General features: G+C 41.6%; 2 protein-coding genes across 4 annotated transcripts in view; one reads left to right on the top strand and one right to left on the bottom strand.

The window, feature by feature from the left end:
* clic5b (chloride intracellular channel 5b) overlaps positions 1-18,117 on the top strand; it is a 19,548-nt gene extending 1,431 nt beyond the window's left edge. The window contains exons 2-7 of one of the 2 annotated variants that reach the window (XM_079572793.1): positions 358-605; positions 12,248-12,357; positions 12,486-12,611; positions 13,151-13,257; positions 15,708-15,889; positions 17,507-18,117. In XM_079572793.1, coding sequence (XP_079428919.1) covers positions 358-605; positions 12,248-12,357; positions 12,486-12,611; positions 13,151-13,257; positions 15,708-15,889; positions 17,507-17,671 — 938 coding nt within the window. In that variant the 3' untranslated portion in view covers positions 17,672-18,117. Of the gene's footprint in view, positions 1-357; positions 606-6,854; positions 7,061-12,247; positions 12,358-12,485; positions 12,612-13,150; positions 13,258-15,707; positions 15,890-17,506 lie in introns of those variants that run through there. The other variant, XM_079572794.1, reaches the window with a different exon arrangement.
* Positions 18,118-35,813: 17,696 nt separating this feature from the next.
* runx2b (RUNX family transcription factor 2b) lies at positions 35,814-110,357 on the bottom strand. Of its 2 annotated transcripts, XM_079572770.1 has the most exons (8): positions 110,175-110,357; positions 109,812-109,935; positions 80,948-81,207; positions 79,075-79,231; positions 68,433-68,537; positions 47,816-47,983; positions 43,095-43,259; positions 35,814-38,692 (listed from the first exon to the last, which is right to left on the bottom strand). In XM_079572770.1, exons 2-8 carry the CDS (start codon positions 109,867-109,869, stop codon positions 38,208-38,210), a joined length of 1,398 nt encoding a protein of 465 aa, XP_079428896.1. In that variant the 5' UTR covers positions 109,870-109,935; positions 110,175-110,357; the 3' UTR covers positions 35,814-38,207. The 2 variants fall into 2 exon arrangements, with proteins under 2 accessions (XP_079428896.1, XP_079428897.1); XM_079572771.1 differs by lacking the exon at positions 43,095-43,259 and having other exon boundaries at positions 110,179-110,357.
* Positions 110,358-144,179: the final 33,822 nt, after the last annotated feature.

Consider the following 144,179-nt stretch of genomic DNA (forward strand, 5'->3'; position numbering starts at 1 on the left):
AGGACATGTCCACTAAAATGGTATTAGTTTGATAATATTCTATTTTACAGATCAAATAAATTATACTCTGATTGGGGCGGTGTCTTGGGACGGGGTTTACATTCAGAAAACAAACAGGGGGGAGTGTCAATGTTCTTTGAAAAGTACTTGGAGGCGATGTCATGTAGACTTTCTTGGAGATCACATCATTTTGATTTATTCATGTTCATTGCACTGATAGTTCACTTTTCTCCATGCTTTGTTGAATATGCCTGTTATTCATTTAGCTGCACAAACAAAGCCAAAGATTTACTCCATATTCAAAAGTTGTTCACCAAAAATGAATAATGACAAATGGACTCATCTTTGTGTCGCCAGTCAACGGTGACGACCACAAAGACGACCACGAAGAGGAGCACAAAGAGGAACAGAAAGCAAACTCGAGACGCTCGTCCAGCTCCTCATCCTCCTCCGCCTCAGAAGGAGATGAGGCACCCGTCACTCTGGAGGAAACGGCAGAACCTAAAGCTGAAGATCTCATCCAGACTCTGGAGATGACCACGCTGGACGAGAGCATCGCTGCAGCGGCCGATCCCACGCAGCCCGAGATCTCACTGTTCGTCAAGGTAAGCAAAGACTTTTTTTATTGTCTGTAGGCCACAGTTTGAAGACTTCATGGTCTCCTTTAAGAAACTGACCTCTGCACTTAACCCACCAGTGCCTTAGGACTTTACAGACCGTGATCAAAAACTCTCACCAACAACTCAGGATCTCCCAATTTTAAAATGTAATCAACCCTTATGATCATTTCTGGTTTAGAAATCTGGTTTATTTTAACATTTTATTTTTGCCCGGGGACTCATCTCTAAATCTTTAGCTAGAATTTAGTATTTACTCCATTAGGCATGTTTTGGGTTGATGTAGAGTAATGATGATCCTGTCACAGATGAGGCTGAAACCTTCTTTGTCTTTTTATATACACAAATGGAAAAGTAACAAAACAGTTTCTACTAATACTCTGCAAATACACAAAAAACAAATAACTGTTTTGATGTAATGGGGCATTTTCCCTTGATTATTTCACTTATTCTGAGTTGTTTCCGTCTCGTTTCAATACATTTTGTCTTTAATGGAGATTCATTTCTTTGCCAATGGGGTGAGAAAATTGGACTTGTCCCATTGGTTGTTTTACTTTCTTATTTCAAGTGAGATAAACCTTAGAACAAGCCATCAAGAAATGTCATCGAACAAGCAAAGTGTTCTTGGTCCGATCAAGAAACTGTTCGATTTAAGTCCTTTAAACCCACGCTTGATGTTTTTGTAGTGTAACTAAAGCCCTGGGACAGCATTAAATGTTTAAAATGTTGTATTATTGTGTAATGCTGGAAGACAACACTTACAATGATGATATAAAACATTCAAAAGGAGGATTTTATTGAACACTACAAGATGAAAGTCACTGCATTCATCGTGTGGACTGATCTATTAACTCCACACGTTTGTGCCCGTCCTCCAAAGAAAATGCAAATATTTTAAAGTGTTACGACATCCGCACAACCTGTTCGCGCTCGCTCGACTTCAATAGGTTCGGTTTGTAGCTACATGAGACTCTGAGGTGTTGGAGACAGCTCTTTACACCCAGCACCGAGGCCAGGAGGCTCCCCAAAGTCAAGCTCTGAAGTAAAACGTTTAGCTTGTGGGGAACATGTAACTGCACTTTCTGCTGCTCCTTCCCCGGAGAATACATTTTCTGATAACACAATGAAGAAAAGATGATATTTTAATACACTTTGGCTTCACTTTTTGGTCGTAGGGCGATAATTCGTAGCAGAGCTTGAAGTTGTCTGTTTTTGAGCGACACATTAACCTCATGTTCAATATCTTCCTCCTTGGGTTCACCTCCTGTGCGTAGTTTGAATATGACATTTTGCAGTAGTCTTTGTCATTGACTTTAATAATTAACTGCTCTACTGTGGAGCCAGAGAAGCCTGTGGGTCTGACTCCATGCCTGAGTAAATCCCATTGTGAGTGTTTGCTGTTTTTCTGATAGCGCTGCTCCCGACACTGTTCTGTATCGGGGGCAACAGACAAGGGTCACTTCGCAGATTAGCCCAGATTCAGTCAAAGCGACGAGTTAAGCCTTTTTTTTGTTCAATATGCTGTAGATCACATTGTACAAAGGTTGCAAATCATTTTCTGAGCAGTGATGCTATGTTCTTACCTGAGTTTAGACGAGTTGATGCGTACCTGTCTGGTCTTTGTGCGTGCCCGTGGAAGAGCTTGGTAGCTTCCAACTTCACCCCTGTTTGGAGATATAGGAATATTCTGGGAGAGGCCAAATGCTGACAACATCTTTGGTCATTTTGTGTGACTGAGCGCACGCACAAAGACCAGACAGGTACGTATCAGCTCGTCTAAGCACTGGTAAGAACATATCTCAGTATGGAAAAACGGTGGCCTGTTCCTTTAAATCCTATCAAATGGTAGACTGGGTGGTGACACACTCCAGTAATGTAGATTGCACAGTCACCAGGCAAAATGTTCCAAACCCTGGTTAAATTCCAACAAAGATTGATCTCAATCATCTAGGTAGATACAAGCCTTCTGTGTTGTGTCTACCTGGATGATTAAGATCAATCTTTGTGGTATCAGAAAGAACGTAAACAGGACACTATTATATCTTACTCTAATTGTGATAATGATTTGACAGACTTTTTCAATGACAAGTTTGCTCCTAGACTGTCCAATGATCTAATAATATAGTTTAGTGAATTTTGCACTTAAAGGAACAGGCCATAGTTTTTTCAGTTTTTTCCATACTGAGATATGTTCTTACCTGAGCTTAGACGAGTTGATGTGTAACTGTCTGGTCTTTGTGCAAATAGACCAAAGACGTTGCTAGCAGTTAGCTTCTCCCCGCATATTCCTATAGCTCCAAAGTGGGGTGAAGTTAGTAGCGACCAAGCTCTTCCTCGTGTTCCCTATTTAAATACAATTGCGTGAAAAGTTACACTATCCAAGCATCGCCTTTCAATATAGTGCCCCTTTTAATTGGCTTAGAAAATCAACATGTTTAAGTTTGCGTAACTATACTTGGATATTTAAAAAGGGGAAACGTGGAAGAGCTTGGTCGCTTCTAACTTCACCCCAGTTTGGAGCTATAGGAATATGCTTGGTGAGACTAAATGCTAACAACATCTTTGGTCTATTGACGTGACTGAGCGCACTCACAAAGACCGGACAGATATGCATCAACTCGTCTAAGCTAAGGTAAGAGGTGGCCTATCTAAAAGTTCAAAAGTACACCTTTTCCCACCTAGATATCGAGCTATCTGGACACATTACATCATGTCATAAATGATAAAAAAGCAAGGACACTTGACCTCACTACCCCCGCCCGGGTTATCTGTCCCCAAGGATCCTCCTACATTCTACCAAGGGTGGATTTCCCAATGGTTTACATTTTGCACAACTGCTCTATAAAACTTAGTTCATTAGTTTGACCTATGTGGCACAACATCACAAACAAGAGCACAACAGCCACTCATTGTGTGTTTGGTCTTATCAAAAAACATATAAATGTCAATCTCAGTATATTTTCTTTGATTTCTCACAATCACTATTTCCAGCTTTGTGACAAAAAGATAGAAGTCTGTCACTGTTTGATGTCGGAGTAAATCATTAGCCACAGAAGTGAGTGATTTCAGCTCCATAACCTCAGAACAAGGCCAAAAGACGAGAAAACCAGCAACGGGCGCCAACAGGTTCAACATTCGCCAAAACATTTCTCTAATGACGCTTTGAATTTTTTCACATATTTAATAAACAATTATGTGGGTGTTGTAATCGAGTGCTATAGTTGCTCAAATCCACACACCAACTTTAGTTTCACTGATACCATGGGTCAAGCAAAGTAGCAAAAAATGGGCTCAAACCAGGGGTGGATCTTGAAAAAAAATCACGGGGTGGCAAGCAGGGTCAGGGATCATTTCTGGGGCGGCAACACATTTGACAATGTTGAATGTTTATAGCGGGGGTACGCAAGTTCTGCTTGATCGCAAGACCATTATTTCCATTTAGATTCAGGCTGAGCCTCCTAAAATTATATACAAATAGTAGAATTGTCCTCAATATAAGTAGGGGGTTTCTGACTCAAGTGAAATTTTAACTTTTGTAAAAAAAAAAAACAACTCAAAAAATCATCATCACTCCAGGGGAGTTGGCACCTGGCTACTTATTTAGCCATTAAGTTGTTGTAATTCTTTGTCCTGTCAAAAAAGTACTGAGAGTGAGTCTCTGTAAGCACCCAAGTAGCTTTTAGAGCAGATGTGAGACATTACATGACATCAATGGGGTGGCAGCTGGGGTGGCAAGACTTTTTCTAGGAGTGCCATCCCTCTAGATCTGCCCCTGGTTCAAACAGTGCTCCTCTTTCTGTGCAGCAGCCTCAAAAAGTGTCACCAACCTTTTTTGCCCTGTGAACTACTGTTGTGTAACAAAAACGTCAGAGGGCTGGTCGTGCTAGTTAGAGCCAAGATGTTACTACAATACTATTAAAGAAAGTTGCAAAAGGGGTACGCAATACAAAAATGTATGAAAAATATATGAACCACCAATGTAATGAACCACTGTGCTATAACATGGGATCAGCAGCTATATAACAACACAACACAAAAAAATAAAAAGTCATCATTATTTACTTTTTCCCCAGCCCATGTCAGTTCCTATTACACGCCTATGGATGCTTTGATGTTTCGGAAAAGCAGCTACAATGAGCCTCGTCTTGCAGCAGCTTCATAATTGGCTGCATGTGTGCACATCTGCCAGAAGAGGGGGCTGCACTATAAATAGCAACAGCTTGATATATCTGCTCTGGCTGCCCCCGTCACTTCCCCCGCCGCTGCTGTCATTTGCAAGTATTTTCTGTATTACTCGTTTTAACTCCTATGACTTCATTTTCGACAATGTCCTACTTATACACTGCCAAAATTCCTGCATCAATAATTCACCGCTGCAATCCTCGGCGGGGCTTGAATATAACCTGTCGCCTGCTGTCAAAGCCAAACATGTGATGAACTGGCATTAAAAATAAATGCTCCTGCTGCTCACTTATTGAAATAGTAACCGGCGCACGGGCTCATCCCACATTTCAGATGGGAATATGAAGGGCACGGGTGTTGAATTTGGGAATGTGCTTCAGACTGAAATAGTAACATACAAATCTTTATTCAATTATCACGGCTGTCGGTGTGGAGTTTGTATGTTCTCCTCATCTCCTCGTCTTGGTGGGGTTCATCCAGGGGCCCAACATAAAACATGGTGACATACTGTAGGTGTCCTGGAACTGATTACAATTTGAAATTTTACTAATCATTGTCACATTTTTATGCTAAAATAGTTTTGCTGGTGGATTATTAAAGTTAAGTTTTGCTTTGGGCCTGATAAAGGTAGAAAAGCACCATATAAGTTGAGTCCATTTACCATGTAAACAGAGTTGCCTGCACTTGGGTGTCTCGTAGTATGAGGTTTAGATGCTTGAGGCTAAAATTCAAATATTTATGTATTAGTTTATTTGACAAGGACAAATGTGTCAGTATTAGCTGCAGAGCGGGTTTTGAGCTGTTGTCCCTGGGCAAGGTGTATGATGCAAACAACAATTACAAAACATATAGAAAATATTAAAAGTTGAGGCTCCATACACACAAATAACATAGCATCTGTTCAACTAAACTATCAACCTCTGTCAAAAAGGGTTATTTGTAGTAACCAAAATATAGTTATGAGTAATGGATGGAAACTAGCCTTGAGTGTATTTTCATTAACATGCTGTCCCATTAAAAAAAACACACACATCCCATGTATTCTTACAAGGTATTTTCTATTGGGCCTGTGTCTGTATTGTCCTAGTCTTGTGTTTTTATGTGTCGCTCAGCCAAGGATTAATTTGTACCTTAGTAGACAATACAATCACATCTATTCTATTTTATTGTACATTATAGGTGCACTATGCAAGTTTTTTTTTAGTTTTTTTATGTCATCCTGGTGGCCCCTACAGTGGGGAAAAAAGGTATTTGGTCAGTTCCCCATAGACTATCTATTGGAATTTGGTCAAATACTTTTTTCCCCCACTGTATATGATGCTTCAGGATCTATTTTAATTCAGGTTTTTTAGGATTTCTAGTAGGTTTTCAGACTGAAATCTATATGTAACCATGGATACGGTTCAATCAGCAGTGAAAACAATAAATAAATAGATCCAGGAGCGTCCTACAGGCCATCAGGATGGTAAGTAAAGGTGTTATGCTAACCACCCAAGCATCCGCTGGGTCACTGAAAGGTCAAATGTATATTAATGTAATTTCTTTTTTTACATAAAAGTTGCATAGTGCACCTTTAAGCAGCTCTGAATGGTAGTGGATCTAGGGATATTGTTAAATATTTCATGAACAAGAACACTATTTGTGTTACCATATAATTATTATTGACAACAATTGCAAGGCAGCCAGCCAGGTTTCCTCCGGGTGCTCCGGTTTCTCCGTCCTCCAAGAACATGCTGGTCAGGTAATGCCACTTTTCAATGAACTTAAAAGGACTCTCTCTCTCACACTCACAAAATCCCTAATCAAATCCACATTTGTGCTTGTGCTGGGAAAGTCCTCCAGTGAGATTATCTGTCAAGTTTAGCAATTTAGATTTTTTTTTTAACCAAGCCCATGCCACACACCGTCCCTGTAAAGTAGGGCGACAGTTTTTTGGTGATGCTGCTGCTGTGGGGAGAGAGGGCTGTGGCTCCTCCCCCTGCTTCGGACTGACACCTGTTTGGTCGCGTTTGTCACTGAGAGCTGGCCCTGCTGCCCATCTGTGCTAAAGCTAAATCAGAACAGAGCCACATCTACCACCTGGACCACTATCACTCCTCTGACTCCAAAGGTGGACATATCCCAGGGAAAATACCACAGGCCTTTTCCTACTGTACATTTGGAAGATGTAGAAGGAGACATTTTTAGTAGTGGGGGATAACTGGAGCAAAAGCATCATGTCAACAAACAGCCAAGACCCTGAGATTGAGCTTTTTGTCAAGGTAAGGCAGACTGAGAATGTGATCTTTTTTTAAAGGTTATTATGAGTGGAATTTGCACAGGGCTGTCAGCACCACTGAGCTCGGGACGGTATGTAACTCAATAGTGAGGCTAGTGTTACAGCACTGCAGACTCACTGATACTGAACCAGCGGCTGGTGATGAGATGCACCAGGGCGCCCTTTATACAAGATCATTTTAAGTGGGATTATATTACAGATTATACATCTTCTGAGCATTCACAGACACATGCCACATTAATTTATTTTACAAACTACAGTCCTTTCTACTGACAGCTCTTATTCTACTGTGAGAAAATCATCTTCATTGATTTATCCTGAGAAGACGTTAAACTTTGTGCCTGTTTTTCTTTCATGTTGGTAGATACAGAGGTTCATAACATACTACATTAATGAAACAAATGAGTGTCGGTACATTTGGCCTCCATCTGAGCCTATAACACCTGAAAAAGCATTTGTGCTCGGTTCAACGGTGAATACCCTTCCGCACGTTTGCTTTGTTTTGTTTTGTTTTGGCCCTGACACTGCAGCCCCAGAGACAGAGCTGTACCTGTGGGGCAGGTGATGTGGAAACAGCTGATGTGTTGTTTTGATGCACCGTCCCGGGTGATCCGAGTCTGCACCCTATAAAATAAATTATACTAAATATATCCCTGTAAACTGTTGGGATGTCACAGTGTCTTCGCTCTAACGTACTGCCATGCCGTAAAGCAAGCTATTTGTAAAAACTATTTCAGTGTTTAAATGTGGACAGTATAATTATCTATTGAAACAAGGTAGTAAAATTACTTCATTCTGGTGTCATTACAGCAAACAATTAGCACCAACTGATATTCAGTGAAAACTGTGATGTTTGTACTTTTCAGCCTTGTTGGTTGGTGTATAATTCATATTATGAATGTCCGTTCTTCTCATTGCTATGACTTAGATACTATATTCTGAGATGTAAATGCTTTTTACCCCCAGGAATGGTTTGTGTCACTCCAGTGCTGTAATTAGAACCCATTTGTGCCCATAATATTTCAGAGAAACTGAAATAGCTCAGCATTTACTTAAAGAGACTAGATGCAAGTTGGCCATTTTATGCTCACTACTGCCACCTCAGGTCATACGTGTAACTGCACCTTCTATATTTAGCTTGTGCATGACGGCACTTCGGACCTGAAGTAACAACTTTTTTTAGTGACAGTGCAGGATTTTAGAGGCAGTTGTGGTGAACAGGTCTGGGCTCATTCTACACATTAGGACATGGTTGGAACATGTAGGGGGATGAAAATACTTAATTTTAAACTCCATATAGTCCCTTTAAGCCTCATTCACATGTGCGCCCCCAGCAGGCTAAAGTTCTGGTAAAGTCAGGATTTTTGGAAGAAAACCCTGGCTTTACCAGGACTTTAGCCTGCACTCATGGGTTGGGGGTCGCAGAACCATTTGCAGTGGGTCACGACTCTTTCAATATTAATCTTCTATGAACACATAGAAACATCTGAATGTGTAAAAATGACAGTGTTGATAATTCCAGTTTTATAGATTTATTTAATGGTCACTCAACACTAATTTGTGGGGAAAATACAGTATTTCACCTGATGTATAAAAAATGTGATTCTTATTAAATCATTCTTATTGCCATCTGAGGATTATGGTGGGTCCTGACTCCTGACTGCATCCCAGTTGAGCACCACTGACTTAAAGCCTTCAGTCCCAGCTCCGTATAGCAGCCTATATACTGTTGTTGTGCTTTTGAGAGAATATGGCGTTTGAGTGAGTGATTGGTGAGGCTATGGTGCAAATTGGTCAGTCGATCCTAGCGTAACTGTGGCTACAGAAGTCACTTACCACTGAGGGATCATTTACCAAGCATTCGCTCTTTTTCACATCAGATTAAGGGCCGTACTGAATATTTGGAGCAACATGACCACAAATAGCTACAGTATATGCAATATTTCAGGTGTCTTGATAAATAACCCCCTGAGTGTAGAGTGAGTTAACGATGCATGTTAATCCGACTCTGAAAGCTCCATACAAAGCCATGATAACCTCTGATCAGTTTGTAAGAAGATACTTTCATTGCGTCCATTCACTTGTTGCCATCTTACTTTCATATTATTCATCGGGTGAAGTGGGTCCCTATAACATAATAGGTATAACATAACATAACTCTGAATGCACAGGGCGCTCATGTGAAGCAGCATTGTCCTTACCCACCCTCTGTGCACACGCAGGGCCTGTGTGTGTGGCAGCTTCTCGATCCCGAGTGTCCATTCTCTGCCCCCGTGTATTGTGTTACCGTCCGGGCCGCACGCTGCCGAGCCAAAACCACAACAAAGCAAACACGTCCAGTGACAGCAGAGGAGTTCAATGGCCGCCGCGCATACAGACAGCTCAGCTACTTTTAGAAACACAAGTCACTCTCTGGTGTTTGCTCGGAACTATTTATTGTGCGGTGCACGGACTGGGGGCATTCACTTGGAATTGTACACAACAATATTACGAAAATGATTGTGATTATTACTGCATAAAATCCGAAATGACAAAGGCTGCAATTATTAAGGGATATCTGTGAAGAACCTAATATGTAAACGTCCATGTGATCCAACTGTAGTTAAAACTTCTAAAAAAGGTTACGTTCAGACAGAAATGCTTGTGGTTTTGTGTTGAGCATAATGTTCTCTCTAATGCTAATGCTTCTGGACATGTTTAAAATGCACAATTAAAGAAGAACAAAGTGACTTGTTTACCTTAGTAAAACCTTTTCGTGTCCCTCTAGGGGTAATACAAGTGTTAATAATGAGATGATTGGGGCGTCTTTCATCTCTCATCTCTGGCCAGAAAACACACTCAATACACACTAATAGAATCACGAAGAAGAAGCTAACAAGCTAACGGGCAAAGCTAACTGCGGGCTAGCACCACTTAAACAGTATTTACAGCCAAGTTTGAGTGAAAAAAATGATATCCATTGTGTAATTGGATGTACAATATCCCTCTCTCCCATTGTCTTTTCTGTCAGCGTAGTATTTACTCTCACGGACAATTAATAAGTGAAAAACTGCAACATGCTACGACACCTGCAGTGGCACTTATGAGCTCTAAGGGCATGAGTTACTTTGTTCTGCTTTAAAGTTCGAGGAAAATATCGCGATAAACGAATAAATATTATTGACTCTAAAGATAAAATGCATTAACATGCGCGACCAATTAAACCAACAAATAAATAAATAAATACTAGATACTGTCAATGCTCAGCTTAATCATATCCATTATATTTCATGCTTCAATGAATATGAAATATAATGTAACCCAATTTGTTACCCAATCAAGTTTTACAAAGAAAACAAAGGTCGATATAGTAATTATCGTGACAGCCCCAATGCGAAGCATAGTTTGCAAACTGCTTGTCGAATAATTACAATTGCATAAATCCAACTAGCCCTTTATGTCCATTTCTATATTTGACCCACTCTTAAACATGCTTATCTGAACCATTTGTATCATTATCTTTTAATCTATATCTATTCAACCAAATTGCACAGCCCTTAAACATCTACCACGCTAATCTCTTCCTGCAATTTCCACTGAGCCTATCCACGTAAAACAAAAAATTTCCAATGTGGTTTGCCACATTGGAAATTTTCTACAAACTGAATGCAGCCCGAGCTCTGTTTGTCTGTCCTGTGACGCCGGAGGGTTCAGCCAGAGCGGTGTGACCTGTGCCGAGTCCCAGGGGCCAGTGAACCCTCTGGAATCATATGTATAATTGAGTTGGGAGGATCGTGTGTCGTGTGTTCATACCGATACACTTCCTCACCGCCGCTGCACCGCTACACGATGCTGCGGAAGTGATTCTATCTTCACGTGGAAGATACTGGAGGTTGTGGTGGTTAAATTATAATGTGCTTTTGTCAGAACAAGCCAAACAATTAAGGCCCGACACTGCTGGTCAATAAGTGCTTTATGAAAGGATTATTGTTTGATTTAACTGCTACAATATACATAATTCTACTGCATAATGTAATTGCATGAAGGAATGTCGGCTCCAGGTACCTCTTAATTTACTATTTTATACGAATACATTGTTTAGCTCTTTCTGGACTCTAAAAGACACTTTTCATTTCATAATTCATTGTGTGGCCACTATTGTTAACTACTGTATACCTGCCCCTCCAGTGGCTCTCGCCTCACAACAAGAAGGTCAGGGGTCGATCCCGGACCCGGCGGGGTCTTTGTGTGAGTTTTGCATGTTCTCCCCATGTCTGCGTAGGTTAAATATATGTACAATAACTCTGAACTCTCCTGATAAAAAGATTCTGTAGGACTTTTCGGGTTAATTAAAGGTAGAAGCTAAATATTATTTGCACATTGGGACGGTGGTTGAAATGTCTTGCCCAAGTGCACAACAATAATCTGCACATGAAGGTTGGGTTTGTACCGTCAACATCCTGCTATGTCCCGCTCTACCATCTGAGCCACAGTCATGACAGTGCATATTAAAGGGGCTAGATAAGTGGGTCATTTTATGCTCACTATTGCCACCTCAGGTCCTACGTGTAACTGCAGCTTCTATATTAAGCTCGTGCATGACGGCACTTCGGACCCGAATTATCACTTTTTTGAGTGACAGTGCAGGATTTTAGAGGCAGTTGTGGTGAATAGGTCTGGGCTCATTCTACACCTTAGGTCATTGCTGAAACATGTAGGGGGAGGAAAATACTTAATTTTAACATTTTTAAACTCTGTATTGTCCCTTTAATGGACAATTTCCACACCACCATTGTGTCCTTGGGCAAGACACCTGTGTGTGTGAATATGGAGGTTTGAGGCAGTTTCCCCCATTAACCTGAGGTCTGTGCTGCCCTTCAGTTGCCCACTGCTCTCTGGTTTCCAGAGACACTGATTGAAGGGGAAAAGGCGGAGGACAAACCGTCCTTCAGGAACAAGGAAGTGAACAAATACAAAAATACAAAAAGTGTTAAGTTTGTTAATGTGTCGATGTTTGTGCCTATTGCGTAATGGCTGTCACATTTTTCTTTCCCTGTTCCAAGGAAACTTGCGCAATTGAGTTGATTGAGCCAGAGGCATTATTATAATTTCTGTTTTTAAAATAAACAGACCGAATTTCTAAGGGAATAATTTGTAATGAGCGCTCTATATTGTCTGGCTGTGTTTGCAGGCGGGGAGTGATGGAGAAAGCATTGGAAACTGTCCGTTCTCTCAGCGTCTCTTCATGATCCTGTGGCTCAAAGGAGTCGTTTTCAATGTCACCACTGTGGACCTTAAGAGGTCGGTCAAAACAAATTATTAATGTAAACTAGTCAAAACTGTTCAATATCAAAATAATGTGGAGGTTACTCATATCATATCATAGTAGAACCATAGGATTCACTGCTGGATCTGTCTGTTCTCTGCAGAAAGCCAGCGGATCTGCACAACCTGGCCCCTGGGACGCACCCTCCCTTCCTGACCTTTAACGGAGAGGTCAAGACCGACATCAACAAGATCGAGGAGTTTCTGGAAGAGACGCTATGTCCGCCAAAGTAAGTCGTCCTGAGATCGGGCACTGACTAAAACATACTGTAGCTTTGGTCTGTTCCTCAGTAGTGCTCGAGTTTTGCATTTTCATAATGATCATTTGACGTGTAACTTGAAGGCGAACATTCTCCCACTGAGAATGAAAGCTGAAAGGTTTTCTCACGGTTTGCTCTATGGCTTTTTATGTCAGTCGATGTGGAAAATGTTTCGCTCCATTTAAAGATGTACAGCCATATTTAAAGATAATGACGTGCCCCGTGTTGAAAAGGCAGACGGCTGTATTTTTTCCTCACTGACAGTCTACAAAGAATTACAGCCAATGAGTGAGCCGTCGCGGAGAAAAGGGCCAGATGACCTAAATCTCTCTTTTATTGCCTGCAAAGTTTTTTACATTACAAATGGGCCTCGGTGTGAGAAAACTCGGAGGGCGGGCGGCCAGCGGTGGAGTTTGTCTAACATGTTTTCAAAGCGCAGACAGAGCTTTTAGTCCAGGTGTTAATGCCATCCAGATGCTGAGACTGCCCCCTGTCCCGTCTGCGCTCAGGTATCCCAAACTGGCGGCGCGGCAGAGGGAGAGCAACACGGCTGGGAACGACATCTTCGCCAAGTTCTCCGCCTTCATCAAGAACACCAAACAGGAGGCCAACCCGGGTGGGCTGCTCACACGAGACACACACCAACATTACTCACTCGGAGGGAAATACAGATGCACTTTTATAGGCTTTCTCCACTAGGCTGTAGCAGAGGCCTGTTCACAGGGGGGCCTTCACTTTGCTCTGCTGCCATCTAGTGACGCCAAATAGGGTTTCATTCAGTTAAAATATGGGATTGTATGAATGTTTGGGCTGAATCAGGTCTGAACTACTCCAAAAGAGGACATAATATATTAATAACATTGTCAAAATAAAATTAACAGAGGTTAAAACTGCAGAGGAACCCACATACATCTATAACATTTTCTCCAGTTTGTCATTACCCAAATCTAAAATCTTCTTGAAAAAAGCATCACAAAAGCTACACAAAATGAGATGGAAATGACGATGAAAGCCCAACAAAAAAAACATTTAAAAAGATGAAAAAATCCACAAAGAAATGACAAGAAAGTGATGAAAAATGAAGCAAAAAAGTGACAAAAGAACAAGAAAAAAGCCACAAAAGAGTGATGGAAAAGGTAAAAAAAACAAAAGACATCAACAACACAAGGAAAAAGATCGACTTATGTAAGGTCGGCTTAACTGGAAAAAATGTGCTCGGTTCAGGTAGGGGTTAAGAGATTAAATATCCCTCAGCTGTATCCAGGACAGTGAAGTAAAATTAAAGATTACATGTTGTATATGTCAATATCAAAATATCAATGTCAATATCAAATGACAGTGTTCAAAGAAACAAACCAGATTTTAAGTGTTTAGCGTCTGAAAATATTATAAACACTGATTACATTTTACAGTGGCGGTCCCAAGTTGTTGGTCATTTGATTTCGGGGGCTGTGACCTGAAAACTTTGGGAACCCATGCATTAGAACAACCAAGTTTTTATTACTGACTGGGGTTGGGATGTATGAGTAACAATAAAACATGTTTGTGTTTTCAATTCTATAGGCAAAGAAAACAAATAAATGAATGAACTGGCAAGCTAATTTAAGAATTACTTGCTTTTCAGGACAGTGGCCTTTGTAAAGGCCTAAACTTGAGGTTTATAGACATAATAAGACCCCAAAGAGACATGATATTTTAAAGACTCTGCTGAGGATCTTATAAACTGTGGTGAATAATGAATATGTGTTATGAATAATTTTGTCCTTAACCTCTTAACCCCCACCTTAACTGAGCACTTTTTCTTCAATTCGGCTTTACCTAAGTGTATAAAGGCATCTTGGGGGAAAAAAAGTCAAAGCGTTGCCAGAGTGACAAAAAAGGCAACAAAAAGCAACAAAAAAGCGTTGGAAAAAGTGGCAAAAATGTGTTAAAAAAGTGACAAAAATGTGATGGAAAAAGTAGCAAAATGTGATGAAAAAATGGCAAAAATGTGATGAAAAAGTGTCAAAAATGTGTTAAAAAAGTGACAAAAATGTGATGAAAAAGTGACAAAAATGTGTTAAAAAAGTGACAAAAATATGATGAAAGTGACAAAAATATGATGAAAAAGTGACAAAAATATGATGAAAAAGTGACAAAAATGTGATGAAAAAGTATCAAAAATGTGTTAAAAAAGTGACAAAAATGTGATGAAAAAGTGACAAAAATGTGTTAAAAATGTGATGAAAAAGTGTCAAAAATGTGATGAAAAAGTGACAAAAATGTGATGAAAAAGTGACAAAAATAAGATGAAAAAGTGACAAAAATATGATGAAAAAGTGTCAAAAATGTGTTAAAAAAGTAACAAAAATGTGATGAAAAAGTGGCAAAAATGTGATGAAAAAGTGACAAAAATGTGTTAAAAATGTGATGAAAAAGTGGCAAAAATGTGATGAAAACGTGGCAAAAATGTGATGAAAACGTGGCAAAAATGTGATGAAAAAGTGACACAAAATGTTTTTAAAAAGTGACAAAAATGTCATGAAAAAGTGGCAAAAATGTGTTAAAAATGTGATGAAAAAGTGGCAAAAATGTGATGAAAAAGTGACACAAAATGTTTTTAAAAAGTGACAAAAATGTCATGAAAAAGTGGCAAAAATGTGATGAAAAAGTGGCAAAAATGTGTTAAAAATGTGATGAAAAAGTGGCAAAAATGTGTTAAAAATGTGATGAAAAAGTGGCAAAAATGTGATGAAAAAGTGGCAAAATGTTTTTAAAAAGTGACACAAAATGTTTTTAAAAAGTGACAAAAATGTGATGAAAAAGTGGCAAAAATGTGATGAAAAAAGCTAAAAAAAAAAAAAAGTGACAACAACACAGCAACAACGCAAGGAAAAAGATCCATTCAGATAGTTTTGTAGGTCTTAGCTTTCAAAAGAGGCATGACACTGATCTAGAGGGTCCAGTTGAGAAACTTAGATTTGGGTAAAGCCGAAGTGGAGAAAAGGTGGGGGTTAACCTGGATTCATATCTGATCATCTTCAAAGGTGCTGTGTTAATGTTTTGCGTGTCCACCTGTGTGTTTAGTTCTGGAGAAAGGCCTGACCAAAGCCCTTCAGAAGCTGGACGACTACCTGACGAGCCCGCTGCCGGAGGAGATCGACGCGGACAGCATGGAGGAGGAAAAGGGCTCCAGCCGACTCTTCCTGGACGGGAACGAGCTGACTCTGGCCGACTGCAACCTGCTGCCCAAACTGCACATAGTCAAGGTACAGCTGAGGAAATATATGCTTATCCTACGGGTCGCGCCGGCTGCCAAGAGCCGGGGTGTTCTGTCGTGATCCTACACAGAGCCAAAAGCCCTTTCTATACACATTATCCCACAAGCTATATAATGTTACAGCAAGTACAACTGACTAATTATGATGGATGTCATTTCGAATTGTACCACATTCAAAGGCCGTATTTGAATTAATGAGACCCAAGTTTTGACTTTGGTTATTTTGATTGGACCCAAGTCCGAAACGAAAAAACTGATGTGTGACAGCAAAAAAATTTCAATAAATGTAGCTACGGGGGACGAACAGTGCGATACATTAAAAGTCGCAGTTATTGGGAAGTGAAATGTTCCAATTATGACAATTTGTGATGCTACAGTGACCACTGAGCCACTGCCACCAAATGAGTTTAGTCAGTGTTTATTTACATTAGTTAAGTCTTCAACTGGACTTCATAACCAGCTTGATAACCCAGTTTGATGAGAAGAGGCAAAACCCAGTTGATGACTTTGAATACCTTTTCTTCAATGGAAAATTCGAAGAAAAGGTAGCTAATGCAAACTGCGGTAGTCAATTCTATTAAAATCAAGATCTGTCTCTACAACAGCTAAAGTTTTCAAAAGTAGTTATAAGGACTGTAGTCAGCCACTGCCCCTGACGGTTTGCCCCAGCATAAAAAAAATAAAGTAAAGGATTCGTTTTTGAAAACAACTCACAAATATGAGTTTAGTAGCCGGTGTTAGCGACCTTTATTTTGAAATATATGCACAGTGGCACCAAATTTACACTAGTTACCAATTATCATACTAGCAACTTACTACAACCTTTATTTTTTGGATCTGGACATTTATTTTGAAATTTATGTCAAGATATGACGATTTATGGATAGTACTATTTAAAAGCTTCAACAGGCTTCACTGTATTGCCTGGCCTGCCAAACTACATGCTTTTTCATAGATATTCCAAAGATATATAGTCTGGGAGCAAGCATAATCTCAACGATTTCCCGGTGGGCGTGATTGGCAGACGGCATCAACCAATCAGAGCATACGTCGCTGCAACAAGCGCCAGGAAGCCTTTTCAAAAACGTCCTTATTTACGAGGAACGCTTCGACCGCTGTTTCTTGCTCCTGTTTCAGGGAGGCCAGGCAATTCACTGTATTGATCACTGTAGTGACACAAAATTGGCACCAGTTATCAATTAATAAATTTGCAACTCACTACAACCTTTATTTTTCAGGTCTTTTGAAATCCCCACCAAAATATAATAATTTATGGACATTACTCTTCAATAGCTTCTACAGTTTTCAATGTAGTGACACTAAATTTACACCAGTTAGCCATTATTATACTAGCAACTTTCTACACCCTTTACTTTTAACCCTTTACAGAAATCTAAAAAACCTGATCTTGAAGCGTCATAAGAGCCACCGGGAAGGAAAGTAAAGGCGCTGAGCTAACGACTCATGCAGTTACTGGGTCACTGAAAGGTCAAAGACGCACTAAAATGAGCTTTTTCCTTTACATAAAAAGTTGCATAGTGCACCTTTAACGTAAAAAAAGTAGGATTTCGATAACTCGGCGTAACTTGTAATCTCCCTCTTGTAGGTCGTGGCAAAGAAGTACCGAAACTACGACATCCCCTCTGAGATGCACGGCGTGTGGCGCTACCTGAAGAACGCCTACACGCGAGACGAGTTCACCAACACCTGCGCCGCCGAGGCGGAGGTCGAGAGCGCGTACAAGGACGTGGCGCGGCGACTGGCCAAGTAACGCCAACCAGCTGGTCCAAACACCAACCGAAAACAACAACAAACTCAGAAACACTTTCCGGACTGTCCTCTGCACCCCGCACAGAACAAAAAAAACATATACATGGTGTCTGGTACAGCGCCAATGATGGTTACAGAACTTATTGTTTTCAGAGTCTGGAATGTGATGATGTTCCTCTCTCAGATTAGCTTGGCCTGTCTCCTATTATCTCCTCAAGCTCCATCGACGTGATTGACAGATGGATTAACCTATCAGAGAAACACATGGTCGGCCCTATAGATACAGATGGAAATAGCGGAAAATTACGTCTCTTTCACCAATTACTCCACCACTACTTTAGCAAATGCCTAATTACGGATGTAGTTTCTACCAAATAAAGATACAGAGTCACAGAGAAGGACAAAGTGGTTGAACGGCCCACATTTGTTCATATAACAGGTAATGCTAATCATAAAGCTAATGTTATCTTAATGCTACATGCTAACACTAGCTTCAAGTGCTGTTTTTTCCACTTCTATTGGAAAAAGAACCTTCATTAGGACTCGATTTTGACTTGACTTTATTTATGCTAAACAAGATCAAGGATCTCTATAACAGGCTTCCATCCCCCTCGCTTGGCCACGCCCCCTAGTATGGCACGCCTGTATCTATCAAAACAAACATGGCTTCTTGAATGAAAAATGATGAGCAAAAATACTTTTTCTATTGACAGACACGATTACATATTTACTCAAATCAATGTCAAATATACTAATCTCGATCAGTTTTTAGAGTACAGAAGTCTGAGAAACAGCGCCATCTTCTGCCAGATCCACAGGTGAACCACTAAACTCTGATGAGAGAAGTCATAACGTTCATTCTGAATGATGCAGGATTTGAGAGAGCATTTGAGAGACGGGTTACAAGTTTGCATCTGTGATTGGATTGAGTCAAAACTTCTCAAAGATTATTATTTTCTCCTGGTTTCGAACAGAAAGTAGGAGGAGCTGTCAGGCCAGGCTAGTCTTAAATCGTTTTCCTGCGTCGATTATATGGTATTTTTATCAGAACTTTTCAAAAGCGAAATCCAAAATGCTGCTATATTTATCCAACAACAACAACACAATATTGCCACTTTTTTATTTTATTTTTCCTGCTCATCATCTCTATAAAACACTACAGGAGAAAACAAGCATAGTACAGTGATCACAAAAATGGCTTCCAAACATAATCGTCTCATAATTGACTCAGCTTTTTACTCACGCTGATCTCAGTGCAAGTTATTTATTCTTGAGACCTCAAAAGCCAGCACTGACTTCAATATATATATAATCTAGTGCAGGCTGTTACCATTTTTCTGCTGTTGATTGATGCTAATTGTTTACAGAATAGACTTTGTGTTCGAAGCTGCTGAAGCCATGCTCCCATTTTCTCAAACTCAGCAGACGATTTACGATTTCGAGCAGTTAATTTTAAAGATATATGTGCATGTGAGCACCCTCTACTGACCGCAGGGGAGATTACCTACGTTAAAAACAAGTTACAAGTAGTTTTAAGCTGTTTCAAGTGCAGAATGGCACCAGGGTTTGATGAATGAACTGAAAAATGCAGAAGACACTTCCTAGTCCAGGAAATACAGACCGTTTCAGCAGAAGAAATGAAGAATGAGCCACTGTCACATGATAGAAAAATGTTCTGATGCTGATAATGATAATAGTCAAATTGCAGATGTAGATGGGAGCAGAGTAGCCATGTCTCCGCTCTCAAGCTTAGCAGACAGTTTAGTCTGAAAGGATCATTGTCAATGATTTGTAGCTAATGAGAAAAGGGCTTTCCTGCTCAACTTTCTATATGTTTTGGTTTGGATATCCAAAATCCAATGTCTCTCTCTGCATATGAAAAATGTGCCTATATTTGAATCCTAATCCACGCCAAGGGCACTGATGGATTTTGAAAAATGGCAGCCACAGAGGAGACATTTTGTGTTACCTCCAGCTATTAGTGCTCAGCCCGAGTATTGGTTTTGTCTTAAGTTACGCTTGATATTACAAGAGAGTATTTATTTAGCAGCACAATCAGGCCTGATTAGCCATTAGCGCCGCGTTGAAAAGTGTCTTCCAGGCCCTGGTCCACTCTGGTCCGCAGCCCTGCCCTCCAGCCCTCATCAAATGCACATTTCCTCCTTTAGCGTCCAAAAGTTCAGCAGATCCGTGGTCCGCGGCGACGATGGAAACGAGTCTCGGGAACTTATCGTCTTTGGCTCGGAGTCAGGCTGCGACTATGGCCGAGACTTCCTTTAAGAGGCAGAACGCTCTTGTGTGGTTTGGACAAACGCATGATATGAAACCGGAGCATGACGTCTGAGAGGCTCGCTCATTGAAAAGCTCTACAAATAAAATAATATTTTCACAGATCGACTGGTGCCTCTGTCTTTCCTTGCAGAAGGTGATCAATCAATACTGATACCCGATCACCGGGAGAGGTGAGCTTTTTTAGTCTGATGTCTGGTCTGGAGCAGTGTTTCCCAATTGGTAGGTCGGGGCTTTAAAGGGGAACACATCGTGGACCTTTGTCAAAAATGTTATCAATAGTGTGGATAGCAGTGGTAGCCAAAGGAAACAGCACTAATACTAACACTATTTTGATCATGTATAAAAATAAGAGTCTATTAAATGTTGGTTTCATGTGAAATGGGGAGCTAATTTTTCCAAGATGAGACATAATTGCCCCCAGTTGTGGTTTTTAAGTCGAAAAATGGGGATGATTTCAGCAAATAAAAACAGGCTTTTGCCACTGATTAGCGTTTAACTGAGCTAACCATTTAAATTTGTTGTCAAGCTAAACTTTACCTAAAATATTGCGTGCATTTTCTTTTTGCTAGAATTGATGTCAGACATTACTCTCGCAAATAGGTTATTCTGAGGATGTCAGCTCATTCTTAACTCAAGAAAGCAGTAACCAAAAGGCTCACATTAGACGATAAATGAACGAATCTGCTGATTTCCGCAGTCAGGTGAGGAAGTCGGGAAGCTTGTTTTGACCCGAGTTCTCAAGTTGTTTTCCCCCAGTTGAGCGAATGTTCATGAATGCAGTAACAGACCCCTTTCCTGGCTACATCATTACATCGACAGGAAGTAATCAGCTGAAAGACTAAACCAAAACTTGTTCAGTTCTGTTGTAACACAAAATCATGCAGAAAATCAATGTGAGCGGAGTTACCATATTTGGTTCCATGCCCTTTAAGTGGTAAGAAAGGACAAAAGGTTTATGAGACATACAAAACGTACTGTCATGTCTTGGGGGTGCTGGTACTCAGGGTATTTTGTGATGTTGATGTAGAAATGATCACACAGCGGGGTCAGTCACCTCCAGTATTGTTTGCCAAAAAGTTTTACTAAAGAAAAATAACTTTTCAGTGAACAGGGCATATGATCAAATATGGTGCCTGGCTTTTTCATGCTATAATTTCACTTATTTCACTGCGTCCTCCAAAACCAACACATATATCATCACTTAGCACAATTATTCCCCAATAAAATGTGTGAGTTTTATCAACTTACCATGGTTAGTTTTCATGTTATGTAAAGAAATGTACCATGAGTTTAGCCAGACTTGGGTCTTTTTCAGACTTCAGAGAAAACAGGAAGTTGAGAGCGCGCCTGGTCTCTGCTGATTGGTCAAATGCCACAGTAGTGGGATCTGTGATGTAAGGGGATCTCTTCTGATTGGGACTACAGGCTTTATTACCTTACTGATGTGCAGTAGGCCATATGCAAAGTGTGCTATAAAGGGTTAAAAAGCCGTCCTGTTGTATTTTTAGGTGCAAGAATAGGAGGAGCAACATTCTGGACTGAAAATGAAAGTTTCCTCTGATACATCCAACAACAGTAAAGTGATATACCACCTACACAATGTCAACAAACAATTGAAGGGTCTACAGAAAATTAACTTATTTGAGCCACGTTATAATATGTATACACATTTTATATATCTGGAGGGACTGGTGCTTTGATTCAAAATCACATTTTCAGTCCAGCTCCCTCTTCCGCACGCCAGCCCGCACTTCGATGTACGTCACACGGAATATCCCATGAAGTTCTCGAGTCCAGACATCTTCACCAAACCTGTTCTGGACCTGAAGTAGAAGGGGTTAAGTGCCTGGGCTGATCAAATCCAGTGGCGCTCGGGTCTGTTTCTCCATTGCCGAGGAGAGGGGAAAAAGGCAGCGATGGAGTGATGACCGCTGACAGCCTTAAATAGAGGCTTCCATGCCAGGGATCAAACGGCGTCCCTCTCCTTCGCTCTCTCATTAAGACGGAAAACCCGCGCGCCGCCATCCGATCCGTCTCCACTTTTCCTCAAAGGAGTCTCACTTGAAAGATGTGCGCCTGTCGGATTTACAATGGTGGGCGCGCGGTGTTTACTGAGACGCGGCCGTGCCAGAAACAACAGTCAAAGAAAATAAATGGAGCCTGCCTTGTGTTTCCACAGGAGTAAGGCAATACGGAGTGAGACTTGTGCCTAGCTGTTTGGTAATTAGTACCTAAACATCCCCTGTCCTTGAGTCCCAGCGCACCCATCCAACATTTCTGCGCGCGGGATAATATACAGAGGAGCATTAACGTCAAACACGTCTGCTCTGAGGCCTGGCACGCCACATTAATCTGCTCTTAGGGTCCCGGTGCATGTACTGTATGTGTGGAGCAGCGGTGGCGCGGGGCCTATAGGCTGACGACGGCTCGCTCTCACGCAGACGCAGCGCAATTTTATGGCCAGGTTTACGAAACCTTTGCAGCTCGGGCATAAATTCTGTAAATTGAGTCTTGCTTTGAGACCTAAGCTGATTAAAACAAACTATGTGTCTGCCATGTGAGGACCTACCACATGCACACGCTCCTGATCCAACGCAAGCCCCAAGACCCTCGTCGGAAGAAATACGGCCCCGAAGACCTAACGGCCCTGCTCGCTCGCTGCAGAAGTTGCACCGCTGGGAGCCGCACATGTGTTTCACTTTCTCCTCACTTCTGGCTATTTCAGTCGACGTGCTGTTTATTTAAAGGGTTGTACGCGTAGTTTTAGAGGCGTAAAGGTCTTCGAGTGCAGCGTGTGGTTTACTGCGGCCGCATGTTCCATGTTGAGGGAGATATAACATGTAGCACGGTGAGTATGCTAATGTATCACGCTGCACTGTGAACAACAAAGCGCTCAGGAAGAGTAGAGCCGTGGAGACCTCAGCGGTAAAATCACTACATGAAGAAACTTGAGCTCTGTGATGATGATAGCAATTTATCTAATTAAATGAATCATGTTAAAAGCCACACAGCGTAACATTTCACCCAATACATGCAATTAATGCCAAAAAAAGCCTTCATTTTATTACAGATATTATCATTGTTGAAGCATGTGTATATGATTTTTTGCATGTCCAGCTCCTCTCCATGGAGATGCTGACTAAAGCAGCCAAATATGAGATCGAACGCCACTATTCACCTTTTTCCACCCCGCCCACTTTTGCCTCTTTTTGCCTTGTCTTGGCACTTTTGTTGTATTGACACTCCCGTTCATTGAAACGGAGAATAAGGAAAATATTTGCCGGTAAAATCTGATGTTTCGCAGATTGATTTGTGTAAAATGTCCAATGTTCTCTTGCACCAACATGTCAACACTGCACCGTTTCTCTCTGCGGCCTAAAATCGGCTTTGTAGCTGATTTTATCTTGACTTCTCCTGTCCTACGTTAACTGATAGGAGAAATGGGGCGGGCACAATTCATGACGGCGCCCACACGAACTTCCGGAATAAGGTGAATTCCTGGAACAAAATTTGTTTTGTGCTGTAGTATATTGTAAACACAGACATTTGTGGGAAAGACACTGTTGATAATTGCAAAGCATTTGTATCAATTTCATGAAACTCAAACTGTTTTTTTAGCATTTCAGTGACCCTGAAAAGTGACCCTGTAGGTTGTGAAATGTCAGAATTAGAATCGTTTTTATTGCCATTGCTTGTAAACAAGTTCACAAATTGTGATTTTTTTCTTAATGAAGACGTGCAACATTACACATAAAAAACATATAGAGTTTAGATAAAAAATAATAAGCTATAAAACTTTCAACTATAAGGCTATAGTGGAATGCATAAAGAATATTAAATAAAGTAGTAGTAGTAGTTGTAAAGTAAAATATGGTAAGACAACAACAATTGACATAAAACAACAACGGGATTGGATTAACATATTGTGTAGGACGTGTATGAAGTGATAAAGTGATATAAAGTGATAAGTGATAGCAGTGGATCTACGTGCTGCTATCACTTATCTAAGTGCGGATCTTAGTGTGCCCATAAACTTGTCCCCGTGAAGATCAGGATATTACAAATACTTTTGAAAAGTTCGGAATTAATTTGGATCAAAAACAGATGCAGATATAGGGCCTTTAAAGGTACACTGTGTAACATTTTGGACTATACTGTTGCCATCAGTACAAAACATGCTCCTAATGACCAGCTCAACACAGACAAATGCTTTTACTGCAGTAGGTAATCAAAGAATGGATCTAACCTGTTTAAATCTCAAATTCTGCTTTAGTCGCACCTCCATGGAGACGAGCTGGAGACGTACCCACTCCCGGAAAGTTACAGTCATGTCTTAGTAGAGCTGAGCCGCTCATGGCAAAAGTACATGTTTGTTTGTACATTTATGAGGTAATTTTCAATGATGAAATATCTGTCATAAAATAAATGCTTGTATTTCAATTTTATTTACTGGGTACAATTCTACGCGGTGTGGCTTTAAGGATAGTGGGCTGGTGCCTAATCTTAACACATCTACAGTATGTTCTCCCACTTCTATTGACCGGGGAACATAGGGCTGATTCTGATTATGCTTTTGGTCCAAACTCATTCCTGACTTTTCTAAAGTATTTGTAATATCCTGATCTTCATGGGGACAAGAAGAAAAAGTTAGAGTATCCTTGGTTTGCCTTATTGTCGGATGGTGAACATTACTTTGCTTTGGAATCCTATGTCTATGTTTTAGAGTCAAGTTTGAATAAAATTGGCTTAAGTTCGACTAATTCTGAAACCAATTCTGTTTTATTATTATGAAAATATACATAGACTTTCCTACACTCAAAAAGTGAAATGTTGGGCGGTGGGTAATCATCAATGGACTTGGATGAGGAGCTACCCACAAGGATGTTCTCACTTTTTCTTCTATTTTTTCTCCCCTTTTTTCTGTTGCCACTCTTCCACAAACAAACAAACCAAATGTGGACAGTTTTCAGATTAAACTGTGAGAAGATCTTAAACTGTGTGTGGATTACAAAACTGCCACTATTTCTCGATCGCACCTTTTATTTCAGGGAGAATCATCACTCTCCTCTCCGCTGCCCTCACTCCCTGGTTTCCGCGGTTTGGTTTTAAGAACGGCGTCGGGCGAGCGGTTCAGGAGGTGAGCGCAGATGTTCTCCAGAACCAAAGGAGGAAACTTCTCATCATCGTGACAGAAACACGTCCGAAACAGTGGATCAGGTTTAAAAGACTCTTTTCCACGGGAGATAGGAAATCATTGGAGAGAGAGATGACGTGCCGGGACTTCATCGCAATAAACAATGACGTAAAGTAATTTTAGGTTTACTAGGTTTTCTAACCGATGTGTCATAAACTGATTCCAAAATCCCTACAAATAATATGTATTTATTTTTGGTTACTCAGCTTCAACTCGATGATATAATGAATGAAATAAAGGCAGCATGTATTTGTGTTGGAGTGCAGGACGCAGGGAAGTGAATGCAGCTGATGCGTCGGGCCTCCTCCTCCCCCCCCTCTCTCCTCCTCTGTCCTTACAGTTGTGAGTGACTTGCGGTGGAGCATGATGGGTAATATTGATCTGCCCGGCGCGCGCCTGTGGTCGGAGCACAAGGCTGAAGACCTCACCAGAGAAGCTCTTGGCAAACGCCGGCCCCTGTGTTAGATCACTGGAGCCTGGTGTCTGCACGTCTGGACTCCGCTGCTGCCTGAACTCGGAGCCAGGTGATCAAGGCGCTACTACAATGTGTTTTCAAGGCCGTACACAGAAAGGCTGAATGGAGGGGTCATTGTGTTCAGGGACAAGCTCGCGGGGTTAATCCTGTTTCAGCTCAGAAAACATCATAATGGTTAATTTATTCTTTTATTTGTTTGGGACGTTGTGCATCAAAAACATTTGGCAAAATTGCTGGAATGACAGACAGAGGCGAATTTTCGTCCCTCGATCCTGGAGAAATAGAAACACTTTCCCTCCCAGACACAAAGGCTGAATTTATCAAAAATCTGTGCAATTGAAAAGCTTTAAAAGAAAAAAAACACAACTAAATATTAAAAGCAGATGAATACAGAGTAATCAAAACAATAGAAAATAGATATGAGATCCAAAAGTAATGAATTTAGTCCTGTATTTGTTTGATTCTGGTTTACATAAAGTAAAGTTGTTTGGTTTAAGTTAAAATGTGCTTAGACTTGTTTTTTAAAGCAACCCCTGGTTCAGGTTCTCTTCCAGAAAAGTCCACTTATATAAACTTAAAGGGTAGACATTAGGTGTAACAAAGTTGTTGATTTTGAAGCTTCAACAGTTGGTGGTGTGACAATACATTGCGATATTTTGCGGGATGATATCGATACAATATTGAAGACCTCATGCATATTAATGCACAAAGTCATGCATATTAATGAGGTAGCAGTTTCCACAGCTTTCAGTCAATAGAGGCCAATAGTCTTATCAAGAATTCAGTCAGGACAGTAGAGGGCAGCACTGCCTTGGACCAAACACTGTCACACATATTAGATTAATTTGTGTTTGATTTATTCCTTTTGAAATAGGACTGTGGTGTCTTGTTTATATAAATGTAAATGAAGTGATGCCACTGACAGATCAATGACCCATTTCAAGTCAGGGACTACTAATTCACTTATTTATTTAAAAAATGAAAACAAATGTAAATCCTGAACAACAAAACCTAAAAAAAAAGGTTAAAATCAAATGTTTCTTTAAAATTCGTGATTGTATCATAGGTTCTTTTATTGCAGTATCGGTGTATCATGTGTTTATCGTTATCGTGAGCCATGTATCGTGTATCGTATTGAATTGTGAGATAGCCAGAGGTTCCCACCCCTAGTCAACATAAGGTAATAAATCATTAATTTCGTTATACCTAATGTCTTTCTAGAACAGTGGTAGCCAAGTTTGCTTGGTGGAGGGACGATTTTCTTCATCATCAAAAGACCACGGGCTAGACCCTCCAATTGTAGGTCGAACTAAAACTTATGCCAGTGTTGTACATCATATATGGCCTAAATGGCTGCTCAGGAATTTTAAAGGAATTGACAGTATTGTTCCACATTTATAGAGTACTTTAACAAGCATTTGATCTCTGATTTGTGTCATAATAGTCCTCAAAATCATCTTGAGAGCCAGAGGTTCTGTGATGAAGGGCCTGACATACTATGCTTCCTAAAACTGGGCTGCTCTTATGACCTAAACTATAGTGTGATTGTAGTCTTTGTCTTGGAATTGCCCTTGTTTTTCTTATCTTGTGAGTTTAATCTTGATGTAGAACTTAAACCAATACTAGACACACCGGGCTTAAAATGCTGATTCTTGGTTTAGTCCTTATACTCACAGTGCTCTTTGCAATACTTTTGGAGAAGCATCAGAGCATCTTCCCTATTCATGTGGAGCAAACCAACAGTGTCAGGTCCACTCAGTTCGGTCAAATCAGCTTCAGTATTAGGCTCCGAACAGTTCAGTGCAGTCTCCGCAGCCATGAGGTATTTATACTCCCGGCTAAGCACTCGGTTTGGACTTGAACCACATGAAACAGGCCACAGTCACTGGAGACGGATGTTGCCACTGCGCTAATTCTGTGAGAAGATGATGTCACGCAGGTATCGATACTTTACGGCTTCAGTCGGTCATGTCTGAATCCCCACAAACACCGCACAGTTACGGGCCGAGCGCTCGCTTTATCATACCCAGTTGTAAATCACTGTTTCGCCTGCTGGAAACACGGAGCTTTTTTTTTTCTTATTATTTTTTTATTTTCCAGTCATAAACCATAAAACCTGCCCCCGAACGCGAGTTATGATCCGTGGAGACAGCGCGGATGGATGTCTAAAGCAGAAGCAGACACGATGGCGGGCACCCCACTTCCCCCGCCCCCCCTCTTCTTCCACCCCCTGTATATTCTGCCCCGGCGTCGACTAAATGACTTTCTTCCACTAAGATTCAGGGATGAGTAGCCAAAAAATTAAGAGTAGCGTTCCTTTAAAGGTAAGGTATGAAAGATTTGTGTGTGTGTGTGAATATTTTACATTTCAATGTCGGGTTTCTGTGTTGCAGAATGGTTTACCAGATCTTACGACTAAAATCAATTTGGTTTGGAAAAGCTTATCGAGTGAAGTAGTTCTGGGCCCGACTCGGGACTAAAAGTAGATAAAACTGTACTCTCTTTGCCGCAATATCCGTCAGGAGTTTTTCTCACTATGGGGCTCTCGCCAACTTCCACAATCCCAGAACTTGTCCTAATTCAATCCTAGTTAGTGCCAGTGCAGACCTCAAGTAGTCAAAGGAGGTTCTTCACTTTATTAGGACGCATGCAGCTTAAAGGGACTATACAGAGTGTAAAAATGTTAAAATTATGTATTTTCCTCCCCCTACATGTTCCAGCCATGTCTTAAGGTGTAGAAGGAGCTCAGACCTGTTCACCACAACTTCCTTTAAAGGATCTATATCATGCTATTTTAGCCATTCCAAAGTTAAGTATAGGCATTTATATGAATGATTGTACCTCTACCATTATGGAGCACTCATTTTTGTGATAAATATAAGTGTTTTCTGGAGGTATTTTTCAAACCCGGAAGACACAACGCTTCGATTCAGTTAACTCCGCCCCCTCTCTCCGCACATACAACTTTACCGTAATATAAATAAACAGCAATAAGTGAAGTTACTTCACGATGCAGTTATAAGGAGTTGACATCTGCAACACAGCTTCATAAATGGCTAACACACATGCTAATATGCTAACACACAAGCTAACACGCGCTTGGACTGACTCACCTCTCTGATCCATCGCTGTTTACATTGTGGGACTTGCGTTGGTTATAAAAGTTAATCCACTTTGATTCTGGCGAAGGTTCCCCAAACATCCATCAGTGACAGTCACAGAAAAACAACCAGAATAAGTTGCAACGAGCTCCATCTTCACAGCTGCAGCGCAAACATGACTGATCTGTTCAGACGCTCAGGGGATGTGTTTGTTTTGGCCTCAGCTGACCTGGAAGCACCTTGGGCACATCCTTTTTTTTTCTCTTTTTTTTTTCTCTTTTTTTTTCTCTTTGCATCTCTCTTACGACAGAAATAATGAAAACGCTGTTTTACAAATTAAAATCAGGCCGTAAGCATAGAATTAAGACATTACATTACAGACGTCGAGCACTTCCGTTCCGCTGTGACGACACAACTGAACACTCAGTCGTTCACCAGGAGAGGGAGGAGCAGCTGCTCAGAGAGCAGGATTCAGGACGATTACTGAGAGCTGCGTGAGTGAAGCCACAAACCACTCTGGGGGTGTTTTTGATAAGGAAATAGCATAACAACATTGCTAAAAGCTCTACAAAGTCGATTTTGCATGATATAGGACCTTTAAAATCCTGCACTGTCACTCAGGTGTTACTTCGGGTCCAAAGTGCCGTCATGCACGAGTTTAATATAGAAGGTGCAGTTACACGTATGACCTGAGGTGGCAGTAGTGAGTATAAAACTTGCATCTAGCCCCTGTAAGGAAACTCAAGTTCAGTCATAATTGTAGGGGCTTTGTTAGCTAAGATACCAACAAACGTTACCTTTAAAGTAGACGTATCATAGTATATGAGGCGTAAAAATAGACTTATTAGCATTAATATTTTACGTTTTATAATTTAAAAGGATGTGTCTGTAAGAATTAAACACTGTGGAACACTAGGACTGGGGCTCCTCCTGCTGGCAGCTGTTGGAATAACTTATTTAAAATGTGCTTTCTGTTTCAATTTACGGCATGGTTTACTGCTCATTCTCTCAACTCCCACATGAACCGAGCGCATTTTCTCCAGTTAGGCTTTACCCAAATCTTCTTTGAAAAAAAACAATACTTGTCAAAATAGTGAAGAAAACGAAGATGACAATGCAACAAAAGTGTCAAAAAAGCAACATGACAGTGACATGATTAAAAAGGAATGATGAAGCAAAAACAAAAAACAGCCACCAAAAATGTAACAAAACCGTGGCGACAACGCAACTAAAATGTTGCAATGAGTTTTGTAAGGTCTTAGCTTTCAAATGAGACGTTAAACTGGCCTGTAGACATTAAGGTCCAGTCCAGACTTTTTTTTTAGATTTGGGTGCATGAATGTAGTGATGTCTTTTTAACGAGAATTACATTACAACATGGTTTAAAGCTGACAAAAAGTAAATCTTGAATTGTGTTGCTCAAGATTAATGATTTTATCCGACTAATTACTCATGTAAAAGTAAAACAACATAGGCTACTTGCTTGAAGTCTGATTTATGGTTAGTGTTGGCCCTTTAATGTCAATGGGATCTATTCCACAACAAAAATACTCTTTATAGCCTATGCTTTTTACACCAAAATAACATCTCAAAGCTTGTTTAGCATGGCAAGTCTATTCTAATATCTGATGTTTCTCTTGTCACTGGACACAGTGCATTGCATCAGTTTGCTCTGGAGACAAACTTCAGAGGCCTGGTGGGAAAATTAGGTGTTTGTTTATGTTTGGGTGCTGTCCATGGTCCTGACACTTCAGACTAATTCCCTTTTTTCCCCCCTGAAAACAGTGTTGCATAATCGGAACTGGCAGGGGGGCGGCTTGAACTTAGAGTTTCATAAGTGCACTTCTCTTCTCTGCGCTGAACTTCAAATGCCGTAGTCAGATGTTTCCAAAGCACAGTCTTAAGTCATGGTGCGCTCTAATCTAGTGATGAATGGGCTCTGCTTTAGGAAGTCAGGCCGTCCCAACCACATTGACCGGGCTGTCTGTGAATTTTTACACTGGCGTCTTCCGCAAAGCAACTGTCCTGCCATTGAAGCGTTTTATTCCTTTAATTCCAGGTCAAAAGACACAGAGAGGGTGAGGAACTTTTTACTGTCTGGCATGCGTTGCACAAGGGCTCTGCAGCTTTTGGCGACTCCGCGCGTGGTGTTGAAACTTTAGTAGCTTTCGCAGGACCGCTAACACAATAATAAGGGGACTTGGAAGCGCCGCACGCCGCCCTTGGCTGTATGGAAACGGCGTATGGGTGGGCCCCTCACCAGAATCCCTGAGGTTAAATAAAAAGCCACTAGAGTGCGCCAAAGTACACAGTTATTGTTGACTCTGGGTGATGTTCTCCTGGAGCGGGGAGGAGGCTCCTTCGGTTACACTCAGCTCGTATTAGCGTCATTGGAGCGGGTTGTATAATGTTTTATAATGGCCGTGTCCTGATGACATTAGTGGGGCTTGTCACAGTGTGTTATGGGACGTGGGATTAACGCAGGTTCAGGGAGGTCGTACTATTTTATCCAGTGAGACACTCGGGGTTCTTGGAGGAAAGTATGGAAATGGGTCCAGCTTCGCAAACTAATAAGAATTGAAAATAAAACAAAAAAGACACAAGTTTGTATGTTCACCTAGTGTCTTTTATCTGGCTGCTCCAGTTTCTTCCATCAACATAAAACATGCACAATAGGGATTTCTGACAATAAACCTTGCTCAAGATCTAGAAAACGCTTTAACCGAGCGCATTTTCTCCAGTTCGCCTTTACCCAAATCTTCAAGCTTGTTAATGCCTATAAACCAGTGTAGATGCCTACTTTGAAAGCTAAGACCCACAAAACAGATTTTTTTTTTGTCACCGCTGAAATGTCACATTTTTGATGAGTTTTTGTCCAGTTTTCATCTCTTTTTTGTCGGGTTTTCATAGTTTTTTGTTGCTTTTTCATGGCTTTTTTCTTTTTAACCTTTTTTTGTCATGTTTTTGTTGCTTTATTGTCACTTTTTTATCGCTTTTTTGTCTTTTTTGTCTCCCTTTTTTAGTGTGTTTTTGTCACTTTTTTGTCGCTTTTTTTGTCCCTTTTTTGACGCTTTTTTTGTCATTTTTAAAAAAACTTTTTTGTCACTTTTCTGTCGCTTTTTTGTCATTTTTTGTCACTTTTTTGTTACTTTTTTGTCACTTTTTTGTCACTTTTTTGTCACTTTTTTGTCGCTTTTTTGGTCACTTTTTTGTCACTTTTTGGTCATGTTTTTGTCACTTTTTTGTCACTTTTTTGTCGCTTTTTTGTGACTTTATTGTCACTTTTTTGTCACGTTATTGTCACTTTCTTGTTGGGTTTTCATCCTCGTTTTCATTGCTATTTTGACGCCAATTTCTCAAGAAACATTTAGATTTGGGTAAAGCAACAACTCGTTTCTAATCCGGATTCCTTTGGCAAACAATTGAAGAAAAGCAAGAACACCGAGCACATTGTCTCCAGTTTGCTGTTACCAAAATCTAAAATCCGGAAAAAAAAGCATCAAAATGGTGACAAAAACGAGGTTGAAAACGTAACAAAAATGTGCTCAATTGGAGAAAACATTCTCCAATTGAGAATGTTTTAGATTGGGAGAAAATGTGCTCGGTTAAGGGGGTCTGTTGTTTTACTTGATTACAACATTCTTTGTTATGGCAAATATAAGTAAACTCTAAGGGCGTATGATGTAGTATAAGTAATATTGGACGTCTAGCCCTGACCCTGCCACCCTCTGGGGCGCCCCCGGTTGTAACAGTCAAAGCCCATCGAGCTGTAAGTTTATCTCCAGATGAGAACTGGAGATGTATGGGGCAGAAACAGAGCACGCAGCGGCAAACTCTGCAGCCGGAAACAAATGGAGCAGTGTAGGACCCCAGAGGGACACTTCTGAGTGTAGTGTTTCAGTTAAAGTGTAAGGTAGTCCCTTTACCTTTGCCAAACAGTCACGTCAAATAGAATAAAAAAGTCAATTCATTTAGTCAATCTGCGTAAATAAAAAGACTGTATAAAAACAATGCATTGATTCATACTGTGTAGCTTATTTACTTGGACACTCAAAGGCGTTAATGTACTCTCCACACTGACCTCACAGACACAAGGAATTTACAGGCACTTTACCTGATTTCTTTTTTTTCTAGTAATGGAACGCATTTGTTTTTTCCTCCTGTAGTATATTGTGAACTTAGACATTCATGGGAAAAACACTGTGTATCTAAGATGAGTTTTCTCGCATTTCTGTTAAAATGACCCTGAAAAGTGACCCTGCAAGTAATGAAACTTAATGTGCCGATAAACTCGTCCCAGTGAAGAATTGGGATGATACAATGAATGAGTTTTTGGACCACAGCGAACATTTTAATTTCCTCTTTAATTGTTATTAAAAAAATATATAATATTGCAAAAAAATCAGGTATAGGGCCTTTAATAAAGATCATGACAACATAATATTTCATTTCACAATAGACCATTCTCAGTCTATGTCTCATTTTGGTTGGCAGATCAGCTGTTTAGAACTGTGCCCACCACTACAGAGTTATTGTGTAAGGCACTTGAGAGTTCCATAGATAAACACAGCAAAAAGCACAACCTTATCTGTATCTCCTGCTGAAATAACAACAGATAAGCCTATAGCCTTTATCATGTATGGGGAAAATAATTTGATAACTAATGTCAGAAAAGCATTACTAGAGGAAATCCAGATTAAATGTGATATCTCTGTGTGATCAGATGTTTATAAAGAGCCTTGTAGTCGGCTCTAGAGCTGGTTCAAATCAGCTAAATCCCATTATAGTGAATGGGGCTAAAGTTCCATTGGACCCGGAAGTGGAGCGATGACATCATCACTCAACAAACGCATTGGGCTTGGTATCGTTAAACAATACCAGTATAGTATCAGAGAAAAAAAGTTTAGGTACCACTGGTATTGAAAAAATAAAAGTATCAAAAGCAGGTACTGGAAGTATCTTTAGAGACTGAGTGTTGATGCTGTTGGCTCAGGGACAGCATTAAAGGGACTATACGGAGTTGAAAAATGTTAAAATAAGCATTTTCCTCCCCATACATGTTCCTGCCATGTCCTAATGTGTAGAAGTCCTGCACTGTCACTCAAAAAGTTGTTACTTCAGGTCCGAATTGCCATCATCCAGGAGCTTAATATAGAAGTTGCAATTACACGTATGACCTGAGGTGGCAGTAGTGAGTATAAAATGGCCAACTTGCATCTAGTCTCTTTAAAGGTCAAATACATTATTCAAATTTGAAAGAAATTGTATTTTATGGAATAAATAAACACTACTGTTCTGTCTTATGGTTCTTGACGACAAATATTTCAGTGTTGGTGGAAAAAACTAGTATCAGTATCGCTGAGTATCGCTACCAGTATCGCTACCAGCAGCGAAATGAAATGTAACCATTCCCAGTCCTTTTCCACAACAATGGTTATTGAAGATAAATGTTTTGAAGAGGATCTCAACAGTTTCTTTACTTGCTGATTCAGATATTGTCGGCATTGATCCTTTTCCAAATTTGACCACCATTGAGCCGCCATTTTGGTCCGGGGTGTCGTCATCAGACTGAGAAAGTAGACATTTACACACACCAATATATTTGACATCGCTTGTGACAATTACAGAAATTCTAGTAACTGCCTGATGTAACTCGGAATGAAGTACCAAGTTTGTCTCTTCGATCTCCTCAGCCTTTTTGCCGCTTAACAGATCGCGAAATGTCGATCTGTTTTGTTGCACTGCTGCGAAACTAGTTGCAACCTGGTTTAAGAATCAAGCCTGACAAGGACCAAACTCTACACCGCGCTCGGTAAGTGCGCCTCTCCCGTCTCCCGTGCGTGCAGGACATTATGCTAATTTCTTTGGGTGTCTGGGTCCCATTGCTTCTCCCGAGTTCATTATTATAATTGCTTGACATGGCTGAGAACGCGGAGAATGTGAACCTGAAACCAGCCCGGCTTTTTCTCTTTTTTTCTTTTTCTTCCTCCTTGCTCATTCTCTCTCTATATATTCAGGGAAATCCCAAAAATGTTCCAGATTCGAAAGTCTAAAAAAAACACGCGGGGATGGCGCGGCTCTGGCCCCGTCTCCGTGTCAGCGTGGGCTATTATGTCTTGGAATAATGTAAAACAGCTCCCAGCACGTTTCGCTCGTGTCTGTTCCTTCTTCCCAGAGAACCTTTGAACTGGGGCCATGTGCAGTGGCAGCAGTGGTCCCGGTCCAAACACAATGTTGGGAGAGAGCGGAGATGACACTGACGCTTGTTCAGGCGCACAAATCCGAACACACAAGCCTAAACGTCTGCTCTCAGTGGAAAATCAGACCCAAAGAGTCAGGGGAAAAGATCTTACTGCATCATAAAGGCCGAAAAGTGATGTTTTAGAGTTGCAGAATCAGGGGCGGACCGGCCATATGTCCATTCTGGCTCTAGGGCCACCGGTCTGACCTCTCACTTTTCTCTTTAACCGAGCTTTACCCAGAGCTGAAGGCTTAAAGCAGAACTAAGTAACTTGTTTACCTTAATAAATCCTTTCCGTAGACCTTCAATACAAGTGTTAATGGGATAATTGGTGGTGTCTTTGGCCAGAAAACCACACTTGCAATGTCCCTGCACCAGGTCGGGGGCGCAATACACACTAAATAACGGCTCAGGCTAACAGTGTGTCTCTGGGAACTGTGTTAATGAATGATGACCTTGATTCTCAAAACTTTCATGCCAAATATTTGAACTTCCAAGTACAACCAGGCCTGGATCAAGCCCAAATCAAGACAAAACCGGGTCAAAAATGGTCCAAAATACATGTAAATAAGGCTAAGTTATGTCTAAACTTGGTGTAAACAATGTCTAAAGCAGAAATCGTACTTTAATGTATTAGTAAAGCATTATTGAAATGATTGAGAACCCCTGATCTAAACTACACAGTTAGCAGGACTTTCATCTTTCAGACCGTACGGTGGGATAATAAAAAGGGAAAAAAGTAAGTTACAAAAGTCATATTTTATTCATAAAATAAACAAATGTACAATCACAATGCCAATTTCACTCACTGTTGTCAGGTGTTTGTCCCTTAAAAAAAAAAAAAAGATCTTTTTGAAAACGTACCAGCAATTTGTAATGGACAGTCCATTAGACGGCTATTCCTGACAAATGTTCATGAGAGAAGAAGCAAAACAACTGACATAACAAATACATTATACGTAAAGGAAGGTAAAGGTCAGCTCTGCATATTTTACATGGTGGTCATTAAATAATACAATAAAGGTGATTGAAATAGAAAGAAAGGAACAAAAAAATAGGCCGAACCTCATGGAAAAAACACACAACACAAACAAAAACAGATGAGAACAGATCGGGATTGTCAGTGCTGCGTTGATGTGTAAACACTTTTAAAAAGACCATTTCCTCCTGGTCAAGTCTAAAGAGAAGAGGGAGTAAATAAAGTCCAACACGTGGGCATAGTTACCATAGGCTTGCTCAAAAACATTAAACTCTGCTAATAGGCTTTTATTTGCAGTCTTCTGTTACAGCAGAGCAACAGAAAGACTTGGTTTGGAGCACGGGGCAAATGTACTGCAGCATGTTCATTCCATTAGGAGAGAATCCTCCGCAGGCGCTGCGTGCAAACCTGCAATGAAAGGCCTGAAGCCTGATCCTTGGAACGGCCTGTGTTTTTCTCAGCTTTTTCAAATTGGGTTATCGTGTTACCTTCATGCGCTGAATATCAAATTGTATAAAATTTAAAGTCAAATGAATACCAAGTGCCGAGAGTGATCAGATTCAACTCTAATGTAAATGGTTGTTTGGCCAAGTGTTTCTGTTTTACATGTGTGTGGCGCTCCCTGCACTGAGGCCCAAACCACGAGCCCTGCTGGCAGCCTGCCGCAAGTGCTGCTGAAATAAAACAAGAAGTAAGTGCTTTATGAAACAAACATACACAAGGCTCCACATTTCTGCTGCCAGCAGCTGCTTCCAATCACCTCCATGTTGAACTTTTTCCTATTGCTGTGACATCTTTAAAATGATGACATGTAATTTTACACTGTGTACATCAGACTTCCCTCATCACGGTGCCACAAAACTGTTAACTTATGACACTTGCAAGCAAGAAGATACAAATCCGTTTGGTAAACAAGCAAAAATGCAGAAAGAAAAATAAATAATGAAAAGGAATGTCATAGTCTTTGTTTTGAACTGTGGTGATAATCCTTCAGTCTCACAGACTGAACATGGACCATGTGTGTCACACACTAAGACCAACTTTTTTAAAGCTATCTTTGCACATGATCTGAAGTTGTCTGTAACTTGGCGTGTCTTGTGCTTGAAGGAGACAGGCAGTGAGTTCCAGTCTGATCCATCCTGAGGAATAAAATCACAAAAATCAAAGTCTGCCGCCGGCGTGGCACTGAGATCCACCACTGGGCCACGGCTCAACCTCCGCACCAATGTACCGTTCAGAGAAAATACAGATTATCTGTACGCACATTAGACACAAACTGAAGAAATGAAGCAGAATTTCCCCAACGGATAATTATTTTCTCCATTGAAGCTCTTTCATGGGGCGTTGCCAAGAGGCACAATACAAGTTATTGCTCAATAAATACCAAAGGTTTCATTCCAAGCCAAATGTGTGTCAACGCCTCGTATGGATCTGGGCTCTTAATACAAGGAGCAGTTAAACTGAAAGTTACTCCAAGAAACAGGCCGCAATACTCTTTGGAAAAGTCATATTCAAAACCATGTATATCTTTGGGTGCTACAAAATCCAAGCTCTCATTCTTTAAATTATCTATCAAAACAATTCATTTAACTTAGTCATATAGATGCATCAAAAATATTCAGATTACACTTCTTCGACTCAAGTTTCAAATACAATACATAATTTATGGCTTTATAAGTTAAAACAAAGAAAAAAAAATCGCCTCAATCAACATCCATAATTCACCCACAATTTACAAGTTAAATTAAAGCAAAATGAATGTCCATACCACTTAAAGTAACGCCTCATCCACTACTCAGTGCTTCACTTGCATCTCAATATGGTCATAGTACAAAACGAGCCCTGCAAAAAGCCTTACCAAAGTACAAACACGATACAAAAGAGGCGGTCTTTTACAAATAACAGCAAAGCATCCCTTAGCTTCGTGGATTAGGAAAAAGGAGAAGTGTAGTCTCATCCACTCGGGCTTAGAAAAGTGTCTTTGTCAATATTGCTGCGAACGACTCCCTTTGTAGTGCCTTGGTCAAAACACATTCCAGGGGGAGGCAAGTCTTTACAAGTCTCATATGTGTGTGTTTTTTTTTCTTTCGCTCTTTTAATCTCAACCTTCATTTCAAACTTAAAAGGCGGGGATAGTTTTTAGCTGATGAGCGCACAGAAATCCCCTCCATTAAAAAAAAATTGTGCTTTCGAACCTCACGACAAGGATAATGCAGCCTTTTTTTTTTCCTTCTTCTTCTTCTCCTTCTTCTTCTTCAATAGGGTCGCCAAACCGCTTCATCCATGCGCCCGCCGCTGTTGAGGACAGTCGGGGAGTTGCTGTGGCTCCCGTCCCCCTCCACGCCCCCCTCCGTCTGGCTGGGCAGGTTGGGGTTGACCAGGGTGCTGCCGGTCGAGGCGCTAGTGCAAGGCGGGATCATGCGCGAGGGCGAGCGGTCCCCGCCCGGCACCATGGGGAACTGGTAGGAGCTCGAGGACGTGCCGTAGTAGAGGTACGGCGTGCTGCTGGTCTGGTGGAAGGGCACCGGGTTCTGGTTCTGGGTGGAGCCCGGGTAAGGCGGCGGCAGGTAGGTGTGGTAGTGAGCGCTGCCCAGGGACATGGGGGAGGTGACCGGCGGGGTGTAGGTGAAGCCCGGCGGGTAGTGCATGCGCGGGCTGGAGAAGCGCGTGTCCGTGAGCGTGGAGAGGCTCGGGAACTGGCGCTCGAACTGGCCCGAGAACGGACCCAGTTCAGAGGAACCTGCAGAGAAACACAGAGGAGAGAACGTAATCAGTATGCTATTTCGATAAAGTCGTGTTGCTGTGATTCAAGAGGATGTGTTTGGATCATTTACCCCATTTAAGAAAAATCATCCCAAAACCAAGTGTGTCATTAATGTGATAAAATCCACATGATCCAGCCCAAAGACACATTTCTTCAGCCACAAGTTGAGTAAATGGGCATTATGTATGAATTTAACAGCAGAAATCAATCAGCCAGTGCAATAAACCATAATGAACTAACTATAGTTGCTATGTTTGTGTAAACTCTCAGCCATACATTTCCATGGTAGAAAAATGTTCTCAAGCCTGAGTTGTTTTCGTGTTAAGGACATCGCGTCTTATCTCCAGCGGCTTCATCTGCAACTAATGATCTCTTAGCAGCAGGGTGTACTTTTACTCTTCTAGTAGAGAGAAGTTTAACTTGTTATTTGCGGGGAGGTCCTAGCTTGCCCTGTTAGAGACCACCACATCAATAATGGTTTACACTTGTATTGCACTTTACAAGCCTGTATTACCAAGATATTCATTCACTCCATACTCGGTGGTAAGCTACTGTTAGACTGCTAGACTGACTGCTAGTCTGTGCCATCGGCCTCTCCGACCACCTCCACATTCACTACATTCACCCAGGCTTCCTGGTGTTCCCAAACGGTCTCCCATCCAAGTACCAGCCAGGCCCTTCCCTGCTGAGCTTCAGAGGTCTGACGGGATCGGGCAGAGTAAAGGCGGTGTGACCAAACATCAAGGGCATCATCATGATACTGAGACACAGGTCAGATCTTATACAAGCAGAGACCAGGTCAGTGTGAGTCATTAAAGAGTGGGTCTTATGCTTTTTGCAGGTATTTGATGATTACCGTATGTCAAACAAATATTTATCACTGTCTTACACAATATTGATCTAAAACAGCCAAAACAAAATATCCAGGTATTTTCATTCATGGAAAATTCACTCAAACTACCATAGCCCCTCAAGCTGTTTCAATAAAGATTAAAAACAAGTCTGCGTGGCTCTGTGGTGATGCAAGCGTGAGTGTCACTTCACAACAACAGGATTAAGCTGGGCGAGAGATCGGGGGTAAGGAAAACATTTCCTGGATACATCGGACCTCAGGAGGAGCTTTATGGGGGCTGTCGGCACAAAGCTAAAAATAGCCACCGGAGAAGATCCAAAGACGGCTGAAAGATGTGTTCGCGGCCCAAAACACAGCTCAGCTTTGTAACACGGTAAAAAACCTCTATAAAGTCAATGCTGCATAATACCCCCCCTTTAATAACAACGTCCTCAATGCTCAAACAACCCCAAACACATGACTACAAGACTGTCATTTTAGTCGTTTTTAATCAAAGTTTCCACAGCTCATTTCAGCAGCACATCACAGAGCTTATTCTTGTCGATTACACCATTAATTCCCAAAGCTTAACGGTTAAGTCAAAAGATGGCATTTTTATGTGTTTTATAATGAAACTCTACATTCCAGGACCTAGATAATACTTCTAAACCATTAAAATTGATTAAATGACTTGAATATTACATAAAATAGAGGTTAGCCAGGTCAGGGAAGTTTTGCCCGTTGTCATAATGCTCATGGTTAGCCACAAATGATATATCCAAACTAAGTGGTGTCAAACAGAGCTTGCAGCCTCTCTTTCTAAATTATGTTTCTGGTCTTTTCTGGCCTAAACAGCAGGAGGCAGCCTTGCATAATCTGTTATCTCCTCTAAAGACAGCTCATGTCGCCTCATCACTGCAGCGCTTCCATGCCCATGCCCGCTCACTCTAAATTGAGTTATTGCCTTGAGTGCTTTACACAACTCTCAACAACAATGAACCGTTTAGGACCTACTTTATCTATTCCTCCTTGGCCTCTTATTCAGATAGGATTATATTAAATGTGGCTTTGGCTTCATAAATTGTTTAACACTTTGTCTTGGAAGAGTAATTGGCTTTAACGAACAAGTCCCACGAGAACTGAAAACGGTAGTAAACCAAATTGTACAGACATTCCCAGCCGGATATGTACAAAACAGGCTTAATGGATTTTTGTGGCCGCTGCTATGCATTCTAATTGGACTATAAATATTATTCTGTTCATCAACTTTGTGTTTTCCTCACTTTGAGTTTTTGCACAAGTTCACAAACACAGTGATCGGCCACACATGTCTGCACTTGTTTATGCATATCTATGTTTGGAGCGTGTGTCCGTGCATGTTTATATGTCGTTGTATAACTGTTTATGCATGCAAATGTGTGTGCAAACAGCCTTAAAGCTTATGTATGTGCGTGTGTGTGTGTGTGTGTGTGTGTGTGTGTGTGTGTGTGTGTGTGTGTGTGTGTATGTGTGTGAATATAGCACATAAAAAGCCAGTTGGGATGAATCAGGAGCAGCACATGTGGAAACGCTTTGAGTTTCCATGAGATCCATAATGAGGCAGGACTTAGCTCTGATGTGGCCCTCTGCTCGCCTCCCACCGGCTCCAGCGTGTAAGTAAGTGTGTGTGTGTGTGTGTGTGTGTGTACGTGTGTGTGTAGGTGTGTATGTGTGCATCTCCCCCATCGCACCCCTCTCTCCGTCTCTTCGCTTCATCCCTTTAAAAAAAAAAAGTACCCCCCGAAAAACCGCTAACTGACTGCGGTGAGATCCGCGATCGGGGCGGAGGAGGAGAAGTGGAGGGTCCTCTTTGCGCTCCCCCCTTACCCGACCACCGCCGCTCCCAGTTCACACTGCAGCCGCGCTCCTGTCTCCGTTTGGGCCCTCAACAGCGCTCTTATCATAAATCACCAGGCGTCTTCCGTGTCACCATGTCTGCAGTGTGAAGACAGGGGGCGGACGCTCTGTTTACGGCATGTGTACAGTGGAATCGTCGAGCTGAGGGTTTGGCACCAGCGCCTGACTGCATATGCTGTCAATTAAGACTTTTAAAACTTCCCCTTTCCACACAATGATCTTCATTCTTAAATAGGCAAATATGAGTAAACAAGCCAGTAAAAATGTTTGTAATAATTTACATTTCTGAAAACAAAACTGATCATTTTCATGAACACACTGTAAACTGGTCACGCCACACAATTTAGAATATCTGAACCCTGGTTCTTAGTGAGAGACGACAGCAGGGGGTGCAAGGACTTCACCGTGTGGAGCACAAAGGAGTGAAGTGTTTTAAATGAAAAAAAAGGAGATGCTAGCTTTGAAGTTGGTAGTGAAGGCCATTTGAGTGCTGACATAATGGGTCAAATGTCTGTAGAACCACACCAGAGCCATGACTCTACGTGGATCCTTTAATGGGTGTTAATCCAAAGGTTACAGAGCCTGAAACCAGACAGGAGCCGGAGATTTCCAAAGTCGAGTGCATCACATCCGACTTAATGATCTCTTGTAACAGAGTCTTAGAGCGCTGACATTTCGCCACCGGAGCTCAGCTTTGTGAAGGTGTGTGTTCAAAGTTTGCACAGGCGCATCCATATCAGCTTCTGCTTGTACTTGTCGCTGTGTTAACTTAGGATCCTGGATAGTGTTACAGGGCTGCCTGGCGAGGTGTCAACATGATCTGCAGAGATCTGAGAGCCTTAGTCACATCACTTAGGACGCATTAAGCGCTCGAGGTGCGCACGAAGCAGAGGGGTGCTCCTCCATGTTTGTGCTAGTGCACGTGTGCACGCTCGCGCGTGTATGTGTCACTTTGAGAACAAAGCCCTGTGCTCACGAGATGAAAGCTGCAGGGAGAGACCATGCTAACCAGCTCTGACACGGCAGCTGGCTGGGTTTGAAACCTTTTCTAATGCACAGTCACAGCCGTGTGCTTGATCACTCTGGGGAGGGTTACCTTCACACAACAGCACAAGGAAAAACTCATGGCACTGAGTCAAACAGGTGTACGGGAGAACTGGTCCCGCGGCATGTTTTAAAGGAGCTTCACATCGGGGGAGAAACACAGACAAATTGGAACACAGATGCTGCTGTTAGTACAAAAAAAGACTACAGGCTAATGCAATTACCCAGAATGCCGTATTGCTATAAAGACACTTTATTTGTCAGTCACGAGTCTGTTATTATGCCTGGGCCTGTTATTACCATGCTCCTCGGGGATCAAAGGCTTGGAGCGAGGAAAAAAGGAAACAATCGTTTTTTTTCCTTCCTCTGTTTGAAAAAACTGCATCCAAAGCTCTCTCTAGAGACGCGCCTCTGAAAACATGCCCGGCTCCCAGCGCAGACTTAAATAGGAGCCATTAGCAGCCGCTGGGCCACAGTAGTGCTGTTAGGAGTAGCACATATGTATGTTTCAGACCTGCTTTGATGACATGTGCTCGGCTACATGCAGAGCGTCCCCTCGGACGTCACACAAACACCATGATCACTGCGGCAAAGCGGAGGTTCTACCTGGCAAGCGTCTGGGCACGTCGCTGATGGCAGGCAGGCCCGTGGCGCGGCTGGACGAGAGGGGCGCGGTGGAGTGCACGGAAGGGGACGCCATGGGGCTCAGGTAGGACGAGTACGTCTGTTCATAGGACCAGGGAGGAGGAGAGGACTGGGGCTCACGGGGGTCTGAACATACAACGACACAGAGCAACAGAGTGCCCAGGGACACACAGAGAGAGAGAGAGAGAGAAGAATTACCCTGACAGGTGCTGCCTCTGAGTCAAGACAAACATTCACCTATAATGTTTAAAGTCTCTGAACCAACAGTACGGCGACATTAAACACAGATGTGCTTTAGCCACTTTACTTCTTCCCTGTTATACTTGCAAAATGGGGGGAATTGATGGTTTAATCCTGTGAAAATGAGTATTTCTGAGTGATTTTCGACTGTTTTTGGCAGACCATTAGCAAAATCAAACAAAGTTGAGTCAAAATGGGGTCCTTTGTGATGTTGTCTGCTGTGTTACACTTCCTCTCCATGTTTCTGTACCATTATTTGGTAGAATTTGACTTCCAGGACAAATGTATCATGAATTTCAGATATTAAAAATGCTAGTAGAGGGTGCAAGCCTGAGATCATCTGTACAGGGACAAGAGAAACAAGCTCAAAACCTATGACAGCTCATCAATCGTACAAAACGGCACAAGGAAGCTTACTGGGCCACAGGCAGGATCAGTTTGTTGAAGGAGTGGGCGAGAAATACAAAGTTCGGTGGTGATGAGGTGGTGTAAACATAGCGAGATAATAGACCAATACACACTCATACAACTGCTTAGCTTCAACAGTAGAGATCCTGAGCCCCCACAAAACCCGCTGGCCACTTGTGACATTAACTCTCAAACTGTACAGGTAACGCGTTCTTGTTTCGGAGCAAGAATCAGTTGGGCATATTGCGTAACATCCTCCGTAATGACAATGTTTACCCTCCCGAGAGATCTTCCTGTTTGCCTTATAAAACATTGCGCTCGCAGCTGAGACACAGAGAGCCTGGCTGGCACACGCCCAAGAGGTAAACACAGCAGAGGACAACCATGAAAACAACTCCAACTGCAGCGAGGGGGAAATGACAAAAGGTCTCTCCGTCATGGTGTAAAGTAAAAACCCAAAGTGGATAATAAACTCTGGAAACTTAACGTAAATTATGCCGACATGTTTTTGACAAGACACACCTAATTCTCTGTGTGAATAGGACAGGAAACAGGAAGTTGGCATCATGTCACTATGGAACAGACTATAGCAAGGTGATTGGATGGAAATAGCATGGTACCTAAAATGTAACAACAACATTCTAATTTATGTAATAGTAATAAACATAAACCTATAACCAAGTGTAAATAATAATACTAATAAAACAACCAAAACATAGCTAACATTTTCTTTGTAGTAATACGGAAACAGTGCTGCTAAATGCATTGACCCCCGTTGTCATTAGTTACCATGTTACTACAATACTGCAAAGTGTAGCCAAATGGTTGACAATATTATGGTGTATATTGTTAAAAAAAAAGAATATAAGATACAAGTACTTGAGGTGATGTAAGGTAAGGTTTTCAAAGTGAAAGAGCAAAAGAGAGGTTTCAATGATTTTATAATTACGACTTATTGTGACGGGGAACCACAGGGTACTGTACTGTAAACCAATGTTATGGTATTGGAAAAATATGTTTAGGCACTACTGATCAGTGTTGGGCAAGTGACTTAAAAATTATACTATATTAGTGATTGCAGCCCTAAAAATGTAGTATGTTTGTATTACATATTACTGTTTCAAAAAATGTTGCTGAGTTACACTACTTTGAGTTACTTCTGGCAAAATATACACTGAAAATAGTAATAATCAGAGTCAGAGAGTTCTTTCACTTCCCCTATTCTCTTGTTTTGTTTTGACAACATTAACTACAGACTGCAGATCTTATACACCAGTGTCCAACTTAATCTGGCATGCTGCATTTTACTTGGGGGGGTTGGCATTTTTTCGTTCATGCTTTTAAATGCACTTGTAACTCGAGTTACTTTAAATGTAATGACTAATATATTCCCATGTTTTGTTTAAGTAATATGTTATATTCCTTACAGTTACTGAAAAACGTTATATATATATATATATATATATATATATATATATATATATATATATATATAAAGAAGCAAGCACTGGGGGGAAAAAAAGTGTCTTTAGAGACCAAGTTGTGGTTGTGATGCCTATAGCTACAGAGACAGCATTATAGGAAGTTATTGGTTGTGGTCTTTTATGGCATTAATTCAGATTATAATTCTGTTTTCTGATTCTAGATGACAAATATTTTAGAATAGGTATCAAAAAAAGTATTGTAAAAGTACTGCTACTTAAATTAATGTACAGTATGGAACATATGAACTGTAATGGATCTTCTACCTCTTCAAAGGTCACTTCCTGTGTGCTTTCCATACAGGAATTGAAACACAAAAAACATTGAACTAAATGAAAACAAGGTAATTTAATATCTTTTTAATGTATCAATATGATCAACTAACATGTGAGCCCACACAACGCAAACAAGACTGTGAAAACAAGCCTGTACATTTTTGCATTAGCATTGACAAGTGTTTTCATGTGGTCTCATATTATCATGTCCTGCCGCCGCTACATTACTCAATACTCATGTCCTTTCTACTGCTCCCCTGTTCAACCATCCCTCAAATGATCTGCTCAGTTAAGACGGCGAAGCAAAGCCTGAGAGTAACTAAGAACTAAATGAAGGGCCGCGGAGGTGTGAGCGATCGGGTGGCGGCCATCCTGAGGCGTGACAGATGGGGTTTCTTTCCTGGATGTCGTCTGATGAAGTGACGGAGACAGAGGGACAGACGATCCAACTCGGCTGTGACACGTGTGAACTGACTCGGCCCCATCAGGGAGAATGGCTTTTCACATTGTATTATCGGTCTGCGGCTTGCTAACCACAGGGTTTTTGCGCTCCAGTTTTTTTTTGTTTTTTTTGTATTCTTGAACGCCGTGCATGAGCTGATTTGTGTAACATGATAATATCACCACAGTGACTCCTGCCAGTAAAAGCTGGGTCGAAATAAACTATTAGATGTCTTAATTAACTCGCACTCGCATGTCCTTGGATGAACGCCATTAAAATGTGAAACCATGATTAAAGCTCAGGCTAAAACATCTTTTCACTGCAGACAAAAGACTCTTTTCAATTAGAGACCGCTCTGAAAGTTTAATGTATCGAATTACATTTGAAAGAGATGAAAGTCGCTTTGAAGAACGTTTAGATAGTTTTCAAAGAAGTTTGGGTTTTCAGCTGGGAGTGTCATTTGACTGAAGATGGATTGATCTTAATGAGTGCAGATGATGTAATTTTACACTATACAGTTGATTAAAGTGCAACTACTACAGTAACGGATACACGGATTATTACTAATAACACTAAAACTGAGAGTATACCGCTGTTGTTTCTATTGCTATTAAAAACATCCTGCTACAGATTATGTATGTAACTGGTTGTGCAAGTGTTGGGCAAGTTACCTTAAAATGATAAATATATTCTATATTAGTAGTGTAATATGTTTGTATTACATGTTACTGTAACAGGGCTTCACTACTTTGAGTTACTTTTGGCAAAATATAAACTGAAAATAGTAATAATGCCACCGCAAAAGTGCAGTCAGAGATTTCCTTTTCCTTCGCTTTTCCTCATTCTCTTGTGTTTTGGCAATGGTGAAGTTAGGTATACGCAACTGCAGATCTAGTTCGTACATCAATACAAATCATTTAAAGCAGCACTAAGTAACTCGTTTACCGTAATAAATCCTTTTCGTAGCCCCTTTGGGAGTAATACAACTGTTAATGGGATGATTGGGGTGTCTTTCATCTCCCCCTGGTGTCTCTGGCCAGAACGGGCAAAGCTAACTGCGGGTAGCGCCACTTAAACAGTATTTACAGCCAAGTTTGTGTGAATAAAAATATCTCCATTGTGTAATTGGATGTACAATATCCCTCTCTCCCTTTGTCTTTTATGTCAACGTAGAATTTACTCTCACAGACAATTAATGAGTAAAAAACCACATGCTACGACACCTGCAGTGGTGCTGATGGCCTCTAGGGGCACGAGTTACTTAGTACTGCTTTAAATGCACTTGTAACTTGAGTTACTTCAATTGGAATGACTAATATATTACTGTATTTTGTTATTTTCCTCAGTTACCGAAAAAAAGATGATATCGATGTGTTAGTTCTCTGAGATGTGGTTTAGCTTTCAACCTTGGGTTTCATTTATCAAGACAGGTGCTACATAGCGAGTGTAAACTAGATTTACAATGTGAAATTGCCTGTATTACAGTATTAGGGCCCCAAATCTGATGTGGAAACCAAATGATGCATAAATGACCGTGGGAAAACTGCCTCATGTTTATATATTAAAATAATAAAAATGAAGAAAATCTGTACCTTGTGTATTTATTTCCTCCTTTGTCTATTTCAATGGTGTACTGATGGGAAATATCAGATTACGCCACATTATTCTAGGTTATGTCAATCGGATTACGGCACTATTACAACATATAATACATAACTCAATCTTGTACGACTGCTTCTCCGCTGCAATGATCTGGGTTCTTTGTCTTTTGTCCGGCCGGTATTTGCGATCGCTCGACCCTGGATGGTGTTGTGTGTTGGTTTTTTGGAGCTCACCTGTGATCTGCGTCTGTCCTTGTGGGCTGAAGGAGTTAGCCGCGGTGTTGAGCGTGGGTCTGGGGCCCTGGGTGGGCACGCTCACCCTCACCCTCATCCTCTCCAGCTCGCTCAGCCGGTCCGAGAACAGGCCCGTCTTGGGGGGGTCTTCCAGCTTCTGGCGATGCCCTGTGCACAAACAAACAGAGAGGAAACAGACGTCAGGGAACAGGCCTTTCCAGTTAAGATTATTTGTACAGCGTTTATGAGATTGACAAGTTAATACGTATTGAATCTGCCAGTCATTTCGGATCATAATGTTTCCTCCTGGGGTAATGTTTACAAAGCAAGTGCATAACATTCAATGTGTTATTAAAAAAGACATCACACCCTACTAAGAATCTTAAAGGCAATTATCTTAAACAAGCATGCAGAAGAAAACAAAAACTGTGCAGGAGAACGACGGAGAAAGCGTCTCTCAAAGTGTTTAGACGTGACCGGAGGCATCCTTCAGGTAAACACTGTCTCTCACGCCACAGAACTATTATCCCCACAGGAGTCGAACCACTGCCAAACTCGCTCTCCTGTGCTGCATTCCTCCGCCTAAATGCACTCACTCCTACAGTGCGAACGATATTTAGCACGGTTAGACATACGCACTTAGGCCAAGGACAAAAATCGCAATGGCTGCAGTTGTTTGTTATATTTTAGGTTTGGTTCAGTCGTAGCCCTTTTCCTTTAGTCTTGGGTGGTAGTTCGAGTGAAAAGTTCGACGCCATTGATTGAGGGAATATAATGTCCAGAGCAAACAAACTTGACTTGACTCTGCGTGGGGTCTGTTTATGTATAAAACAGGGGTGCCCAAACTTTTTGTCTCCGAGGACCAAAATTAAAAAGTGCCTGTGGGCCCAAGCGTGAAATACATGCAAATAACAATAGTTACTTCTATCTATGCAAATAACATGCTACATTAAAACAAATGTTAACTATGGCAAAAGCCAGTTTTAGTAGAACAAAATCAGCAATTGTAGCAATATAGTGTAAAATGTAAACAACACCACCTGCATCTACAGCACCTACAGTGACTTTACCTCATTCATTTGTGAACTCAAAGAAAATGCCACATTAGATCATTTTGAACGTGTCAGTTCAGCATAAATAATATTATAAGTCCCTTTTTAACATGTACCTTTGTTGATGTCAACAACGTTTGCAACAAAAGTTGGAAAAACAGTAAAGTTGATGTGTGCTGATGTGTTGATAAGCACCAAGACGCCACAGCAGCGTTTCCTTAACTTTGCGAAAGGAGTGAAACAGCGCCCCCAATTAGACCCTGGTGGCCAAAAAGCGCACTGCATCCATATTTACCATTGAGAATGAATGGGAGACAGTTGGTATTAATCATACACACGCAAAAGTAGGTCTCTCTCTGGCGAGCCAACATAATTTTCCCACTTTGGGCACCCCTGGTATACAACCTGCAATCCCAGTTCAGATGCATGTGGTTCTTGTATAAGTTCAGCAGTTTATTCTTGTCTTTTAAGAGCCATAATGCTGTGGTAGGTGTAGAATATTAGAAACTTCACTACTCGTCAGAAAAATCGCTGTTGGATACACTGCGTAAAATAGTGCGGGCCTATGTCACCTCTGTGTCTAACCGTACCCATCCCTCTCTCCTAAAAACAGCTCATGGCTCCATTGGCGGGCGTGAGTTTGGCAAAGGAGGGGCCGACGGAGACAGTGCACACTCAGCAGAGGGAGAGAGTGTGTGGATGTGTCTGCCGCCGCCGCCGCTGCTGGTGCCGCGCTCGCTCCCTGTGAAGGCGGTAGTGTAAATATCAAACAGTGGAGCGTAGAAACTCCTGCTGTGTTTGGCTCGCTTCCATCTGGCTCGGGCAAAGAAACAGCCGACTACTTCAGAATCCTGCCCAACCTGCTGCCTGCTGCTGCTTCTGCTGCTGCTGCTGCTGCCGGCACCGGGGGAACAAAGCGCTGGCAGTGAACCCACGGTGAGGGTGGGAGTGAAACGAGGAGAAGATTAACGCAATGATCAAAAAAAAAAAAAAAAAAGAGACATCGTTTGAATTAGCAATGGAACTGACACAGAGGGCAATGTGACACACATGCATCGATCATGTTCTCTTGCACCAAAAAATCTCTTCCAACACAGGGGAGGGAGAACATGTCAACTCCACATGCAAAACCTAACACGCTCCAGGAATGAAAGCAGGACCTTCGTGTTACTTGTACAAAAAAAAAAAAACATTGGGAATGTGGAATGAGTTTCTCAGATCAAGCCTCTTTGTTCGCACATACTTCATTGCACTCTCAAACTAATTCATTAATGCAATACAAACAGCGCTTTCTAAAAGACTCTTTCTCTGCCCTTTTTCATCGCGCTAAAAATTAAACAAAAATGCGTTTGAAGTGCCATCTGACCTGTCACAACAAATTAGTTCATTCTGAAGAGGGATTGTCGTGATGAAAGAAGTTGAGAAACAATGGAGACACACTCTGTCCGCGACAAGTGACGACAGATTTTCTTCTGTTTTTTTTCAAGACAAACAGACATCATGGCATCGTAGCTGCAAATAACTCACTTCACTTCTACTTTTGGTAATTTCCGCACATTTTACGTATGGCCTCACAGCTGCACATCAGTAAGGTAAAGAAGCATGTAGTCCTCACTCAGCCAATCAGAAGAGATCACCCTACATCACAGATCCCACTACTGTGATATTTGACCAATCAGGAGAGACCGGTCACGCTCTCAACTTCCTGTTTTCTCTGAAGTCTGAAAAAAAAACCAAGTCTGGCTAAACTCATGGTACATTTCTTTACATAACTTGAAAACTAACCATGGTAAGTTGATGAAACTCATTCAACTCAACACATTTTATTGGTGAATAATTGTGCTAAGTGATGATATATGTGTTGTTTTGGAGGACGTAGTGAAATAAGACAAAATACAGCATGAAAAAGGCAGGCACCATATTTGATCATACGCCCTGTTCACTTAAACCTATAAAGTAAATTAGTTTTGTCTATATTTGGACATGCCCATGGAACCTATTGTTCACGCTTACAGTATTTTCTTGACAAAACAACCAATAAACCCTAGGACTATGTTTTTATGTTGCCAAAGGTTATTATTAGTCCAGTCCAAAACAATATTGGAGGTGACTGACCCCGCCCACTGCAAGTAAAGCACAATCACATTACAAAAGCTCTTGCCTATGACAGGTGTGATCATAAAACATAAATATCACAAAACACAATGTCTCCTGAGTACATAGACCTCCCCGAGACATGAGAGTACTTTTTGGATGTTTTATATATAAACCTTTGTATTTTTTTTACCCCTTAAAGGGCATGGTAACTTCGCTCACATTGATTTTCTGCTTGATAGTGAAACTTTTTAAAATAAACTTGTGCTATGTCCCCCAATAACACTCTTAAATTGAGATTATGTATTTCAGTGTCCTATAAAGGGTTAAACAGTGTATTAATAATTGTTCACTGCCGCTCCTCGGGATGATTCGTCTCGCTGCGTGCATTCTGCCCAGTCAATCATAGCGTTTCCACTTTCACCAGACTGAATCTCTATTCTAAAAAAGCTCCCGGACACAGTGCCTGCTTTGTGCGCAGCCGTCTCCTAGTGATGGGAATAAATAGCAGTGGGACAGACATAGTGGGACAGACGGAGGGGGTTCGGAGTAGGGGGGCGGAGGAGAGGAAGACCCAGTTGACCAGTAAATTAGAGGCTTGGCGGCGGCGGCAGGCGGGAGACAGAGCGCGACAAGTCCTCCCTGTGTAACTGCGAATGGAGAAGCAGTTAACGGGGATTCTGCACGAGACAGACGATAGATTTTAGATTTAGAGGCAATGACAGCGACGGTGAGGTCAGGAAACAGAAAAGAAGATATTTATTTACATCTGAAATGTCGAATTCAAATCAAATTACTCTTAATTAACCCTCACATTAACTCAAGTTTGACTTTATCCAAATCTAAAAGTCTCTTGAAAAAAAAATGATCAAAATAGTGACAAAAACGAGAAGGAAACGAGGATGAAAACGTAACAAAAAGTGTCAAAAAAGCTACAAAAGAGTAACAAAAAAGTGGCAAAATGTGTCACGAAAAAAAGCAATGAAAGTGCAGCAAAAAAAGTGACTAAAACTCAACAAAGAAAGTGGCAAAATGTGACAGAAAGGCAATGAAAAAGCCACACAAAAAATCAACAAAAGAGCGACAAAAAAGTAACGAAAGAGCAACGGTGTCACAAAAGTGATGAATGTGCAACAAAAAAGTGACACGAAGAAAGGTGGCAAAAAAGAAAAGTGGCAAAAAAGTGACAAATACACAATACAAAAAAGTCACAAAGAAATCAACAAAATGCAACAAAAAAGTGACAAAAACGCTACAAGAAAAGTGGCAATAAAGTCGCAAAAATACAATAAAAAGCCATAAATAAATCAACAAAAGAGCGGCAAAAAGGAACAAAAGAGCAACAAGAAAAGTGGCAAAAATGTGACCAACTAAAAATGCCACAAAATAATCGACAAAAAAGTTAACAAAAGAGCGACAAAAAAGCAACAAGAATGTGTCCCAAAAAAAAGCGATGAAAGTGCAACAAAAAAGTGACAAAAACGCTACAAGAAAAGTGGCAAGAAAGTGACAAAATGCAATAACAAAAAGTCACAAAATAATCAACAAATGAGCGACAAAAACATAAAACAAAAGAGAAACAAAAAAGCAACAAGAATGCGTCAAAAATAGCGATGTAGTTGCAGCAAAAAAATTGCCACAAAAACTCAAATGAGGCGTTACACTGGCCTATAGGCTGCAAGCTCTCCAGTACAGAAGCTTTTAGATTTGGGTAAAGCCGAAATGGATAAAATACAGCAAGAGGTTAAGAAGGCTAACATAGAGTTTCAAAGGGTTTATTTTGCCAGGTTGGACATTTACAGTAGCATCTACACCTCTCTATTCTCTTGGACTAATTGGGCAGTTCCACCTTAACCGATAGGTCACGGCCTTTACAACAACTGCTCTTTTCGCTCAGAGGAATCCAGCGTGTCCACCAACCACATTATTGTCCAATTTCCACAGCAAACACCCAGCCCTCGCGCTCCATTTGTTTAGCGGGACGTGACAGTAAGTACAGTATTTTCATGGGTTAATTGCACCTTCCAGACTGACAACTGTTGCCAAACACAAGACGCCTCAGCTGTTTTATGGTAACCCCGGTGGGGCGGAGGAATGAAAGCCGGGGGTATTTAAAGAGCCGGGAAGAGGATGATTTCACTGCCGTAGGGGGAAAGTCCCTGAGATTCCCATCATCCCTGTGAAAACAGCGCCGATTTTTTCGATAGCGCCTGGCACTTCCCTGCCCAGACGGACGGCCGCCGGAAACACGCGCCGATTCATACCAGATGTGGGGAGACAGGGAGACGCACAGTGAGAGTGGACACGCCGTCTGCAAACAACACGCTCCTGCACGTGTGAGGCTGAAGCGTATATAAACACATGAGCATCCCCCTGCATTATAGGCGACTATACGCAGATCGGATAACGGGTCCTATACGGATAGCATCTCTGATCACACAGCGCCAGGATCCTACAATAGTATTTTTCCAGCTGGTCCACTCACAGAGGTCTGAGGCCGATCTGATAGCACTTAGTCGGAGCAAGAAGCCAAACACAATGTAAGCCCGCGGTAATTAATAGGAGCATTAGCCCGGATCAAGCCTGAGCACCGAGATACCGAATACAGAGCTACTGCTTTCCATGATCAATTCCTAAAGGACGTGCGGCCGTTCTCAACAGGGAATCCCTTCTGTTGACATATTCAGCGGTGGGAAATTCTCTTATCCAGTCCTCAGTGTTTATCGACATGCAGTACTTGGTGTATTGTGCATGAGGGGCCACTCCTCCCTTTGATTCCCAGGAGGAGTGGCGAGAGGAACAAAGATTTGAATTGAGGATTCAACAATTGTATTTCAGCAGCTGAGTGAGCTTGCGTACGTTAAACTCTTAACCCCACCTGAACCGAGCACATTTTTCTCCTGTTTGGCTTTGCCCGAATCTGAAAGCTTCTCGAACGAAAAGCAACGAAAAGCAGGATGAAAACGTGACAAAAAAGCGACAGAAGAGTGATAAAAAACGTGGCCGAAAAGCAACGATAATACAACTAAGAAGTGACTTAAGTGCGACAAAAAGGTGACAAACACGCGACGAAAAGATGACAAAAACCACGAGAAAAAAAACAATGAAAAAGCCACAAAAAACACAACAAAAACGCTTTTAGATCAGTTTTGCAGGCTTTCGCTATGAAATGAGGCCAGTCAAGAAGCTTTTAGATTTGGGTAAAGCCAAATTGGAGAACTGCTTGGTTTAAGGGGGGGATTGAGATGTTAATTTGATTTTATTCATTTCAGCATATATGAGATTAAATTAAACTTCTTAAAGGAACAGGCCACCGTTCTTCCACACTGAAATATGTTCTTACCTGAGCTTAGACGAGTTGATGCATACCTGTCTGGTCTTTGTGCGTGGGCTCAGTCACTCAAAATTACAAAAGTACTCCCACTGTATTCCTATGGCTCCAAACGGGGGTGAATTTGGAAGCTACCGCGCTCTTCCACGGGCACGAACAATGACCAGACAGGTACGTATCAACTCGCCAAAGCTCAGGTAAGAACATATCCCAGTACGGAAGAACTGTGTGCCCTCAGTCATGCAAAAAGACCAAAGATGTTGTTAGCATTTGGCCTCTCCCAGTATATTCCTATGGCTCCAGTATATTCCTATGGTTGAAGTTAGAAGCTTCCACGGGCACGCACAAGTATGCATCAACTCGTCTAAGCTCAGGTAAGAACATCACAGTATGGAAAAACCGAATCCTGGCCACACCCCTGAGTTAAATAGAAGATAAAACAATCCAAAAGGAGTCATTTTACCACATGCTAATTTTACAAACTCTTCAGAAAATCACCTTTTATAGACAAAGGAAGTCGCAGTCGAAGCACAAGCATGAATCACTCAAGAGAGAAGTTTGAAAATGTATCTGTTTGGCTGACCAAGCTAATGTCACTATGTCCTTTAACAAGTCAGGCAGGCGAGCTCATGTTCACTACTCTGGGCCAGGCATTTAGACTATGTCAAGACAAATGTACCCCCTCGAACCTCCTGTTAACACTTCAGAGGTAAAGAAATGAGCACGGAGGCAGTAACAGGAAATTCTTCTGCCTAATGCCTGACTAACTAACATGTGAGGAAAAGCCAGAGTAAAAAATGAAGCACAGTTATATATATAAATTTGAATCTGATCTCACACCATGCCCCCTAAGCCCTTCCGTCTGCTTTTAGATCACAGCTTGGATGAATGTATCTTTGGGGCAGTCAGCCAGTCTGTGTTTGTGTGTGCTCGCGCGCATCACTCATCTCACTGCGCCGCGGCCAGTAAAAAAGGATGAATGAATTCTCCAGCTCGATTTTTCACATTTTTATGTGGGGCCCCCACCGCGGCCGTGGCGTTTTCTTGACTGTCAGAAATAAATGTTTTGAGGTGGCAATCGAGTCCAGCTCTAGGAAACTCAGGCCGTTGAGTCTGCAGTTTAATATACTGTTGTTTTTAGTGCAGGGGGTCCTGTCTAAGGTAAGGTATCGAAAGTACTAACTTGGCAAGGGCAGTTCATGTCCCAACGAGAAACTGTCTATTCACCTTTATCCGGATGTTCCTGTGGGTGCTGCCATGAATTGTACCCGCCCCTTCACTCCTAGTTTACATAGGACTGCTGACGTTAAGATAAAATCAGTTACTACAAGCACACAAAGGTGTTTTCAGGCCGCCCACAGAAACGGTGCAATGTTGACTTGCTGGTGCAAATGAACATTGGACATTTTACACACACAAAAAATCGACTTTATCAGATATTAACATTTTCACTCGTTCTCCACTTATTGAACGGACTTTGAGCTCTACCAGAAGCGCCATTACGATACAAGTCCCGGTCTGTGGCAAAAATAAGGAGATAACCTTTGAGAAATGATCGTAGTCTGCGTTTTTCGTACACTTTAAGCTAAGTTGATTAGCTCTGTTATTACTCATTATGTCTTCTTGAGTAATAAACTTTAGTTTTTTGGTTTCTTTTTGAAAGACACTAGGTAGAAACAAACATAGCTGTTCAAATACCTAGTTGATTAGCGTTTCTTTACCAAATGCCAGTGTATGGTCATGCTTGAAGCAACCAGCGGGGAACTTTCTTCCATATATTATGAATTCACTTTTCGACCTAATAAAGATACAGAGACATGGAGAGGATCAGCCCATAAATACTTAAAAAATGCTAACCAGGAAGCTACTTTAGCTTCAAGCTACATATGCTAACGTTGCAACGAGTGACGTTTTTTCGCTTCTACTGCACAATTTGCTGTGGAAAAACATCCGTATGGAGCCGATTTTGGCTTATGTATATTAGTGTGTGATACATATGTTTATAGTCCAACAGAAAACTGAAAAATTGTGATACCCATAAGAGGTTTTCTTCTCCTTCAGCTAGGCCACGCCCCCTTGTATCAAACTCTCACAGACCTGGTGTCACCCTCTCATGTTTAAAGTCCCCCTTGGGCCGTCGGAAACTCCCCTGCCTTCACAACAAAGCATCGCTGACCTGTCTGAACTGGTCGTTAAAATTAGCAGTGCTGCTTTTTAAACATGGTTCACTCCCCAATGCAGCCAGCAGAGGGCGACAGACCCTCTAATCCAAGCAGTCATAGGGGCAGCAGTGTTTCAAAGCGTCTTTTTCCGCACGCATGTATTCTTTCTCCCCCTGAAACATCAATAAAACATCCAAAATCATCCAAAAAGAAAAACCCGTAATAAAGCGCGCGCTCCCTTTTACCGTAAAGGCAAGGAAAACAAAAACAAGATCGGGGGGAATTGTGAAAAATATTAAAAGGAGAGAGAGGAGGAGGTGGCTGCAGAGCGAGGGAGCCAGGCAGTCGTGGAGCGCTGCCAGCCGTCTGTGTGGTCTGAGCGTTCCAGCCCGGAGGAAGCAAGCCAGGCAGAGAGAGGGGCACACACACACACACACACACACACACACACACACACTAGCACGCGGCCATCCCCACAAGAAACGACATTTATCGAACAGAAAAACACATTATATGCACAATTTTGAACATAGTCTAAAGAACACACGCATGGCTTGGCTTGGCTCAGACAGGCCTCTTTTTTTTCCTGAAGCATTTGGAGTCTATACACTGCGGCAAAAGGAGTTCTGCAGAAGGGGAAAAACGGATTTGAACAGGGGATATTAATCTTATACTTGCTCGCTTCAGTGTTTACCTGATTTAGGGAGTTGATGACTATTTTTAAACTCTTATAAACTCATCTTTATTGCGCGTACTGGCACATAATTTTACATAATTATACCTTATGCAATATCTAGTCTTTTTAGCATGCTTTTCAACACTATAGCTTTGCTTAACGCCTGGACTTACCCTCTGCTAGCACATGATGGGACCGAGGCAGTTTGAAATGTGCTCAAAACAATGGCTGCTGTCTTGGAAAGCTACAATGAACAGGGTGAGCATTCAGAAGTGATAGAAAATAAATCAAACCTTGAAAGTTAGCTTGGCATAATAAGAGCTCTATGAAATGAAAACAAACCATATTTATTAAAGACAAGACTAGCTTAAACAACAAAATCATGACATTTGGATGCAGCCTGAAGCCAGGACACTGTGGATCCGAACTTTTCCATTTTTATCTCTCTTTATGAATCACTTCTGACTCTTCTTCTCGCTCCTCGCCGTCCTATAACCCTCCAAACCAAACCATTCTGTGTGTTACTTGGGCCCTGGCACCTTATCTAGGAACTTCATGAGACACTCAACTGACTGACTGCCTCTGGATAAGCCTCTCGTGCTCACTGTTTTTTTTTATGCCTTTCCGCATTATTTACTTGTTGTTGAGGATTTATTTGTCTGGCTCCCATTGTTAAACGTCCGTAAGCCAGCAGCAGGTACAGTAGGTGCGGATGTTAGCGCCTATCAAAACAATTCAGACTTTAAAATACACTGTAATTGCCAGGATGCCGTATAAGTGTTTTTTTTTTTTTAGACAGACAGCCTGAGGGAAGGACTGATAACGCGTCTTAATCCCTAAACACAAAAGCCGCCTTATTTCAGCCCGCGCCAAACGAATAAAAATGGCTTTACATCATTTTTTATATTGCGGTAATTAGAATCTAAGCGTTTAGAGCCGTTTAAGAAAGACAATCCTCAGTTCCTCCGTTCCAGCGGGTGGTTGCAGGCCATGTGCATGTAAGGGCATGAGCGTGATGAAACGCAGTGTAAAGAAAGGCCGTCTAGTGTTGGAGTCATGACAGACAGGCTCTAAACAAGACACTTACACACTCAGGTCTTACCACAGAGGCAAAGATAAGAACCGCAGACTTTTAAAGAGACAGGATAATTGCTTAATACTTCATCATTAGTTGACAAACCGAGTCATGTGCAACTGGCTAATATGAGACAGTGATCGTTTTTAAAATAGGCCCATCATTAATATCAATTTAGGAGATATAGATTGATCACGAGTGTGAAGAAAAAAGAAAAAAAAAGCACAACAGGCAATGTACTCCAGATATATAGTCAGGCACAAACTTAACTCAAGGTTAAGTGGAGGTTCTCACTCCACTTTTCTATGATTTCCCCCGAAATCAAAGAAATGCCTTTAGCCTCTGAGCCTGTTCCTACGAATGAGCACATATTGTTAGCAAACAGCTCCCGGACCTTATTTAAATGGACCGTCATACAAATGAATAAGGCAGCCTGGCACCCATACTAACATGTGGAGGTATGTTTTTGTCCTTATGTGGTTTCTCTATCCATCTATCCATTTTCTTCCACTTTTCCGTTGCTGGGTTGTGGGAGCAGCTTTTGGAACTGCCCAAATCAAATAGCACCAGCCCCCTATGGCTCCTTCTGCAGGTGGTGGGTCCACGGAAGGACGGCCCCATGATTCTAACCGGGCCTGTTGGTCTCTCAAAAGGGGTGAGTGAACCGCTCTTTGTCTGACCCATCGACTAGGACCTTTTTGGCATGGTAGACCCTACCAGGGGCACCAAGACCCCGTCAACAGAGCCCCTAGGATCATCCGGGTGCTCAAACCCCTCCACCACGCTCATGTAGGTACAACATATCATAAGGTGATGTTTAGTGGCCATTGGAAGTGTGTCTAGCTCGACAAAAAGCAGAAACTGGAGTTGAGTTAGCATTTAGCTCAGAAGAAACTTTCAGACGCTAATTCTAAAGCAAATTAGCGTCGACTTTGACCTCATCTAAATGTGGTCGATGGGTTAACAACAGAAAACTTTGCTACGTTTGGTGGCTAATGCTAACAGCTAGAGGAAAAATACATTGAGAAGGCTGACGGACTCTGGAAAGTCTCCCGGACTAGCCTACTAACTGTCTGCATACCTTAGGATCGAACGCCGCTTCACCTTTTTATTTCTGTGGTTTCCCTCAGGCATAGAAAGGCGGGTCAAATGACAATGACTATTTTCTATGCTTAGGTAATGAAACACATTTAACTGGCATTACAGCGGATATATCATGCATAGTTGGAGCTTAAAAACATCATTTTATGTACAACAGCTTTGGTATTGTACGCTTTTAAAGTCGGTAAGGAATGATTGCTGGTTATGATTTTTTTTTATTGGCTTGGAGCACTCTCTACCGGCAGCAGTGGCAATGACACATTATAAGACAGTGAAAATAAGCCTTAACTTTCAGCCAACAGCATGCATGTAATGAGTCCAGTGATGGATTATGGGTTTTAATAGGAGGACTGTTTGGTTATTCCCTCTATGAAGCAAGAAATCCAAGATATACTATAGATAAGAGCAGTATAGCAGTTGAAGAAGACTGAAAATGGTGTGAATGAATCTCTGTGTTGCTTTTCGATGAGGGGAAAAACGTTACGACCTGGTTAAAAGCTCACAAGAAGTTGATTTTGCGTGATGTCTCCTTTTTATTGATAATGATTCCTACTATTTTTTCCTCATTGTTAAAAGAAAGTGAGTGTGAGCGTTGCACAAAAAGAAAGTCCCATAAATTCTTTGGCTTGGCAGCGAAAGCCACTCACCACCGCTAATACTATCTGCAGGCCTGGAAGTGACCAGGGTCTCTGCACCAGACGTGTTAACACTCCAACCAAAACCCAACCAGTACATGACCCCATCCCAGGCAAAACTTTCCCAACCTCAGATACAAGAGACACCATACTTTTTTTCCCCCATTTGTCGCCTCCACTGTTTTGCCCGTCATATTCCAAGCCTAATGAGAACACTGGTTTTGGACAGCGAGCCTTGTCTACGGTGTTGTTATTACGGCCCCGGCGCCATTATCGCTCAGGAAGTTTGTCTGCCGCAGTCACCGTTAGCAGCAGCTGAAGGGAGACAGGAGCACCTATAAAAGCACACAGCCACTCCCTGCGTATTAGCCCGAAATGACGTTTAATTAGGCCTATTAGCGCTGGCCCAAATCAGCGGCTACGACAGCAATAACACACTCTCGCTGCAGCTAAACACGGACACGGTGGAAACATGCGCGCTACCTGGCCAAGAGAAAGATCAACACTGAAGCGGCACAACATTCATCCCAATTACGCTCATTTACCTTCATGTCTCTGTGGCAACATTTAGTGCTATGAGTGATTACTGTGAGTTGACGTTTTCCCTATTGACAAAAAAAAAAATGGCAAAAATGTAAATATAAACATCGACATCAACACATTTTTGGGTCAAAATATCTCAGAGGGATTTGATTGTATTGATCTGATTTTTCATGAATTTGGATTACATTTATGATTATTTCAACGGGATATACTGCAAAAAGTAATCAACTAGATTAGTTTTAATGCCTCAATTTGAGCGTATTTTGTCTTGTTAAGATTTAGTTGGGCATTTGTCCCAGATTATTTCACTTTTTCTGAGATGTTTCTCACTCGTTCCAGTACATTATTTCAGGTAATTTTATGTGCCAATGGGGTAAGGAAATCGGTCCTATCCCATTGGCAGTTTTACTTTCTTATTTCAAGCAAGATTTACCTTAGAACTAGTGTGAAATGTCATCAAACTAGCAAAGTAAACTTGATCAGATCGGGAAAAAAATCTAAATGAGTGAAACATGCTCAAAACAAGACACATTTCCTCAATTCAAGTCATTTAAGCCAATGCTTGATATTTGCTGTTTGTAGTGTAGGCAATGATTGAATGAATATTATTTCCTATACAGTATTTCTTCAGTATAACATCCACATGTGATATCCCACACAGCAGAAGCGGGTGAGGGCCACAGTGTGTGTGTAAATCTGATGTGTGTCCTGGTTCACTGAGGCCAACAGGGTTCACTCTGTCTACACACAGTAGAGACGACCCTCCTGCTTAAAGACCTCCCTCTGGGCTTTGATTGCAACTAAAACTCTTCTTTCGAGTCAAAATAGGGATGGAAATCTATCCAAACAACACGCAACACAACTGACCGGTGTTCTCGATACAGCCACATTTGGGAATTGAACCCCGGAGTCAACAAATAACACATAAAAGCTAAGTAATTGTAAGTATGTTGCTTTATAACCCTGCTGTGCCTATAGAAACATACACATACACAGACACAGACACACACACACACACACGCATGCACACACACACACACACACACACACACACACACACACACACACACACGCATTTGGGCTGGAGGTTGTCAGTACAGTGGCAAACCACAAAGTAACCAGGAGCTGTCAAGTGATTAGACACAAAGAGGAACCACCACAGAAACCGAGTTAGCCTTCCCCGCTAATCGCACAGTGGCCAGAGGGACCTGACTAACCGCTTGTACCAAACCAATCCGCAATCCCCACACACACACACACACAGACACACACACACACACACGCACGTGCACACACAGGCTATAGCCACTTCTGTAAACCACTGGCAACAATCACACCGCAAGGGCCTCGCTCCTGACCACCCAATTAATTAGCGAGAACTCTGGGACGCTATTCAAAAGACACAAAAGCGCCCGGGTGGTCTGCCCTTTTTTTTTTTTTACCGCTGGGGGGTGGGGTGGGGGGGGGGACTCATATGGCTACCAGAAGGCTCATCAAACACAGAGGCAGCACATCCTTCCTGTCAGTGATACGGCGGCACCGAGCCAAGTCAGTCATTTAAAAAGTGAAAATGTAAATACTGCACAATCAAAGTAGCGGTGTTGGGTGTGAGGGGAATCCGAAGTTAACTTTGGAATGCTGAAATAAAAGCAAATTGCCAGATGAGAGAAAAAGACTGACGTCCTCTGAACAGATACTTTCAAGCATTACTACGTACCTGTGAAGGAATTCAGCTATTATTAAACATACATATTCCAGCAAATGCTACAAAAAGAAACCAAATAAAAACACTTATGTTATTTCAAGCGTGCAAGCTAAGTTAATAAAGTTTCTACAGTGTTCTATAAACAACTACTTACATTTGAAAGATAATGAATGCTTGAAAATTGCCTTGTTTAAAGCATATAAATGTATTCTTAAGGGTTCTCACACTTTTAGGGCTAAGTGAGCAACCCGGGACCCTGGATTGTAAAATTCAATTGCCAAGTGCAGTAATTGTATCGCTTCAAGCCATCATTGTAATGTGAAACTGTAGCTTTGGAAATAGCTTAGATTAAAATAGATCCTTGTTTTGGTTAACTGCTATTTAATTTCAGAATGATTAAGTGCCACAATCTTTTCGAAATCATCTCACATCCCCTCTGAGCGTTGTGCCTCGTGATCCCTCATCTTGTGCCGTGTCTTAGACCAAGCTAGAAAAAAGTGTCAAAATAGCGACAAAAATGCAACAAAGAAGTGATGAAAATTTGATGAGAAAATGATTAAAGTATGATGAAAAAATGACAAAAAAGTGATAAAAAAATGACAAAAATGTGAAAAAAATTGCTGAAAAAAATGTGAAAAAAATTACAAAAAAGTGACGAAAAAACAAAGTGATGAAAATTTGATGACAAAATGATTTAAGTATGATGAAAAAATGTCAAAAAAATGATGAAAAAAAAAGACAAAAAAGCAATGAAAAAATGTCCAAACAAAGTGATGAAAAAATGACAAAAATGTGAAAAAATAGATTACATTTTTTTGAAAAAAATGACAAAAAAGTGATGGAAAAAAAAGTGATGAAAATTTGATGACAAAATGATTAAAGTATGATGTGTGACAAAATAGTGACGACAATGCAGCAACAACGCAAGGAAAAAGAGACACTTTACTGTTTTCTATTCATTAATATTACAAGAACATTTTTTTCATTTTCTGGAAAGGCTTGTTGAGAACCACCGTCTTAGACTGTTCTGTTTTTCACATTTTGGGTTGGTGTCGGTCTTCTTCTGTATGCCACAATCTCAAAACATTGCTCGACTACCAGTATGTGTCAAAAGAAGTGACTTAACAATTTATTTTTTCCAAAGTTCATGGAAAAATATCTGGGTGATGGGCTTTTAATTCAATCTACTTGCAATGTTTATAAGCATCCAATGAGTGATGCTGTGGTTTTACATTGAGGACCTACTAAGTCTGTTCCAGGGGCCTTTTGAGACAGCCCTGTGTTCTTCCTCCATGCGCCTCCTCTCTGTGGGGCCCCTCCCCGGCCCCCCCGCACCTCTGGCCTCCTAATTACCCACTCGTTTAGCACAAAATAGAGCTGTAATGGCCGACAAAGCCCCCCCCCCCATGTGTCAATGAAGCGTTCATAGATAGAATCACAGCGGTCCGGACACAGCCACTTTCAGCTCGGGTCGGGCCCACGCCGAAAACATGCAGCGAGAGTCAGCGAGGGAGGGGGGCGGAGAGGGCACATGTGTGTTTTGCCACCCTCCGACCTCGGCTAATGACCCCACAGAGGTAGACGTGTTCTGGCGCTGGTTTTTGGGGGCCTTAAATTACACCCGTGGCTGCAATTCTGGCCACTTAACAGCAAACTAAAGAAGTTCAGAGGTTACGTACAATGACACACACGCTCTTGCTTGAATTACTGTCCAAGAAACTGCGGCTCCAACAGAGAAACTGGCAAAGGAAAACACGCCTCGCTCCGCTTTGAGGTTTGTTTTTTTTCCCTATAAGCAAATTGGGTGTAGGGAAATAAAAGGGAACTGCGATGGATGATCTTGTTTTTGAATCGGTTCACTGTGCCAGCGCTGTGATGTGGTTTCGAAACCTCACCTGAGACTAGTTTGTTCGTCAGGTGATTTCGATCCAGGTTTTGGACCAATTTGCTCTCATTTGGCCACTCCAATGCACTGTCTACCTCGGCCTGTATCCTATTTGCAAAGAAGGGAATTAGACAGCAAAATTAGCTTTCCCCCAAGTGCATGTTGCATACCGTAAGGGAAGCGCAATCGAATCAGAATCGCGACCCGAGTGCGTCATTAGGGAGGGTGTGTGAGAATGTGTGGGATCAGGGTCAGGACTCGCCAAAACGCCACCTTGATGACCTTGAACTGTTATGACCTGGGGTTGCAGCGGTTGGTCAGGTTCAACAGCCCATGAATACATAAATGACGGAGAATGCTAACATGATGCTAAATGTTAGCATGCTAATGCTAGCACTAGCTACGACTGCAGTTTTTTTCGCTTCAACTGAACAATAAACTGTGAATAAACATCCATATGGACCCGATTTAGACTTGACTTTATTTGTATATGATAAATAAGTTAAAGGGACTATACGGAGTTTAAAAATGTTAAAATTATGTATTTTCCACATGTTCCAGCCATGTTAAGGTGTAGAATGATACCAGACCTGTTCACTACAACTGCCTCTAAAATCCTGCACTGTCACTCAAAAAGATGTTAATTCGTGTCCGAAGTGCCGTCATGCACGAGCTAAATATAGAAGGTGCAGTTACACGTACGATCTGAGGTGGCAGTAGTGAGTATAAAATGGCTAACTTGCATCTAGCCCCATTAATATTTCACCGGAAAATAGCTAAAAACTGTGAAAAACTGTGTTTCTCAGAATATTCTATTTCCCCCCTTGACGAAGCCACGCCCCCTTCTATGACGCAATGCCGTCTGTATCTATCCATAGATTTCTTCTTCCCTGACAACACGGGCATATTCCAAGGTGACACTGCCAGGATTCATTAAAAAAAGTTGTTTATTGAGCGCGAGACATCATTTTCACACATGGATTGGGCACCACAGAGTCCAGACCTTCACTCCAGGGAGAATCTTTGGGATGTGCTGGAGAAGGTTTTGCGAGGTGGTCACACTCTCCCATCAAAAATGCAAGACATTGGTGAAAAATGAATGCAACACTGGATCTTTTGCAGAAGCTTACTGAAACAATGCCACACACATCAGCCGGTGTGAATGTGTTCGTGATTGTGTGATCTTCACTACATATTGCATTTGACAGATAAAAGTACAATCGACGCGAGAAAGTGAAATAGACATATACTGTACAGGGTGTGTTCTTGTCCAAAGACGTACAAGAAAATTGCTGAAGGCGCTGCTTATTTTGCCAGCTCAACTGTCACACCTCCGTTGCTATATTCAGACATTTCACAGTTATGCTGCGATTTCGCTTGGACGGCAGAAAGCGCCGTAAAGGAGCAGAGTTTGTGGACATAGGCACTGTCTCAGCCCCGTCACGCCTCTCCGGCTACATCCTTTACGGTAAAAAGGAGTCACAAATTCATCTGCCCACGTGGAAAAGCAAAAAGACGAGTTCAAGCTATCCCCCCACGCACAGGCAGCAGCGAGACGAGTCCCTTTAATTTGGGAGTTTTGCTAAAGCCGCGGTCAACACTATAGAGGCGGCTTTCTGGCCACGCATCTGAGAGAGCGACTTGGACTTTCTAAACAAACTCTGGCTCGCATCTGCTCGCCGCTAAATAAGCGGACTGGACTTGTTTGAAAGTCAAGTGACGGGGGACAGCAGATGCGACGGAAATACTTATGATCAAACAAGATGGCTGCGGAGCTGAGAGGGGACAGTGTGAATTTGGGGCCAATTAAAATAAGCGATTCTCAACAAGTGGGAAGCATTTTCAATGTGCTGCAGCCGCTCACACGAGATGATGATCCAAATACTGCGTTTAGGAATATACTGTGTACTAGGCACTCTTGAGCAAGGATTGGTTGAAGGCCGGTTCTTAAATAGAGACACACTGATAAAATACGTATATCTCAGCATAGTAAGCTTGATTTGAGCTCATTTTGGTTTATTATATGTGGTTTAATTTGGTATATAAATAATGTAAAATAAAGTACTTTCCTTGCAATTATAGTTTAATAAGTTTTAAATTAGGCGTGTCCAAAGTGCCAAATGTGGCCCTTAGGAAAAAAAATGTGTGGCTCATAATTCTGCATGATTACAACCTTAAAAACGTACATTATATTGTAAGAAAGAGATGGCATTATTGTTCCAAGTCGAATTAAAGGTGTGAGGAACAGGAAAACCTCTTTTAAAGATAAGATAAGATAAGATAAGATGGTACTTTATTGATGTCACAGATGGAGAAATTGCATCCAGTTTAAATTTTACCGCATTCGCCACCAATCTGTGGCCCAGGCCCTTCTCACTATACGTATATAGGCTTCAGTATGTGGCCTTCGATGAAAAAAGTTTGGACATCCCTGCTTTAAAGCAGAAGTAAGTAACTTGTCTATCTTCATGAATCCTTTATGCAGTCCCTCTGGGGGTAATACAAGTGTTAATGGGATGATTGGGGGGTCTTTCACCTCCCCCTGGTGTCTCTGGCCAGAAAACCACACTTGCAACTTCACTTCCTACGGGTCGGAGGCCCCAATACATTACACACTAATGGAATCACGAAGAAGAAGCTAACAGGCTAACGGGCAAAGCTAACTGCGGGCTAGCACCACTTAAACAGCATTTACAGCCAAGTTTGAGAAATTATCTCCATTGTGTATTTGGATGTACAATATCTCTCTCTCCCTTTGTCTTTTCTGTCAGCGTAGTATTTACTCTCACGGACAATTGCCTAAAATAACGCAACATACTACGACACCTGCAGTGGCGCTTATGTCCTCTACGGGCATGAGTTGCTTAGTTCTGCTTTAAATGATCCTAAAAAAACCCTCAAACAACAAGACAAGGTTTCAATCCCAAGCAAATCTCTTCTCATGTACAAACGTGGTGTGTGAGTAAGTGATCGGTGGTGGTCGGAGAAGCCGTTGGAACAGATTGGAAGCCACACCTCTATCAGTCAGCCCCCGAGGCAACTATGGCTGCTACTGCCAAGTGCAGAGTGAATGAGTAACAGTCCTCTGCAACGCTTTAAGAGGCTTGTTGAGCTTGTAAAGTGCTATGCAAATGCAGGGAGAAAAAACAGATACCAGATATACATTGAAACAAGCCAGATCATGTGTCATCTCATCTGCCCATCTAAACTTCAACACTCTTTCTGTCAAAGATTGTCATGGATCTGTAAAACCCCAATGGAAAAGCAACGATACTGAGTAAAGACATCATAGTAAAGTCATTCTCTCTCATAGACATCCCTCTGTTGCAGCTCGGGGGGGAATCGCTTATGCACATGTTGACTGCAGTTTTTGACACGGCGAGCCTAAGTCTCTCACAATGGCGTCGGACGCTCGTGCTAATCCCACTGTCTGCTGGCTCCTCGCTGTCTCCCTGCCTCGCTGCATTTCGGTGCCATATGTGACGGGGCGGGCGGCTTTGTTTGTGATATTGTTCCGCCGAGACGCCACTAAGATGAGAATATGTTTTTTTTTTTTTATGAATAGGGAGGAGGGTTAAGGGAAACAGCTGCCTGCCAGACCAGTTGGCATTCACAGCTATTGTAAACTTTTTTTTCTTCTTTCCCCTCCTCAGTTGTTTTTATATGGGCTATTAAAATAAGCTGATGCTAGCACTCTAGTACCCAGTTTACCCTCTCAGGAATATTGCCCCTTCTTCTTGTAACTCCAGCTCTTTTCCAAGTGTCACAACTGCGTTTAAATGGGTCACCGAAAATTACAAGCCGGGTTGATTGCTAATTAACGCAGTCGCTTTCCTGTAAAACGCTCCGTTGTCATATAACTCGCTTTAGTGGCCTTTCATTTACTCCTATTCGGCTGCGTTATAGCCAGCTACACCCAGCCATCACAAGAGGTGTCAGCTATATAAAAAGTAATGGTTAGCAATGTAGCGTTACTGCCAAGGAAGCGATGTCAAAATATCTCACAGTGTTGCTGTTGTTGTTGTTGTTGTTCATCGGGGAAGAAGAAATCCATTGATGGAATACCCTGGTCATTCAGGATGTTCAGGTAGTCAGCGGATCTCATTCTTTGGGCACATAGTGTTGCTGAACATAGACCTGGCCAAATGGAGCAACCCCAGATCAGAACAGTTAGTCAAATCCAGGAGGCAACTTTTGTTTGTTTTTGGTCAGGATTATAAAGGGTCTGACTGTTTAAAATATGAACATAAAAGCTTACAAGACTTAAGAGACAGGCCGCGACACCCTAAAGCATCAAACACTATTCTATGCATGGTGTTGTTGTGTTCATAATGTTGTGCGTGTTTTGTTTCACTCACTCCTGGGCTCGCGAGGTCCGTCCACGGTGACTTTTATGGCGCGATGGTAAGTGGCCACTTGTGGAGGGTTGGTGAATACTGTGATGGTCAGGGTGAAGCTCTTGCCTGTGGACAAAAAAGGAGTTACAGTACTCGGAGAATGGGACTGAGAAACGGCCCCGGACTCTGACCAGCCTGGCCTCATTTGAAAGCTAAGACCTGCAAAAGTGATTGTAACTTTTTGTCACTTTTTTGTTGGGTTTTTCCTGTTGCTTTTTCATCACTTTTTTCGTGGCTTTTTGCCGTGTGTTCACCACCTTTTTTTTGGTCACTTTTTCATTGCTTTGTTTCATTGGTTTGTTGTTGTGTCTTCGACTCTTTTTTTGTTTTTTGTTTTTGTTGGTTTTTCATTGCTTCTTTTGTTGCTTTGTTGTCGTGATTTCGCCACGTTTTTTGGTCACTTTTTTGTTGCTTTTCCAGCACATTTTTTTCATCGCTATTTTCGCTATTTCGTCTGTGCTCTTCCAGAATGGACATATGCCCAGTCCGCCCCTGACTTGGAGTATAAATACAGTTTTTTGTGGTATGTATCCAAATAAGGAACAAAAAAAATTTGAAATAAAGACTACTACTACTACTACTGTTACTACTTGGAGTATAGCATTTATCCACTTCACAGCATTTTTAGACTTGTTTTCATATGATCTTCTATTGATTTGAAATAACAATGCTACTTAAAATGTTTGGCTACATTTCCCACCATGAGGAAGTTAGCTTGATCCATTTAAAGGTGCACTTTGTATCTTTTTAATTAAAAAAAGAAAAAAAAAGTTGATATTAATAATAGGACGCTCCAGGATCAATTGCTTTTCAGGTTTTTACTACTGATTGAACTGTATCCATGGTTACATATAGATTTCATTCTGAAAGCTGACCAGAAATCCTAAAAAAGAAATAAAATTGATCCTGAAGCATCATTTGAGTCACCAGGATGGAAAGCGAAGGCGCCAAGCTAAATACAACCACTGGGTCACTGAAAGGGCAAATATCAACTTTTTTTTTTTACATTAAAAGTTGCATAGTGCACCTTTAAGTGGACATATCACTCAATATTGGGGTTTGCTAACTTGCTTTGATGCACCACTGCTTCTTAAAATAATTTCTGTATCTATATTACACTTCATCACCAAGGACGGTGTTGATGTAGGCAGCTGTGGGAAGTGCCTGTCTAATATGGAAAATACAGGCTTTCATTTGTTGCTAACAGCATGCTAACGAATCAAAAGTGCAATAATAAGCACAGCATGTGGGCGGAACTGCTCAGAACGGATCCGGTGATGGTTCATGGACATGACGGAATCCAGGACGAGCATATCAGAGCACTTTGGCAGCTCTTCAGAAGATGCTGCCACATTAAACAGGAGCGAATTTCTCCATTGTGAGATCAATGAAGTCCTATCTCATCTTATCCTACCTCTTAACAGGATTACTCCAAACAATTGGTTGATGTCTCCTTTAAAGTGACGCTGCTCTTGCTGTACTACCAATTTCAACCACTCAACCCATTTTCGCCTGTGGTGACTTCAAACAACATCAAATGACATGCCATGTGGCGCAGACAATGCCCCGCATTCATGCCTGAACCATCCCCATGTCACAAGTGTGGTCGTGATCGCATAATAGGCAACGCAAACTGGGGGAAATCGACTTCAAGTAGATTAACGACATACAACATTGGCCTGTCTGAGAAGGGTCTATTTAACTAGTTTGGCAGCGGCTAAATAGAAAGTTTGAGCGAAGGAGCCAGCGCGTTGTTATCCGGCCTTTCTCCTCGTCTAACCCAGCGTGAGTGGGCGAGAGGCATTTTAATAGTCACTTCCTCCCAAGATAATCCCATGCAGTTGTTGCCTTGGGCCTGACTGTGCGAGCGTGTTCCTTTACTACAGTATACGCGCACACATGAGGAATGCTGCTGCCGCTGTGAATCAGACAGGCGCAGTCAGCAGCGGCGCACGGGCATCACGTAACCATGGATACAGACAGGAAACAGGAAGTTAAAAAAGGAGGGGTGGGCTGTACTCATCTTGCAGACACCTAGTGAGGAGAAGCGGGTGAGACAGAGTTCAGGTTACCAATCTGGTGTATTAATGTTAATTTGAATATTATGTTTTGTAATTTGTCTAATTTCACAGACATACAATGTTCAATCAAAAATACATTCAAAAATGGGCATATGTTTTTAAGATGTTGGCTTGAAATCATCTAGCGGCCCCCACTTTGGGAACCCCTGCTTTAGAGGAGACTAGCAAACACTGCACATAATCTGACATAAGGGAAAAAACAATATGGAAAAGCAAAGTAAAAAACCCTAGAATAACTCCGCTAACTGCTGGGTCACGACTCATACATACATCTAACACAAATGCTTAAAGGAACAGGCCACCATTTTTACATACTGAAATATGTTCTTGCCTGAGCTTAGATGAGTTGATTCGTACCTATCTGGTCTTTGTGCGTGCCCTCAGTCACGCAAAACGACCAAAGATGTTGTTAGCATTTGGCCTCTCTCAATATATTCCTATGGCTCCAAACGGGGTGAAGTTAGAAGCGACCAAGCTCTTCCACGGGCATGCACACAGACCAGACAGGTACACATCAACTCGTCTAAGCTCAGGTAAGAACATATCACAGTATGGAAGAACTGTGGCCTGTTCCTTTAAATGTGAATGACAACTCCAGTATTTTACATTTCAAAATCTCCATTTACTATTACAAAACTTGACCGAATTCCTTGAAACTTTAGCGGTTTTGACAAGACATACCCGAGCTCTATTGGAAACGAGATAATAAAGTTTGTTGCTTTGTTTTTTTGCTTTTTATATCAAATTACACTTCGATCCCACACCACAGTGTGGTATCCATGACTACGCACTGAAAACATAACCACATCACAGTGCAGGCTTTTGATCATGGTCCGAATAGAAGAATATCATATTGAGTGAAACACAAATCTTGCGCCCTCAATTTTTCAACTCGTGAGCTTCATGTTGTTTATTTGCTTCTAATGTGTGCTCAATAGTGCAATTGATTATTATTGTTTTTTACATCAGATTAATCACATTTAAACATTTTATTAACCACGATTAATCACTGTCTATTTCAATGTAATCACTATATTTGTTATTAATACTAGGCTGACATAATTTACAGCATATGTAATAGTCTAGGCACCGTGTTTCCTATTAAATCCATGTAACAAACTGCCCCCGGTTTTGCACTAAAGTAGAAATAGTTGATTGTTGATTGTAATTTCTTCTTTACGGCTCCTGAGTCAACTGCTGATGACCTGCTCTGACCTGCTCTGATCCATAATGCATTCATTATTCTGTGATTAATTGTGAGTTTTAGTGTGGACAGAAGGGCTTTGTCGACGGCAACAAATCAATAAAAACTAAGTGGGCTGTAAAAGACCTCACTCCTCTTGGCTTTCCCCTCAAAGAATTTGAACAATAAAGCTTTTACAAATGGAAGTGGCTGATTAATATTATAAGAATTAGCCTCCCCAAATAATCACTGGAAAACATGAAGGAAGTCACTTGATGATTTTGTCCGAGGGGCTTCCGCTGCTCTTTCGCGCTCACTGTAAACATCCCCTCTCGACGTTGTGATAAGATTCCTGGGTTTGATAACGGCGCTCAGACCCGACAGGTGTCCCACATACCTGACTGGAGTATGCGGGCATCTGATATAATGGGACAGCCTTTATAATCTCGGCGAAGTCCTGCCTATCTATTTTTACCCTCTGAAATGCATTACAACAATTGGATTTTTAAGGGCGCTGCCTCTGCCGCCGCTAATCGGATAATTAGGGGTGACTTGTCATGACAGGACCGAAACTTTCTGGAGTCTTCTGTGTAAATTTGTGATCACATGACAGTGGCGCTCCTAGAATGTCTCCAGATTACGATCTAAATCAGTTGCACCCAAACTTTGTCCCATGGGAGGCAGATTTCGAAACAAACAAGAAACGCGACCCTCCTTTCATGCTTAGTTTGTAATGTATTGTTGCTATGTAAGTATTTAGTCTTTTCTTTTTATAGGCCAGTGTTTTTGAGTTTCCATTTTATATACAATTTATTTCTGTAATATAACCAATAAAAGTATACGTTGACAACTTGAGTCATTTAGTGTTTATGGAAAAATGGCAGACTAAACATGCAATACTTTTTGCGCCTTTGGCAACGATAAACAAACACTTTTGAGAGTGAATGCAGGGCACAGAGTGGATTACATCGGATTAAAAGATTACATTTAAAATTAAATAAGCTTATCATAATAAAATCTTGATATACAGCCATTAAAAAAATGGTTTTAGTTAATCACTTTCTAAATAATCTGACTCTGGAAGTACTTTAGCTACGATTCCCGACATTTTAAAGATTTTCTAGTGCTAATTATGCTACATTGACAACCTTGTGGTGTTTTGCTACATTCACGCTTCAAATTTCCTCCACTAAGCATTGTCTTGCTAATTTCCTTTTGTGTGTAGTTTATGTACAGCTGTCTAAAAACACTGTCTTAGAGCAAACTTTTCAGGCCGCGACCCCCAAAATCTCTCAACCAACAACTCGGGACCCCCTTCTATAAATGTAATTAACATTCACATATTAATTAAGGTGCAAAACATTTCAAATCTGGCTTAATTATGTTTTTTGGCTTAATTTCACGCAAAAATTATGCTGTTTTTAATCAAAAATACATCAAATTTAAAGCAGTACTAAGTGAACTTGTCTACCTTAATAATGGCGGTAATACAACTGTTAATGGCATGATTGGGGGGTCTTTCATCTCCCCCTGGTGTCTCTGGCCAGAAAACCACAATTGCAACTTTCCTGCCTACGGGTCGGAGTCACCAATACACACTAATGGAATCACGCAGAAGAAGCGAACAGGCTAATGGGCAAAGCTAACAGCGGGCTAGCGCCACTTAAACTGTATTTACAGCCAAGTTTGAGTGAAAAAAAGTATTTCCATTGTGTAGTTGTATGTACAATATCCCTCTCTTCCTTTGTCTTTTCTGTCAGCGTAGTATTTACTCTCACGGACAATTAATAAGTAAAAAAACGCAACATGCTACGACACCTGCAGTGGCGCTTATGGCCTCTCGTGGCAAGAGTTACTTAGTACTGCTTTAATGTCATCTTGCGACCCCAGTGTCTCGTGACCCCCCAGGGCATCCCGAACCCACTTTGGAAACTCTAAGAAATCAGGGCTAAATCACTGTCTGTCCTACATCATGTATGTTTTATTAAAGGCACACTGTGTAACATTTTGAGCTCCACTGTTGCCATTACTACAAAACACTCCTAATGAGCAGCTCAACACAGACAATGCTATTACTGCAGTGGGTAATCAAATGAGATGAGACGATGGGATGAGAAACTAACCTATTTAAACCTATTTGAATCTCAAATTCGCCTGACTATGGTCACATCTCCATGGAGACGGGCTGGAGACGCACGCGCTCCCGGTAAAGTTACAGTCATGTCTTAGGAGAGCTGAGCCGCTCACAGCAAAGGCACATGTTTGCTTGTACATTTATGAGGAAGTTTTCAATTATGTAAATATCTAATGCTTGTATTTCAGTTTAAAATTCTACGTGGTGTGGCTTTAAGTTATAGGATGTGAAACTCCAATGCAAAGGTAATATGTCCGCATATAATGTCCTTATAACATATAATATAGGATTATTAAGCATTTCAACAGACTGGAGTTACTAATCTGTGTGTAAAGAACTGTCTGCACGTTTAAAAGCACAATTACAGCCGCCTCTTTCACAACGCAGATCGACTGCACTTAATGAAGCCCTCCTCCTCCCTGTTGCGTTACCTTTCGCCACACTTGAATCCCGGAGCAGTAAATCTTTGTCAATCTCTTTCTCGGGCACGTCATTTAGCAGCCTTACTTCCTATCGGCTGGTGCTTGCGGGGTATTCATTTCAGACACCTCATAGTCCTGATCTCCACGGGCTCCTATGTCATTTCCTGTGACTAGATTCTGTGTCACGGCTAAAAAAAAAAAAAAAAAAAAGGGAAACACGCAACGGTCTCCACGGATACCAAACATCACGCCTCACTTTTTCTGTTTCCTCAGAGGTACGACTGATGAATTACAGTCACTCAGTGCTTTATGAAGTGATTGTACTTGCATCATGCTTGAGACGTGGTGTTGTTTTGAGGAATTTGTGGGTAAACACTTTGGCTACTCCTCCCACCATGTGAGTAATACTTAAAGCTACAGAAGGATTATGTAGATGAACAAAGAGAATGTGAAATGCATACATTACCTGACAAGCATAACACGCTGGGAAAAATGCCATCCTATCGTCGATATAAATGACTTAAAAGTGCTTGAATTATCGGGATTTGTGCGTTTTTAGTTAATTGATCATATTTTAAGTGTATTAATGCTTGTTCCATTGTCATCATTTTACCAAGACAGTCCAAACCTGCAAATAACAGTATCAATGATCTTAATTCGAGCACTTTTTAAGCTATTTTAAAGCAAAGATGAGATGTTTTTCCAGCGATTTTTCTACAAACAAGATAAAAGGGAGCGAGTTAAGTTCTAACATTTGTAACAGTCCAGTTCTTCTCAGGGATGAGTTTGTCGAGATGCAGAAAGTTCTTATTCAAACCTCTTAATCCCTGCCTGGACCGAGCACATTTTCTCCAGTTTGGCTTTACCCAAATCTAAAAGCTTCACCAAAAAAAAAGCATAACAATTTTGAGGAAAATAAGGATGCAACAAAATCGCAACAAAAATGTGACAAAAACACAAAGAAAGAGCGACAAAAAATGTGCCGGAAAAGCAACAAAAATACAACAAAATATGACAAAAGAGCGACAAAAAAACGGGCCAGAAAAGCAACAAAAAAGAGAAAAAAACGTGGCAAAAGAACAACAAAAAACGTGCCGGGGAAGCATAAAGAAAAGTGACAAGAACACAACACCAACATGGCAAAAACACAACAAAAAATGTGCCAGAAAAGCAACAAAAATGTGACAAAAGAGTGTCAAAAAAAGGGGCGGGAAAAGCAACAAAAAAGAGAAAAAACATGTCAAAAACTAAACAAAAAACATGCCAGAAAAGCAACAAAAATGTGACAAAAGAGCGTCAAAAAAACGTGCTGGAAAAGCAACAAAAAAGTGAAAAAACGTGGCTAAAACACAACAAAAAAACGTGCAGGAAAAGCAACAAAAAAGTGAAAAAACGTGGCTAAAACACAACAAAAAAACGTGCAGGAAAAGGAAAAAAAAAAGTGACAAAAACACAACAAAAAAGTGACAAAAACTTGTCAAAAACAAGACAAAAAAGTGACAAACAAGAAACAAAAGCATGACAAAAAACGCTTAAAAAAACTACTATCACTTTTGTACTTTTGTCGGCCTTGGCTTTCAAATGAGGTGTTACACTGTCGCTCTCCAGTTGAGCAGCTTTTAGATTTGGGTAAAGCTGAACTGGAGACAATGAGCTCGGTTCAGGCGGGGGGGGTTAAAGAGGTTAAAGCAACGTCTGCTTATACACTGAAGGACAGTGGAGCTAAACTGAGTCCAGCACATGAAAAACAGTCACTTATTGAGCCTGAAGATATTGTTTAGATACTGATACATAAATCCACTACTTTTTCTGGAGCAAGAGTTTTGATTTATAATGCTGTCTATCAGATATACTACCGGCCGTGTCCTAACAGGTAAAACACATAAGACTGTAAATATTCTGAATTTCAAATCAAACTAACACAGACGTTTCACGACAGTACCTGAGATCGCTTATCACTGTCAAATCCTCGTGAACAGTAAACCGTTTTCTCAAACAAGCACTCAAATATTTTCCCCGGGGCTGATTCGTACGTGTGAGGAGTTGCTAAAAAAAAAAAGAAAAAAACAGAGGTGCCAATTCCCTGCGTCGTAAATAACGCGATTTAGCAACAGACAGCGAAATGATGCAAATAGTCGGTTGAGCGTTGCCAAATATGCCGGGAATGCCATTGGATCCAATAGAAGGCGGTTTGTGTCGCACACCCTGACAGCCCGAGGAGAGCAGAGCATAAAGGCAAGCAGCAAAAGCGAAACCGCAGCGCCTCGATATGAGCCGGGTCAGTTTAGGTGAGAGGAGCTGGATAAAAGTGCTGCAGATTCTTCAAAACTTCTGCAAATGAGAATGTTTTGACTGAAAAGGGGAGAGTGATTTGGCAAATGCATCGACAAATACTGAAATATTGTTCATGTTGCTTTGAAATAAGGCTGCACAGTATACTGCACCATATACTGCACAATTATACTGTAAAATATACTGCACAAGATACTGCTGCGTTATTGTTGTGACAGTTTTAGGCGACGCAAAATCACAAGACGCCTCAAAATCTTTTAATTTACAGTAGTGCCATTTCAACCTTGTTTTGTGCATTTTCTCCAGTTCGGTTTTACCCAAATCTACAAAACTAATCTGAACGGGCCTTTATCCTCACGTTGTCGTTTATTTATTTATTTTTGCTTTGTCAATGTGTTTTGGTCACATTTTTGCAACATTTTCATCAATTTTTTGCTTTTTGCCTTTTCTTGTTGCATTTCCATTGCTTTTATTGTCCACTTTTTCGTCACGTTTTTGTCATTTTTTTGTCACTTTTTCATTACTTTTTTGTCATTTTTTGTCACTTTTTCATTACTTTTTTGTCACTTTATTGTCACTTTCTTGTCACTTTTTAAATTACTTTTTCATCACTTTTTCATCACTTTCTCGTCACTTTTTTGTCATTTTTTGTCACTTTCTCATCAGTATTTCATTACCTCTTTTTTCACTTTTTTGTCACTTTTTCATCACTTTTTTGTCACTTTTTTGTCACTTTTTCCTCACTTTTTCTGTCACGTCTTCATCACTTTTTTGTCACTTTCTCGTCACTTTTTTGTCACTTTTTTTGTCACTTTTAGCTCACTTTTTCATTACTTTTGGGTCACTTTTTCATAATTTTTTTGTCACTTTTTCATAATTTTTCTTTTCGCTCTTTTTGTCTCATATTATGCCGCTTTTTTCAAGAAGCTTTTAGATTTGGGTAAAGCCAGACTGGAGAAAATGTGCTCGGTCCAGTCATTAGGACATAAATAGAACACACGGTGAACGTTTTTAGCAATAACAATAATACAACGGCACAATATCTAAGATATTTATGGACGAGCCCTGGTCGGGATAGTGCACATTACGAAGCAGAATTTCCCTTCATATGACAAAGGAATTGTTGCCTCGAGGTGAAATGTAAACTGAGCCTCTGAGGATTGAGGCGGGTGGGGAGTCCAGAATCCGAAACTGACTTTATCGGATTAGCTAAAATGACTAAATAATAAAGATGCCTCTCTTTATCAAGTGAAGATTATCTATTAAAAAGGTATTTAATTACGCAACTAATGTAATTCTTGCAACAGCGCCTGCATGCATGGCCCTTTAGAGATTGATCACTGACTCCATTAAGGCCCATTTCAAAACCCCGAGCGGCGGATGATTCAGGCTGTGGCAGCGCGAGGGCGGAGGGGTTTCGGGGCTGGAGTGGGGCAGATCATTTTGTGGTTGCCACGTACAGAGAGTGTGACCACTAATCCACACCACTGCACCTAATAGCTACTGCTGCTGGTGTGGCCTCCTCCTCCTCCTCCTCCTCCTCCGCCGCCGCCGCTGCTGCCGCCGCCCGGTGCACGGAGCCGATGGAAGTCAGAATGTCCAGTTTTAGAGTTACTTTAACATGAGCTCAGGATTCCAAAACCACCAGGATTTTGGATGAAGTTCTGAATTAACTGGTGGAGACTTTACGACGGGATGTCCAAACTTTTTTCACTGAGGGAGGGTCTCCGATCGGTGGTCAATGCAGTGAAAACCTCAAGCAGAGTTTTACCTTCTCAACCCCCACCTTAACCAAACACATTTTCTCTTACAGCCTACTGGCCAGTGTTATGTCTCATTTGAAAGCTAAGACCAACAAAGTGATACGAGATTTTCTTTACGTTGCTGCCATGTTGTTGTCAATTCAATCACTTTTTTCATCAGTTTTTCATCACCTTTTTTTTCCCTTTTTTATCACTTTTCCTGCCCATTTTTTGTTGTGCTTTTGTAACTCGTGTTTTCACCCTTCTTTACGTCATCCTCGTCTTCGCTTTAGATTTGGGTAAAGCCGAACTGGAGAAAATGTGCTCAGTTCAGGCTTAGAGGGTTAGAGGTTAACCACACCTTTATTTTGGCTATAACCTCAAAACCATATAATTCCCACAATAAAAAAGTCTGTTTTTGAGGTAAGAATTGTGTAGAATTATGAAGCTTACAGTAAAAAAGTACCATCTTTGAGTGCTAATTCAACAATAAGCCTAGGGGCCACCAAAAACTGGTCTGAGGGTCGCATATGGGCCCTGGGCTGCACGTTGGGCTCCCCTGAATTATGATACTGCTCCAGTTTGCACTCACATTAAAGTATTTTGGTGCAGCAGCTTTAAAATACGGTCATTACTTTCAGGGTATAGACTACACTCTATCTTTCTTTTCAGATTAATTCCTGTAAATTCTCAGTATTGTTTCCTGATTAAAATATCGGTTAACCTGGTCGTCCCTAACTGGAGCTCACCTCTGCCGCTGCGGCCCACGAATCTCAGGTCGTTGAAGCGCGCCACCTGATTCTTCATCACGCCGGACGCGTTCCGAAGCTCCGCCGAGTAGTTCTCGTCGTTCCCCGCCATCACCGTGACGACGGTGCCATCCGGGATGTCGCCCAGGGCAACCACCTGCACACAATGAGCAAAAAGATGAGGAAGGAAAAGCTTATATTGTTATTATTATGTCAGCAGCTTTCCCCATATCAGTGTGGGTTTCCCTTCCACTCAAACATATAATGATGGCGTGGCGTATTTACATGCATGTGTCTCATGTGTGTTTATTGACACACATGAGACATAAATAAACTGAATACATAAAAATAAACAATTACTGTGTCTGTATCTTTGTTTATTTTAATTGTGGGTGATGCCATTCGAGAGGCCTGTATGACGCTGAAGAGTCCCGCCCACTTTTCAACTTACCTTTAAGTAATTAAAACAATATCATAAATAAAGAAAATTATATGTATACTGTGTGGTAAACCATGAGCAGAAAACACACAATTATATTTCTTTTTTTTTTTTTTTGTCTAAAACTTTATAAACAAAAACATATACATTCAAGAAAATGTCACTGTATTGTTTATGATCTAAAATGTTCTTTTTAAGTCTAAGAAATTAATAGGATATTATACTGGAAATAGAGAGGGTTTCAATATGGGCAGGATTTTTTTTATTCCCTTGAGAAATTGTTAATATACAGATTGTTAATATGCAGAAATTACTAATCTGTAGAAATTGTTAATATGCAGTTTGTGTGGTTAAATAAATAGTGAATGTTATAATTGGATCACTTAAATAATTTGTTCAATATTTGTGGATGTTGAAAATGTATTTTATATAACCAGCTGAAAGTAAAAAAAATAGGACTTTTTTTTTTTTTTTTAGTCTTATAGCACTTGTTTTACATCCTGGCATTCTTCCTCCAAAATATTGTTGATAAATGGATTTAATCTAAGTCTCTCCGAGTGTTTTTTGATGATGAGTTTGATCAAGATCTCTGTGTACGAAACAAGGGCTCAGAGGCCTGCTGTTATCATTTAGACTCCTGGAGACAGATAAAAGGACGTGAGTAGGCGCTACAAAGCCGCCATAATTACTGAGCTGTAGTAATAATACCAGTTAAATCCCACTTATATTTTAAAAACGTGTCACACTTGATTCACGGCCAACACTACAGCTACAAATTTTCACTCTGGCTTTTGTCTTTGATGCAGATTTGAAATAATATGTGTCACGCCATTACGAAAAGGCCTGTTGCAGCTCAGCATCATGGGAGCAGAAAATTGCAGTGGTTGAAACTATTACGCCTTTGATACGGGAGAACTTTATTAAAATGTTTTATCTGCCATGGGCGTCTGGATACTTGTCTGTTTGAAAACGATGCTTTGGTTTATAGTTGTAAAATATAATAACAGCTGTAGGTACGTTGTAAACTAAAACTACAGCATATCAGCATTTATAATCAAATGTTTTCACTTTATAATATTAATATTAATTACGTCTTTACAAATCATATTGTCTGGAGTAACATTAAATAGAATTGTGTTTGGCAGAATGCTGGCTGTGGTTTATAAACAGCACATGCAGGAGAATGTGAACTTCTTTAACGATGTAAAACTATAAAAATAACATTTCTAAACTGCGTAATTTAATAACATTTTAATGTAAGATGAACTTAGATTATTGTTTATTTAAGGCCAGTCCAATGGAGTAATTAAGGAAGCAAAACATAGCAAGGCAGCCTCGTGGAACAAAACACAGCAACTGAAACACTTACAAGATCAACATTTATGAGTTCGTTTGATAAAAAAAACAAACATGCAAAATCGACGTGCTACTCACCTTGAAGGCGACAGGCAGAGTCTTGTTGCAGCGCCAGTGGGACGGCAGCACGGAGCACAGAAAGTTGGGGCTGTCTGTGCGCACGAGCTCCGCGGGGTGGTCCGCGATGATCTCGGCCATGCTCCGGTTCTCGTGCGGCCGCAGTCTGGGCACCGCCGCGTCAGGCTGCCCGGCCGCCGGGGAGCTCACATCGTTCATCTTCCCTGGGAGCGGCTGGAGGCTGTTGGACGGCGGGCTGAACCTCCGACTGGCGCTCGGATCTACGGGAATGCGCATCACAACAGCGGGGGTTACCAAACGACAAGGCACTGAAGGTCTATCCAGCTGCGCTCTGCCTGTGCCTCTCGCACTCTGACAGACTCTGAGGAGACTGGGGCTGAGACTGGGGCTGAGCGCGTACGCCAGTGGAAAATGAGCGTTCGCACGCTCCAACTTTTGTGAGGGCTTTCAAATCTCCGACATGAAAAAACAACCAGCGAGAACGTACAAACGGAACGTTTAAAGTCCGTACGCCATTACGCGGATTCAAATCAGGATATAAATAACATCAATGCAAGTCCGTGAGCGCAAAGGGCTATACAATTACAAAAAGAGCCGCCGTGAAATGGAACAGTGGAGCCAGCCGCTCCAAAACTTTTGTGCGTCTTCCTTCAATGCGAAGTCAAAGCGCTGCTCCAGGTGCGTCATTGAAGTCTTTGTGCCAAACTGAAAGGCTTTCTGAGAGCCCGCAGGCTATGTACACACAAAAAAAGTGTTCAAAGGCTTTGGACAATACTTAACACAACTATTTATAACCCCGCGACGCGTGAAGGGAGCACACATTTCCCGGGAACAAGCGACGAGAGGTTCGAGGGGTTAAAAAGTTAAAGTGGGTGAAAAAAAGAAGAAGAAAAAAGCGGCCGGTGAAGATGAAGGAGGCGGAAAAACGAATCCAGTTTTTGTAGCGGTTAGAGTTTGGAGGCCGGGGTTTCCCGTGCGTGGTCTTTTGTGGTTTATATAGCTCGAGCGCGCAGCAATTATTGCGCTGATGCGACTCCAACACGTGGTGTGTGGAGCCAGATCCATTCCCTCCGCCATAATCTATCACGCCTCAGTCCCACTGCGCGTAACGTCTACGCGTTCACTCGCTACGTACCGGCATGTTCCCCTGGACCCTCCGAGCGCTCCTGACTCTACCGCTGCTCATGTCCAGCCGTCAAAGCGCGCGCATGGCTCTGTCCCGTGTAGAGTTACTGCAGCCAGAGCGTCCACAGAGCCGGCTGGGCGCGAGTGAGGAACAGGAGCGAGTGCGTCACCGGAGAGCGCTGAGTCAGGCAGAGTAGAGTTTCATTCGGGCACAGGGGAAAGAGCAGCGGCGCAGGTGTACAGGTACAGGCTATTCTGTTTTAACACGAGGCCGATTTATGGCCTCGGGGACGTGCGGCTGCCCCTGGCCTTGTCACATTTGTCTTTTCAGCCGCAGACAACTTGGCCAAACAAATGGTGGAACAGGGTTTCGCATTATTAACGCCACAGGTTATTTCGGCTGAGGGTTGTAAATAACGCAACAGGTTAATCAGGGAAATGTGGATTCAATAAGCAAATGACATGGCAAACAATACAGATTACTGAAGTCAAAAGTGAAGAAACAGGCAATGCTCATTATAAGAGGAAGAATATCAGGCAAAAAAAAAAGAAAAAAGGCTGTACTGCCAGCTTGTCACTAGGTGGCACTGATGGGTGATTAAAAGAATATTGTTTTGGGGGAATTACTGCTTTCTTCTAAGGATATGAAGTGGAAACATTGTTCCACAAGCCAATAAAGGTCATCCGCAAAACACTTTCCCCGTTATTTAAGATGATAAAGGGCTTCACAAACTTTGCAAAAGCAAAAGATAAGAATACGTTATATTGATTATAGCCTACTAAACTAGATTAATAAGCACCATTTATCGTATTAGCCTCATTCTCTTTAGTTTGGCTTTACCCAAATCTGAAAACAAAAAGGTGTCAAAAGAGTGACAGAAATGTGCCGGAAAAGCAACAAAAAAGCGACAAATGCACGATTAAAGAGTGATGAAAACGCAAAACAAAATGTGACAAAAAAGTTACAATCAGTTTTGTAGCTTTGAGGCGTTACTCTGGTCCATAGGCTGTAAGCTTTTAGATTTGGATAAAGCCGAACTGAAGAAAATGCACTGGGTGAAGGAGGGGATTTAAGGGACTTGACGTGCGAATGATAACTGAAGAAAATACAAGAATAGCCCTTTTTTTTTTTTTAGCAGAATGAATTGGAGATCATTACTAAACAGCCACAACTGAAATGTCCCTTTAAAAGTGATTTTATACATTTGCTTCAAGTCAAGCAATACAGGAAAGGCAATTGGAAAGAAAACAGAAAGAGAAACACGAAAATATGCCTTAAGAAGATCATCACAGCAATTAAATGCATTTACTACAAAGCAAACTCTGCTCAGTGTCGACTTTCATCATGGAAACTCTTTGCATGAAGTGTTAAAGGGATGTGTGGATCCCAGCGAAGCCCCCCCCCCCCCCCCCCCCTTCTCACCCACCCCTCCTCACGAGTGTCAACTGTAGAGGGCATCATCTCCCCTCTGTCAGCCCCTCTCGGCTTCACCCTGCGCTCGTGGGCCCACGGTTTGCCCATCCCGACTGAAGTGCCACATCACACGACAGCAACATGTGCGCCTTCCCCTTTTTTTCCCCCCGGTTTCTACCAAACAACATGTTTTATTGCACTGTGTATGTGTGACAGAAGCCTTTGATATGTCCAAAATAAAATAAAATGAAAAAAAAAAAAATAAATAAATTCTGGGTGCCGCAGCTGCCATGGTTATTTGGGGCGGCTGACGATGACGAACAAAGTGAATGGAAATTGGGAAAGAGAATACAACAGATTTGGGAATGTAATTAAAGAAAATACATATATCTCCATGTTATAATGTTGACATTAGCATTGGATAAACAGCACAGGATTTTTACCAATAGAAAATGAATGCATACAAGTTTAGTTTTAGGCTTCTAGCAAATAAAATAACAAATAAAAGAAGCCTAAAGACAAAAACCTTCTCAACCCACTGTATATAATGTCAGCATAGCTCTGACACGCATATGGCACCTCCTCATGTGGAATGGAAGGACTAAAAAAAAAATTGAGATTGAGTTACACTTCCCCGAGACGTGCCCCAAACACCAGAAAAATATGGTTTGCATTGTCCAAGTATTTCGCAAAGATCAACTAACAATTCACGGGTGGATAGATGTCAATAGTAGTAATTAAATCTGTAATAGTCATAAACATGGCCTTGCAGGAACCGTGGAGAAGCTTATTCAAGGGAGTTGGGTTACGTTCGCAGGCAAAAATCACCACTGACTAACGCCGAAGACATGCTAAATGCAGTTAGTAAAAATGATATAATAACACGTAAGCGCAAATTATCGATGGTGGAAATTGTTTTACAGCCGGGCCCCGGTGTTTGAGCGATCCAAGCGCAGCATATTGTGTTACTCCAATTGGTTGCTTTCGGATTTTTGAAAATATACGTCGGAGCCAGTGTGTCTCTACTTGTAAAAAGCGGCGGTTCTGAAAAAAACGTTTCACACCGAGGACCGCGTGAGAAAAAAAAATCAATCTTTAATAGGACTTTATTAGGTCTGAACTTGGGCTGAGACTCGAGTAGTTCTGAAAAGGGAGTAGCCGAAAACTGGACCAAAAGTAAAGCTGTCTCCAAATAATACAAAGACAATTATGTGCTGCACTATCCAGATCCGACATGGCAACTTAAGGCGAGACACTGCGGGTGAATAGGGATTTTTTTTTCTAATTTAAAGATATCAATTTGAAACCTCTGCTGTAGATTACTGGCATAAATATGAAGAAAAAATGTATTGCAAGTTTTCTGTCATTTTATGTGTTCATATAAAAATAAGGTGTTTTATGCCAAAAAATGTCCAAAATGTTGCGTGTTTCCAGCGACAAAAAACTGAATAATGGATTGAGACTCAAATGGTTGGTTCTATTTTGTTGATATACTAGCTACAAATACTTTTTCAGAGGGGATTTTAGATATCTTGTTTAGTTTTAAAATGTAAAATGTAAATCTCGCCTTGTTTTTTAACATTCAAAACTCAAGAAATTAGATATTAAAAAATCCCTCTGAAAAAAATCTTCCAAATATTGTTCAATCCAAGGTTTGAACATTTGAAGTCTGTAGGAGCTACTGACGTCGAGATGTTGTTGCCCCAATGAGAGAAAAATGCCTTTTGAGGTAAAGGCCCTTGAAATGACAATTTCCCATATGTATCAATGGAGAAACATTCAGTGCAATATTTAAACATGTTATTGTGAGGATTAGGTAGAATTTTTATTTCCAGGTGAAAGTTTGTGTGTTTAGAGACCAATTTGGCCCAAAACCTCAAAACTGAAAAAAATTGAGTTTTGAAAAAGTGAAAAATTGAGTTTTGCCTTAAACGTGCCAGTTCAGTTTTAGTCCTCACTTTCCCGATTCCCTGTTTTGGCCCTTATTGTTGTCTCAAGGCAAATTGGATGGGACAAAAACAACCACAACAAGTGAATAAGAAAATGTTTATCTTATGGGACTGTGCTATTTTGGGACAGTTTAGTCAAATGTCTTAATAATATCACAATGTTCCAGACAGTTTTGGAATATATTGTCATTTTATCTCATATCACGCAGCCCGATCCAATCCCGAATCAAGCCCAATAAACAGTTTTGCCTTCCCGCGTCTCTACACAACACCACAGAGAAAGTTGTGTCTGACCCCAAAGCAATATGGAAAGAGAATTATTAAAGTCAATCAGGATGTCATTTTTTTTAGTAGCGGCCGGAAGACCTCTTGATTTCCCCCTGTAGTAGTCGTGACTTCGACCCCTCGACAAGCTCCGAGCATCAAAGAGCCCGTGTCCCATCTGACTCCGGTTTTGGCTTCTCACATCCAGCATCTGCCTCACAGCTCCTCTACACCCGGGCCTGGGCCTGGGCTGTCTGTCACACCGGCTCTCAAATGCACTGTTTGATGTCCTGCATATATACTGCATATACATAGGGAAAGAGACGTCGCTTTATCCTATGATACAATCAACATTTCAAACCACTGCAACTTTGTCAATCAATATTATTTGCCCATTTGTCAATAGTTCTGGCTGGATTTAATTTGAATGTTGTAATAGATTTGACACGGATGATGTTACAGACTTTTGGATGACCCCTTGCTAAAAGGTTTACAGTAGGTTCAGAAAGTGAAGTTCAAATTGTTTTTGTGTATTTATGGAGTTTGAGAGCAATGAAATGGGACTGTTGTATTTGTATAGGGTCTGAATACAAACTATCACTGTACAATTATTTAGATTTACATGTTTTAAAAAAACACATATTTGTATTTTCAATGTATTGGACTTTTTTTAACCAATGGATGAGAAATGTGTATGATTAGGAAGGTAAATGATAGAACTAAAATTAATCTTTCAGAAATTGAAACCACACTATATGAATTTGTTATATAAAGTGAATATACTGTATACGGATCGAAATAAAACCAGCAGAACTGACAGAAAAAGAAAAAAAAATGTCTGACAGTCATTTGATAACTTTCTCATTTCCAAAACATTGACCAAAGATATAAATTCTCCCCAACTCTGCCAAGGATATGGCATTTTCAATTTCCACACTATATGAATTTGTTCTATAAAGTAAACATATACAATAGATTGATATAAAACCAGCAGAACTGACAGTAAGAAAAAAAAAATGTCTGACAGTCATTTAATAACTTTCTCATTTCCAAAACATTGACCAAAGATATAAATTCTCCACAACTTTGCCAAGGAAATGGCATTTTCAATTTCCAGGCTTTCATGACTGTACGAACTCTGTTACAACCGATCACGCGGAGCATTAGCAGACTTAATATCGCGGAGTAATGAATCTAGCATACAGCGGCTCATTGACAGAGGCCTGCTGCACAGCTGGAGCCCCTCTCTCTCTCTCTCTCTCTCTCTCTCTCTCTCTCTCTCTCTCTCTCTCCCTCTCTGGTATCGCTCATCTACTGTGTTACGCCGGCTCCGAGTCACTGCACAGTAGGACGAGTCGCTGCCGCCGACAGAACCACACCGGTACCGCATCCAGCACGATCCTTTTGCCTTTTTCTATGATTTATGGTAATATAGTGTTTCAGCCCTCTTTCTGCCGCTTCGCCTTCGATTATTTGTTTTCAATAAAAATCAAACTCAGCTGAGGCGCTTTGACGGCACTTTCCTGTCGAGATACCAGAGCGTGTAATAAAAGTTGCTGGTCCTGATCCCTCTTGGAAGGACAAAGGCGGCGTGAACCATCAGTGCACACCAGAAACTCGCGCGCGCACACACACACACACACACACACACACACACACACACACACGGTCGTCAAACCAGCTGACAGTTCTGCCTTTCTCTCTGGTGCCAATTTCCAAGCATCTTTTTCACACTTTGACAAATTCAAAGTGACACTTGAAGACAGGGGCCACCAGATCACCCAGTATTGCTTTAAATTGTATTGACAGATTACTTAAACCAGGCAAAGCCCAAATCCTGGTTTTGCAAACTTAAAATATATCAAGCGCTCTCTCAACTGGAATATCCCGAGCACATATGGTCGTTATCTGATTCTGACGAATAAAAAAGATCTTAAAGTCGACATGTCATGAATAACTTAAGACATAAAAACATTTTTCAGGCATTTTTCAGGCGTTTTGAAACTTGACATGATATCTGTGCGAGGACGAAAGTCAGTGAGCTTTCTCTTTTAGCTGACGGCAAGCCGGCAAATCACTGGCGGCATGATGAATACACTCCAGTCCAGTGGTGGATTATGGGTTTAAACTGTGGATTAAAGCGTTGTGTTCTATGTGAAAGAAGTTAAATATTACCCGTGGTGTGTTTTGACGACGAAACATGTTTAAAAGCTCATACAAGTAAATTTGGCACGTCTCCTTTGAGTTCAAACTGTAATAGAAAAAAGAGTGTTTGTTAAAAATGTCATGATGGAGGGCCTCAACACCTAATCTCATGGCCCTTCTTAGAAACGTCTGGGCAGAGGTGACACTTCAGGGCGAACACAAGGTTTTGTCATTTTCTTTTACAAATAGATCTCTCCACATCCCTCTTCCTCCTTTTTTACCACTGGTACACTCCCATCATTCAACAGGAAAAGTGCCCTTAGAACTTAGGATTAAGGCTCCATTTCACATTTTTCAAGACACTTAATTATAGGTTTCTAGAAGAGGCTTGTGACGATGCCCAGGCTTTTCAGCTCTAACGGGATATTTCCATGTTTGGCAGGCCACCAAACAACGGCGCTTGCCAGCTAACCAATCAGCAAACCAGCCAACGATGTGGTCCACTCGCCAATCACCAAACCAACCAACAAGACGTCTAGCCACAAAACTAGCCTCCAGGTACAACCCTGGCTGTTCACGGGCCAACAGGGCGTGTCAATTAGGAGACCAAGTCGCCCTCAGCAGAAGTCGAGGCGGCAGCGAGGAGGAGGATGACGATGGGCAGAAACATTACTCCTCCTGACCTCATCAGCACAATCTCACACTGATCCTAGATCACAGCAAAGCCCTTAATGACTGTTTGTCACTGAGCCCGTGACATCACAGTGAACCGTTAGGACAAGGACGGCACGTTTTGCGGTGTGTACGCACGTCTCTCTGGGCAACCCATTTTCAAGGAGCATGATTCATGTTTTGTGTTGGAAATGGAGACGGCAGGAGTCGTGGCGCCTATACAATTTAATGAATTTATTCATCAGTTGGATGTAGAAAACAGTTTGTATGATATTTCACTGAGCAGTGGAAATGGCAGAATGGAAAGAGATGGAGCCGCGGAGGGGGCGGCTGCTCCCTGCTTGTGGCAGGAGGCGAGTGAGGGGGAGAGGGGGTACAAAGACAATTTCCTCTCTGCTCTTATTGCTCTGACTGTCTGCCGCCTACCGCCTTCATGGAGGTCCCTAATTGAGATCACTTGTACTTAAAAATAGGAACAAAAAAGGAACTTCTGTGGGCTGGGAGATGGCGAAGGAGAAAATAAAGCAGTAATATGTGACGAGGGCTGCTATTAAAGAGCCCAATGATAGATCAGAGCGGCTGGGCGCAGAGCTGAGGCTCTCCCTGGCAGCCAGAGGCCTTCAGATGTTGACGTGTCCCACACCACCTGCTGTCACAGCACTGTGTGAACACTGTTCTATATGTGTGGGTCTATGTGGCTCCGGCCTGATGGGGTACAGTGACAGTGCCCGGGGCTGGGGCCAAAAACACGCCAAAGCAAGGGGGATTTCAGATTTTCCAGTTTTCAATGACTGAGGTATATTTTCAGAGTTTGTAACTGCAACAAAATATCTACATTTATTTGGCTGCTGCTCTCTATGCAGCCATTGTGTCATTAGCTATGCTATTATTAGTCTTTCACTTTAACTCAGCTGTTCCACCCATCAAACCTGCACTAACAGCCTTTTCCCAGACTCTGTCCCTGAGGCGACTGCGCTCCCCTAAAACCATCTATCACTCAATCACCTCTGATCCAGCTATTAATCAAACACTACGACCCCTCCTCAGAGACCTGTTGGAGTACTGGGCTGAAGCAAACGCAGCGTATCCAGGAGTGGTACGGCACCGCGGCTGGGAACAGGAACCCTGTAAAGAGCGTTTTTCTTGGACCGGGACCCTCTGTAGGTGCTAAAGACAATACAGACACTCGGGCTACGCCAACATTCCACTTTACACATTTCCCTTCCTCTGTGTATTTCACTGCTCGACTTCCCCTCTGCAAACTAGCCGGCTAGTATCAAAATATTTATAGTACATCTGCAAGACACGCTGTTCTCATGTGTCCAGGGTCGTTTAGTCTTGTGTTCATTATGCAAGGTAAAACTAATACCAGATTTATAGAGCTAGATTTCTCCCCTGTTCGGCCTGTCTGCGGAGTCGATTGAGGATGATTTATGTGAGGTACGGCGGCACCGGCGAGATAGATGGAGTGACTCTGGACGGAGGCTCAGCGGACAGCGGCTCGGACTCGCACACAGGGGGCTATCGGCTGTCACTGGGCCGTTTCCACCCCTGCTTTTTTCTGAATGGAGATGTAGTATGTATCTGAGCAATAACAACAAGATGGAAATGGGAAAAAAGACCAGCGATGCTCAATTGAACACAGACATAAACATTTAACCATAGACGCAGTAAACCCAGGGCTGGAAATTTACTATACACATTTTTGTCTTGGAACATTTGAATGGAATACATTGGGTATCTATTTTACTTGGCTGTACTCGTGTAATGGGCACTGTCTTGTCAAAATGTATGGAGACTATTGTATAATGGACTGCCCTGCAAAAAAGGTATCTAGATATTAGTGAAAAGTTTCTTGAAATTTGTAAATTAATAACATCTAATCTTGAGTGAGATGCGATCATTTTCCTTAATTTATTTTTTGCTGGTGTTGTCTGGCGTTCTGTCCTTGGGCAAGACACTTCCCTGTGTGAACATGAGGTGTGAGTAAGTGAGTGAGTGAACGGTGATGGACGAAGTTCCAAACTGGCAGCTCCTATTACTTTACAAAAAGTAAACACTTTCTACCCATGAGTGTGAGTGAGTAACTAATGACAGTGTAGCGCTTTATCAAGCTTTTAAAGTTTGCAAAGTGCAATGTTTTTACTTTTCAAAAGAGGCCAGCCTGATTCATTTCACTCTGAGACGTATTTACTGCAAGACTAAATCATTTTCATTAAAATTGTCTACATTTACACTGAGGCAGGTTTGTTCCTTTAACAATAGTCTTAAAAACATGCACTAGAGCTGGTGCAGACTTTACCTGGGGCTCCTCCTACAGGCAGCAGTCGGAATAACATGTAAAAAACTAACTTTCTGTTTTGATTTACAGCATGGTTTACAGTTTATGCGCAGAATGTCTCTGAACCGATATAATGTTGGATTATGTGCTTTAAAGGGGCTAGATGCAAGTTAGCCATTTTATACTCACTACTGCCACCTCAGGTCACATCTGTAACTGCACCTTCTATATTAAGCTCGTGCATGAAGGGAATTTGGACCCGAAGTAAAACTTTTTGAGTGACAGTGCAGGATTGAAAATACTTAATTTTAACATTTTTAAACTCTGTATAGTCCCTTTAACAATGTGGAGGACAGTTTCATATGTTAACAATGATACAGTTGTTTCCAGGAAGTACAGAACGAAGCGCTGGCACTGAAGAAGGTGAAAAAGTTAAGTCTAACAAAATTACTCGAGGATTTGGTGTATGTAGTGAAATACGACTCCAGGTCTGTCTTGGACGAAGGTACACGCCGAATTTGCATGATTTGTATTCTTTAAAGAGGTTAAAACTGCTTTGCCTAAAATCCTGCAGTGAAAATGGCCCTCGCCTGTGTGGTCTCCGGCTCTATGCTGTTTCTTTTGTTAATTCAATTTACATCTGTGTAAAATTGAACCATTCGCGATACAAAGCAGTTCAGAACATCCAATACGGTAATTTCTCTAGCAGAACTGTTAGGCAAGTCAGTCAATATGTCAGAAAGAGCAGCCCATCAGATAAACACGATCTCCGATGGGCAGGCACCGCTCTGGACCTGCATCAAGCGTCAACTTCCGACAGTTTGGATGCCTCTCGAGTCTTTCCCCTCGATCGCCCGCTGATTGCAGTCCAGAAAGCTCTCATTCACGGTGAGGAGCCGCCAAGCACCCTCAGACTGAACCCTGCATCCTGGAGCCACATGAATTCAACACAATTTAAACGTCAAAACGATCAAAATGGCAAGTCCAGCAGCGCAGCCTGTCCCAGGAGGTGCCCGCTAAAAGTTGAAAAGTCAAGTGCGTTGTTATAAATGAAGTTAAGTGTCATGGCTGATGAGGCTCACTCAAATAGGCCTGTGGTAAAAAATCTTCAAGTCTGTAATTACACTCTGCCTATTAGGCTACTGGGCAGGAGTGACTCACAGCAAGGTGGGGTGAACCCGGGAGAAGGGAAAGGATGGGGTTTACTTTTAATAGCTGGTTGCAATGTCCTTCGACAAAATCAGTCCCAGCCATCTTTCGAGAAGACCTCAGTGGAAGAAAACATCTAGTGTGTTGGGGGAAAACATGATTTAACATAAGATCAATGACTATTGTTTGATTCAGCGCCCTATGACCTTGTTTTTCCACACGTATTCACAAGTCCTCGGTTATTCCAGGACAGAGCGTTTTCATCTCGGGACTGCTCTTCCCTCCTGCTGTAACTCTAACAACGCCAAATTTATAGCGTCTAAATCGAGTCATGAACAGGAGACTCCTCCAGCGCTCCGTCCCACTGGGAACATCAATTACATTGTGAAACCTTGTCCTTCAAGAGCAGCCTATTCTGTGGTGTTGCCTTCAGCACGCCTAAGCTCAGCGTCACATACAGAGCAGTAGAAATCCCTTTCTGGCAACGGGCTTGTTGGTATGTGGTCTCTGGCTGACAATTAAATTGTGCACTCGAAATACACTGTCACTCTGGAAGCATTAGATTTATGGGGAATAATTTCCTGAGAAGTGATCAACTTAAATGTTTTAACTGGATTTAATGGCGCCATAGATCACTGTGATATATTCAGGCGTCCTCTGGAGACACGAAACTGTCCCCAGTAGTTGCAGAACCCATTTACAGGCAATTAACAAAGTTCAGCTTCTCCTGAGTAAGCTCTGTAAAAACCTACTCCCTTTTCATGGTTCTTTCCATGAAATCAGCGGGATTTTCTCTAAAAACAACACGCCGCTCTAGATGTATGTCCAATTTATGTTTCTCAATGAAAGTCTCCGTTCTTTGTGTCGGCTTTGGTCCCCGGTAAAAGTATAACTATAAGGACATCACACAATCAAACAGTGCAAAGAGGAGTCAAAATGTAAAAGTAATATCAATTCAGGAGCAGTAGAAGCCCCAATAATCACCCAGGAAAAAGTAAAATAAAAAGTGTATGCGAGGAAAATATTGGAGAACCGTACATCAAAAACGTAAAATGTCTAGGTGACAGTGTTGATTCTTCAAAATAATCCTACATGTAAATAAAAGTGCAATGCCATGAAACAAAGTACTTTAAACGACTGTCTCTGTCAACAATACAAGTATCAAGCACAGTATCTGCAACAATTCAATGAACCACCAAAGCTGCCAAAGCACATCTTGGCCTCTGCACAATCAGACGGGGCCCGGTCAGAGAGCGTATCCGACGTGTTGCCTTTAGTGGTTTTGCGCTGCCAGTAAATAAAGACTTCAATCATAAAACAGGTAGAGTGGGAGCCTGTAAACATTAAAGCCCTGTTTACATTGTGGTGGATTCTTTTTCATCAGTAATCGCCTCACGCTGCGACGCTGATGATTGGGTAATATTTATGATGAGCCCTCGGGGTGTGCTTCCCTTCCCAGTCGCGCTCGTGTCTATAAAGTTTTAACTCTTTGCTCGCCTACAGCGCAGACAAAGGAGCCTGACTGTATGGCGCGTTTAAGGACTACTTTAAGGTCTGTGTAGTAAACCTATTGTATGTGTATGGGTCATGTGTACGTCTTATGTGTGTGTGAGCAGCAGTAAAGGGGCTGGCTCACAGACTTTGGTTAACCAGACTGTAATTTGGGGGCCCGGTGAAGCCTCCCAGCAGCCTCGCTCTGTTTGTTTACCAGGGAGACTGCTGCATCGGCAAGGTCCTGCAGGAAGGGCGTGTGTATCTATCTGCCTGTGTATAATCTACCGTTCATGTCAAATATGCCCCAAAAATAGTCAAATATCATCCACAGTGTAACCCTGACTCATAAGATTCACTTACTTGCACTGATAGATATGCATGCATATGATTTTGATGCCTCAAATACATTGCTCAAGGGATTAAAAACCATAACCCTATAGCTCTGCATGAAGGCTATGATAACAGGATTCATGTAGTAATATGGATCTTTCTTTCTTTCTTTCTTTCTTTCTTTCTTTCTTTCTTTCTTTCTTTCTTTCTTTCTTTCTTTCTTTCTTTCTTTCTTTCTTTCTTTCTTTCTTTCTTTCTTTCTTTCTTCCATCCTTCCTTTCTTGCTTCGTTCCTTCTGTCCATTGTTCCTTCCTTCCTTTTTTTCTTCGTTCCTTTCTTTCTTCCTTACTTTGTTCCTTTCTTTGTTCCTTACTTTTTTCCTTTCTGCCTTCCTTCCTTTCTTCCTTCCTACCTTCGTTCCTTCCTTTCTTTCTTCCTTCTTTTCTTTCTTCCTTCCTTCTTTCCTTTCTGCCTTCCTTTCTTTCTTCCTTCCTTTCTTCCTTCCTTTCTTTGTTCCTTCCTTCCTTCCTTTCTTCCTTCCTTCCTTCCTTTCTTTCTTCCTTCCTACCTTCGTTCCTTCCTTTCTTTCTTTCTTCCTTCCTTATTTCCTTTCTGCCTTCCTTTCTTCCTTCCATTCTTTCTTCCTCCCTTCCTTCCTTCCTTCCTTCCTTCCTTCCTTCCTTCCTTCCTTCCTTTCTCTCTTTCTTTCCTCCTTTTCTTCCCTCCTTCCACCTATTGATCATGCAGCATAAGAACGGAAAGTTGGATTCAATAAAAGTGGTCACAATGCTGGTAAGCTATTAACCATGTGTGAATGAATGGAAAGCATAGGACTTTATAATTTTACCACACTGTTTAGTTTACTATTCTGTCACATTTCACAAGTTTTGTGTGAAACAAGACTTGGTAAATACTAAATAAGGACCAAAACAAGGCAAAACGCAACTAGATTATGACAAAAACTGAACTTTGGCACATTTAATTCAGATGGAAGACCTCCTTTATTTTGCAATATACCACAGCATTATTGCAGTATGTTTGAACGTCACCTCATATTGCGATAACAATTGTAAACATTTTCTTTTCACAATAATCGCAGTGTTAAAGTAACATTCCTGGGTCCATTTGATCGATCTTTTAGCGCCTTAATTACCCGTCCCTCTTTCTCCCCCATGCAATTAAGTCCACAGTAAATCAGAGCCGCATTCTTCACCTCTGTTTCTGCGCTGGAAATGCTATGAATAAAAAAACAAAGAATTCCCAAACACCCCCGCACTAAAAAGTGTTTGTCAGCAAAAAAGCGCTATTTTTGTTTGTGTCGGGACCAATTCTCCTGAGACTACACTGCTCCCTTTCTGTCCCGTTTGGGCTTTTTTTTTTTTTTTTTTTTTCTCCCTCCCCGACAATCCCTTCTCCTCGAGTCGAAATAAAACGAAAACAATGCGATTCAAAAGAGCGGAGCTGCTAGCCTGTCATTAAGCCGTAACTTTGAATTGCCTCTGCTTCCCCCGTGCGCGCCGTTTCCACTCCCTCACACAAACACGCGTGCACACAAACAGAATTGAAGCTGCAGCCTAATATTCCATCTCAAGAGTGGAAGAAAGCCGTATAGCGGGAGCGCAACTTTGAAAATATCACACTAATAAAAAATTCCCGCTCCTCTGGGGATGCTCCTTTGCTCATTCAGCATCGAGGGGGGAAGAAAAACTGGAAAGAAGAGGCTTGTTATCGGGTACAAGTGGAGAATAAAGGGGAGAGAGGGAGACCTATTTCTTTTGGGGAATGACAAACGATAGAATGAACAGCGCAACAGTTGACAGAAAAAAACTTTTAAAAGTGACAACAAAATGAGCTACAGACGCTTGCGACAGGGCAGCTGCGTGAGTGAGTGAGTGAGTGACAGACAGGATTCAGCGACAGAGTGAGAGTCTGTCCCAGAAAGGATCACAGACAGTATGTAGGTCTATATACTAGAGCTCTGATCAAACAGACAGACGGGTGGATAGATGGATGGATGGATGGAGAAGTTAAGTTCTGCCTCAGTGAAACAAGAGGGGGCTTTCAGAGAACACAATACACCCGGCGCTTGGTTGTCTAGCTGTTTTCGTTTGCTGTACACGCAGAAATAATAAAACAGTAGAAGAGGAAGTACAACATTTTCAAATTGTTAGATGTGGTAAAAAAAAAACATCCCTAACTTTCCCAAGATCACAATTCTTAAAGTGCTCATGACAGGTTTCAATGCTTTTGAAAATATGGCTTATGTAGATGGATAATCTCTGTTGTAAGAATTGAAGTGAATTTAATGAAGAAATGCTGAGCAGAAAAGTCTTTTTTTCCCCCATTTTTTATTCGATGACCAGGAAGTGACATAGATACAGACGGCATCTCTGGAATCGCCCATATATGGTCATGTTTTAAAACACTTAAGGGGGAAAACAATTTGGAGAAAAATGTAAACTTAATGTAAACTATAGTTTTCTACTGAATAAAGATACAAAGATATGGGGAAGAGCAAAGTGGTTCAACAGCCCAAAAATACATAAAAAACGGAGAATGCTAGCATGATGCTTCATGTTAGCATTGTGCTAATGCTAACACTAGCTAGCGCTAGCTACGACTGACATTTTTTCGCTTCTACAGAACAATCTGCAGTGAATAAATATCCATATTGACCCGATTTGGACTTGACTTTATTTGTAGGTTTTAAATAAGTTTGTATCACGCTAGAAAATGGCTAAAAGGAGTGAAAAATTGTGTTTCTTAAAAGATTCTGCTTTCCCCTCAGCGAGGCCACGCCACCTTCTATGACGCGATGCCGTCTGTATCTATGGATGGAGGTAAAGTTCCAATCAAATCGTTTACCTCTATCTATGTCACTTCCTGTCAGTGTCCAAACTTTTTTTTTTTTTAGCAAAATCTCAAATATAATTGACTCTGTGCATAACTTCAACTCATAACAACGCTACCCAAGAATTGACTTCCTGTTTCGGTACAGCACGCCAAAATAAAAGCACACAGCTCATCTTATTGATTAGTTAAGCAGGTACTTGCAACATTACAGGAATATAATTGAATACACACATTTTAAGTTTTGGCTGTTAATAGGCAGAAAGAAAGTTGAACTAATGAACTGCTGAACTAATGAATAAGATGGCGCTTTTATTTTGGTGTGCTGGATTCGAAACAGGAAGTCACTTCTTGGGCGGCATTGTTGCAATTTGATGTTATGCAGAGTCAATTGTGTTCACTATGTTTTATAAAAGCTGTGTCTAATTTGTCATAAGCACTTTAAGACGAGTTTATAGGCATATTTCAAAACTTAAAGAGTGCAATACTCTCCCTGTAATGTAATGACGACACATTCTACTTTATGACCGATATAAAGGCTTTATAATTAGATGTACGGCACACAAAAACAGGACCTTGAAGACTTGATAAATATTTGCTATGGTGCCGAAAAAAGTGAATACTCAAGGTAATATATAGCAGTCATTCCCAACCAGGGATACGGGGTACTTGAGCAATTAGCACTTAGTACTTAGAGCTATTTCAGATTTCAAAAGAAAGTGAAATCAGACATTATTTTGACAGGAAAAGCTATAGTATTTTATGCACAAATAGTCCTTTTAAGTGACTGCTTTCCAAATAAACTGTAGAGGGAGGGGGTACACAGAGTGCCACAAAAGGGTCCAAGACAAAAAAGTTTGGAAAATATAGAGTAACATAGTATAGTATGAGCACTGTTTGATGGATTGGTCAAATGCAGAGAGTGAATTTACTTATAGAAAGAATAAAATCGATGCCAAATAACATCAATGAGTAATGACAACAAATGATGTGAGCCACTAAGATGAACCACAACCCAGTACAGTTGAAGCTCTCACATTGTTTACAATAGTGAAAATCCTGGTATTCACAGGAGATAAAGCACGTTAAATATCGACTTATTGCATTATGCTGCCGTCCAACATTTTCTCTTTTTTCTATATTCTCCGGAGGCCCTTTAGCACAATGCCGCCTGGTATGCATAGCTTCCCCTTTCTCCCCAGAGACTTGTCAGTACCAGCTAAACAACAGTCAGAGTTCAAAGCCTCCTATCAGACTACACACACCTACACACACTCCCACAGCCCCCTTTGTGTCTCAGGGGGGTGTTCCATTTCACTGGGAGCGTTTGTGTGTATCTACAAGAGAAAAGCAACGTCTATATCACTTGAACTTAAAGGCACAGTGCTTGGCATTTTGGATTGTCCTGTTGCCGATACAAACCATGGCCCTAATGACCAGCTCGTTACAGATGATTTATCGGAGAGTAATCAAAGAATGGATTTGGATGAGGACCTAAGATATTTAAATTTCGAGCTGGAGACGTCCTACTCCCAGTAAAGTTACAGTCTTTACTGGATCTTAGGAGAAGGAATATTTGGTCATTTTATTTTGAGCTATTTTGCCATAATGAGAAATATCAGTACTACAATTCTATTCTATTCTGTTCTATTTCATCCTATTATTGGGTGAAATGTTACATGGTGTCACTTTAAAGGTCCAATACCAATTTTAATGTAATGCTGGAATAAAATTGTTTTTGTTCTGGTAGAAGTCTTTTTCATTCCAGAAAAAATTAGGATGTTAGAAATGTTTTAAAGCAGAACTACAAAACTCTTGCCCCTAGAGGCCAGTAGCGCCACCACAGGTGTCGTAGCATGCTACGGTTTTATACTCATTAATTGTTCGTGAGAGTAAATACTACACTGACAGAAAAGACAAAGGGAGAGAAGGATATTGTACATCCAATCACACAATGGAGATATTTTTTTTTCACTCAATCTTGGCTGTAAATACTGTTTAAGTGGCGCTAGCTCTCAGTTAGCTTTGCCCGTTAGCCTGTTAGCTTCTTTTTCATGATTCCATTAGTGTCCATTGGTGTGTATTGGGCCTCCGACCCGGTGACAGGAATGTCGCAATTGTGGTTTTATTTAGCTAAATTTTATTACCCAGCTCTCTTTAGTTTGACCATATTTATGATGTTAATAGTTTCACTTCCTTATTGGACACTGACAGGAAGTGATACAGATAGAGGCAAACAATTTGAAACTGTTGCCGTGCCAACCATGTTATGTCAATGGGATATGAGTCAAGCTGCTATGAACCTATTCCTCCATCTATGTCACTTCCTGTTAAATTCAAATAGAAATAACTTTTCTGCCCAACATTTCTACATTAAAATTGCTGCTTCACTGAAATGGAATGATAATTATTACTTACAACAGAGGTTATCCATCTAAATACATGTAAGTCATATTTTCAAAAGCATTCAAACCTGTCTTATGCACTTTAAACACATTAAGGAGCAGTGAAAATGGAGACTCAAAAAAACAGCTAAAAGGCCAGGTTCAGACAAACATCTATTGCATTTTGGAACGTGGAACCATGAAGATTGGACAGTTCGCCGTTCACATCAGAGACTGGATTATACAACTGCAGCCTTTTGCTAATTCCAGCCCCTCCGATCTCAATCTCGATGATTCCAGCAGCCTCATATTTCGCGGCGTACGAAACCCTTGTACGTGTGCCACAGGTGGTAACTCTCTCTCCCGCTCGCTTTACTCCTGATTGCTGCGGTGACCCACGTATCGCCGCCCCGCCGCGTTTGTCATCGGCAGCCTTTTTCCTGAGCGCGTGGGTGAGAGGGGAAGGACGCAGGGCACGGATGAAGGGGAGCGAGAGGAGAGTGATTGACGGTAAGTGGCCGCCCCCGCAGCAGTGCCAGATGGGAGGTGGCTTCAAAGAGTCAAAGTCTTGTGTTGCTCCGGACAGGACGTCGCGTGAACGCAAACCGATCCATCCTTTTGTACTATTCATGTCTCACTGTGCCTTAATTAAGTCGTTGTTTAAGTCGTTGTTTTAGTTCAGTATAGGCTTTATCATCACATAGCTTATGATTTTCACAGTAATGACTAAATTTAAGTCAGTAATGTAGCAAGAACATCATACAAAGCTTTAAACCAATCATCTGTTTCTCAATAACTATGCTTTGAACATAATGAAAGGCCTGATCAAATCTGTGTGCCAAATCAATTACAACTGAAGCACATTTTTCCTCATAAAAACACGATCCCATGTCTGCACAGCTTCTGATTGCCCCATACTTGCCCGACATAAAAATAACTATCAAATCGTTGGGCTGATGTAAACACAGCAGGACAAGAAAGGAGCAAGAAACCTCTTCGGTGTCAGTGAGTCACTTTTATTGAAATTCAATAGCTCTACTGACTCATTACTGTCTGAGAGATAGGACTGTCATTGTTTCTGATGCTGACTGATCCTGTGCATGTATGTGGTTTTATTACATAGGTGATACACACTGGTTAAGCACTTTTAGCATATATTCTTCATATTGTGTGTTATTAGTTGTCTAGTATGAATAAAATTGTTTTATAGCGGATATGCAGGTGATTTATGGAATCTGTTGTCATTTGAGGGCTGTTTCGCATAAAAAATGTTCCTCTCTATATAAAAGCACTTCTTCATACAGAGTAAAATGATCAGTGTAATGTTTTCATGTCAAAAATAATGATCTATGGTCTTCAACTAAAAAGCCTCATCTTATTTCAGTCCTCATCCTGTGCAGACCGCTGTTAAAAGCCGGCCGTGGGCGTTGGCTGCTGGGTGGGCGCTGCGATTTTCAGGTGTATTTGATCTGCCGTGTTCACACCTCTGCGTTGGCAGGGGGCCCGATGTGTGGGCAGGTAATTTGAGCAAATTAGGAGATGGGGCCTGCGCGCTATTAATGCCATCCCCTCCCCTCCCACCGCTGCAAGTCCTATTGTTCAGACACACCTTTCTTTTCTTCTCCTCTCATCTCGTGTGCGCTCCCACTACAAGCCCTGGGCCCTGTCGAAAGCCGCGCAAAGCGCAGTGAGTGCGGCGCACATGGGACGGGGGCGGCAGGAGGAAGGAGAGGCGGAGGTAGGGGGTGGGGGGATTGGTTCCAGGTGCCACTTTGAGTGAGAGCATTAATCAGGCCGACTTGTCTTCCTGTCACAGGCACCTTTCACGCACATAAACAGTGGCTGAACACACCCGCGCTACTGTACGGCCACAGGCAGGGGATTGGCTTCACACTATGGTCAAATGGGGTTTTGTTTTGGCTGTTACATGTATTTCCACGAGAATTTAGCCCAGTGCTTCTAAACTGGAGGATCACAGTATAGGGGATCACAGAAGCATTTTCAGTGGACCAAAAATGACTCTTTAGAAATTGATTGGACAGTTTCTGAAAATGTGATAGTGATAAGTTTCTGATAAAGTGATAAAGAACATGAGAAGAACATGTGATGGGTAGAAGGTGAGTCATAAAGCTACATCTTGAGGCAACTCCTGTTGTGATATCGGGCTATACAAAACTATTGATTGATTGATCTTTTGATGACCACTGATACCGATTAACACAAATGGAACTCATGCACCTAAACACTACATGTCGGATTGTAGACATGCAATGCATGCATCTTGGCCTCTATTGTCATGATTTTAGGGAGGGAAACCAGAGGACCTAGAGGACACCTATGCAGGCTCAGGGAGAACATGCAAACTGCACATAGAAACGTCCCGGCTGGACCTGGAGATTGAGTCTGGGACCTTTTTGCTGTGAAGAAAAAGCGCTAACCGATGTGCCACATGCTGCTCTTTAGACCTGCTCGAGTGGCTCTTTCCTGTCCACATCTAGTAAGGTCCTGCTTTGGGTCTTGCTTTGGTCCTGGTTTAGTCCTGGTCTAATATGGAGTCAGTCCTCACTTAGACCTAACTTAATCCTGACTACATACTTAGTAATACATTCTCAGTAAACATGCTGAAATAAAGTTCTGAACCAGGACTTATCTCGATTTAAAGAAGGACTAGCATAATCATAATATAGGGTGCATGAATTGCACTTTAGTCTAACTAATTCAGGAAATCTTAATGGCTTATAGCAACAACTCTGAAGTGTGCCATTCAAATGTAATCTTCTGAGTAATCTTCCGTCTTCCTTACTAAAGTGATTAATAATCATGACTTTGGGTAAAGCCTAAGCGTGGTCACTGGTCACATATTGTTTGCACATTGTACCTCTCTCAGCCTCACTGATCCACAGCCACATCATCGATCAAAGTCAGTCCGCTCTGCACTTATCTCCTCTCACCCTGACATAAATAATCAAACACAAAACACGGCGAACACGTCCACTGCTGCTTTCACGATCCGCTAGCCGGCTAAGTAGGTTTATATGTTTGAGAGTGGAGTCTGGAGGAGTCAGAGGGGATACCGCATTCCTCCGAGATTAAAATAACACGACGGGAAAAGCTCCGCGGAACAGGTAGGGCCTTGTGTAGGTGCCGTCGGGTCGACTTCTCGCTCACGTCGTTACGGGCTGAACCCAAACACGCAGTAGGCCCGACACTCCATATTTCCTCCTTAGAGAAACAGGCGGTGGGCCCCCCTCGCTCCCGGAAAAAGCAAAAAGGGGAGACGGGGCGCACAATGGCGTTCGGGTTACCTGTGGTTTGCCGTATCATCTGCGCTTAAGACCGTGAGCGGACCGAAAATAACTCGGCTGAACGGCTGAGTGGAAGGGAAAAGGCAACACGGGGGAGAGAGCAGACAGGGAAGTATATAATGTTAGGCCAGGGATTCTCAAACTGGGGGAACTCAACCTCAGCAGCAGTGTTTCCCGCTTGTTTCCCGCGAGAATTTCAGGTGAACTCCTTTGAATGCTGTCAATAAGTTACAAAGTGATCAACTAAAACTTTCAACACATAACACATAACATCTTTCAGCACAAATGTAACTCAGAAGATTCACTGGTTATGGGGAGAACCTGCAAACTCCAATTTGCAATTCATCGCAATCCTCTTTGTATCATTCTCAGTTATGGAAAAAGATACAGATGCTTTTGGCTCAAAGACTATTTCTTAAGACTAGAGTTGATGTTGATTGGTTTAAGTAAAAGACTTTGAAAACTTTCTTAACCTCTTGATCCCCGCCTTTAATCAAGTGCATTATCTCCAGTTCAGCTTTACCCAAGTCTGAAAGTTTGCAGCCTCATTTCAAAGCTAAGACCTACAAAACTGATCTAAACTAATGTTTTTCCTCGCGTTGTTGCCGTGTTGTGTTTTTGTTTTGTTTCCGTCCTCGTTTTCTTTTCGTTTTTGGCTTGGATTGGTTTGGGCTGGCATAGACCTGGTATGGACTGGTTTATATCAAGTTTGGACTGGTTTAAACTGGTTTAGACCACTTTTAGACTGGTTTATATCAGGTATAGACTGGTTTATACTGGTTTAGGCCAGTTTTAGACTGATTTAGATCAGGTTTGGACTGGTTTATAACTTTTAGGCTGGTTTATATCAGGTATAGACTGGTTTATACTGGATTAGGCCAGTTTTAGACTGATTTAGATCAGGTTTGGACTGGTTTATACTTCCTTTGACAACTTTAAGATTGGTTTAGACCAGGTATAGACTGGTTTCTACTGGTTTAGACCAGTTTTAGACTGATTTAGATCAGGTTTTGACCAGTTTAGAAAAAAAAACATTGTTGTTTGTCTCCCAAATGACTAGAAAATAAAAAATTTTAAAGCCAAACTGGAGAAAATGTGCTCGGTTCAGGCGAGGGTAAATAAATGAATTCAGGGGGGCGAAATTAAAATTCACAAATCAAATACTTTGTGAATTTAAAAATATTGTATCGCAGAAAGTATCGTATCGCTTCGGACGCTCAGTATCATGTGACACGTATTGGATTGCAACAAAAGTATATCGGCCCAGCCCTAATATGACACTGTAACGGCAATAGTTTCACCATGGACGAAGTCTTAATTAGAACTGCCATTCGTTCGATTCTAGATCCAGATTAGGGTCTTTGATTTAGACATTCTTTCGTGTTTCTTCCCACTTCAAATTTTACCAAGAAACTCCAGATTTTAGATTTAGACTGACCGGCCTAGAGCACGAAGGCAATGTTTTTGACTCCAACATTGGCATTCTGTTTCACCAGGGCCAGTTCCAAACAGTGTTAGGTAGTTACTTCCTCTCAGTGGGCTTATATCGGATAACGCTAATTCGCCAAAGTGTGACGCAACTGAAACGGATGAAGGGGCCGGAGGATCTTGTTAAGTGTGAAAATAGCGCAGAGCAGCATTAAAAGCTTCACTGGGTAACGCCAGGGCAGAACGCTACCTGGTAATTATGGCTGGATGCAAAAATCACAGCTATGCGTAGTATGTGGTAGTTTGCAGCGCTCTCCACTTCTGGCATCCCGTTTAAGGCAACAGCAAAACAATATCCACTCTGCCATGATTTGTGAGAAGATGCAGCTTGATTAATAAGCAGGGATGAAAATTGGTATCTTTCACTGGAACTAAATTGGCAGGTCGCCTAAGTATAACAGCAATTACCCGCAGAGCAGCCAAAAGATGTGGATACGTTTGGCATAATACACTTCACATTCAAAGTATTTACATAAAAGCCGTACGCCGTAGCATTTCACACAGGAAATAGACCTAACCTCTTAACCCCCACCTATCCGAGCACATTTTATACAGTTTGGCTTTACCCAAATCTAAAAGAAGCTTGAACAAAGTGTCAAAATAGAAAGGAAAACGAGGATGAAAATAAAACAAATAAAGCCAACAAAAGAGCGACAAAAACGCAATGAAAAAGTGATGAAAAAAGCCACAGTTGAGCGAAAAAAAGTGACTAAAACACTCCGGAAACGCACAAAAAAGCGCCAAAAAGCAAGGAAAACAGCGATGAAGAAAGCAACAAAAAAAAGAAAAAAACAAAAACAAAAATAAGACGGAAAAAAAAATGAAAATTAGACACAAACCGACATAAACAAGACAAAAAAGAGACAAAAATAAGATGAAAAAGAGACGAAAACACGGCAAAATGTGTTGCAGTCAATTTTGTAGGTCTTAGCTTTCAAATGAGGCGTTACAAATAAGGCTGTCAGCTCCAGTCGAGAAGCTTTTAGATTTGGGTAGGGCTGAACTGGAGAAACTGCACTCGGTCAAGGCGGGGGTTAAGAGGTTAGACACAAGCATTCATTTCACTTTCTTCACTGAGAGTGGACTCGCCTTGTAACTTGTAACTCACAACTTTGCGGGTAACGGGACATCACCAGCTCGTCTTCAGGGATACGTCGCCGCTTTGGTTTTACGTCGATAGCTGACTTTTAGGTGCACGTTTTGTACAGCTGGCCCTTTCACAAACATTCAAACAGGGAGCATTTAAATGTCAAATATTTAAACTCATTACTAACTTTCCTAAAACATTTCTTCACGGGGATGGGTTTTTAAGCACATTTCACCACTTTCAGAGAGCAACGCTGTCACGTTGACGTAAACAAGTCGCTTTGTAGCTGCAGAAACTTCGGACAGGACCAAACTCATTCCACGACTAGAAAAACAAAGATCAGATTTGGGGGGTGAGTAATGTGCCGTAGTTTCACGAGAGTTTACCCAGCAGTCACTTTAATCAGTGGATTTACATCACAGCGCTTTCTTGTCACAGCTATTGTCGGAGCCGGGGTGGGAAAGGTCCGTCTATTTTGTCCGTGAATCGGCACATTCAACACGTTTCGGATGACTGGACGTGAACGGGACGCCGCGGAAAAACAAACATCTTGCAACGTGGGGGCATTCCCAGAAACTTTTACCGTCCACTCCCGCAAACCCGACACACATAAACATCGTCCGACGAAACGAGAACCATTCCTTTCGCGGATCTGCCTACCGCGCCGTTCCCACGACAACTCGCCATTTACTTTAATTACGACCTATTTAAAGCCGCATTAAGTCCGACTTTCTGCTGTTGGTGCAAATTCATCTATTTCTGATTAAACAGTCATTGCATTAACGCCGTGATTACCCACAGGGATTGCGCGACCCGAACCCGAACGGCGGCTCTAATAAGTGCTAATAGCCCCGGTGCGCGGTCCATAAACATACACTGGACGTTGTTTTGTAGCCCCGTCAGTGCCGACCCTGCTGGGATTAGGTAACACGTAGCGCCTCAGGGGTACAATTAAGCGTCGCTAAGTAGCCTTTCCTTTTTTTTTTCTGAGCGCATCTTCACCGCCGCACAGTAGCAGCCACTGAAGGTCTCGGATTTTCTCCCCCCCCCTTTGGCTTTTTCAAATTACCTATTGATGAGCGGGGCTTCGAGTCTCCCCAACCCCTGGACGCGAGAGGGAGGGAGGGAGGGAGGATGGGAGTGAGGGGGGATCGCGTCTGGATCACTTTTAAGACGTCTCCGAGAAAGCAAGGCCCTGCGGTTTTAGATCTAAAGCGGCACTTATGCAACAGAATTTCTCAGATACATATACAGTTTCCCTGCAAATTATCAAACTTCTTCCCAATAGCCACCCCCCCCCACCCTCCCCGTCTTGTGGGAGTGTGGGGAGGGTTCAATTCCTTTTGATTGCAGTGACTCGGATCCGTCTGCGTAAGCGTAAATCGCCGCCTCGACTTAATTGTCTTATATGTAATTAAGTTTGTAATAGGGAAAATATAACGCTCCCCCGAGAGAGAGAGAGAGAGAGAGGCTTGAGAGGGCGCCACACATGTTGAAAATTATTCTGCCCCTCCTCGTGTGCCAGTGTAGAGAAGTTATAAAAAAAAAATGTATTTCGAGCAATTAAAGGGAAATCGCTTGATCCGAACGCCAAGATAAATTTTAATGAGACCACTTTTCTTTTCTTTTTTTCTCTCTCTTTTTCTCATATAGCCGCAGTCTTAAGTCACCGCCATTTATCACGGGGGTTCGAAAATGCCCTGGTCTTAAATTAAAAATGTCCTGAAACATGCATCAACAGCAGGGATGGAGTAATGTGGGTTTTTTTTGTTTTTTTTTGTCGAGTAACTGAACAATATTTGGCGACTCTGGGTTTCCCGGCAAAAACTGAGCTGAAACGGCCGTCCAGGAGAAACACGGTGAAAAATGATGTCATGAATAAAGGCTGGGTTTTTAAAAAAGTGGAGTTTTTTTTCTTTCTTTACCAACCGAGTGGATTTAATTAGAAAGCACACGAGGGATTTCACTTAGGCAGCTTCAAAACAAAAAGGAATACAAAAAAAAAAAAAAAAAGTCCCCCAGTCAAAGCTATAGCTGCTTTTTGACCGCGCCAGTTCGGATACGGGATAAAACATTTATATATTTCAGTTTATACAGTAAAAATAACATAAAGTTCTGGTGGTCTCTGGAAGCTGGGACTTTTTGTGGCTGTACTGACAGATTTACAAGCCAGATGTTCATAAACGGTGACTTCAATGAGCAGCGGCGCTACATCAAAATCGGGATCTTTTAGCTGTTAATCGATAGCGGGCAGCGCCACCTGAACGTGCTCCCTTTTTTTTTTTGGGCTGCGCTCTTTCGCTCCTGTATCGCGGCATGCTTTTTTCATTTCCTCCCGGCGGCGCTCCCCGGCGACCCCCGTAGACTGCGCAAGAGGGGTCGGGGGGTTAACATGGTAATAGGTGGTGGTGATTGGTAGAATCTTTGGGCTTTCACAACACATTAGAGCCATCCCCGCTTCTGTGGGGAGCAGCCCGGGCCGAACAGCTGCGTGTCTGACCGAGCGCAGCCTTTCCCCCCCTCTCTCTCTCTCTCTCTCTTTCCCGCCCCGATACTTCCAAGCTCCTTAAAAACATCTTTTAAACATTTGATTTGGACACGAGAGCGGCGCGGGCTACTGACAGGGGAGACAAAGGGAGGAGGGGGGGGGCAATCGCAAACAAACGCTGCAGGAAAGGAGGCTATCACCGTTTTAATTGCCTTTGTGTGACTTGTTTTGAGAAGTTTTGACAATGGAGTAAAAGTTGTTGTGGCTCGATTCTGATTGGAATACAAAACCGTGACTGAAACTGGTCCGGACAAAAGCTGAAATAATTAAAGAAATGCACAGTAAACAGAAAAAGTTACTCCAACTCAATAAAACGAGTTGTGTGTTTCCACTTAATTGTTTTATGTCAGGCCAAAGCATCTATTTTAAGTAGCGGAGACAAAAACATATGATTATAGTCAACACTGAAATTTGTATAGTGTCCTGTTCATACAACAAGACAATAAAGGTGACTCCAACTAAATAAAAAGAGTAGTTATCTTTTCTACTTAATTGTTTTATGTCAATCCAAAGCATCTGTTTTCAGTAAATTAGACAAAAACTTATGACTATAGTTAACATTGACATGTGTATAGTGTCCTGTTCATAAAACAGGGCAAAAAAGGTGACTCCAACTAAATGTAACGAGTAGTTATCTTTTCCACTTAATTGTTTTATGTCAATCCAAAGCATCTGTTTAAGTAGATGAGACAAAAACTTAACTGTTGCTTTCACTTTTCACAAATTATAGTTAACATTGAAATTTGTATAGTTCATAAAACAGGACAATATGGTGACGCCAACTTAATAAAAAGAGTAGTTATCTTTTTCCACTTAATTGTTTTATGCCAATCCAAAGCATCTTTTATAAGTACTTGAGACAAAAACCTATGATTATAGTTAACATTGAAATGTGCATAGTTCATAAAACAGAACAATATGGTGACTCCAACTAAATAAAAATAGTAGTTATCTTTTTCCACTCAATTGTTTTATGTCAATCTAAAGCATCTTTTTTAAGTAGATGAGACAAAGACGTATGATTATAGTCAACACTGAATAGTGTCCTGTTCATAAAAGAGGACAAAAAGGTGGCTCCAAACTAAATAAAAAGAGTAAGCTTTTCCACTTAATTGTTTATGTCAATCCAAAGCATCTATTTTAAGTAGATGAGACAAAAGCATATGATTATAGTTAAAATTGAAATTTGTATAGTGTCAAAACTCCATATAACAGGACTCAGAACTCAACTTATTGGTAACATAGTTCTGTGCACAGAGACAGGTCTATTTGAATGTAGAGACTGGCAGCTGCATAGAGACTCCATAAGGATTTCTCATAGCACTGTACAATAAAAGCCAAAACACAGGCCAGAATTCGGTGGTTGCCCCCATTCTTCACGGGTCACTGCGAGTCATAAACCCGCCCGAGCTACTGTTCTGATGCAGTGCGGCTTTATTTACTGTAAGTCTTCAATTTTGACAAACAACAGGCAAATTCGGAGGGTAAACACATTGGAGAAGTGTAACTGTGCGCACTATGGAAATATAAATATTTTTATGGGAAGCAGATATGTTCCATGCGGGTTTTATTAAGCGTAGCAGAGGTTTTGCATGTGCCTTTTAAACAGTGGCTTTAACTTTTAAAGGCGGGTCTTTAAATTGGATTTGTCGAGAGCAACGTCCTAAGCTCACATTTGAAAGAGAATTATGATGTGTAAAAACAAGAGGGGTTCTTTTTGTCGTCGTGTCCTCTGATAATATGACTGAATTTGCAACCGTTTCAGCCAAATGAAAACTTCTCCAACTTATTGATAGTTCTTCTCCCTGGTGCACCATCGAGACACCCAGCTCTCACTCTGGGGACCAAACAATCTGGTAATCCCACATCTTGTTCCAATGCGCCAGTGTAAACTCCTCATGTGCCGCCTCTGTTTACTTTTGTCAAAAAATATCACCCGGTGCCTTTGTTTTTGGTTCCGCAAAAAACGGCACAGCTCTGTAAATCTAAGGGTATGTTGCACAAACATGTCATCTCCCGGCTGCAGAAATATTTATAAACATTACATAGAGTAAATACTGGAATCTCTAAATGCAGTGAGGTTTTTTTTTTTTCTTCCTTTCTTCATATCTGTCAACCGCGAATGCCTTGATGATTGTTGGGTCTTGATTCCACCACAAAAGTTTGGAAGTTGATAGCGGCGCACTCGGTGACCTTAGCACATTGGATCCCCTCCATCTATTCTGACCAAAATCTTTCAGTCGATTTAAAGATTCAGGTCCCGCTTGGGCTTGACCGTGGTCCAAATCTTCCATCACCTTTAAGTCCAAGTCCTCCCCGCGTGGCCCGAGGACCCCCATCCCCATCACACACACGAGCCTCCAGTGAGGATGTACTTACCCCAAAAGAAGTTCTGCTGACATGGTGTCACTGTGCTGAAGAGGCTGTTAGATGCCATAGCTGCCTCTGGTTGCAGCAAGCCCCACTTTTGTTCTCCTGCGGTTTCCGTGACCCTTGACACGTCCTAAACCAAGAGCACGGAGCATGTCATGAAAACACTGGAGAAAAATATGGAAAAGCCATCCACAAGACATGCTATTTTACGTATCAACTATTTAGATGACCACAAGTAACGACCAGGTCTGGTTTTATAGTGATGAGAAGGAAAAAAAAAAAAAAAAATGGCAAGAGGCAAATATCGCCTTTGCGGATAGATCAGATGGTGTCGGACTTGCTTGCTTGGCGAGTGTGGTTGGAACGTACTTACTCGCTTAGCGCCGTCCTTGTGACTGGTGCTGGCCCGCGACGATTAACCATTTACAGTCCGGGTCGCCCTCAAACACCAACCCCGAGCCGCACGTCTGTGGTTCTGTGGTTGTTTGGGAGGCGAGCGAGAGCCCTCACACAACCCAAAAGGCACCAGCTTTAAAACTCGTCTCTTTCCTGCCCTCCATGCGCCGTCACTGGAGAGCCTGGGTCACATGGGCCCGTGACGTCATCACGGTGCAAGCAGCCCGAAGTGGGACAGCCTACTGTTGTGGCTTTCTTCCCTCTCCTCTCTCCGCTCAGTGCGACTTTTTTTTTTCTTCCTCCTCCTCCTCCCCTCACTCCTCTGTCTGTCTTGTGGAGCCGCGCGTGGTTTCGCCGGTGCTTCCAGTCCTCTCTTGGGGATATCAAGAGGTCTGACTCTCTCTCTCCCGTGAGTCAAGGGGCTTCAGTGGGGGCAGCCTCAGCCTCAGACGCCCATGCCTCTTGAACATATGGGCAACAGTGCTGTGTGCGCCTCCTGCCTCACCCTTTCATCCCCTCCCTTTTCTCTCTCCGGTGTGTGTCTCTCAGTCGCGCTGCTCCGTCCCTCAACTCCCTTCCACAGGCTGCCGTCTTGCCTGTGCCGAGGGTGTGAGTGCGGCGCGAGGGCTGGCTGGCAGAACGCTGGGTGTGTTTATTTCGGATACAGAGAATAGGTCTGTCAGGGAGGAGAAGAAGAAGAAGAAGAAGACAGATTATTGTGAAAGTTGGCCTGAAGAGTTGGCGTCAATTTGTTACCTGAATTAGCCTTGCCACTTCACACACCGGGCTGCTATAGGCTGTCACTGAGTCACTCCTGTAAGAAATGTGTGTCATAAGCAATACTCTTTAAACTGGCTCTCACAGAAGCGCTATCTGGAGGTGATTATTGTGAAGTCGAGCGTCTACTAGGTACAATGTGAGCCTGCTGCTTTTGGCAAGGGCTGCAGAAGGAAAAGCCACAGCAAAGATCTGTGAAAAAATGTGTGCTTTAAAACACAATAAGTTCATTTCAGATTTCTCCCCTTTGTCGTCCCGGTAAATACTGTCTATGGACACGCCCCTGTGGAGTTACTTTGTTCATGCATGTTTGAGTAGTTTCAGTTCGTAATCCATATTCAGCCTCTTCTTCTCAAGAGGTCAACACTCTCACCTCCCACCTGCTGAGGTCAAGGTGTGGGCTCGGGGTCATCAGGCAGGCAGCCATTGTGTTTAGAATTGGAAGTAGTTCACTCCCAGGAGAGGGGTGGAGGGAAGACACTCTGAACGCTTAGAAGTGAGAAGTTAAGGGTTACATACATGAAATTAAAGTGATGGTTGGATGAGAGGGGACTTTATTGAGAGCACAACGGAGAAATCCACTTGTTACAACAGCTCTCAAGATCGGGGGGTGCAAATAGTCAGGGAAAAATGTGCAATCAAAGGAGAATAGAGTAATGCACATACAGGTAACAGTAAATTAAAGGCAATATACCTGATTTCTTTTTTCTAATGGAACTACATTTGCATTTCTGTGAAAGTGACCCTGTAGGTTGTGAAATGTGCCTCTATAAACTAGGGCTGAACGATATGGACAAAATGTCATATCTCGATATTCATGCCAGATACATCGATACGATACTATATAACTATGGGTTTGGTGAAAACCAAGCATTTTTCTGAAAAATAAAAACATAATAATAAAGAGTGCAGTTTTATTGATGAAAATCGACATTGTTTATATCTTGCTTTTTTAGATTTTAATGTTTTGAATGTTCATGTCTCGATATTGATACAATAACGATATATCTTTCAGCCCTACTGTAAACTCATCCCTGTGAAGAATTGGGATGCTACAAATATGTTAGGAAAGTTTGGTCCAAAGCTGTCATTTACATTTTTTATATAAAAAAAAAATCAGGTATAGGGCCTTTAATCTCTCAACTGAATCTAAAAGCTTCAGTGTAACCCCTCATTTGAAAGCTAAGACCTGCAAAACTGATCTAAATGGAGATTTTTCCTTGTATTGTTGCTGTGTTGTCGTCCCTTTTTTCATGTTCTTTTTCATTACTTTTTTGCCACTTTTTTGTTGCTCTTTTGTCGTGTTTTTTCCCCATTTTTGTGGTACTTTCATCACTTTTTTGACATTTTTATGTCATATTTTGGTCACTTTTTTGTTGCTCTTTTGCTACGTTTTTCAATTTCTTATCACCTTGTTGCACTTTCATCACTTTTTTTGTTTTTTCACTCATTGTTTGTGGCTTTGGTGCACTTTTTGTTGTGTTTTCGTTTTTGTTACTTTCTTGTTGCTCTTCTGTGGCTTCTAATCATCACTTTTTGACACTTTTGCTGCACTTTTATTCTCGTTTTTGTTTCATTTTTTTCAAGAATCTTTTAGATTCAGACTAGCTCTGTTCAGGTGGGGGTTAAGCCGTTAATGTATCTTATGTACAATGAATAAAAAATGAAAGGGGAACAGAATATAAAAAAATGAAACACCACAAAGCCTGAATAATGCACAGAGCCTTTAAACAAACAGCTGAAATAGGTTCGTGAAGCCTACACTCATAACAGTAAGGCTTGATTGATGGTCTTTATTTCTGTAATATCAACCGCGTCAACCTACTCGAAGTCAAAATGCATTGTTGTGGTTGGAATCTCACAAAGATAATACCTTGGCACATTCTGAGCAGCTCGCTCCGGGCCGACTCCAGTGACTTCGGTGTCAGCTTGTTAACTTATCACTGCCACCGTTTGTCTCGCCCTGTCGGCCCACGTGGGTGTGTGTGTGTGTGTGTGTGTCTTGTTTTAACTGGCTCTCGCTGCAGCGTCAGTCTGGGGGTGATTCCTGTAAGCGGGCTGTAAATCTACCCACCTGTCTCCCCTTCTGAAAGAGTCGCCTCTCTCACAGTAGTGTTAGGACTTGGAGACGCACCATCGGAGCACTTTGGACAAGAAAATAAATCCAGTCTCGGGGCATGAGTCATTAGCTTGAATCAAATTTTACAATTTCATCGGTCGCGAATTTGTAAATCACACAGTTCTGCCACGAGCGCTAAATCCCGTCTGCAACAAATTTACTGGGTCTAAACAAGGGCTGGAGGAGAGCGAGACTGAAGAATGGGGCGACTGGAGGACTAACCCAAAACACACAGCAGCCATTTTAACCTCTTAACCCCCACCTGAACTGATTCTCCAGTTTGGTTTTGCCCAAATCTAAAAGCTTCATGAAAAAAAGTGTCAAAATTGTAACAAAAATGATGTGAAAACGAGTATGAAAATGCAACAAAAGAGCAATGAAAAGGTGAGAAAAAAGTGAGAAAAGTCTACAAAAGTAACAAAAAAGTGACAAAAAAGTGAATAAAGCAACAAAAAAGTGGGTAAAACACAACGAAAAGTGAAAAAAAGATGAAAATGTGGAAAAAAGTGAAAGAGCAACAAAAAATGACCAAAAAGTGACAATAAAATAACAAAAAAGTGAAAAAATACACAATAAAAAGCGACAAAAAGAGGTGAAAATGTGGAGAAAGAAGTAAAAGAGCAACAAAACAGCGACAAAAGTCAAAAAAAAAAAGTAAAAAAAAAGTTAAAAAAAAAAATAAACGATAAAAAAGTGATTAAAAAAAACACCCAATAAAGTGACAAAAAGAGATGAAACTGTGGCCAAAATGTAATGACAACCCTCTCCCTTTACTCCCCGTCTAAACAAACTCAAATGTAGTTTCAAAACAGACTGTGTGTTGAAGTCGCAAAGCTTGGATGGATGTTTCTGCCTCTCGCTGCTCTATGAGGGAAAAGGAGAGCTGTGCCACAGGGCTCAAATCACAACTCCAGATACATATGATGAGGGAACACCATTGTAATATGTTAAAAAAACAAGTTTGCTTTAAAACAAAGACTATAGTTGCAGAGTACCACAGTTTGAGAACCACTAATCCAGTATAATGTCCCTTTCGGGTCTTGCAATGTATGTGTGACTTTATTGACCAAATCAGCTCTTTTTGAAAGCTCCGTTTTTGATGCAACTTTGCCCAAATGTAACAAAGCAAAGAAAATATACAACATACGAGAGTAAAGTGAAAGAAAGAAAAGACTTGGTGAGGCAGTTGGAGCCTCTTTTCCTTAAGCACAGAGTTGTATTTACATGACAATCATTTCAAAGGTTAAGTATGAATCCTGGTGAAAGCATTAGTCATTTTAATCAACCAACTTCAGAGCAAATTTTTTGAGATGAGTTTTCTGAAATGCTCTTCTAAATGAACAGATTCCCCAAACATGGCTCTCATCTCACTTACATAATCTTGTAATTCTGAATTGTAGTTCTAAACCATTTTGGCCCCTCTCCTGCCCGCTTTGTAGCCGCCGACAGCGCCCGACAATCCCCCATGAATCATCGCTGTCCCGAACGGAGCATTCTCACCCACACACCCACAAAAACGCCACGCCCTCCCGCCTTTGATCAGCACTCGCAGGTGTTTGTTGCGGCGCATTAGAAACACAGACTTGCTGCTGGCTCACCCCGTCAGGAATGAGAGGAATGGAGCCCGTAGGTTTCGAAAGCGTATATATATATCGAAAGTATCTCGTATCTCTAAGTCATCTGGGCAAACGGCGGAGCTGCTGAAAGGGCTAAAAAAAAAAAAAAAAAGACCTCCAGCTTCCATATGGCTTCTATGATTTTTATAAGCAACAGATAGTAACTTCTGCCACGCTACACATGTTCCGAGATAAAAGTGATAGTTCGACAAAATGAAAATATCTTTAGCGACCTTAAAGTTCTCAAATGAAGAACAGATATCGGGTCGATTTCTTGTTTGAAGTAAGAGAGGCAATGTGTGCTTTTTGGCAGCGTCTTTTAAAATAAAAGTGGAAAATATAAAAACATGGAGGTATCATCTGAAATACTGTATCTTGGGAGCTACAGTATGTGAAGTATGTCGTTTCAAGGGAATGTGTGAAATGTATGGACAAACAACTGAATCTTATTACGGACAAAGACCAAACACCTTTTGTTTTTTTGAATAAAGTAATAAAGTTTTGTTGATAGAGGAGTAATGAACATCTTCAGTTTAGCTTAAGTTGACTCTGTCTCTTCAGATGATTTTCCAGTTCCAAAATAACAATTCAATTTTTATAATGCGAGGCCATATAAGTGGAGTATATTCTATTCCATTCATTATGTTTTCTTGTTTCAACAAATGTTTCTAAGGTTCTTTGAGAAAGACATAACAACTGTGTGGAGTTTGCATGTTCTCTCTGTGCCGGGTTTCCCTTCCACAAAAACATGTACAATAGGTTCCACTATGGAGCCAGAATTCCCCGGGGAAAAACAAAAAACAAAATCTCAAATGCCAGTGGGACATTTCTGGATAAATGAAGCTTAAAAAACCATCAGACCTAAGAATCTTGAATAAATAAGTTTAGTCAGACATTTAAAAACAAAAAACAATTCTTGAGTTAAAGGGACTAAAGGGAGTTTAAAAATGTTAAAATTCTGTATTTTCCTCCCCAACATGATGATGAATTTATTGCAAATTCAACCCTTTTTTTGACAAATGGCGTCATTAAGGATTTGCTCGATATTATTCATGAACATTCATCACATAATCATCGTGTCACACATTCACCTTTAGTATTTACTTTAACAATTACCATCTTAAATTAGATTACTGACTTAAAATTGAATAAAGGTTCTTAATGTTGAATTTGAGTCAGTTTGAACTAATCTTTGTGTGCTCATTAAGTATGAATAAGGTATTAATAAACATTAGTAATCTGTTTAAGGTTAGGATTAGGGTTGGCCATGAAAAAGCATATTATTCATGGCCTATTAGTATGATAGTAGATAATAGTATAATAAGCAGCTTATTAATATATATGCAAGCATATTGTTGATCGCTTATTAATTATCATTGCTTATTAATACCTCATTAATACTTAATGAGCAGACCTTAAAGGAGCTATACCTGATTTTACTCCTAAGAAATTGAATGAAATTTATTTTGTCCTCCTTTAGTATGTTGTAAACTCAAACATTTGTGGGGATTATAATACATTTGGATCAATTTTATGAACTTTCAGGCGAGTGACGCTGAAAAGTGACCCTGCAAGTCGTGAAATGTGCCTATGATCTTGTCCCTGTAAAGAATGTGGATGCTACAAATATATTAGGAAATTGGCAAATGAGGTTGGACCACAACGAACAATTTAGTGGCTTCCCCATTCATTGTTTGCAATAAAAAGAAATCAGGTATAGGGCCTTTAATATAAAGCGCTTACATATAATGCAGCATAAACCCCACTTGAAATCAGACAAATTCACTTTTAGTAGTAGTAGTGGTAATTTATAAGTGATGTGCTTGTTCCACTGGCATTCAGAAGTGTTATGGTATCTAAGCCCAAACCCAGTCAAACTTTAGATTTAAGATCTCTTATGTCATTTTATGTCATTTCATTATTCTTTTTCCAGTGTACTTCATTCTTCAAGGTTAGACCCTGGTTTAAACTGTTCATTAAAAAGGCCTTACACTTCTATATTTTTTATTATGATGATCTTTGATAAGAAACTGTATCCAGTCAAATTTCCCCAGACAACTGCGTTTCCACAAGTCTACGGCGCTGACTTATTTTTGCGCGGTGAAACATTTTCCTTGGCCCGCCGCTTTGTAAATATTTGCAGCCTAAAACAAGAACAAGCCTTTCTCGAGCGGCGGCGCATGTTACAGAATCCTTAGGGAAGGTTTGCTGAAATGCGCTTATAAACAGCCTCCAAACTGAATCGGGAGAGCGTTTTAATCACCGCGCATGGAGGCTTCTTTCATTCCCGTTTAATTGATTCTTCTTGGGGTTTTTTCTTCTCCTTTTGCAATAAAATGAGCTACAAGTACAATTAAAGCTGAGCACCCGGGTCGTTCAGGGGAGATATTTATGCCTCTACATAAACATTTAAGGTTAGTCCGAGTTTGCTGTCAAAAGCATTAAACCCCGGGACACAGTGCAGCGCCGCAGTGTGTTACCGTCGGGCCGCTGTAAATCTCTCTGAATTTGATGAGAATATCGTTTCCGCGTTGTGACTGAGTCTAAAATACGCAATGAAAAAATACAGCCTAAATGTCAGACCGGGCTCGCTTCAACAGGCGGGAGAACTGCTTGGGTGGCAGCGAAAGTGATGATAAACAACCTTGATATAGGGAAACCATTTTTCTCCTTTGGAATCCTGTGCATGGTATAGAGGTTTTTACAGTAGACCAAAAGTAAAGAGTCAGGTTACTTAATGATAATTCAAGCACAAGTCCCGGTAGTCATCAGTACAAGGTTGTTTCTCGAGTAAAAGTAGGGAAGTGTTTAAAGGTTTTATCTGATTTACGATAGTAATGACCATTTCTTATTAGTATCCGAAATGCAATACATGTGGGATTATTATAATTCCCGTTCTCTGGGGTGACACAAAACTCTCGCTGGATTATTATTCCTCATCATGTCTCTGTGAATTTGATCTCATCCAATTTTACAGTGAATATGCTGTCAATGGTGACTGTATACAGGTCATTTTCAGTGCCATAAAAGCTACTTTTGCAAACTGATTTTAATAATCCCTTTAACTGGTGACATAAAAACTCTCCTGCCAAAACATGAAATATATATTATTGCATAAAGAGTGATATGTCCAACTAATACAAGACATGCTTTTTTCGTCATATCATAAAGCATTTGTCAGTAAATGTTAAAGCAGTACTAAGTAACTCATGCCCCTTAAGGCCATAAGCGCCACTGCAGGTGTCATAGCATGTTGCGTTTTTTTACTCAAATATTGTCCGTGAGAGTAAATACTACTCTGACATAAAAGACAAAGGGAGAGAGGGATATTGTACATCCAATTACACAATGGAGATGTTTTTTTCACTCAAACTAGGTTGTAAATACTGTTTAAGTGGTGCTAGCCTACAGTTAGCTTTGTCCGTTAGCCAGTTAGCTTCTCCTTCGGGATTCCATTAGTGTGTATTGCGCCTCGGACCCGGCGCAGGGAAAGTTGCAATTGTGGTTTTCTGGCCAGAGACACCGGGGGAGATGAAAGACCCTCCCCCCCATGAATAGTTCATCAAATACTTCACTTATTCATTGTTAAGTAGCTATTAAAGCAGTACTAAGTAACTCGTGCCCCTAGAGGCTATGAGCGCCACTGCAGGTGTCGTAGCATGTTGCGTGGACTCAAACTTGGCTGAAAATACTGTTTCTGCCCGTTAGCCTGTTAGCTTCTTCTTCGGGATTCCATTAGTGTGTATTGCGCCTCGGACCCGGCACAGGGAAAGTTGCAATTGTGGTTTTCTGGCCAGAGACACCGGGGGAGATGAAAGACCCTCCCCCCCATGAATAGTTCATCAAATACTTCACTTATTCATTGTTAAGTAGCTATTAAAGCAGTACTAAGTAACTCGTGCCCCTAGAGGCTATAAGCGCCACTGCAGGTGTCGTAGCATGTTGCGTGGACTCAAACTTGGCTGAAAACACTGTTTCTGCCCGTTAGCCTACTAGCTTCTTCTTCGTGATTCCATTAGTGTGTACTGGTGGCTCCGACCCGGTGGCAGCGAAATTGCAATTGTGGTTTTCTGGCCACAGACACCAGGGCGAGATGAAAGACCCCCAATCATCCCATTGACACTTGTATTACCCCCAGAGGGACTACGAAAAGGATCTATTAAAGTAAACAAGTTACTTATTACTGCTTTAAAGTGGGAGTATTAAATCAACTTAAAGCTTTTTACCGCGTTACGTACCTGGAACTGTGTTTCGACCCACTCGCGCACTTTTGACTAATCTTTCGATCTTATAAGCCCAAAAAAGCTCCTACTGAGGTCCTACGAAATGCTTTAAATACTTTCTCACCTTTCTCAATATTCTGCTTATGGAAGTGAAAGTATTTTGTTTTAGCTGTTTTACATCATATAACATTCTCTAACCAATGTGTAAAATAGTAATAAAGATGAAACTTATTATCAAATCCCTGCAAAAAAGCATCCTTAAACACTTTTGTCAGTAAAAGGAAAAAGTCCTCACAGTGAGCAAGAGTTTTGATTTGATCGCTCAAATAACAGCACTCACAGAAAAGTATTATAAAACTATTCCTACAAGTACAGTTCCTTCAAAAAGTTACTTCAGTAAATGTACTTGAAGCAAATGAAAGTGATTACTGCCCACCTCTGCTCAGGAGACTGTAAACAGTTTCCGACGGGTAAAGTAACTGCAGAATTTAACTTTGCCAAACACAGTCTCGCTCGCTCAGCCTTGGCGCAGGTCAGCAGTTCATTCACCTTTATGAAAACCACAACAGACTTTTTACACTGCTGAAACCTTGACCACAACGGCTGCTCCCGGCTATAAGCAAGTCGAAAGAATTTAGCAGAGTAACCTCAGATGTTCACCAGAGAAGCACATAAATCCGGAGGGTTAAATGTACAGGGATAGCTCTGTATTTCAGGGGTTAAAAACTAAATACTGAGTAATTGGTGGATTATTGTCCTGTAGCAGATTTAGTGTTATATAATCTTGAGCAGTTTTATTTATCTAGCAGGATAGTTGTTGTAGTTGTTGTTCCATTGCTGTGACCGAGCGTATTTTCTCCAGTTCAGCCTAACCCAAATCTAAAATCTTCTGGACTGGTTTTCATAGTTTGTTTTTTGTCTGGTTTTCGTAGGTTTTTTGTCTGGTGTTTGTAGTTTTTTTTTGTCGTGTTTTTGTCATTTTATCTTGCTTTCATCATCGTTTTTTTCCCTTGCTTTTGGCCACTTTTTTCTCATGTTTTCCTCATGTTTTTCTCTCTTTCTTGCTTTTTTTAAATTGTGTTTCTACCGCTGTTTTATTTGTTGTATTTTCATTCTTGTTTTCTATTTTGACACTTTGTTCAAGAAGCTTTTACCTTTGGGTAAGGCCATCCATCCAATCCATAAATTTTTCTCCGCTTTATCCGGGGCCGGATCGCGGGGGCAGCAGTCTCAGCAGAGATGCCCAGACTTCCTGATCCACACACACCTCCTCCAGCTGTTCTGGGGGGACCCCGAGGCGACACCAGGCCAGCTCAGAGACATAGTCCCTCCAGCGTGTCCTGGGTCTTCCACGAGGCCTTGTCCCAATAGGACATGCCTGGAACACCTCCCAAGAGAAGCGACAAGGAGCAGCAGCGACTCTACTCCGAGCTCCTCCCGGGTAACTGAGCTTCTCACCCAAACTCGAAGGGTGCGCCCAGCCACCCTGCGAAGGAAGCTCATTTCGGCCGCTTGTATTCGCGATCTTGTCCTTTCGGTCATTACCCAAATCTAATGCCCATAGGTGAAGGTGGGAACGTAGATCGATCGGTAAATCGAGAGCTTTGCCCCCGACTCAGCTCCCTCTTCACCGGGTTCCCTGAGTAAGGCCAAACTGGAGAAAACATGCTTGGTTAAGGTGATGTATAAAATTGCATGCACAACACACAATGTTTAATTTATGTCTTGACAGTTCGTATGGTCAGAGAGACAGAACAATATCAAATACATGGTCAAAGACATATTTATATTTAACAGTTAACATTAAACATTCATTCATTCAAGTCCATGGAAATGTGCAACGCTGCTGAAAAATTGCCAAGTGGAAGTGTTTGCGCTGGAGAGCTCTGTGGTCGTACAAATAAGCAGTCAAATAATAGGAATCATATGTCGACCTGATATACAGCTCTGCTAACGATGTTTAAACTTCTACAGGCCATGTTGATTATTGAAACACACTTTATCAATAAGCCAACATTTATGCTTTTTACTAACTACAATCTGCAGAAATGTAACTCATTTTGACAAAAGGCTTTCTTCAGTGGAGAAATTATTCATTGTTGCATAGAGACTCACTTTCTTGATTGTTCTATTTAGCGCTCGTGCTTCTAGAAGGTCCCGGGTTTAATTCCCACATAGGACCCTCTGTGTGGAGTTTGCATGTTCTGCCTGTGTCTGTATAGGTTTCCTCCAGTTTCCCCTACCACTAAAAACATGTACAATAGGCCAGGATGAATGAGAGTGTGTTCCAGAGTGCGAGTGTGGGACAACGGATGGTCCAAAGCTTCAATCCAGCATGGTGGGTTTGCATGCATGAGTCCCATGTACAGTGGGAGGAAAAAGTGAGTGCACTGTTTGGAATTTCTGCCTAAATTTCTCATAAAATCTGGTCTGATCTTTATTAAAATCATGAGAATGGATAAACAGTGTCTGCTTAAACTAATACCACCCAAACATTTACATTTGATCATATTTTTAATGGCCATAACATGTAAACATTCACAGGACAGCGTGGAATAAGTAAGCAAACCCTTTTTTTTGGCAGCAATAACTTCATCCAGACGTTTCCTGAAGTTGCAGATTAGACGCTCACAACGGTCAGGAGGAATCTTGGACCATTCCTTTAAAAAAACAATTGAGGTGCAGTGAGATTCCTGGGTTCACTTACTTATTCCACACTGTCCTGTGAATGTTCACATGTTATGGCCAAAAAAAATCTGATCAAATGTAAATGTTTGGGTGGTGTTAGTTTAAGCAGACACTGTAGTCATTCTTGTGATTTTAATAAAGATCAGACCACATTTTATGAGCAATTTGGGCAGAAATTTAAAGGGGCTAGATGCAAGTTCAGGTCATTTTATGCTCACTACTGCCACCTCAGGTCTTATGCGTAACTGCAGCTTCTATATTAAGCTCGTGCATGATGCCACTTCGGACCCGAATGAACAACTTTTTGACTGACAGTTGAGGATTATAGAAGCAGCTGTGGTGAATAGGTGTGGGCTCATTGTACTCATTAGGACATTGCTGGAACATACAGGAAAATGCATAATTTTAACATTTTTAAACTCTGTATAGTCCCTTTAAGAATTTCCAAACGGTGCATCCACTTTTTCCCTCCCACTGTCTGTTCATTAACATGTACTGTCACGACCAAATAAATACTAAAAAATGTGCATAATTAATTTAAAATAAAATGTAATGAGTGTAATCTCGAATATATAAAAGTAAATTAAAAGTGAATTAATATTTGTTTTTTGGCTGAGTTTGCAAAATGTGTGTCTGGCTAACGATAACCAGACGATACACAGAGCCGCCCCTAACCCTTGTGTTGATTTGGACCACTGTTTTTTTTACCATGATCCCTTTTAAAACCTTAATGGTTCCACCAGATCGCAACGCACTGTATGTAATTTTACAACATCTCAAAGGACAAGGTCTTAATTTTGCCGCACAGACAATTTTGTAATGTATGTTTGGGGAGCTAAAAACGGCCTTTATGCGAAGTTAATAACGTGTGGAATATAATATTTCATTCACTGCCGCCTCTCCACTGGTGGCCGCGCGCTCGCCGCTCTTTTTGCGAGGAGCTTGGCGATGCTCTGAGCGCTTGCCCGTGAGGAGTGCGGTCAAGAGGGCCCACCCTGCCAGACACTCTCTCCCGGCTCTCAGCGCCGCGGACCACACACTTTCAAACGGACTGGCTTTGTTATCTCAAGCTCTCCTGGAAACATAATAGTCGTATCACGTGTTGCTTTAGAATTACACATGCTATTAGCGCCGCTGGATAGTGGACGCCGCGCTCGACGGCTTTTCCGCTTTGTTGCTGGAGCCGCGGAATGGATGTTTGCTTGAAAAATAGATTTCGAAGGGGGAATATTTTTGGAGAGTAACGACATATGAATGGTTAAAATTAACTGAAGGGCTGCCAGAAGTTTGTCTGTTTGTAAATAAAGCTGGGGTACCAGATTTTTTGTTTTGGCCCAAACTCGTTTCTAGATCTCACAATCCTTCATGTAAGGCTGAAACAACTAATCGATTATTTAAATAGTTTTCAACTATTTTAGAAATCGATTAAGCATTTTCTAGTAAACACAGACTTAAATAGAGAAAAAATGACATGAACATTTTGTTATTTTTGATGGAAACCTACTTTGTTTTTCAAGTTAGGTTCTGTCTATCTGTCTGTGTTTCGTCCAATCAGAAAGCAGAATAGGCACCAAGAGCCTCCAAAAAAGTTTACTCCATCAACATGTCCTCAAGAGACTCCATTTTCGCTTTATGTGATAAAAAAAAGAAAGAAAAAAAAAAATAATTTCATACACCATTCACAGCCAAGCGATCGTAAAAATTTTAATCGATTACCAAATAATTGTTAGGTGCAGTCCGACCCTCCTGCACAAGGCATAGGCAACCCATCTGTTAGTGGGGGCGCTGAATTGCGCCTGAATTATTGAACCTATTACTCCCATCATCTACAACATCGCCAATTTTTGGGCAAAACTTTGCAACAGAGAATGATGGAGACTTGCTTTTTGTTGGAAACTAGATGTTTCAAGCTTTCAAACCAGCCTCTTTGGTCCTTCTACGCCCCAGGGGAGCCGTGTACCATCGTGATGAAAATCTGGAAATTTACTTAAAAAGTGGAGGTTCCTCTTCCAAAAGAACTGTTGTGCATTCTATGATGCACATGCTCTGATTTTTTTTCCTTCTTACTTGAATCAAATAAAACAAGCCTTAACCATATCCAAAAAGTGTCAAAGAGACAAAAGACAGACAACTATAGCATGCTATTTGGTTTAAGAAACACACAGAAATATGAATTAAGGAATAAAAAAAAGAATAGTTGAATCTTGCCTTGGGTGCCAAATTGGCTCGGGCCGGCCCTGCTCCTGCACATCTGAACTGTTGAACGTACATCTAGAGCTGAGGACTTTATCTTCCATCATTCAATGAAAATTTAGGTGAAGATTTTGGTGAAATGTATCAATATCTGTTTTTTACTGTGTTTACAACTGACTCTGGTGGCAAAAACACATACTCTGTGACAAGGGTCGGCAATGTCAGACCATTAAAATACATTCACTATTGTCAATTACTTTGAAAAACCTCTATGTGAGGAACAACATCACTATCTGTACAAAACAACACCTGAGTTTGGGCCAACGTGGGGCGGTTCGGCCCTCCGTCCTTTAACTACGACAAAAAACGGCCAGTGACCGAACAAACTTGCCTCCTCGTGCTTTACAACAGCAAAAAATAAGGTACCCCATAACTTTAAGCACATACTTCACTTTTATTCACAAGCAAACTAAAATTGCACTTCGAGTGATTGTAACCAACAAATTGAAAAGATTAAAAATACTGTAATTATTTAAACTGTGCAATATCATTTAATCCCCTCAGACTTATAAGGCAATATTTAACATTTTTATTGTAATTCAGTTATTCACATAATCTTCTTCTCCTGAACCCTTTCTGTACAACATACAAAAATGTATTACTTAAGTCTATTTCATCCAAAACTTTAAACCTAAATATCTCAGGCAGAACCATATGATTCTAAAAGGATGATTTGTAATATGTACAGCTAGTAAGTACAGCTAGACCTAAGATGACTTAAAATCATCATCAGGGCTGTCTGTGTTTGTCTTCTCCCAAAATCTAAAATGACATAATGAGGATGGACTAAAAAAAAAAAAAAAAAAAAGCAACATATTAATAGTTTTTTTTGGCGTCCGCTTCGCAAACGTGCAAATAAACAGGCACAGAGTGTTGCTTTTAGCGGGCGACGAGTTTAAACTGTGGCCGCGCCCGATTTAACATGCTTTTATAGGAAACACTGCTCACAATCAGCTCGTGTCAGCCAATGGGAGAGAAAGTAAACACCATCCCGTCCCGTCGCTCAGGCGGGGCCACGAGGGGCGACCATTGCCCCACGAAGGCGTCAATGCACGGCCAATTTCATTTCCAAACTCGGGCTATTCATGAAGATGTTGACGTTCTGAGAGAATTGTTGGTGTTGCAAATGTATCTTGATAAAAGAAGAAAAAAAGAAGTTGATGTTTTTCTTCTGCGGTGCGGCTTTAACCCCTTTCTTGTGGCGTCTGGACAGCTGTTTTTGGAGTCTTTGAAGGAAAATAAAGCTGGGCATTTAAGTAATAAGGGGAAATGTTTAATATCGAATGGCGCGCGCACAAGCTAAACACGCATTAAAAATAACTCTCCGCTTCGTGATTGCATAAAATTGCCAAAAAAAAAAAAAAAGGGGGGGGAAAGTCAGCTCTTTCGGTGGAGGCTGAGACGAGGAGGTTTGCGGCTGACCACCGACAGACTCAGACGTGTTTCACCATTCCTCATTTTAATCAAGGTTTCGCTCCAGGATAAACAGCACACCTACCTACCCTGCAGTTCAAACACGAGCCCGCCGGGACCCCAGCGATGACTTTTCTAAATATTCACTGACAAGTTACTTTAATTTGTGTGTTAAGTAGACGGACTTGGACTTAAATATAATCTTTCAAACTCGGGCCAAAGCTGGTGCCGTTTCCCCCGGACAGACCAAACTTTACGGCGCTTCCCAGTCTGAGCCGCACAGTGGGTCGAAAGCGGTCCCGGTCTGTGCCATGCTGACCTCCGACTTTGCTGAGCTTTACTCTGCAGTTCAGCTTTACCCAAATCTAAAAGGTTTCTCTGCCTATATGCCAGTGTAAAGCATCATTTGAAATACCTACGAAACTGATATAAATGGATGTGTTTTTCCTCGCGTTGATGCCATGTTGTTGTCACTTTTTAGGTGGCGGTTTTTGTCCCTTTTTTGTTGAATCTTTGTCACATTTTTGCCACATTTCAGCGTTTTATGTGGCCCTTTTGCTGCTCTTTTGGTGCTTTTTTGGTGGCTTTTTTGTTGCATTTTTGTCACTTTTTTATTGAATTTTTGTCACTTTTTTGCCACTTTTTTGTCACTTTTTTATTGCATTTTTGTTACTTTTTTATTTAATTTTTGTCACTTTTTTGCCCGTTTTTTGTTGCATTTTTGTCACTTTTTTGTTGCATTTTTGTCACTTTTTTGTTGCATTTTTGTCACTTTCTTGTCACTTTTTTGTCACTTTTTGTCACTTTTTGTCACTTTTTTACATTTTAGTCATTTTTTATTGTATTTTTGTCACGTTTTTATCGATTTTTTGTCACTTTTTTGCCACTTTTTTGTCACTTTATTGTCACTTTTTTAAATAATTTTTTTGTCACTTTTTCATCATGTTTTTGTTTTTTGTTTTGGTCATAATTTTTGTCTCATTTTTCCTCACATTTTTGTCACTTTACTTTTTGTTGTGTTTCCATCCTCGTTTTCGTCTCATATTTATTGCTATTATATTGCTGTTTTTTTTTTTCAAGAAGCTTTTAGGTTTGGGTAAAGCCAAACTGAAGTAAATGTGCTGTAATGTGCGTCCCACTTGTCAGCACTGCCCTCACGACATGCTTGTACACACGAGCACCTCCGCCTGAGTCCGGCGGGACGTGCCCTGCAGCTGTGGCCGCTGGAAGCCTGTCATTGTGTGGTCACTCGTCAACAGCTGAGCCGCTTCACTGTCGCTGAGGTCGAGAGAGTTCAGGAGGGCGAACTGCTAAGTCAGCAGCATTTGCATAAAGCCGATGACAAAACTCGGAGGATCACATGACGCGCCCAGTCACATGAAGGACAGAAGCGGCGATGTGTTTCTCAGCTGCTGTGACAGTGCGGGGGAATAGGTTAACACTGTTGGAGCCATGAGTCAAATCAGAGGGTCACAAAAGCCCGGCGTAACCTGAAAGAGCGCACACATAAGCCGCCTATTATGCCACTCCGAGAGTCCGTTTGCTCGCAGCCCGAGAACAAAGTGCGTCTGATAAAGGCAGACGGCTCACTGGAGAAACAGGCCATTATGAGGCGCAGTTCGGCACTGTGTCATTGACAATGGGCCCAACAAAGGCCTCTGTTGTCTCCCGCAGCCGGTGGGTTTGTTTTTTTCTTTGAGCCTTTTGTGATGGGTAATTGCTCCCCTCACATGATTTCATAATGCTCTGACTCCTCTTTCAGAGCGTGTGTAACACAATAACAAGATAAAAAAAAGAGAGAGAGGAGGATCCAAATCTGAGCTTGGAAGTGGCCGCTCGGCTTCATTGTGGAGTATAGCGTTGGATAGAGACATACAGAAAGTAGTCACAAGGGATACTACATCTTACTGCTACAAGATTATAAAAATGAACTTGAAATTGTTATTTAGTTGAAGTTCATTTAAAGTCCGACTGAGATTTAGAATACTTCATTTTTTTTAGGGGAGTCCTAGACCTGGGAAGGACTCTATTCTTAGTGATGTGAGGAAACTGAAGCACCTGGAGGAAACCTACACATACACAGGGAGAACACAAAAAAACAGGAATCAAACCCCTGACCTTCTTTCTGTGAGGCGATAGTGCTGCCACAATGAACAGCCACAGTTAGCAAAGGACGGCAATTAATTTGAGAGAATAATATCCTCTGCAAAACACAGCATTTTGACTTCTTTGGGTCTCAAAAAAAGTTTAGACCTATGAACATGTTGGATCGGATTTCAATTTTCTCTCATGTTTTGTTAATGCTCCGGACCTTAACAAAAAGGGGGTATTATGTTTTTTTAGGTATTTGATGGTATTATGGTAATCTCAAGCACTTTATCACTATCTTGCACGTTTTGGATTACAAAAAAGCAATATTGATCTATGACACCTCAAGCTTATTATCCAGTAGTTCCATTACCGGATCCTCCACACAATCGCCCAATAAGCCCCGCCCACCCTGCCTGGGACTCACCACTGTACCAGGCGGGCGTCCAGACTGATCCCCCTCTGTACAAACAATATAGAAGGGAATCATTCTGGTCTCACCGAGCTACTGCCTACCCCCTCTTCTTCCTCCCCTTTGCTGTGCAGCTGTTTCAAAAAAGAAAAAAAGGAGGCAGTTGTGAAGGGAGTGTTTTCACATCATGATGAGAGGATTAACTTTAGTCAGATATCCAGAGGTGAGAATTTCCTGGATACATAGGACCTCAGGAGGAGCTTTTTTTGCTATAGCCCCTGGAGAAGATTCAAAGATAACTGAAAGATGCGCTAGCACAATGGTGTCGAAGTCGTTTGGGTCGAGGGCCAAAATTCAGCCCCCGGATATATTGTAAAGGACTGTGGCCTCATAAATAACGGCTTAAACTTATTGCGCTTCATCAACCTGTGTCCCATGCTTCACAAAGTGCTACATATCATCATTATTCATTCAGTCCACCGTCGATGGCAGTAAGTTACTATTGTTGCCACAGCCGCCCTGGGGCAGACTGACCATTTACCACATGGCTATAATATGCTGTTTATATCCTGATCTCTTACTATGCCAGTGCCCTCTGCTGGACACGTGTGGAATTCTATCCATTTTTTAAAATTTACGCTGCCCCCTAGTGGCTGGAGTGAGAAAACTGGTTATTTCTTTTAAAATCCATAACTTCGTACAGGAATGGGCTAGAGACTTACTTTTTCTTTTGACATGCTCAGGAATTCATGCCCCTCACGGGCTGCATGTGGGGATTCAAACCCTCAACTTTCTGATCATGAGACAACCCGCTCTACCATCTGCACTGTCGCCCCAACAAATTGGCACCATGGTAAAAAGCGCTAATTCCTGATTTGTAAAACATCACACTCGCAATACTTAAACCCACACATTTATCCAAAATTGTTGTTATGCACCTAAAAACACTTTTCTCACATTTGTCCTCTGCTTACTGTATTCACCGTAATTGACTTCCAAACGGGGCTGCACATAACATTCCTGCATCACACCTCCCAAAAGAGAAACTGGGCTGAACTGTAAACATTGTTCTCTGGAGACAAAGCCGTCTGCACACGCACCGTACACACACACACACACACACTCACACATCCAGCCCCGGGGCAGCGACAATTAGATGTTTGCGAGGCGTGCAATCATTCCTCTGAGTCAGCAGAGATCAATCCGGGACACGTCAGGTGAAGAATGTATTTACTCCACCGAGAATAAAAAGCCCGTCTTTATCAGAAAATGCGTCAAGGTGTCTGATCCGGCGGCGTACGAGCCCGGAGGAATGCACATATTACAGAGCGGCACGGTTTGCAAAGAAGCACACCTGTCATTACTTTCAGAACTGCGGGACTTATTATGTAAATGCGGTGTATATTTTGGCAGCATCTAGTGGTGTCGTTGGAGAATGCAAAGTTTTGTTTCAGAAACTTGTGGCAGCGCTGAGGGGTCGATCTGAAACCTCCGTATGTCATGAGGTGGTGCACTTCGGTGTCCGGATAATCTCACTGCTTCACCTCATTGTTTAAGTTCCTGGTTTTCTCAGTGCTTACATTATTGGAAGTTCAAGTGGTTAAAAAGCTGGTTAAATGGTACCACTTGATATTAACCGCACCTTATTTAGCCTCAAAGGAACTATACTAACAATATTAAAATTATGTATTTTCCTCCCCCTACATGTTCCAGCCATGTACTAATGTGTAGAATGAGCTCAGACATATTCACAACTGCCTCTAAAATCCTGCACTCTCACTCAAAAAGTTGTTAATTCGGGTCCAAATTGCCGTCATGCACAAGCTTAATATAGAACCTGTAGTTACATGTATGACCTGAGGTGGCAGTAGTGAGTATAAAATGACCAACTTGCATCTGTCTCTTTAACTACTACAGTAATGATGTCATATAATCATCAAAATGAATAGTTCATTACATACTTATTCATTGTCAAGTAGCTATTAAAGCAGTACTAAGTAACTTGTGCGCCACTGCAGGTGTCGTAGCATGTTTCGTTTTTTTACTCATTAATTGTCCGTGAGAGTATATACTACGCTGACAGAAAAGACAAAGGGAAAGAGGGATATTGTACATCCAATTACACAATTGAGATTTTTTTTTTTCACTCAAACTTGGCTGTAAATACTGCTAAGGTGGCGCTAGCCCACAGTTAGCTTTGCCTGCTAGCTTCTTCTTCGTGATTGTATTAGTGTGTATTGGTGACTCCAACCCGGAGGCCAGTCTGGCCAGAGACACCAGGGGGAGATGAAAGACCCCCCCAATCATCCCATTAACACTTGTATTAAGCCCAGAAGGACTATGAAAAAGTTACTTAGTATTGTGCTAGTAACTAATGAACTGTTCATGATAAATTAAGTGTCAGCTGATCATTTATTAGCCTCTTAACCCCCGACTTAACCGAGCGCATTTTCTAATTACTACATCTTATTTAGCCTTAATAAATGACACTTAAAGGGGCTAGATGCAAGTTCGCGATTTTATGCTCACTACTGCCATCTCAGGCCTTATGCGTAACTGCAGCTTCTATATTAAGCTTGTGCATGACAGCACTTCGGACCTGAATTAACACCTTTTTGAGTGACAGTGCAGGATTTTAGAGGCAGTTGTGGTGAACAGGTTTGAGCTCATTCTACACATTAGGACATGGCTGGAACATGTAGGGGGAGGAAAATACATAATGTCCCTTTAACACTTAATTCATCATCAACAATTCATTAGTCATTTGTGACCAACACTTAATATATTGAAGTGAAGTATGTGAAGAACTGTTCATTATGAGTCAGGCATGAACTCTAGTAGTTAAGTAGTTATTAAGTGTTAGCTAAACTTAACTAAGGATCTGATGATGATGAATGAAGTGTTAACTCATCATTTATTAAGGCTAAATAAGGTGTAGTTATTATAAAGTGTTACCAAAGCTTCTCGACTGGAAAATACAACCTATAGGCCAGAGAAATGGCTCATTTGAAAGCTAAAAAATGTATCTAAAGGGATCTTTTTTCTTGCGTTGTTGATGTCACTTTTTTTGCGGTTCTTTTGTTGCTTTATTTGTCACTTTTCACATTTTTGTCTCGTTTTTATCGCTGTTTTGATGTCTGTTTTGACACTTTTTCTTCGCAAGAAGCTTTTAGATTTGTGTGAAACCAAACTGGAGAAAATGTTCCCGGTTGGGGGTTAAGAGGTTAAGGCTAAATAAGATGTAGTTATTATAAAGTGTTACCGCCTAAATAAAGCATAACAAAAGCATCTCCCAACGAAGCTCCAATCTATAAAACAAGCTACAAAAATAGGTGAATTTCACTCTACAGCCTCCCACCAAAATCATCCCGGCAAACTGACACACATTTGTCACCGGGCCAAACACAATTAAAGTCTTTTGCGCAGGAAGCGGTTGTCATTTGCGCCCGAGACCGATCTCTGCTTTGTGACAGGAACACTTCTGAATGGAAAACCAATCCGCGAATCCCCGAGCCCGGCCAAAAGTCCTAAAGCCTTAGCTGCTGCTGATGACTTCCAGTAGCACGTCTCCCCCCCTAGAAATTAACAGAATTAGATACTCTTGTGGCGTTTTATCCAAACAGTGCGCAACTTCACGTGAAATCTCTCCCGACAGCTGAAGCGGCCCGACGGCTCTAATGTGTCGCTCCGGCACAGCATTGTTGCCCCGTCTCTCCCTCTCCGGTGTTATTTTTCAGAAGGGCGGTTTTGGAAACATGCATCTGCGAATTTACAATAAGTTTTTTTGGAGTCTCCCAGAAACATTCCAGCCTGCCTGCAAGATGAAACGCCGGGAATCTATGGCATGAGTTTAATTTGAAGACAGGATAAATCTATAAATTTGAGTTAGTCTCTCGCCCGCGGATATACAGCCATGATAATTACAGGTTGACTTTACAGACATGCAGACATATCTCATCAGTATTCCTAATAGTATAACCAGCAGGCTGCTACGTGCTTACTCAATGTCTAGCAGGAGGGGTTAGCAGAGGTAAGCTGCAACAATGATATCATTATAAAGTCGAGAAAACCGCTTGGATCAAATTGCATAATGTTATGACAAAAGATTTACAGCAGTTTAAAATTATATCCCTGTCTGTTTCTTACGCTGCCTGGCTGTCGCGGGATTACCCATAAATTAGCATTCATAAATAATTCCTGCAAATGGAAATTAGATTTGAGGAAAGCCAGATGTTGTCCCTCGGCGTGAGCAGGCAACAAACATTTAAACACATTTGCGAGGACATTGCAGTGATTGTCCCCCCCCCCCCTCTGTTTCTCGACTATCTGAAGAAGATCGAGCACAGAAAGACGGGACGGGTGATCGGAGAGGACAGTGCGCCCCATCTGGGACCGGTTAGGGCCCTTGTTTTGCCGCGTCCTTCAGACTGGATGCCATGGGCCTGAATTCTCAAGTAAGAACAGTTCATGCGGACTCGAGAAAAAAGAAAAAAAAAAAAAAAAACAGCCTGCGGTGCCTGGAAGACTCCACCGCAGGGGTCAGCCACGGGACTCACCGGCCCAAGAGACAATGGAGAGCACAATTGGATCAAGAGATATGACGATGTAGCTGCAAAACACACACAAAAATGAAAAAAACGTTTACCACATGAGCTCCACTGTGTTGGATTTCTATCTGCGCTTGTCGGGATGTCTCCTTTTCCTGTTTGCATTTATTTCCATGAAATGTCGTTTCAGGGTGGGCCGGGCCGCTCCGACGCTCACCAAACAGAACAGGTGAGGCTTTCGGGCTTTCGAGCCAAGTCAAATCCTCGATTCGAATAATAGGCCATGACAAATGAATATGCGTGAAGCGAACATGGCCGCCCCCGCTCGCTCACAGGATCCCCACAACAGACAAGAACACGTTACATTGTTTTCGTTGCCCGGGCTCTCCGGTCTGTGTGTTTTTTTGCAGAACCTCCTGTTTGCACACCTGGCTGGAATGGCTTACAGTTTCTCTTGGGTCGTGTGTGTTTACTCGGCCCCGGGGCCCTGCAGGTGACCCCCATCACGCCACTAGACCTGCACTTTTGCGTGTGGTGATTTCCAAAGTGGCCAGGTTTGGAGAGTTGCCCACGCTTTTTTTTTTTGTGTGCCTTTTTTTCTGCGTTTTGGGTGGGGGGTGGGGGGGCCTTGTTGGCACGGCGCGGAAATGTTTTCAGAAGCACAGACTCCTGGCAGCATCGCTCAATATGATGGAGAAAAATGCTCGCGCCCTAATGAAAGCCAGCAGTGTGTCTCCGGCGCGCGGAGCATTATGTAACTGCCATACCGTAAACATTTCAAAATTGTCTCTCAACAAATTATCAGTGTTTATTTTTTTCCACATCGTATCTGATATTCCTGCAGCGCTGTGTAATTTAGAGATGTCTGTTGAATGTAAAGAATTTGAGCTGCAATAATTTGCCTGTTATTATTTTCCCATTTTATTGTAAAATCAGCCCCTTTGCCCGGTCAGTTATAAATGACGGCATGTTCCTTCCAAAGGGTATCTTTTTTTTTTATAAGAAAACAATATCTGTGGCCCCAAGCCCATATTAAATATTTAACTCAGGAAGTGTAATTTGGTTTAAATAACTATGACAAAATCCAGTTCCGGGCGTATACATGTGCAGAGGCTTTTTCTGCCCCTGATCAGCAAATGATGAATGCTCTTCTTTCAACCCGCCAGTGTTTTTGGCACGGGACCAGTGCCTCACCTAGGGTATGTATTACTCAAATATTTATCTTGTTCCGAAATACATGGTTATATTGAGATGGGAATAAAGTGGAATGATTTAATGAGTGCACCAGAGGACCTTCTTGGGTGCCAGAGAGTTGCAGTTTTGGTGGTCTTCTTCCAGGGGATCAAAGAGCAAAAGGGTCGTTGAGTGTACCGCGGGATGTCATGATTCAAAAGCCTCTGAGGGGAAATGAAAGTGTACTGAGGAGGAAAAAAAAAAAAGAAAGAAAAAAAAAAAAGGCAAAGGGGCCTGGATAGCAATTACTGCTCATCAAGGCGCGTTTCAAAGGGCGACTAAATTGTATTGCATATGTGTGATTTACAGCGTGTCCTTTTCGTGCTTTCCCTCCAGTGACAGGGCGGAGGGAGAAACATTCGGTCTCATTCGCACATACGCCAATTTTACTGCCACAAACGCTACCATATCGGAATCCCAATGACTAACAGTGAGAGACGCGGCCAACTGGGCTTGTAACAAACAGTAATGGGTAATGCCGACTTTCAGGCTCGAGATACTGAAGAGATTTGATTATGGATTTATTTGAGCAAGTAAAAAAAAAAAATCATTATATATATACTGAGGAAGGGCTGCAGGTATAGACTGGGAGGGCACTTGCTCTGACTCCAACAGGGCCTTAAGGGAAAACCACTGTCTTTGGTGGTTCAAGACGCTTTCGTTCAGGTCCAATTTGAATTTACAATTAGTTCTGTTTTTGATTCAGGACCTTTTAGTGGTTTTACTATAGTCTTGAGGTCACTTTGAGACTCCTTTTGTCTAGTCCTGGTGGTACATGTACAAGAAACTCAGGGTTGCAAGAGAAACTGCAATGTAGTCATATCTGCTGTGAGGATGTTGCTTTATTAGCAGATCATGGGGCAGTAATTGGGCAATATGCTGAATGCAGAGAACTACTGGAGAACCTCTCCCTCTGTGTTTAACCTCTTAACCCCCACTTTCTGCGGTTCAGGTTTACCCAAATCTAAACACCTGTCGTAAAGCCACATTTGCAAGCTAAGACCTACAAAACTCATCTAAACAAATCTTTTTCCTCACGTTGTCAATTTTTGACCTTATTTTTTTTTCAGCACTTTTTTTGTCACTTTTTTTGTTGCATTCCTGCCACTTTTTGTTGCATTTTTCATCACTTTTTCGTCACTTTTCTGTTGCATTTTTGCCACTTTTTGTTGCATTTTTAATCACCTTTTCATCACTTTTTCATCAATTGTTTGTTGCATTTTTGTCACTTTTTTTGTTGCATTCTTTCTTTTAGTTTTTGTCACTTTTTGTTGCATTTTTCATCACTTTTTCGTCACTTTTCTGTTGCATTTTTGCCACTTTTTGTTGCATTTTTAATCACCTTTTCATCACTTTTTCATCAATTGTTTGTTGCATTTTTGTCACTTTTTTGTTGCATTTTTTCTTTTAGTTTTTGTCACTTTTTGTTGCATTTTTGCCACTTTTTGTCACTTTTTTGGTTGCATTTTTTTGCTGTTTATGTCATCTTTTTCTTGCATTTTTAATCACTTTTCATCACTTTTTTTGTCACTTTTCTGCGTTTTTCTATTTTTTTGTTGCATTTTTGTCACTTTTTGAAATGTGTCTGGTTCAGGTGGGGGTTAGATGTTGTAAATGTATCAAGATTCTTTTGTCCATTGCAGTCTCCTCTCCCGTGTCAGTTCAATGTTTTGTTCTGTGGCTCGAAAATACCAATTTAGATGAAAAGAGAGAAAAAAATAAGAGAATTTGATCTCTATCTCGGTCCTTCTTGTAAATCCCCATCACACTGGAAAAATTAAATAAATGACTTCGTTTGAATTAAGGCACTTTGTGTTGAATTTGTGCCGCTTTGAACTAACCCAGATAACACAAAAATGCTAATGCCAATGGTACAAGCATGAATCCCACTTGGAATCAGACAAACTAACTTCTACATATAATTTTCACTTGAAAAGATACGATGAAAATAATCTCAATAAAGAAAAAATACGCTTGTTCCATTGGCAATAAGATGTTTCATCTTTTCTATACGACCCAAACCCACTCAAACTTTAGATTTAATCCCTTTATTCGAGCAATTTACCCAAATCCAAAAGCTTCTCAACTGGAGTTTACCGCCAATAGATCCACAAAACTTATTTTTTTCTCGAGCTGTCGTCACCTTTTTTTTTTTTCCCATCGCTCTTTCGTTGGGTTTGCATCACATCGCTTTTTTGTCACCTTTTTGTCGATCTTGTTGTATTTTCGTCACACATTTCTGTCACTTTTCCCTCGCTTTCTTTGAACACCTTTTCTGTTGCTCCTTTGTGTCTTTTTCGTCACATGTTTGTCACTTTTTCATCGCTTTTTTGGTCATGTTTTCCGTCGCTCTACCTTGTTTTCGTCTCATTTTTGTAGCTGTCTTGACACTTTTTTTCCCAGAAGCTTTTAGATTTGGGTAAAGCCAAACATGGAGGAAATGCACTCGGTTCAGTTTAAGACATTAAAATGATTATGCATTTTCCTGTGTAGACATCACTTCGCATATAAATCACTCAGCTCGGCTACTAAGCGTGGAACCACAGTAGATTATATTATCTGAAATGAATGCTGCTACACCCAACTCTGAGACACTGCAGAGGAATTAAAGAGGATTCTCTGCCTCCTTTATTACAGGCCACATCTTTAACTGAATCAGCTTCACATCTCTCCCTCAAGCCTCTTGGTCGGGCCATAGTGACCTGTCCAACATCAGCGTTTGCTCACTCTAATACAGCATAAGCATTTAATCCCTATAAAATAACAGCCACAAAACACTGAAAGCAAATCTGTCTGTTTTTATGTGTATCTTTAAATCCTTCTTCATGCGACTGTTATGCCATGTCCCGGCACAGCAAATGAGATTTTCCACTGTGTTTAATGAACCAACTTTTATTCCAAACAGACAAAGGGAACATTTCATCCTTAAAGCTGTTTCCCCTGGAAGAACTTTTGCTGCATTTGAGAAGCGAATAACGTTCTTACTTACACGTTACACTTCATATATCACGGCTAATGTCGACTGTCATAAACCTAAAAATAATATTTGTCCTGTTGTATTTTTCTGGCTGTCATGAAATCTGATGAAATGTTCTAAAGTGTCTGTTCTGTTGTTCTTTTGAGAGAGCGGCCACAGAAATAGATGTTTCCAGAAGGCTCGACTTGAGTTACAGCACAAGGGGAATTAATCAATACGGCCCACTTCTGGATTTCCACTTGAAAGTGTTCGGCAGTAACACTTAATCACTATACAAATCTCACTTTGGAGGCACTGTGTAAATTACCTGTCGGGAATGAGGTAGAAATGGACAGATCGGCCACAGCGTAACAGAGCTGATAAAATCATAGAAATGTGTATATTAACAGCTTATCATCATTCACGCTGCTTTAGGGGATCCATAATTAACCATTAGGCTGTAAAGAGGAGAGAAGAAATGGTACCATCTGAGAACCTAAAGAATGACGTGTGGATTAGTTTAACTGTCTCACACAGTCTCACACATTATTTAGAATTTGAGTTGTTTTGACGAGTTAAGCTTCATCCAAGTCAAATAGTTCAGCATTTGATGGATTATGTCACTTTTTTTTAGATGTTTTGGACTCGATTGAATACATTTTGCCTTTATTTCAGGTCGATTTAAAGCAGAACTAAGTAACTCATGCCCCTAGAGGCCAAAAGCGCCACTGCAGGTGTCGTAGCATGTTACGTTTTTTTACCCATTAATTGTCCGTGAGAGTAAATACTACGCTGACAGAAAAGACCAAGTGACAGAGGGATATTTTACATCCAATTACACAATGGAGATAATTTTTTTCACTCAAACTTGGCCGTAAATACAGTTTAAGCGGTGCTAGCCCACAGTTAGCTTTGCCTGTTAGCCTGTTAGCTTCTTGATAATGATTCCATTAGTGTGTATTGGTGGCTCCGCCTCGGTGGCAAGGAAAGTTGCAATTGTGGCTTTCTGGCCAGAGACTCCGGGGGAAGATGAAAGACCCTCCAGTCATCCCCAAGTTACTTAGTTCTGCTTTAAGTTTCACTTTCTTATTTCAAGCAACGTTACCTTAAAACCAGGCTAACGCGTCATCAAGCAAGCAAAGTATGTGTCCTTTTTTATTATCTACTATCTGTGCTGTTGGAAGTGACACAGTGAGTGTGATGTGTTTGTGCAATATCTGTCTGAGGTTGCAGCAAATGAATTGCCCTTGAGGGATCAATAAAGCTTTCTGAATCTGAAGTAATCTTGGTCTGATCAAGAAAAAAGTCTAAATGCATGAAACCCGCTCAAAGCAAGATTACAGTAATATTCTCAATTCAAGTCATTTAACCCCTTAACCCCCACATGAACCGAGCACATGTTCTTTTCTTAGCTTTGCCCAAATCTAAAAGCATAGAAGTGTCAATAAACAATTACAACAAAAACACATGACTTAGGAGTGATGAAAACGCAACAAAAAAGGGACAAAAATGAGATGAAGAAAAAAAAGCCACGGAAAAGCAAAAAAAAACCCACAACAAACACGTCAAAAAAGCTATTAAAAAAGACGACAACACAACAAATACAATTCCAAAATGTGACAAAAACACGACTAAAGAGTGATGAGAAAGCATACAAAAAAAATCAACAAGAAAGCCATGAAAGAGTGACAAAAATGCGGTTTTGTAGGTCTTAGCTTTCAAATTAGCCGTTTCTCTGCCCTTTAGGCTGTAAGCTCCAGTCGAGAAGCTTTTAGATTTGGGTAAAACCGAACTGGAGAAAACTGGGTTCAGGCGGGGGTTAAGAGATTGAGTCCATGTTTGATAGTTTTATGTAGTGCAAAACAATTATGAGAGACACAGAGACTGAGAGACTGACAGAAGTTCCTGCTCTGAGTGTGTTTGGAGTTTCTCTGAGTTCGCCTGAGAGGCTCTCATCTGTCACAAACCTGAAAACTGCCTGTATTCTTTCCAGCAGAGCGAGGAGCCATGTTTTCAGATTAGATTAGACTGGATCAGAATTACACCCGATTGGTGATCAAACTGCACCACTGTCACCCGATGTTTGCTTTATTTTTTTTATCAATTCCAAGACTAAGGACTAAGCAAATGTCCATGGCAAGATTATTTATCAAACCTTGCAGCCTCGCACTCAAACCTTTATTCCCGAAACCTAGGGACCTACAAGCGAAAGAGTCCCATGCATGACACAAACACTTACAGTATTTCCAAGTCTCCCAAAGTACAGGATCTGGATTTACAGCGTTTGTTGATCGACTATGAGCGGGAGGTGAAACGTGGGTGGCCTTGATATATGGCATTTGACATTTCAAACTGCTTGTATTCATAACATCATGACATCAGTGTTCCCTAATGGTGGGTATATTTTAATGGGCAGGATTATAAGGAAGGCCGTGACGTTTATGTTGAATCTGTTGCACCTAATTAGAGCGGAATGGTGGATGGAAGGGTCTGCTTATTCACAGGCACAAACCAGCCGGGCCAGATTCGCAAATATCCTTTTCCTCCGCCGGCGACCGCACTGCTTTTGTGTTGTTTCAGGTACAAGATCTTCATTAGTTTCAACAAACCACGACAGAACACATATCCTGCAGTGTGACTTTACGGTTAAATTGCTGTGCCATGAGGTTTCGGAGGCTGTTTCTGGACAGTGCCGCCTGCTACGGCTCCATCGTTTCACGCTACGTTGTATCAAAGTTGGAAACTGGCCTTAACTTTTGTTGTGAGCGCTCAAGTGCCACAGGGGGATATCTGAGGTGTAACGCAGGCTGCTACTACAAAGTCGGGAGTTCTCTTGTGTTACCTTCTCTAACCAAGGCCAGGTTTCCCTAAAGCATCTTTGTGCCACATTAGTAAGTTCATTTAAGTTCAGTGTTCAGCTTACACAATACCTGACATCCACTCCCTGGCAGAGCAAATGGGTACCAGTAATTATTTGATAATGACTGCAAGTTCAGTAGCGATAGCCCAAAGAGAGAGAGGTCAGTTGACTCTCTGAATGAATGGCTTTGTAATTCTATCAATGGCTTAACTTTTTTTCTTCACTGATGATGACAGTGACAGGATTCATTGAGCTCAAAGTGTGAAAGAGTGGTTCCGGGAGCATGAAACAGCATTTCCACGGATGGATTTGCCATCGCAGAGTCCGGACTTTGTCGCTTGCAACTGATGTAGCCGAGCCGAACTTTTTGGTTGAGGTTTCCGGGAACATTGATTTTTTTTTGGAAGGTATGGCAATTCAACGAATCAACAATTAGCACATAATTACTGCAAGGAGATCTGAACCGATAGGACCAGATTGTGACAAATGCTAGGTTATAAAATATGCTCTGTTCAAAATGAATGTACATGTAGAAGGTCCTAGATGGGTCTCCGGGCTCAGCACTGCGGTCGCCTACTGCTCCTTACGGTTTGCCCCAGCAAACCGTAAAGGAACAGGCCACCATTTTTCCATACTGAGAAATGTTCTTACCCGAGCTTAGACGAGTTGATACGTACCTGTCTGGTCTTTGTGCCCGTGGAAGAGCTTGGTCGCTTCTAGCTTCACCCCGTTTGGAGCTATAGGAATATACTGGGAGAGTCAAATGCGTGACTGAGGGCACACAGATCTTCCATACTGAGATATGTTCTTTCCTGAGCTTAGATGAGTTGATGTGTACCTGTCTGGTCTTTGTGCGTGCCCGTGGAAGAGCTTGGTCGCTTCTAACGTAACCCCCATTTGGAGCTAGAGGAACATGCTGGTAGAGGCCAAATGCTAACAACATCTTTGGTCATTGTGCGTGACTGAGCGCATGCACAAAGACCAGATGGGTACACATAAACTCGTCTAAGCTCAGGTAAGAACATATCTCAGTATGAAAAAACAGCAGCCCATTCCTTTAACCTTTTGTAAAGGATGGTCACCTCAGATTGAAAATGTAAGTACCATTTCATTACACATCTTTTCAGTGGCATGGCCGTTTCATAGGTCAAGCCAATAATTTGCCACATTAGCGTTCGTATTCACAAATCCAAAACATGCACAGTAATCTTCCATCTTGATGGTCAGAACCAAGATTCTAATTCAACATCTGGAGATGGGTCCCCTGGTGCAGGACTGCTGTTGCCCACTGCTTCTGAGAGTGATGTCAAGCCAGAACAAACTTGCTTCTTTCTTCCTTTTCGCAGAGTTGAGTGGCTTGAAGATTGACTACCACAGGTGAATGCAAGAGCAAACTGTGTATACAAGTGACTAACCAGTGTCCATTTGCCGCCGTTCGTTTTGATTCCTGTTTAATTCCTATCTGCGCCCGTGACAGCTGCGCGATGAAACAAGCTCGATTGAGTTAACAGCGCTTACACATGAAGGCACAGATGACTACCCACCTATTGAAGGCATGACTGACTCCCGGAGCTCCTGCCAAGGGAGGGAGATCCCCAGCTAAACAATATGATATCACTTAATCCTATTCCCCGAGCAGCCGGGCCCACATAGGCTTTCCACTCAAACAGTGATGACTGGGCTCTGTGCTGATGAAAGAGAGGAGAGGCTTGTTAACCCTGCTAGTCATCGGCCCATCTGAGTAATCGGGAGATGGGTTTGAAGGAAGAGAGCGTTGCAGGCAAGTCAAAGTCAAATGCGTGAATTAGTGTCACATATGTTCAGTTTCAATGAGTGATGCAAAGCGACACATTCTTCTGTATTGTTGTGTAATGGAGTCGACAAATGGTATGGCTGTTTCGAAACGCTTGGATGCTGCAATGGTTCTGTGCAGAATTGGAGACGCAGTGAGGCATAAAGCTAAACACCGTACATTTCAACAATAGATGCCCAGACATTGGCAATAAATTACCCATGAGCCAATCCTGTTTTAAACCTCTACACTAAGGTCAAGTTTCCTTTTACAAATGCTTTCCTGCTCAGTGCCCAGGGCGTTATAACTATTTTTAAATGTGCTGTACCGAGCATTAACTGTGGCCCATTTAAAAGTTGAAAGACTTATTTGAGCTCGCAGTTCCTCTGACTTCCGGACTGTACAGGTCAGGGAAACGTGCCAAAAAGCGCCCTGCATATTGCCCACACATGTTACGCCACACATCACTGATATTTGATGTGTTCTACTTCCTCTCCTCTCATCCTACGTTCAGGTCTTTGAGTTTTCACCTCAGTTCTCTCTGTTCTTTTTGCGTTAGCCTTTCTTTTTTTCTCTCTCCTCTTTGTTTCTTCTTTACCCCGGATAGTGATTGTGAAGGAGAGGTTAATCCGGCCGGCATATGGTTGCCATTGGCAGCAGATCTCCCCATAATGGTGGATGGACAGTGTAAGCTAATCATGATCTTTGATCCTTTCGCGAAGCCCGGGACTCGCGTGGCTCTGATTTCCCCGCTTCGTTGCCACGCTAAAATAAGGAGGCCCTGGTGATCTGGAAGTCATTTTGTGCTTATTACTTAAGCTTCGCCGTATTCCCATTGTCTTTGTGAGCATTGAAAATGACTAAAGGCTGTGCTTCTGTGCAGTCCGCGGTGTGGTAGTTCCTTTGACTTGCACTCTTTCCACGGCGGCCAACTTTTGATGAGAGCTTCAATTTGATGTTGTTAAGGTTGTATGGTTTCAACTTTGCCATTTCTTTGGCTTACAACACTAAAGTTTTCCCCCTTGCACAGCCTGTTGGGCGACGTCCTAAAATGGCCTCCAGATTTATTGGGGATTTTTTTTCCCTATTGGAGCCAGAGCTCAAACATTACTCAGCAGTAATTACCACACCAGTTGACAGGTTTGCTGCTCGCCACGACCTACGCACATCCAAGCGTCAAGGTGCGCAGTGATTGACTAATGCAGTACTTTTGAAAATGCACAATTACAGCTTACGGAGCCGGCTTTTGTAACAGTGTCATCCTGGTAGGGCTGAAACAGCACACCGGCTGAGCTCAGGACTGTCACCGGGGCATCACTGACACCTCAGCAGTAATTAGAGTAAGACTTAGGGAGGGCATCCGTCATGTCCCAGTTCCAGTGACTCATGACCCCCTTGTGCAGCCTGCGCAACACAAACGCACGGACACACTCAGTGCCGCCTGCACACACGTGGAACCAGTCAGCGGACACTGAGCCCGGCAAGTCTTCAGTCAAATGTAGAGGCTTTCAATGGATGATCTGTTTACAGCCAGAAGAAAGGACAGCTATCGGGTTGCCAGATCTGGAACACTTTAAAGTAGATGCAGCGCCACAAGTTAGATGAAACAGTGCATCTGTGTGATCTATGTCTGATTATCTTATAACGGGAATGTTCGCAGTTAAATTCCTACTCTAGTCATTGTGTCTTTAGGCAAAACACTTATCTGGCTTTTGTGTCATCAGTAGAGGCTATTGGCACAGAACAGCAGCCACATTAGCCCCAAGGCAGGTTTGGAGACAAAGCTGACCTATAAACCTGTGCCTTGATGATTCTTATAACAGCACATTATTCGAATTCACATGAAACACAGATTTTGGGTGTTAGTCTTGGGTGAATGAACATGTTCTTTAAGGAGTTTGTGTTTTCACCAGGAGCAGTCAGCGAGCGGGTGCGAGACAGACTACTCTGCAGACAGATCTCTGCTTTAGCTCTGGCTTTGCCGTTTTCCGCAGCCGCGGGCCAAATCTATGAAGATGAAAGTTTACAGAGCAACAAAGTGATTAAGAGTGGTGGAGCATGAGGTTTGCCAAAACGTTCCTGCTGGGTGGTAAATCTAATGGCCTTATTAGCATTAATTCAATTTACCTCCATCCTGTCATTTCAAGAGCAGTTTCATTATACCAGGGTTATTTCTGATGGTTAGATTAGCAGCGAGCAGGGAATGACTTCAAAACGGTCCAAGTGCTGCAACAGTTCCCATTAAATAACTGGCTGTGTGTGTATTTTTACTTTAAAGAGCTGTTTGTGCACATTATCTAAATGACAAATGCAGGCTGTATCCTGTTATTGAAGGCCTGGTGCCTTTATTGCCCGTGAGGAAGCACCCATGGCCGGTCCCGCAGTACGTCAGGAGCGTGGGGAAGCGGCAGCATGTTTAGTCACACATTGGCAAAGGACGCTTAAGTGCTACCTGATGTTAGCGGGAGTGCATGTGGACACACTGGGGTTTTTAGGCGTGCCTCAGAAAGTATGCACAATAATTTTACCATTTACTGCGGTCTTGTGATGCTGCACTGCCGCTGTTATATTGGTTTGGAATGTACCATTCTATTTTCGAGCGAGACCACTCAGCGGGCTGTGGGCTGTTACGGCCACTGGTCCTTCATGACATGTTCAACAGAAACAGATGATTGGGTCAAAATCAACTGACAGAGTTACTTTTTTGACAGAGGGCATTTTTGAGGCGATTGTGTCAACATTTCTGAGCAGCAACATCCTTTATAAAGAAATATGACTGACAGAGCAGACGTCGAATTTCACCACAGTGCTTTCCCAAATTGAATCCAACAAATTGCCCTCATGGGATTTCCAAGGTTTCAAGTTAAATGCTAAAAATCAGGCATGGGCTGATCCAAATATCACCAAGGAAAAAGTTATACCTTTTCCTTCTGATTGCAATTGGACCAGAGTTTGTTATAGATACGATGGCTGTGTGCAAGTAAAGAACAATCCTCATTCT

Source organism: Gobius niger (assembly GCF_951799975.1).
Source record: "Gobius niger genome assembly, chromosome: 15".
Classification (NCBI taxonomy): domain Eukaryota; kingdom Metazoa; phylum Chordata; class Actinopteri; order Gobiiformes; family Gobiidae; genus Gobius; species Gobius niger.

Bases quoted from the DNA above. Each gene is read 5' to 3' on its own strand.
- runx2b (XM_079572770.1), bottom strand. From the start codon at position 109,869: ATGGCATCTAACAGCCTCTTCAGCACAGTGACACCATGTCAGCAGAAC. The intron at 81,208-109,811 runs GTAAGTACATCC...GCATTCCCGTAG, and splicing joins TCAGCAGAACTTCTTTTGGG to ATCCGAGCGCCAGTCGGAGG. The intron at 38,693-43,094 runs GTAGAACCTCCG...GTTTCTCTGCAG, and splicing joins CGTGCCCAGACGCTTGCCAG to GTTCCTCTGAACTGGGTCCG.